This window comes from Teleopsis dalmanni, chromosome 2, assembly GCF_002237135.1.
Source record: "Teleopsis dalmanni isolate 2A chromosome 2, ASM223713v2, whole genome shotgun sequence".
NCBI classification, from domain to species: Eukaryota; Metazoa; Arthropoda; class Insecta; order Diptera; family Diopsidae; genus Teleopsis; species Teleopsis dalmanni.
The window spans coordinates 133,045,176-133,189,354 of record NC_051847.1 but is presented as its reverse complement, the minus strand read 5'-3'; the positions used below and the strand labels follow the sequence as shown (position 1 = coordinate 133,189,354).

Below are 144,179 nucleotides of genomic sequence, written 5' to 3'. Positions count from 1 at the left end.
TATTGTGTTAAATACGATATTTTAAACGAATTGGAATATATTTTAATACCATTGCAAATAAACTTTCTACTACTTTTTATAGCAACACATTTCTCATAGCAAATAAAAAAACTGTGGTAAATAAATTATGACTTTCTCCCTCTCAATACGCAGTATACTTCAAGCCGGTATTTCCATAGATTTGTAGTAAATTTTTTGTCGGCAGAAAGTTTATTTCCGTGCTCAGTTAATTCTGTGTGATTGGTAAGGGATTTTTTTACTAAAGATATATAATAGTATTATATAAGCAGTTCTTTAAATTATTATTTGATACTTAAAGTTTTGTTTACCAAAAAAGCATTCATGTGCTAATTTTTCTGTATAATCAAAATAATAAGAAAAGCTTTTTATAAATAAGAAGAAAAAACACTCAATAAAATGAAACAATTTATTATCCTTATCGGCACGCAAACTTACAGTAACAATTATAAAAACAACTGCATGTTGATTCCCTATTTGGGTTGGGAGCTGCAAATGTTAGGAAGTAAATAAAAACAATGATGCAGTGACAGAGAATAATGAAAACAACACCAGAACAAACTGGGCAATAATAATAAATAGAAGTGAATAATTAAGTGCATTTTTTTATCGTATTTACATAGCTCAGCTCCTGAAAAATTTATTTCATTTCTTACATTAAAGACGCCTGTGGCAATAAGTAAACATATTTTTAAATGATTGTCTAAATATATGAACATACAATGCCTAAAATCAACCTAAATAGCAATATTCATAAAGTACAATGAAGATGTGTAAAGCAAACATAACATAAATATGTATTGCATTGCTAGTAGATGCGATTAAATTAAAACACCTTTAAATAAACTAAAGCAGCGTGAGATAAAAAAAGTATCGTCATATAAACGTTGTTTAATATGACGATTCTAAATGCTCTCGTAGAAATGCCAACAGTATAAAGCCTTTGTTACTTAATTTGCTAAATCGCTGTTGAAGATATGTTTGCGAAATCATCGGTTAATATTCCTGTTATTAACTCTTGAAAATTAATTTGTTGCGAAATTTTACTATCAAAATATAATATTTTAATAATAAGCTAAAAACTTTAATTTTTCCAGTGTTGCCAAAGTAATTTTTAGTAATTTTGAAATAATATTTAAGAATAATATAGAAGATGGTAACACACTTAATGTAAATTCAAATTCAAATTATTTCGAAACAACACAAGTCGAAGCAATTAAACGTCAAAGAAAGTTAGAAACCCGTAAAAGATATAGATTGCAAAATATAGAAAAAATAAAAGAAACAAAATGAGCAAGATACGCGGCAAATAGTAAACCAGAGACAATGCAGCAAATAAAGATAAAGCAAAGGCAAGATACCAAGCAAATAAGTATGTTATTAAAGAACCAAGATATTCTGCAAATAACGGAAGAGCAGCAGTTACAAATGCTGTAAGTAAAGTTGGAGACAAAGCATGATATTAGATAAATAAATATTTTTAAAGAACAATAAAGACAAACTGCAAAGCTAAAAGTTATAAAAGAAGTATATCAGCGGAAATTACGAGGTATACAAACTAAATTAAAACAATTTAATTAAAAGTTAACAGAAATTATGTACATATAAGATAATAAAACCACTACAGAACAACAATTTTATTGAGACAAAGAGATGTGAACGCAAAGATCTGTTTAGCTTCAACATTAATATCAAGTATGGAGTTCCAAAGCGCGTTCCTCCTCACAACAGGGCAAAGATTCTTGTCAGGTAATAGTGGGCTGCGTTACCATCTCAACAAGATATGTCTGTTCTAGAATACAAAATGTCAATTTTACTAGAAAGTGATACCCGTCTGTTAAAATGTCAATAGCTAATATGTTTATCACTCAAAAATAAATTGGGTTTTCTGTACACCTTAAACCGGATAGTAACACAAAAGATAAGGTCAGTGCCCCACACTGTCTATTTTATTATTATTATCGGTACAGTACAACTTCGCTAATTCGGATTCATAAAAATTGGGTTAATCTAGATTACTGAGACTCTCGGATTGCGAAATTCATTTGTATGATAAATGATACTCGTAAAGTGTATTTGCAAATAACTATGTGTATATTATGTGCATAACCCATAAGTGTTATTTATTTACGCGACTATTAAACGGACAAGTGATCCGGATTACTAAATTAGTAACTAGTTGATCCGAAATTAATCTACCAAATGTATATTAAGCATTAACTAATTTAATCAGACTACTAGGGAATCCTGATATTCTGACTAGTAGATATCTAATATATTTCATTTTTATAAAGTAAAATTTTTAAAATAATTTACGCCTAATGGTGAATACGATTATTGTTTATCCACAAGCATTCCAATTATTTTGAGGTTACAATTACTTGCCAAAAAAATTTAAAAATAATAATGTAATATATAACTAATTTTAATTGTAAAAACACAATATTCCATATCAAAGTCAGAATTTTACTTATTGAGTACATCTCAAACACTCAAATTCAGCAATTGCGAATTTAGAATCTTAAGCAAGTCCTATATGAGTAAATTAGTATGAAATGTGTATATATTGTTTTTTCTTTCTTTCTATAGAACATAGTAAATTGCGAGAGAAAATAAAAATGTGGATGCCTGCGGAGGAAACGGCTCTTGTTAATTTTCTTAAAGAAAATGTGGAATTTGAGGTCAGTTAGTTGAAATTAATTTTGTATTAAAAATTTAATTAATTTTAATTTCCAGAAACCAACATCGCGGGTATATTATAATCGTTTCCTTCAAAGTAGCGGTGTGGATGCTGATTGGAAAATTGTACGCTTAAAGGTGTTAAATATGAGAAAAACTTATAAAAAAACAAAAGAATGGTTGGATACTGTAGGAGAAGCTATGGCAGATGACGAATCAGTTGGAAGTAAGTTTTTAGATCCTTTTAAATTGTTAACAGTGAAGTATTATTTTAGTTTAAAAGCTTAAAAAAAAAAATACGGTGCGATACGAGAAGTACGAAAATTTGAAAGATTAAAAGTTTAAATCGATAAGATCAGTTTAACGTTTATAAACACTTATATGTAAATTATATATTACAAATGTTATTAAACAAATTATTGTTTTCTAGCTAAGAAATTTTTAAAATATCTTTCATATATATTTTTCTTAGCATAAGTGATTTTATTCATGATAACTTTTATATTTCTAAATTTTTCGTGCTGGCTAAATTGGTATAACACTGTATATGTTATTACAGTTTTCATATATTATTATGGTTAATATATTGAAGAAGAAATATTGTTTTTAAATTTAACACAAAGTAGAAATTTTTTAAAAATGGTATACAATTCCATTCTAGATGCCATACGCAATATGTGTCCTTTATATTATGATATTGAAAAAGTTTTTGGATCAAACTTCATTAATTCACCTACGAAATCAAATAGGTTACAACCTATTATTGTGAAATCAGAATCAATCAGTGATCAAAATTTTGATGATGCATCTAATACTATAGTTAAAACAGAAAACGAAGAATTTGAAAATGTTTATGATAATATGCAAGGTGCTAGCCAAGATAGAAGTTTTTCATTAACGGAAACTATGTCTAGCCACGCAGAAAATCATTGTACTAAAGATGTTTTCGATAATAATCATTCTACAAAGTGCAGTGGAGCTTATTTTGGAACAGCCGTATCTGAAATGGTGCAGAGTCATGCAGAAAGTTTAAAATTAAAGAAAAAGAAAATGGACATTGACTCAAATTTTAGAGAAAAAGAAATGCAATTGCTTGAAAGGCAAGTGGCAGTTCAAGAAAAAGAAATTGCATTCAAAGAAATGGAGCTGAAAAGTCAGGAGTATTTAAAGATTTTGGAATTGGAAATGAAAGAAAGAATTGCGATGAAAGAGCTTGAACTTAAGTATAAGAAACAATAATAAGTTAATTAATAATAATAATAATAACTTAATTAATAATATACATATTAATTTACGTAGTTTATGTATTTAATGTATAAAAGTTAACTGAAAGTTGAACAAAAGTATATTGAAAAAATATCATATAATTGTAGATAAATACGTTTAGTACTTTCACTACGTACAGAGTTCTTTGCTCATAATAATGAATACCTAATATCGTTACACAACAGTATAATGGAGAAGTTTGAACTTGTTTTTGTACATATCATGGTTCAATCGTTTTTTTAGCCGTCAGATTTTTATATTGAATCAGACTGTTATTACAATCTTAGCAAGTAAAAGCGTGAAAGCGGTCTTACAAAATAATTCGAATAATACAACCCTGTTACGTATGTTTTGACATTAAAATGTCATTTGTCATGAACAAAATTTGTTTACTTTTTTGCCTGATAAACAGTTAAGAAACTGAAAACCTTAAAATATTAATTTAAAATAAATAATCAACTAAAAAATCGCATTGTTGTGATATTACTAATACAAAAATCTATAATAATAATTTTAAACAATAAGTGAACTGTGCCCAGCAGTATAAACTAACTAAAAATCATCCCAACAAGTGACTGACAAAATAAAAATAACAAAACAAAAAAATATAACAAAACATTAGAATGAGATTATGTGTTAATTATTTTAAACTATCATCTATGTTCAATATGAACAAAAATCGAAGCATAAAGTTATATTAGAAATTAAGATTTAAGAATATCAACAAATTGTTACACCAATTACCAGCAAAAAGAAGTACCTCACACCTGTTACAACACATATTATATTAAACACCTGAACAAACAGCATCATTCCAGACAACGTGGAAGAAGTGAAAGTAGATAAGTTTTCACAGTTTTTATTAGAAAGATTCTATGTTCATTCAAGCATGCCAGCAGCAAAATGTCTCCAAGTCGAACATTTTGCTCGCAGTTCCAAAAAATGTTGGTTCGTGTATTGAAAATTGTATTTCCCTTTTTTATTATAATTTGGTGTCTCGAAGTCGGAAGTATTTTGTAGTCGATAGTAATGTTTAAATTTTGGTTTTTAAAAATTATCTTTAACACAAGTTACTCTAACAATTTTTAACACTGGATCAAAAAGAAATCTATTGAGTCAGCTTTACCAAATAGGATGGGTTATATGTTGTTGATTTCAGCATAAATATTTAGCATTAACATGGATGAGGAAACTGTAACAAGTCCAAACTCAAATACTGGAGTGAGCATATTAGAACATAAAAGGGTTTACCAAAGAACTAAACCAGAAAGCACAGATACAAATATAATAACTGGCTTAAATACAGAAAATACAAAAGAACAAAAGTCAATATGTGCGAGCATAGTAAAAGACATAAATGATTTAAACAAAAAGATTATGAAAGATAAAGATATTGTTTATGAACCATCAGAGGAAAATAATCCAACAAATAAACATAAAGCTAGATATGAAGCAAATAAAGATGCTATCAAAGAACGATCCAGAAAAAGGTATGAAGCAAATAAAGAAGCTATCAAAGAACGATCAAGAGCTAAGTATGCAGCAAATAAGGATAAAGCAAAAGCAAGATATGAAGCAAATAAAGATATTTTCAAAGAACGAGCAAAGAGAAAATATGAAGCGAATAAAGATACTATAAAAGAACGATCAAGGGCAAGGTATGCAGCAAATAAAGATAAAGCAAAAGTGGGATCTGATGCAATTAAAGATAACATCGAAGCTTTATCCAGTGCAATATCTGATGAAAATTATAAATTGGAACATGATGAACTTGAGATAGAAACTAAACAAGAAGAAAAGTTAAATACAAATACAAAGCAAAAACCAAGGTATACTGATAAAACAAAAGCTAAATATGAGCCAAATAATGATATTATTAAAGACCTGACAGGAGCAAGATATAATGCAAGTTGTAAATCAGAACAGAATATAGTTGTCAATGAATCTGAAAAAAAAGAAGAAATATTGGAAACAAATTCAGTATTAAGATTGCAAAATGTAGAAGAGATCAAAGAAAAACAAAAACCTAAATATGCTGATAAAAAGAAAGCAAGATATGAGGCAAATAAGGATATTATCAAAGAACGATCAAGAAAACGATATTGGGCGAATAATGATATCCTTAAAGAACGAGCAAGAGCCAAATATGCAGCCAATAAAGATGTCAGGGAACGGAATAGAAGTTATTATAAAGCAAATAAAGACCATATCAATGAACAAAAGAGAGCACGAAGAGCAGCAAAAAGCGATGACACAAAAGCAAAATTTAAAGCAAATAAAAAAATTGCAGAAGAAATTCGTAACATTAAGGTAAATAAAAAAAATGTTGATGGAATCAGTAATTTTCATCCATCTATGGTATTTTTTTTCAAAAGCAGAATTAAATTATGTTATTTATATGATCATCTTTTCCAAGTTAACAATTCATAGAAATCCATTTAAATCTTAAGTATATGAGTGACAATCTAAAAAATTTAAAAATTCCAAACTTGGTAACAACCAAAAAGGTATCAAAATCGACTAGATATTAAGGGGAACTCTTCCATTAACAGTGTTCATTGTAAACAATATATTTCAAATCTCAGCTTTCATGAATCAAATTTTTTTTAGCTAATTTATTACTCAATTTATGGTAGTATGGTTCATTTTTAATTATTACGTTATTAATTCGTAAGAAAGAATTTTTTCCAGGCTTTTAAAATTTCGTCTTATCCATTTAAATGTACTTTTAAATAAATTTTTATTGAATATTAACAAAAATAAAATATAATCAAAATCTAGTAAATAAGCTTAAACTAAAGACGTGTTTTCGAGTACATGTTCAAAGCGACGAAAAGCATAATTGAAAAAAGGTTTTCTACAATTTTCATAATTGTGTGAATGAAGAATGCATCAGGTTTGACAAGCAGTTTGCTTGTCCATCATATAAAACCGCTATCCTCCATTTTGAGAGTGAGCGAGCGTTAGTCATATGAGCACATAAGTGTCTCTGGAGCGTAGACTCAATTGTCCCTGAACTACATACCCCATCCTAACCCATATACACGTCTTGTAATCCCTTCATGTTTAGAGTTATGAAGGAATTCACACGTTATATCAACAATTGAGAGAAATTCTGAAATAATTGCTAGAGAAGAGAATGTATAAATATATACATGTATTGAATTTTTTAATATATCATATGTAGTAAAATGAGATAGGATGATGCAGATCTGATAATAAACCTCATTTTGTTGAAATTATTAAGTACCTACTTCAAGGTTATGATTAAATTCCTATAATATCGTGTCTGGCATTATTTTTTTGATGAAATCTGCAATGTTTTAAAAGCTTACAACTCCATACCTTTTATTTCCAACGAATTGAAAATATGATTATAGACTGTACTTGTAGTTTGGGTACTTTTTAATGAATGTGCAGCTTCTTTGGATTCCACTTTGCAGAAATTATTTTTTCTTGTAACATGTAACAATATTGAAACATATTTAGTAAATCAAATAGGTAATATGTTATTACTAAGAAATTAAATAACTTTGTTATTTAAAAATATTTTAATGGATTATATATGTTGTTTTTTATTTTCCTTCTTTAGAGAAAAGTAAAATCGAAAAGAAAACTGAAAATGTGGACACCAGAGGAAGAAGCGGCTCTTGTTAATTTTCTGAAACAGAATATTGAATTTTTAGTCAGTCACTTGAAACAAGTTTTTGTTATTATAGAATAAATTCATTTTAATTTCCAGAAACCAACGGCTCGGGTATATTATAATCGTTTTCTTCAAAGTAGTGGTGTAAACGCTGATTGGAGGATGGTTCGCTCAAAGATGTTCACTATGCGGAAAACTTATAAAAATACAAAGGAATGGTTAAATACCGTAGGAGCTGCTAAGGCAGATAACAGAAAAATTAGAAGTAAGTTTCTAGTCCCAAAAAGTTTTCTGTTTTATTTTTTGCTATTTAAAAGTAGCAGTGTTGCCTATACAAGCAATTACAAGCAATGAGAAGTGTCAAACTTGTAAAATTGTTTGCTTAGACGATTGAAACTAAAGATTTATATTTTAAACTTATGGATTATACTCAAATTTTTATACAAAGAAATTACGATTTTATTGTTTTAGATACCGTGCTTAGCAAGTGTCCATTTTATTACGACTTCGAAAAATTTTTTGAATCTAATTCTTTCAATGTATTCCAATTTGATAATATTCAATCAGAAACAATAAGTGATCAAACGTCAAACGAAGCTTCTATTACTATAGTCAAAACAGAGAACGAAGCATTTGAAATTTATTATGACAAAATGCCAAGTGCAAGTCACGATAATAGATTTTCGTTATCGGAAACATCAAATCATCAAACAATCAAAAATGTTCCCGAGAACATTTCGATTACTTGCTGTAGCGGAGTTTGCTTATGTTTAATTGTGTCTGAACTGATTCAAAGTCGAGCAAAGATTTTAAAATTAGGAATAGAACAAATGAAATTTGATAAGATTTTTAGAGAAAAACAAATACAGCTCCAAGAAAGGCAAATGGCGGTTCAAGAGAAGGATCTGGAAGAGAAGGAAAAAGGACTGAAAAGTCAAGAACATTTGAAACTGTTGGAATTCGAAATGAAAGAAACACTTGCAATAACAGAACTTGAACTTAGATATAAGAATTAAAATTAATTAAATTACGATCTATGCTTGTCGTCACGTAATAACTTTAATTTTAAAGAATGATATTAAGTTATATTGTCATGTTTGCGAAATAAAAATATTGTGATAATCTTTCTTAATTCTAAGTCGTAGCACAGAAGTGATTGACTTCTTACTAGTATGATGTGATATGGGTATGAAACCACACATACCAGACAACGTATAAGCGTTCCAAATAATTATAACCTAAATATTGACACAGAACTAGTTAAATAAAATAATAATATTTTATTGGGCCTATTTATATTATCATGAACGTAAGATGAACTTAACGACAACTTGAGCTAACAGTGCAGTTTACACTATCATGAACTGTCATGAAGTGTGAAATTTGTTTTGTTTTGTGTAAACTTATAAAAAGCTTGTGTGTAGTAGTACATATCACTGAAATTCAGAATATTCAGTATTAATGGATCTAAATAAAGAATTACTTTTAATGTCTGCCGTGAATAATAATTGTTTAAATTTGTTGGCAGTAGCAGAAGCTTTAAAAAAAAATAAAAAGCAAAAATTGTGATTGAACCATTGGAGAGAAAGAAGGAAACGTTGCGGAGGAAACGAAGGAAACATTTATTAAAAGAATATAAATTAGCGAACGATTTTATAAATTACAAATCATATTTTTTTAATGAAAATTGCTTTAAAGATGGGCTTTGTAAGACCAGAAATATTGCCGCAGGATACCAATTCAAGAAAATGTGTTTTAATTGAAGAATGATTAGCAGTAACGCTCAGATTTTTTGCAACCGGAGAAAACTATAAAGAGTTAGGCGAAAACACACTACAGTCACCTACGTTTTTAAGCATAAACATTATAGAGATTTGCGAAATCATTTACCAGAATCTAATGCGTCATTTTTTTGAAGGTACAACTTGTTTGAGTTTTAGATGTATAATTACCAATTATCGATTTTTTTCCAGTTTCCAGAAATCCAAAATGAATGGTTAAAAATTACACGTGAATTTCAACAACGCTGGCAGTTTCCACATTGCTTTGGAGCATTAGATGAAAAACATATAGCAATGACTCCTCGAAAGGGCATTGTACTATAACTACAAAGGTTTTCAAAGTTTTCTTCTGATGGCAATGGTAGATGCGAACGCTAGTTTATCTTTATCGATGTTGGTCGAAATGGTTGAATTAGTGTTGGTGGTATACTAAGACGTTGCGATTTAAATAAAATTATTGAGAACAGGGATAAATTATTTCCAAAAGAAGAAAATATTGGTGATAATAGGATTGCGTCATACATTGTGGATGCGGATAATGCATTTTCTCTGATGAAATATGTTACGACACCATATTCTAGAAAATTAACGGATCCTAAAATTGTTAATTATAATGTAAGCCTAAGTAAGGCTAGGCAATGTGTGGAACGAGCTTTTGGAGTATTATCGAAAGGTTTCAAATTCTGCAAACCACTATGAAATTAAATAGTGAAAAATGTACTACAATTGTGCTTTGTTGCTGCGTCTTACACAACTTTTTCATAGAAAAAAGTACATGGTACATGCAGAATTTAACAACTAGTGTAGATGACTCAATAGAAATGGAATTACTGGAAAACAATGAAAATGCATTTGAAAATATCACAAAATTGGACGACTAGCGAAAGATATTTGTCGAAAATTTTTTTAAAATAGGAAATATATATAATATTTCATCATCTTAAATCATATTTTTGAATTTAAACATGTGCAAATATTTTTTATTATTTTGAAATTAAATACATACAAATATGTACATCTAAGTTACTCTAAGTTACCAGTTCTACATTTAAGCAATTTTTCCTTACGCTTATAGCGTTGAATGACAGCTATGATATCATCCAGTGCGTCATCATAGGTTTCATCTAGTTTATCTAACTCAGTCTGCATATACTTGCAAAAAGATGCTGACTTTGAGGCCTCCGCTTGTTCTACACTTGTTTTTAAATCATGCACAAGTTGGCATGTTTGCGCGGTTTGGTCCAAAATTGTGTCCAATTCATTTTCCTTCTTTGGCTTTTGTATTTCAGCTGAAATGGACAACTGGCCTGCTGAAGTGGACGGTTGGAATATTTCTATGTTCTCATTACCGATGTTTACCTACAAATTAATGAAACAATTAATAATTCTCTAAAGCAAATATTAAAGTATTTATATTACGTTTATATATTTTCTATCAACTGATTCATCACTTGATTGAGATAGAAATCTTAGCTGTTCAAAGCACCATAATTTGGGTGTATATATTGCTGCAGTATTAATTCTACTTTTTTTTAAAATGTTTCGCTGCTCTACGCCATATTGATCTTTTAATGTTTTTATTTTTTTTTTAACCACTTCGCATGTTGCGTCTGGTTTAATCACTTTTATTCGGCTGACTATTTCGTTTAGCGCAGCCTCTTTTTTGGAAAGTTTTATATAGTCTTTATGTTTCATATTGTACAAAAGAGGATAATTTCGGTAAATTGAAATTAATTCCTCTGTTTCCAGTTTGCTCCACTTGTCTTTCGCCATGTAAACCTAAATTAATATTTATAGGTTATGTTATATTTAAAACCATTTTTCTAAAATTAAATTATATATAAAAATATATATTTATATATATTATATACATTACACATATTATGTATTATATATTTCGTTAATTTATTTTGTCTATAAATATATAATTAAATATAATCAATAAAATCACAAGATAAAACAAAAAACTACTCACTTTTCACTCGAAACACACAACGCTAGCTGCTCAAAATACGACTAAATTCCTTTCAAAATGTCAAGCTGCAATCTCGTTGCTTGAAATTCATGAACTAACATCAAACTCTCTTCCCATTCTCATCTAGCAAAAACCCGTTTTCGAGTTTATATTCATGATGTGTGTTCATGATAGTGTAGGTAAGCCCAATAATAATGTATGTATTTTTTTTGACAGCATTTATTATTTTTGTATGTAGTAAATGTTGTGCTCTTCTGTATTTTACTCTTTTGCACAGAAAAAGCAATGAGCAACAGATTAATTTGCTTTGTTTTCTTTTAGTTCTCAGCTGTTGTTTGTTTACAAAACAAAGCAGAAAATCTTTGAGTTAACTTTAAAAAAAAACAAAACAAAAACAAAATGGTTAAAGGCGCATTTTTAAAATATTCATTTTATATTTATCATTTTGCAAAGTTTTAATTTGTTTTCTAAATTTTGAAACTATAAAATATTTAAAAATAATTTACTATTTACGACTTACATATATATATACATATATACAGTAACGAACATAATTATTGGCACAGCAAGTATAATAAACTTTAGCACTGTTTTTACGCCGTTAATGTAGATATTTTTAACTAACAAAATTTTTTTTTAGATAAAATGTTTAATTTGCAACTAAACTCATTTTATTTTATCAAATTATCGCTTACTTTTGATTTCTTAAAATTAACAAACCAAAAAAATACTAAATTACGCTGAACAAAATTATTGACATATCTTATGTAGAAATGGAAAAAATTAAAAAAAATATTTAGGGTAACAATTAACGTTTGAAATTTTTTGCCGGGCTTTAGGTCGTGGTTTTAAAATTCATATTTTTATATAATAACTTATATTTTATGAAAAACAAATTTTGGGTTAAATAAAATATCACTAAGATTAATTTATGTAATATATTATTTTATTAACAAATATTTCGGTCTACTTCGTAGACCTACTTTCAATAACCATCTTCAGTGTTATTAAAATTATACAAATACAATTATATAAAAAAAAATTTTTAATGTCAAAAGTCATATAATAATCAAACAAAAATATATGAAAAAGTGAAAATTAATTTTTAAATAAAGAATGGCCAGTGTTGTCATTGTTAGAACGAAAAACATAATTTTTTAAAATTTTTTTTTAATTTTTATGCAAATATAAATAAAAATAAAAAATAAATTTAGCAATTTTAGATTAGTAATCTATAGATTTGTGCTAAACCTTCAATATCCCTCTTATAGTTTAGTTGTTGATCATCTGGTACGTCAATTATATGTAGCATTTCTAGCAACATCCTACGTTTGTAATTTTTCTCCTGATGAAGAATTTTAATATCATCGAAGTTGGGAGTATGGTTCATTTTAATACAATGTGTTGCGAGTGCTGTTTTTTGGTCCAGGGGTGTAGTGCGACTCTTCAGATCATATTTGTGTCCAGCGATTCTCGTTCTTAATTTATGTTTTGTTGTGCCAACATATACCTGTTGGCATATGTTGACTCCGTCACCTCCACACAGAATTTTGTAAATCAAGTTATGTTGCTCTAACTTGTCTATTGGAGTTTTTGTTCTATTAAACAAATTTTTTAAGGTATGTTATTTGTAGTTTTGAATGCTACTTCATGTGTTGTTTTCTTGAAGCATTTTGATTTTTGAAAGTTTTCGGAGAAGCTAAGTATGTACGTCATTGATACATAAGTTTTGGGTTCACTCTCCGATTTTTTACTTTCACCAGCTTTTGCTTTTTTTATCAAGGATTTGATAATGTTGATTGGAAAATTATTTTTTGATATTATGTTGATGTTGATATCAGATGCGGACAAAGGTAACGTTACTGTTTAGTTTTCTTTATATTTGCATAAAAATTAAAAAAAAGTTTTTAAAAATTATGTTTTTCGTTCTAACAATGACAACACTGGCCATTCTTTTTTTAAAAATTAATTTTCACTTTTTCATATATTTTTGTTTGATTATTATATGACTTTTAACATTAAAATTTTTTTTTTATATAATTGTATTTGTATAATTTTAATAACACTGAAGATGGTCTACGAAGTAGACCGAAATATTTGTTAATAAAATAATATATTACATAATTTAATCTTTGTGATATTTTATTTAATCCAAAGTTTGTTTTTTATAAAATACAAGTTATTATATAAAAATATGAATTTTAAAACAACGACCTAAAGCCCGGCAAAAAATTTCAAACATAAACATTGAGTTCGACACCAATACGAACATTATAAAAAAAAAGGTAACAATCAATATTTAGTGGCCAAACCCTTTTGTTTGATAATAGCTTACCTTGACATTGAAGAAACCAATTTTTGTATGGTTTCTGGCTAAATATTTTGCCACTCTTCGAGCAGTGCTAATTTCAGTTCTACTTTTGCTGTTATAGCAAGCTTCTTTAGACCTCTATTCAATTCTTCTCATAAATGTACAATTAGATTAAAATCTGGAGATTGGGGCGGATGCGGTAATGTGTGTTTTACATGATGCGCGAGCCACATACGCACATCAGTAATAGTATGTTTCAGATCATTATCATATTGTATATTAGATTTCGGCACTTTCTTTTCAATTCTCTTGTGGATGGCTGAATAATATTTTTTATCCACAATGCCGTCAATGAATTTCAATTCGCATACACCTGCTACGAACATGCACTCCCATACAAACACCATGTTTCACAGACATAGCAGGATTATTTTTTTGCAGTTTGGTGTTTAGTTTTTTCCAAACCGTTTCTGCAGCCGTTGGATCAAAATATATTAAATTTTTTTTCATCCGAGGAGATTACATTGTTTCAAAAGTCAATTAGCTTGCTGAAGTACTCTTTTACATAGGCTAAACGCTTCTAGTGGTTAACCTGCAAAATAAACGGTTTTCGTCTAGCGAGACTAATTCAAAAATTAGTTAAATTAAATATTATAGACAAATAATTGCAATATTTATATATATTATTATATAGATAATACATTTTTACTCAAAATAAGTTCTATTTAAAAAAATTGTAAAAGTTCCCAAATAATAAGATTATGCATGTACATATATATTATTGGTACTCAAACTTGTAGTCAATCGAAATACTGAAAATTATTATATATTATTAAATTTCTTTATATTTAAATTTATGTATGAATATAATATAAAGAAATAACATATGCCAAGAAAATAATTAAGAGTTTTATAATATTACAAAGTTTCTTAAAAATTGTTATTTGAACAGTAATTAAATCGAAATTTAATAAAAATTATATTTTATTAAATTCATCTATATATGAATGTAATATAAAATAAAACTATATATCAAGAAAATAATTAATGGTTTTGTAATATTATAAAGTTTCTTAAAAATTGTTATTTGAATAGTAATCTTATGGAGAAAATAATTGTTACCAATGAACAAACAGAATTATACATACAATAAATATAAACAAATTCATAGAAAAAAAATAGATTTAATACAAAATATCGATTTCATATTTAGCCATTTAAGTTCAATCAATATATTTTGGTAAAGCTATGAAGGAGGTTTAATTGAAAAGTTACCAACACATAAGTTGAGTTTAGCTTGTTTGATTCAAATGTTTATATTCACCACTTTTCACAAAATGTATGTTCGTTGCCGGTAGCGTTAGCAGCTGTGAAACTCTCCACACAACGAACACTGTAATCACAACAAAACAAAAATGAGAGCTTTGCTCGCGTATGTTAAGGCATATTTTACTTTCCTTTTTAGTTATTTCTTAGAATTCCTTGTGTGTGGTTGATTTGTTTTGTTTTGTTTAATAGCTCCTCACGTGCGTGTAGCATTCTTCCGAGTAGCTTAAGAAGAAAAGAAACGGCATTTCTGTCTGTTTCACTGTGACGCAATGAAAGAACACATTGTTGTTATTTATAGCCACATAAATTATTTTGCTAACACTTTAAAGCCGGAATTTTTTGTTATAAATCATCAGTTTCTGTTTGTATTTTAAGCGGAGTGGATCGTTTCGGAAAATCGTTTCGTTTCGTTTTAATTTAATACCAAATTTTATAGTTCTGTCTTAGCAACGGTGGAAAACAAAAAATCCAAAACAAATCGCAACTAAATCGAATAAATAAAAATATTTAAGCAATTTATATTTAATTGAAATTATACAAATAAATAATATTAATAATAATTATATTCGAATTCTATAATTAGTGTTACATTATTTCACATATAAATTTATTTTTGAAACATAATGGGTGATATATTTAAGGTAATTTTACCGAAACCAATTGAGGCAGGTGATAAGATAAGAATCTGTGGACAAATTGCAAACGATGCAACAGAGTAAGTACATTATATTTTTCCATTTTTTTTTATTAATTGCGAATATTTACCGTAACTATTGTCAACTGCTAAACATTTTATATTAGTAATAAGTGTGAATAAATATTTGTCAATTGTCAATAAAAGATGACAAGCCCGTTAAGTGATTTGGTTCCGCATTAATCAGAGTACTGTTTCTTCGAATCAATTCTAATCTATATATGTATATACAATAGATTTATTAATTCGATAAATATGTACACATTCATTAAAGAAACATATTTCATCAACATAAATGTTGTGCAGGGAGATTTAGTCATACTTAAGTTGAAATTGGTATGAAAAATTATATTTAGGAAATATCTGGATGGAGCTTCTTAAATCTCTTAATATTCCAAAGAAAATTCACAAATGTAGTTATTTAGTTTTGATAGGATACCTCTAACCTGATATCTCTAATTTTCGCGATTTTTATAGCAGGAGGTATCCAACGACTCTTGAAACTTTTTTGCATTATAAATATTTATTTTTTATTTATTTTATTTTTTCTTTATTATTTTTTTATTTTTATATTTTATTTTATATTTATTTTATTTTTATTTTACTTTTATTTTATTTTATTTTTATTTTATTTTTATTTTTTTTTAATTTTATTTTTATTTAATTTTTATTTTATTTTTATTTTATTTCTATTTTATTTTTATTTTATTTTTATTTCTATTTTATTTTATTTTATTTTATTTTATTATATTTTATTTTTATTTTATTTATTTATTATTTTATTTATTTATTATTTTATATATTTATACTTATTGGGCAAACAAACTAAAAAATGTTTAAATTTATTTTTAAGCCTTCTTACATTATTTCCTCCATTTATTTTTTCGTTTTCAGAAAGTGTTTTTAAAGACAATCGTCGTCTTGTTAACAATCCCATCATCTTATCATAATATATGGGCTTGTATGTACGCGAATTTTCCAACTGAGTACTGAGTATTATCACGTCGTTAATCATTTGGTTCTTCCACGGAACCAAATACGGATTTCATCAGCCTTGTTTTCCACCAGCGGAAACTGACTCAAACACTTTTCTAACTGAAACATTTTTTCTATTCGGCGCGACATGACAAAGGCAGCGAAGTCGCTGAATTTTCATGCGCTAAACTAGATCAATCTCGAGGTATAGCTTATAGAGCACATCGTTTCATCTAATTCAATACTCGTTGCCAATGAGTAAAGAACCATAAATGCTTTTGAGAATTTTTCTTGTGAATGCTCCTAATACCTCATCACTAAAGTTATTTTCTAAACTTTTGCACCACGCCGCAGGACAGGCATGATAACAAACTTATAGAGCCTGGTTTTTGTTTGTCTTGAGAGAATCCTTTTAACATATACGAGTATTCTTATATAATAAGGACATATTCATTATATCTTAATCTCTTTTGTTTGTTGTATACTGAGGATCCGAAGCTATTTTAGATATATTCACTATATATGTATATATCTGGCAGTTTTTTTAACTCTTATTACGGTAGTGAAGCAGCCTAGGATCAAGGAGTGTTAATGTTGAAGATATTTTATCAGGGAAAAAATACTGTGATAATATAATGCGATAGGTTTAACATGGATCAAAATTATGGTCGAAAATTAATGTTGAGGAAGAATACATTATGTGAAGAATGCAGAAGTCTTCAAATTTTATATCTAATGTGGCGTTACTTATCGCATAGATGGATAAATTTTTTTACTCAATTTAAAATGTGTTAACATTATTAAAAAAGGTGGAAATATTTATGCTTTTCAACAAATTTTAGTTTTTCTATATTATAAATCAATGGGCCAAGCGTAGGGATAATTTCAACTCTGAACATATTTTGTAAGAATTATTGATTATGTCAGTTGCTGATAAGGATGGTACTTTGCTAGCAATGAAAATTAATACGACAAGTCTAAAATATTCCAAACTCATTTTCATATAAATAGATCTAAAAACATTGCTAACCGTTAGTAGATCTAATAACATTGGATGTTGTCTCCCTGAGGGAGTTGAAACACAACATAATGCTATATTAAAGTATATTAAAATATTTTTAACATTGGAAAATATAATTATTTTCTTATTTTATTTCGTGTTTTTATGCAATTAGGTGGTACTTTTTTTTATTCCTTTTAGATTTCATATATTTTTTGCAACTGTTAGGTGTCATTTTGAATGTTGTTATTTTAAAATTGTTGTGAGTTGAAAATTGACTGCGTGTGTGGAGAAATGAAAGGTTTTATTTCATAATTTATATATATTCAATTTAGTAAGCAAATTTGAAAGCAATGTAACATCTTCAAGGTGTGGTTTTAGTACTTTTATTTGTTTTTATTATAACATATATGTCTTGTATAAAACGTAGACGCATTATATTGAAATAAAATTTTTAGTTCAAATAATGCAAATATATTATGAATATTGCAATTAAAGGTGGAGATGGTGCCGACTATCGATAAGTAGGCACCATCAATAGTGAGCGATAGTTTTTTTCAAACCATCGATTACTATCGTTAGTTTTCGGTAGTATATTAATTTCAATACTGTTCAATTCAAAAACTTTTTTTTTATTTTAAAATTTCACTTTAATTTATTTAATATGACACATTTTATTTAATTTTTGGAGATAATATTTTACATAAAATAAAATAAAAATCATAAATTTTATATCCTTTTTCCGACATTGTTGCTGTTTTAGTAATTAGAGATTTTTGTTTAAAGATAACATCATATTGATGTTTTTTCCGTCAGTTAAATCCGGCGTTCTGAAACTACGGTTTTTTGTGAAGAGTTGCTATTACAAACTATCGTAGACTATCGATAGTCTAGCACTGCCATCGATGGCGGATCGATAGTGGTAAACCATCGATAGTGTCGTTAGTGCTATCGATAGTTCTCCACCTCTAATTACAATTAAAAGAACTGCATTCAGTTATTTATAATTTTCTTTATTTATTAAAAAATGCATTTACTGAACCTATATTACAATTTTACACATTGTCGCAAAGTAGAGCTTCAGTTTGTGTTATTTCTTTTTCTCTTAAGTATTAATAACATTTTCTAAAAACACAAAAGTTTAAATGTTTATAGAAAACTGCAAATTATTTAGAAAATTGTGTTTGACCCGCATGAGAGTAATAAGTAATGGTTTATTCATGTTGATGGGTTGTTTCCTGACGTAAACCCAACCGCTTTTGGTATAAAGTGCTTTTGAAACTAGTCAATGGGTACTATTTTCTTTAATAAAAACTTTCTATGTTTTTATGTTATAATTATTATAATTATCTATACATGTAATTAGTTATTTTAAGCCTCTATTAATTGCATTTCTTGTTTTTGAATATTACTCATAATTAAATATATATAGTTATATGTATTGAATATAAATAAAGTTACTTAACTCTTAAGTAACTCAATAAATATTATTATTTGTAGTATTGTATATAGCAATATATGGTAGTGCTACATTATAATTTGTTTGTGTTTTTGGATTGTGTTTAAATTTTTAATATTTTCAGATATTAATTATAATTCCTAAAATCTTTCTTTTGAGTATTTAAGTGTTCTTTTAGGGGACGCTGATTTAAGCAATATAAGATCTGTGGGAATATATCTTATAAAATCTTACAGATATTTGCGTGTAACATTTACACTTTCCTTAGATTTTAAATTTTATATTTTAATTTAAAATTTCTTTTCAAAATTTTTAAAAATTTTTTATTTTTTGTTTAAAATTTTTTTTATATTTCATGTCAAATTTTTATGTAAATTTTTTGCATAGTTTCTACGTCCTTCACTTACAAATCACGTACACAATTCTTTTCAAAATGTGTATAAATGAAGCAACTTTTTTAAAATATTTATGTTTAAAACTATAACAGATACAAAATTTGGGCTATACTAGCTCAAAAATACCTTATAAACTCAAATTTTAAATTAGGTTTAAATAAAATGTATTAATTATTATTATTAATTAACATCAGTAATATATTTAATATTAATATATAATACTTATCTACATAGCAAATAGAATAAAAAAACCGATTTTCAATCCATTATAATTATATATAGCAAAAATCTACAGATTTGTTTTTTTTATTTTTTATTCTTCTTTTAAATTATTATTAATATATATATTAAGATATATAATATTTTATTCTAATCAAGTTTAAGTGGTATTTTCATTACATTTTTAATCCGAATACTTCAATTTGGAGAATGTATAATGTAAAATAGATGCATTTCAAGTACAACTGCAAAGAAGATACAATTTAAGTATCTAATAGTTTAATTATTAGCTTAATGATATTAGGAAAAAATCGAAGGACTACTACTCCTTATACGCCATGTAGACTTTACGTCTATATTGCAAAGTTTTATTTTAGAATGCTACAAGCTATCGTTAGTGTGCACCATCCAGTAAACAGTTTTAATATACTTTAATACTAGAGAGATCTCACTTACTTTCTTAACCTTTCTATTATTTAAACTAATAATATCAATAATGTTGATGTTGATGGACTTGTTAAAGATAAATAAATGAAAAATTAATAAAACTAGATTTAACATTACCGCCGTATTTTTTTTCTTCAAAAAAACAATGAATCTTTGTATTTATATATGCTGCCGCCCAATCTATACTGTGATTTGTATTAGTCCGCAATTGTATCTGGTCTGGACAGCCCTGGCCTAAACTTTTTTTTCGGCTTAAAACCCAGTTTATTTAGCGTTATGATAAGCATATCGATTCTCAGCCCAATCCTGATTCAATTAAAATACACTATAAAAATTATTGCTTATGTAGCTCAAGTTGTTGGTAAACTGCAGTTTTTTGTCTGCGAAGACAAGTGGCTCGGAGACAAAGACCCTATCACTTTTGCAGTTATCTGGAATTTTAGATGCTTAGGTTGATCCTAACGGTTAATTAAGAACCCTGATATTCATTGTCTTACTTAAACGTACATATAAGCTTTATGACATTGGGTTTTCGCAAATGTTGTTTGCCTTAATGTGTAATTTTTATCGAATTTTTATTCCTTTGTCATTATTTTCATTAAGAGGGAATGAGTTGAGTAGGTATCATTACCCCATTGGCTCACATTTCATGAAATATTGAAAATTGCGTCGGGAATATTTCTAAGATCCTTATTATAAGATCTTCCCTTGTTACGCCCACGGATTTGATATGTTATATATGAGGTTAGTCTGTACGTATAGTCAAGATATATGTTGTGTATACGTATGTCATGGTATTTTGTAATCACGTTAGTTCTTCCTATAACATGTCTAGTTTTTTTTTTTTTGTGATATGTAGTGAAACCAAGGTTATTTGACATAGTTATGTTAAATCGAATTTGTTAATATATCAACTATATGTGCTACTAGTTTAGATAGTCAATCTTATTTACTTTGTAATTCAAATTTACTTTCGATGCATACCTTTTGTATAGTGTAGAGTAGAATTAAAGCAATTCAAATTATGGCAATTTTATTAATTTTAGTATTTATTCTTCGAATACATGAAGAATACGTACATGCAAGACAAGTATTCAACTTTCTTTTGATTAGACCAGATACATTTATACTCATGACATCATCATCACCAAATTAAATCACAACAGAATAACAATAAACGAATGATTTTCGGATGCGGGATGATAATAATCTGTGCGCTCATATTGGCGGCACTCTAAAGAGGCAATAAGCCTAAGAGTGGTTCGAGATGCTGGTAAATGATACATGCGCGCTGAAATTCTTATATTTTTTTTATTTATTGTTGTCCGCTTCAACTGAATTGCTCAAATCATTTGTCAAAATCATTCAACAATTTCAAAGCTTTTCTTAAATACTTTTAAAGAATGGTAATAAAGGAATAAATAGAAACTACAACATAAGCTGATGACTATAGCATATGTTGTTGACAGACTCAATGGCCCGAAGAATCACAACATTACGTCGCCGACCAACTGAAGTGCTGGGCAGGGAATTAATGACGAATTTGTTCAACAAAAAAAAATTGTATCTTCAAACCATTCGTTCAATATTGATGATGCATAAATTTATTTCTAAAATTAAATAAAATTTCTATTTGCCTATTACATTTTTTTAAAATGAACATTCCATACGCGTTTAAAATTTATTTTAAAATGAAATATTTATTGAATTTGGTTGCGATAGAAACAATTTATCTTATTCATATGACTTGAACTATATTCATTATCGCAATTCTTATCAGTTCGTCGCTTTAATTATCGTCAACACGTTTACAAAAAAAATTTACCCGTATATATTTTATTTTCTTCTATTTTCGAATAAATAAAAGTCAATATTAACTAGTGTAAATATTAAAAAAAAAATATTCTAAATATTTTTAACGCTGGTCCAATAAAAATGTATTTAGCCCCACTTTTAATTAACAGGTGGGTTAAACGATTTTGAATTTGCCTTATAAAAAGACATTACTTCAAATACTATTTGATTTTATTTCTCAATATATTCTCCTTTTAATAAAGGTCCCCACTACTTCGAGGCCATCATGCTAGGTCTCTATTTGCCAAAGTTGTTAAATTCTTAGCTTAGATTATAACGATGATCCAAAGGGGATCCATTTAGTCCTGTTGGCCCCTTGTGTTAGCGTGTAATGGAAAGACTTATGGTTTAAAACCACTTGGAACCTTTGGCGAAGCTTAGAATATTATTTAGTGGAGATCTTGAAGTTCATCGAGATTCTTAAAGAAACGGTCAGCTGCAACGGATATCATTGAATGAGAGATTCAATCTTCTAGCATGGTTGTAATCTACAATGACCTGTAAATAAACTTAACATAAGACTGAAATCTGTATGCATTATCTTTATGGAAAATCAGTTTCTTTTTCTTCATTTAGGCACTCCTTATCATTTAATCGCACTAATTTACTCTTTTCAAGGTATTCGATAAATAGTTTTTTAATAGAATATAGACCACATTTTTTATTGATATTACTCGTAATATCATTTCTTATAAACTCAAAATATTTTTTCCAATTGGGTAGTGTGAGGGTGAAATTTAATATACAAATTTGACATCTCAGAAATAAACCTCTTAAGGTAGAGGTAGAGGAGAAGAAATTTTGATGGTTTATATCTCATGATTCGAAGCAAATCGGTGGGTAATGGTTCCACGTTAAATGAACAAAGTGTGGAAGGGGGTTTGAATTTTGGGATTCAAAACAATTGTTAATTATTTTAGCTCTTTTCTCTTTTAACAACTGTTTTTGCGGAACCAAAGTGTTTGTCGTACTGAGTATTTGTAAAATTGCTATTTTATTCTGCATACTAATAAATGATGTCTGATTGACATGTAAAGTTATATAGAGCTTAACAATTAATTATTTCATTTTAATGTTATTTTTATATTCCAAAAATATTAAATATTAAAAACTCTATAAGAAAAACTGCTCTTACTACTGTCATGAAAATATTTTAAGGTACTGTTATAAGAAAATGAAATTACAGTTGTCGTATTTTTGCCATAAAATCAGTAAGGATATTTAATAAAAGTCTCTTACTCACTGTGTAAATAAATAAGTAGGACGCAATGACTCCTACATTATTAACTAAATAATTATGTATTAAAAATTGTTTCCGTCTCTTAAAAGAGTTGCTTCACAGTACAATAGAGTGAAGATTACTGAAAGGTTACCTAGTAACATTCTTTGTCACTGTTTGACTTTAAAGTTGACTACAAAGAGAATACGAAAGCGGGATATGTTAGGACTTCTCAACGAAACGCTTTCATGCCTTAATTTAAAAGATTAGTTTTGTATTTTCTTCGGTAAAGAATTCGGTATATCAAAAGACCACCTATGGTCGCAGTGAAACTTTCCGCTCGAAACTCTTTCCTCCTCTCTCAACACTATATTTTATTATATTCTATTTTAAGGTTAATTTTTTCTTGCCGATAATGGCGTGCCCTTTATGACGAAAGAAACTATTTAAAAGTTAGACGGATTCGAATAGCAAAGAAAGGACAAAGACAAAAATTTTTTATTTTTAATTTATTGAAATTTGGCTAACCATACAACGCTGTTTCGAGTATTGCCAAGTACTCTTTATCAGTGGTCTTTGGAAATAATCGAATTTTTATTTAATTAGTTTATAGTCCGTATATAATTTGTTTGGACTGCAAGTGCCAGGCTTAGAACTCGTGCCTGTCAAATCTATATTCTATTTTTTTTCAGTTCTATTTTATTATACGTGTTATGTTCTATTATATAATCTTATGTAATATTATTACCACATAAAATAATTGTGAATACAAATTATTTGAATAAAAATTTAATAGAACTATTAACAAATTCTTCAAAAAATTATAGTGTGATTAATAAATATAAGAAAAATGACTAAATACCATGAAAATTTTCAAATTTTTTACCTAATTAAAAGAAAAAATTAAATCAAACAAATTTGAGTAATAATTTTGGCGCACTCAGACAAAAATCCAGCGAACTTATAACCCATAAACCTATATTCATAATATAGCGCAAACCAGCATCTTTCCAACTTCCCCTTACGTCTCGCTGTACTGACGTAAAAATTGGTTCAATATTTGCACACAACAAAAATATTTCATGTCTTCTCTATTTTCTCTAAATGTAAACAATCCCAAATGTTTAGAATCGTTCAGAAGAACAGTAATAATTTAAGACTTTTTTTTGAAATTTTTAGACAATTGTGTAAATAAAGTTGCCTACTTCACAGTAATTTCATAAAAATTATATTCAGAAATATTAGTTTATAAGCAAATTTGAAAATTTCCTCGCTAATTTAAATAGTTTTTATTACAAACAATGTATTCTAAGCCAACCATATGTATCCATTCAACCAGATGCTCTTTTAAAAATTTAAATATAAAAATTTGTTTATAAGCTAAAAACTTAAGAATTATCAGAAAATTAGATTATTTTAATTATTACTATAAAAACTGAATAATTTAATTGAATATTTATGTATACTATTGAATATGATTATTATTTATTATATTATTTTATTATTAGTTCAAAAAAAAAACAACCCATTTCGAAGATTTCCTAATATTTATACCATCGTAAGTCAATTTTTTATGATTAAATCTTAAGTGGGATCTCCACAAACATTAAACATTGATATCTGCTATAATGTTCATTATTTTGATCTTTTTAAAAATTTTTGACTAAGGATAAATAATAAATCTTAAGTGAGATCTCCAAGAACATTAAATTTTTAATCTGCTTTAATGTCCCTTATTTTTATATGTTTTTTTTTTTTTAATTTTTGACTAATGATAAATAACATACTCGTTACGTTAACGGATTTAATTATTCGTTATTTTTTCATCTATTAAGCCAATATATAGAGTCATCATTCATATAGAGTCATCATTCATATAGAGTCACCATTCATATAGAGTCACTATTCATATAGAATCATCATGTAGAGTCGCATTTGCGATCATATAATAAAGAGATATGTACATAAAGATAAAGATAAAATAAAATCATGTTTAACTGTTTTAATGAAGTTAAAGTAATCTTAATGTCTTAATTTTAATGTCATTGAAGTTAGTTTTGGTTAACATCTTTACGTTCTTTCATCAAAAAGTATATTCTAAATCAATCAAATTTTTTTAAAAATATACTATACTTAAAAATTAACTTAAATAGTAATGAAATAAAATAAATTATTATATACACTTATTTTCAATTAATTTAAACAGTAACAATATGCCCTCATTTGCTTACATAGTCAGTCCAAGTCTATTATATATATTACTAACTTCTTTCATTAAATAAATAGATAATTAAATCAGCAATAAGCATAAGAGCATTCACTGTACATTCTCTCATAAAACAAGTAAGACCTCTTTGAGTTTTTATTAAAGTTCATATACATCATTCCACATTCTTCAAAAATCTAATTACTGTTTTTTTAATTTATAAATTGTAATATATTTCAAACAGACACCAAATATTTAAACTCAAACTAATTTTAATTTTATAAATCAGTTAAAGTTAATTGAACTGATCGACTTATTCATGAGTTTGCACAAAATGAAGGAAGATTTATTTACAAAGTTTCATTAATTATTAATGAAATAATTTGGTGTGTTAATTCTTTAAAATATAAACAGTAATTAAAAATAAACAACTTGAAAGCCAATTTCAACAGATCCAGTTCCCTTCAAATGGCCTAGGGTTCCGAAGAAATTAAACAAAATTATTTAGGAGGCAAATCACTCACTTTACCGCTTCGTTAGTTATGGAATAATTATAATATTAAAAAATCTATTAATAAACCAAAAGAAATTATTCTAATAACTTTAATTTGTTATAAATTATTAATAGTTGTGGGAGTAATACCAAAAAATTAGTTTTTAATTTCAATCAAATGAGTTCTTAGGCTAAGCATATATTTTAAGAAATATGACAAAATAAAAAGTAGCATTTAAAATGCAAAAATTGTGTACAAAAGGTACAAACAAATTTACAACAAAAACGATGTTGATTTGTTTATATGCGCAATATTAATTTAAGTGGTTAGTAACTTAAGTTTGGCGAATATTAAATCTCTGAGTTAATTAGTTCAATATATTATATTATATTATATTTTTCAATTCAAATAATATTGATATAAGATATTTATGACAATGGAACCCTAAAAATTTAAATTAAAAAATTATACCGATGTTAGCATAAATAATTGGATTATATATATTCAGTGTGTTACGAAGGCAGTCATATCATAATAACTTTATTTTACGCAGGTATTGTTTGTATGAATTGATCCATTTATTCCGTACATACTTATGGAAGAATTATGTTAAATCTTTTGTTGATTACTCATCCATCGTAGCATACCATAAAACCAGTTGAAACTGAAAAAATTAAGTTGAAACTTGTTTTTTTTTTCGCTTCACATTTTCTTTAAAAAATTATTCATGCGCGTGCCGGCAAAGTCTGGGCTAAGTACCATGTGCTTACAGATAGGTTTTGATAATAAGAACTAAACTAAAAATACTGCTTATTACAGAGATATAAATAAACATAGTATATATTTAAATATTCTTTGTAACATAATTGTTGAGCCAATAGCTTCACAAATATTAATGTATTTAAGAAATATATGTTTTGTAATATACATACTATATATGTATAACACATCAGCTGAATTGCAAAAAAAATTTTTTCCTTCGAGACCAATACAATTATTCCAGCGCTTCTCTAACATTTGGATACCTCTCTTGTAGAAAATCCAAAATAGTAGTTCGTTTCGACGATGGATGTGATGGAAGCAGTTCGAAGTGTAGTTGGTGCAATTACGCCATTGTAACCAATGATTTTTTGCGTCTCTATGCAACAATTGATGAAACATGGACTGACCAATTTACTTCGGAATTTAGCTTCAAATAGCTTTCTGAATCGTCGACACGTATGTGAACTGTGAGCAAACGAGGCTTATATTTCGAAAGTAACTTTCTCATGTGTAAATCGCTTATATTTCTGTACAGTGCCTGTTATATTCTGCAACTTCATTTTACGGTTTTTCAAAATAATTATGTCAAATGTATCTTTCAATAAAAAATAGTTTCACCATAGGCGATTACACTTAAAAAACCTTTATTAAACGCTTGCTTTTATCGTGGGAGTCAAGTCTGTTTTCAGTAAACAGATCTTTAGATTAAAAAATAGATAAAAGTTACTAGAAGTCATATTTTAGGAAAATAGTTGATTAAGTAAGTTATTTCTAAAATTCTTCATTCCAAATATGCAGATGTTTACTCCTGCATTAATGGATTAATTAATGGAAAAACATTCTTTCTGCAAATCGTCATTACTTTGACACAATAATTCACAATATCAACCTTACTTCTATTCTCTTGTGATGGTAATCGATAGAAATTATACCTTTGTTGGCACCTTTGTTGATCGACTAAGAAAAACCAACTATTTTGACTATTGTCTGATTTCTGGTATCGTAAGTTGGGCTAAATATATACGATTGTTTTAGTATGTGCCTTAGTTGGACTTAAATTGGAACGAAAAAAAGATTGTTTTCTCAATTATTATCTAGTTTTTTTTTTTAAATAAATATATTAATGGTTGATAATTAGAAGAAACTTACTGCTTTCGACTCTTAAAAAAATTTACGAGATTGTCTGCTTTCAATTATAAAATAAATAGCGTTTAATTAATCTCTTCGGTTCTAGGGAAGCCATATAGAAGTATTGCACCCATTTTATGACAACTATTGCATACAAGTAGATGAAATAAGTGATCTTATAATAATTATTATTTTCTAATCGTCATTTAATGTACTGCATCATGAAAACTATAAATTGTTAGTATGTTAGTTAATACATAACTGAAAAAGTTAAGTAACATAATATGATAAAGAAAATCTATAATAAAATTTTTTCATACCGTAAAGAATAATGGTGTTTTAAATTAGTACATCTTGATTCAATATAGATTAACTCTCGCTCTGTCAATTTTTGGTGTTCAATCGAACGTTTTTAAAATAATCTAGCATTTTTGTAGTTGCGTTTATATTTTTCATAAATACATACATATGTATGTCAAATAAAATCACACTTCATGTGCATAAGTCTTAAAAAATCCCTATTAATTTCAGGGTAATCTTGCTACTCTGGTAAAATGTCTAGAGTATTATAAATTAATCTCGAGCGTTATACAGATTTACCAATTGGATAGGAAAATCGCACTAAAAGTAAATCACGATTAAAAAAGTTACCCCAAAAACATAAGTTTAAAATAAAAAAAAATTTAGTAAATAGTCTATAACAATAATGCAATCAATAACAATTATTTGTTTTTATAAAAAGTATTGATAGCTGATTTTTCATTAAAGTAGAAATTTTTTATCAATTACTATAGAATCTGACTACTCTTAAATTTTAATTGTTCTGAACAATCCCTTAAATATAATTTATTTTTTAATTGTTAGTTGTTATTTCCATTAAACAGCTTATCTCTACTATCTTCACAAATCAATTAATGAAATTGTTATCTGTTCTTATATTTAATAATTAAATATTACTTAATATTAGCAAAACTAACATATGTAATCGCATAAAATTTGGAAAACGAGATACATAGGGGAATTTACCATATATCTACATAGTCGATTCCATGAAATTCCTATCTCATTTTTATTATCTGCACATATAAATCTAAATTGGTTATTTTACTTTAATATACTAGTAACTAATATGACAGGTACTTTACGAAAAAATGATATTATTCTAAATAAATAATTTGGGCTATTAACTTTTATTTTTTTTTTTTATTCCATTTATTTTATTACAATCTGTCAGCTATGAATGACAATAAGTAATATTTATTAATACAAATCGTAATAATAATTATTACGAACTAAAAAAAAAACGCGTATGGACTATGCCCAGTGATATATCCGTATACATATACTTAAAATGAAAATGTGTGACCCACATATACATATCTAAAACGTCTTTCGAAGTTTTCCTGCTCAGCCTTGTAAGAATGTTTGAGGGGGAGATCAGGTAAATAACCAACGAGTTTGGGTGCATATATATGCGATGAGCGTAATTCTTTATAATACAAGATATTTCTTCATTTGTGATTATTCGTTATGTTTTAAAATCGCTGGATAATTGTCAGGCTTGAGTCTACTGCAGTACCTCATAATTGGCCTCCATAACTTCATATAGATTTTAGTACAATTTTATTTACAGCTTATTATCGAGTAACAGTTTGGAGTTTCGACTGAGGAACCAAAATTAGTTTAACACGAATTTTATATTTAAAACTTAAATAATTTAATATAATCACGTTGCAGAATTAATAAAAAAAATTTAAACTTCGACACCACATTCTAGTTTGATAAAAGATTATATGATATGATAATATGCAACAAACTTTTCAATTTTCTTTTCAATTTTTCGATATTTTGGATGTGTACCCATCATCGATATATCGATTTCTCACTTCTATCAAATTCTTGCCAATAATTTGGCATCTTGCCATCCTTGATATTATCAATATCTCTTTTGAGCCCGTGTTTCTGTTGTTTTATTTTTAATGTTATTTATATTTATGAGTATAAATTAATTACATATCCTTAATTAATAAGAAAATATTTCGGTCGAATTATCTTGACAGAAGCGAACAATGCAAGTCAAGGGTTCTTATCTGGTTGGAGGACAACACTTGTGAATTTCCTTTGAATTAATATTTTAGCTTTTATAGTAGTTTACAGTAGTTTCAGTGTAATATAGATTTAATTAAATATTTTCAAAGAAAAGTGTAATTTAAAAATCATATTTTTAAACATATTTTTAAAGTCTGTGCGAATTTTATGGAACACATTTACCGTAAGTTTTTCAATATACTTATGTATATAATATATAAAAAATGTTTTTATATAATAGTAATTGATTGTATATTTTAGATGCTAAGAAGTGCCTATGTCAACTCTACTAAAAATATTAAAATTAAAAATACCTAATCAACATTATCAATAGAAACAACAGTTTTGATTTCAAATTCTTTTGGGTCTTTTGCATAATTAGTATATGCGGCTGTTATCTAGTCCATTTCCAACTCGCGTCATAATTTTCGGAGATATACCTACGTCATGATTTTCTATTCAGAAGAAATATTGTGAGGCTTGTTATTTAATTCGTGGTTTCATCTCTTATTGACGTAATATTCCTAAAAATGTAACCGTCATCAATTTTTCATCTTTACAGATACAGGAATGTATGTTGAATTGCTGAAATAGTTTGGACTATAATAAAAGTATATTATTATTAATTAAAAATTACTGTCAATTCAAGATAAAAAATTTTTTTAATATATATAAACAATTATAAAAAAATTATACCATACATGATCATTGTGATCATTTGTTTATATATCTGCTGCTCTGGAGGTTAATTTATAAAAATCAATGAAAACGACAAGGTGGAGATCAAAAAACAGTGGAGCTCTGTTAATCATCTGCACTCAAATCAAATTGAAGTCAAATTTGTTTAACATCATTTGAATATTATTCGCCGGTGATCTAATATCATTTTCAGGATAATCCATGTAAATGATAACGCGTGTGTATCAAAAAAATATCGTCATGACCTTATTGACTGGATCAGCTTCAATCATAAAAGTCGACTGCTTTGACTGTTCCTTGGTCTCTGATTTGTTAGAATGGGTGCATGTGTTGCCCACGGTTACGGAACAATAGAAATACCAACGAATTCATTTCAGTATCAAATTTTTACACAAAATGTGATGTATAGACTCAGTAATTTCAATCAATCGTCTAGCACTATATCATGCAGTGACGTCTTAAATGTTAAACCTCAATTGTACTGATTCTATTACAGTAAACCATTGGTTAACCATTAAATTTGATAGTGTAGAGTTTCCATAATATTTATGAAACCTTTCCTTGGTTTCGGTAATGGTGCTTTTTATGTAAAATATAATGATTGAAGAGCACACGAAATTCATATTCTTCCATTTTCAGATGGTAGTCCACACTCCAGAGTGTTGTATTTAGCTATGTCGGAAGTTCAAATAGTCGCTGAATTATCAAATTTCCATCGTCAATTTGTTTTACTTTAAAGTGTATAGCAAAATAAGATTTTTAATATTATTTTGTATAAAGAGGTTTTCGAACAGAAGTGAAACAACAACAAAAATTTATTTTTTTAAATTATTTTAATTAATTGAATTTTTGGCTGACCATACAGCTGTTTCGAGTATTGCCAAATACCCTTCATCAGTGGTCTTGGAAATAATTCTTGTATTTAATTATTCGTAAATAATTATTTTTGAGACTGCAAGTACCAGGAATCTAACTCGGGTCCTGCCAAATGTGAAGCTCAGAATCAGCGCACCTTAACCAACTGATCCAAAGCCGTACTTGACTTTTTTGTTCGCATATTTTTGCTGGAGTTTTGTTATTAACAATTTTACTTGCTGTATTTATATATTAGAACGAAATCATAAACCAGCTGTAGAATAATTGAATTAATTAATTAATTATATTTTTTATTTTAATTGTTAAATTTCAAAACTATTCTTTCGTAGAGGCATTATTTGTTCAATGATTTGTTCTTTCTTATGTATAGAACCTAATCTAGGAACGTAATGCTGAGAATATTATTTTGTGTAATAATTACTAAGTAAAATTTCATTTGTATACTATTGGACTAGATATAGCAAACGTTAAAAATGCAAATGGCAGAATGCAGAAAAAGTCATCAGAGTACACATAGCCTAAAACAACACAAAAACAAAAGTTTAATTCAATCTCGAAGTACTTAAACAGAAGGAGTATTTACCTAAATCAAAAAATCAGGTTTGAATTTTGGATTTGCAATCTCTCAATTGTGAGATGGTTTCATCTCCACCACTTAATTTTGGTTATATTTGGAATCAAATTCATTCATATAAAAGGTATTAAATGGAATTATAAAACTAGAGTAAAAAACCAAGTTTAAATTATAGTTTTGATAGCTTAATCTCCCGTAACCAAACAGAATCTTAATTTTGAGATGGTTCCTGCAACATTCTCTTTCCTACATTTTGGGCAAATGGTATCGGATTTTAAAATCTTGGTGTGTTTATTTTATTCAAAATCAAAGAAAGTGTTCGAAAAATGCGAAGACCCAAAATTTACTTTAGATATATGAGGGGTCTTGGTAAATTTAACTCAATTTTTACTCAGTTTTACTATACACTTCTGCCAATATTTTTCTTTCTAACAAATCAACCCGGCTTAATATATATACATATGTATAATTACAGAAAAGTTTGTGGACAAGATGAGTAGTCACGAAGGGGAATCCAATTATGTGATTAATTAAAATTTTTTTTGATTTTTTGGGTGATATGAGATAAATATTACAGAAATATCCCTAGATCTATCACATTCACAAATTATATCTACTGCACCTTTGGCATTTGGTCTTTTTGACTTTATTTTGTAGGACTATGGTTTAAGACATATTTACCAAGATACAAATATAATAGTAGATTATAGTAATATTTCATTCTTGTATAATTTACACAAACATGATTTTGTAGTTTGAAGCAAACTAAAAACACCGCAAGTCAGAACATATACATAAGTCAAGTACGGCTTTGGGTCAGTTGGCTAATGAACACTGACTCTGTGCTTAAAATTTAACAGGGCGAGAGTTCAATCCTTGGTACTTGCAGTCTCAAGAAATTATTTATGATTGTTTAAAAATAAGAAATAATTCCAAGACTACTGAGGATGGGTATTTGACAATACTCGAAATACAAGGGTTTTGAGCCTAATAATGAAGAAAAACTAACTTGAAATTTAAAATTACTTTATTGTTTCTCGAAACATTCTCCCTTATGATTAATACACTTTTGCATGCGTTCGAACCATTTGTCAAAGCATTTTTCCAATCTTCTTTAGACACCTCCAAAACATGATTTTTAAATGCAACAACGGCTTGTTCCGCCGACAAAAATTACTAATCGTTGTCCATGCAATTTATTCTTGACGTTCGGGAACAAGATGAAGTCATTGGGTGCCAAATCAGGACTATACGAGGAATGACCCATCAATTCGATCTTTTGAATGTTCAAACAGTCAAATAGGTTGTTAGACGATATATGTGAGCATTCGCATTGTCTTGCTAGAGATGGAAAATGATTCGACAGCGCTTGTTTGTTTCCCGTGACTTCCGGTAAACAAACGGTTCTATACCATTCGGAATTGACTAATTTACGTTCCTCTAATGGTGAACGTATAATTGCCATATGACCAGTTTTTCCGAAAAAATAAACGACCATTTATTCCGAAGTGCTTCGAGTGCGAATAACTTTAGTTGGATTTAGTTCATCTTAAAACACCCATACTCGTATAGTCGACTACTCTTTACGTTCCGGCTAATACGCATATATCCATGATGCGTCACCTGTTACAATCTTATTATGTCATTGTACCGCCATTGCACTTCTTTAAAATTTGTGTGTACCAATCGTGTACCAATGCTGACCCTCGTAGCTGTATGGTCAGCAAAAAATTCAATCAATTAGTAAATAATAAAATATTATTTTTGTAATATACCTGTCTACATCGATGAAGCACAAATCCCTCACGCGAATACTGCGAAATACTTGGGTATGACTTTGGACGCTAAACTAAGATGGAGCGAGCACATAAAAAAGAAAAGAAGTGAATTAGATCTTAAATTCAAATCGTTGAAATGGTTAATCGGCAAAAAATCAAAACTATCGCTTTTCAATAAACTTGTACATATTATACAAACAAATGCTCCAGCCAATCTGGACATATGGAATACAGCTATGGGGTTGCGCAAGCAGAACACAAATTTCCATCATCCAAAGATTCCAAAATTTCATGCTACGGAGTGTAACAAACGCGCCATGGTACGTGAGAAATTCTGACTTACATCGTGACCTTGGAGTGTCAACAGTACAGGAAGAAATTCATACCAAAGCCAAATCACACCAAGATAGACTTAGTTGTCACGTAAATGCTGAGGCGCATTTACTAGCGACAACTGAGCCAATACGCCGTCTAAAGCGCCAAAAGCCGTGCGATCTTTGGGCTTAAATCATTGAAATGTAGTACAATTAATTTATTATTGCGTGGAATCGCCTAATCTGTTTAAATTTAAATTGCTTGTTAGTTATCTAATAACTAGTTGCTTTATGTCTTGTTTTGTTTTATTTATTGTTCTTTAATATCATATATAATAAAACAATTTATAATAAAAAAAAAAAAAAAAAAATTTTTTATAATTTACTTCTGTTCAAAATACCTATGTATTGAAAATAATATTTATATTAAGAGTTTAGTTTCTTTTGTGAAAATGGAGGTTAAAAATCTACTTAATATAGTTTGGAATATTATTTATGCTTATTATAATCCACTCTCTCTCACTCAATGGGTAGTGCAGATATACCACACTTTTCTTTGGAAACTATAGCTATTCCGGTTAAATCAAATTCTATTTTATGTATTTATCTAACCCAATGCGGTAATTTATGATAAACAGTATATTTATTATATACTAATACTATTTTATTATTTTCAGATTTTCTATCAATTTCGCTAATGAAACGGATGCCTGTCCAGATAATATAACATACCACTTTAAATGGAATCTACTTAATCACCAAATTACTGAGAACTACAAATACAATGGGGAGTGGATGGAGGAGAATAATATTGATTATAACTCGCTTGATGGTCGGTTAACAAAACATTTAACATTTAATGATAGCTTAAGCAATGGCTTTAATGTAAATACTAATACAAGTACTGACGCATTTATAAATTCCATTTTAGGGACAATCTTTGCCCTAGAGTTTGCATTCCAAGACAATACGATCTATGTATACTTAGTCGATGGAGAAGGTCGCAATTTCATCACACAATATAATACCGATTATGAGTTTGGACTGTGCGATATACAATCATTGCAAGTGTGGGGCGATGTTGAAAAAGTCAGAGAACTGACATTCACCTATGACTAGAGCTATATAAAAATATTATAGTTTGCATTTGGGACACTGAAAAAAATTTCCAAAAAATGTTAGTACCGTAAAAAAAAAGAACGAAATGCACTTTTAACCAAAATACGCAATTATTTATTTTTACAAATATTAAATATATTTATCTCTAATTATACGCTTAGATAAAAATTATAAAACTTAAAAATCTCACACGTTTTACACAAAAGTATTATTTACACTTTAAAAAATCATTGTTACATTCGAATTTAAGTTTTCGAAATTAATAAAATTTTTTTAAATAAATTTCGCTTTATAGCCACAGCTCTTGCATATGAAGCTGCCGCCCACCACACGCACGCACCACTCCCCCAAAACGTTTACGCTCAAATCAAAATATTACCATTCTCAGTAACAGATTCAGAGTATTAGATCAGATAATTACAGCTGAAACCTATGCCATATAAGACGCAAGTTTTAATTGAATGCGTAGAATAGTTGAACGTAGAACGCTTGACGCCGATATCAAAATCGATATCGAACCAACTTCGATAGCTTACAATGCATGTTTTGTTGTGTACAACTAAATCTGCAGAGACGCCATTTTTAATTAATATAATTTATATTTACTAATAATCAATATTAAAAATATTATTTATAACATATACATATATTTATATTCATAATTTTTATAAAACTATATAGCTTAAAAATTGTTCTTAACTAGCAAAACCAAAGATGATTGCTTTATTATTGCATGAAGTAGATTTGTTAAAATATTTTTAAAAGTGTTAGTAATAATATAACTAATATTAGTAAAATTTTAAAATTAAAAAATATTGTTTTAAATCAAAAAAAAATATAATTTGTACAATAAATTTACAATTCATATATTAAATATATTTTTAAAATAATTAATTAGGTTAAAAAAAAGATTAGAACTTTTCAAAAAATTGAAAATTACTAATGAAGCTTCAATAAATTTTCTAGTTAAACAGTATAAAATAAATAACAAAAGATATATAAATTAAACAATCTTTCTTTTTAATAAATAATGTATTTATTCAATAAATTTGTATGTTTTTAATACTAAAAGCAATTCTGTTTTTTATTTTTAAATTTTAAATTTTATTATAATTGAATGAAAGTTTTATATTGCATCGTTTCATATATTATCTCGTTCAATTAGCTTTCAACAGGTGCTCTTTTTGTTAAATTTAGTGCTACGCAATCGAAAAAAGTGCTTCGATATGCAATGCTTTCCTTTAATAAAAAAAAACAATTATTATTTAATCGAATTTTTTTAGGTATGCAATAATGTTATATTTATTGAATTAAATTCTCTCATCATAGTTATTAGTTATAGTAGTAGTCATAATCATCTTCAGTATTCACAGTTATTATTACTCGTATTAGTATTTACCGCGCTCGAATATTAGCTGTTCCTAACAAGGTGACCTTTTGTATCATGCCTTATCTATAATTACCAAAGATTTCTTTCATTTCGATTGTTGGCAGATGTTTGGCCAGTCTAATTCGTGGATTAATTTTTTTGGAAAATTCTTTCGCTATATTATATAAGAGTAGGATATTCTTCAAGAATATGTAATATGTCTTTTATACATAGTCTGCATTTCTCATTTGATAAAAGAATTAAACGCAGTTTTTGTATTTTTAGAAGGCAGCGATCAATTATCACTCCTATAATTATTTTTAAATCCTATCTGTTTCTATTTATGAGGTATTTGCTATTCTTCTCTTATTAGTTTGGAAAGAACCCTTCTAAATAAGCCAGTTGTTGTTAGTTTTATTGGTACATCCGATTTCACTAGATTTATAAAGAGATTTTCATTGCACTACTTCATTGCAATTAAAATGTATCTAGTCTCACACTTAATTCCTTGCTAGTAGGTATTGCAACATATTTCCTCTCTTCCGAATAAGTGTAGAATTTGTCAAAGTCGAACCTAAAGCTGCCTGAATATCTGGCATAAAGATTATTGTATAGTTCTGGCATGAGGATTCTTGTGTCTTAAGTTTTTGATATTTATTGCATAGATTCTGGTTTGAAATACTGAAACCATTATAATCACATTGGCGTATATTCGGTTCTCAAATATCCCAAGTTGGAACAATGTTCAGTTTTGAAGCTATCGTGTACTAGACAATATCGGTGATAGTGGTACTGATTTTGTTACCTTCTCATCTCTGTCTGGTATGATGCGATTGTATATTCTATAGGTTATATGTTTTAGGATCACATGATTTAGAGGTATTTCAAAATCTTTAGATTGTTTCAAATTAACCAACATGGATAGGTGTCTTTTACTATACAATCATATTTTGTCTTGTTAACTTTGCGGCAGTATACCTAATAAGGTAAGTAGTACTATGTTAGTATTTGCTTGTCTCTGTAACTTTTTTAGTTTCTTATCAAAGTTGATTTCAAAGGTATTCGTTCACTGTTTTAGCGCCCCGTATGTTATTGTCGATAAAATCATCAATTAGTTTAATGTGTTCAACCATAATGGTCGGAACCCAAATTACTTCAATAGAACTCTTATAGTTTTTTGAAACTATGCGATTTTGACTGTCATTTGAGCTCGGTTTGCTGTCTAGAATTCTGCGTCTTTAGAGACGTTAAGTACTTATTGAACATGAATGAGGCGAACATAAACCCTTTAAGGTAGTTAATAATACCAAATAGAGATCAAGTAACTAGATATTTGTAAAGTGATCAGTTTTCAGAATTATTAATAACGTAGCTATTTTTTAATATTTTACTAAAATCGCAACTTATTAGAAGGCACAATTGTAGAACGCTACCTTTACAATTCTACTATATAGTGAAAGTTGATAACCAGAAAATTTTTTGGTTAAATCCACTAAACCTATTTGTTTGAACAAAAGGCAGATTAAAGAACTGGAATAATTTTCGCCCATTCTGAGGGCCACTAACAGATAAAATGGGTGAATAAGAATTCTGCAGAATCGCAACAAAACTGTAGTAGACAATTCAGTTCAAGGTTTTTTCTTTCTATTATACACCTTGTTTACGACTATCTTCGATTTCAATAGCTTAAGATGATATCATACACTATGAACAGTTTTTTTGTAATGTATTATCTGAAAAAATAGATAATACAATAGACAATATTTTTAAACGATCTATCTCGTGATCTTCCCTTTCAATCGCTATTGCTTATCAGGAATAAAATATTTAAATAAATTATTTATTTTAATGCATAGTTAATTCTTAACTTATTATAATAAGTTAAGAACATAAGTCCTAACATATAAAAAATGCATTTATTATCTCATGAGAATATAACTCAAGTTTTTTAAGAGAATCTATCCCCTCAGTCTAAGGGGACTAAGCTACCCCTTAGACTGTAGATTCAGTTTAAAATAATTTTCAATTATTTCTTGCAAATTTTTTAGATTCTCTATTATTTTTAATGCCCTTTCATATCAATAAACTTCTATATTGATCTAACATTTACAAGCTCTAGGCTTTCGATACATCATTTAAGTATTCGGTTCAGGTTGATTATATTTTATTGAAAATTTATATTGTACATTTATTTAAATTCTTTCTAAATTGACTGAAAATAAATTCCTTTACACAATATTATAACAATATATGAATTGAAAATATGAAAAATTTTGCACGTAATTTCCATAAAAAAAATTGTTTCAACTAATAATATTTTGAAATAAAATTTTTTTATTTCATTAAATTCATCAAAGTTCTATGGAAATAAATTATGTAATACTTTTTTCTGAAAGTGAAGCATAACTTTTCCTCAAATCTGCACGATTAGTTTAAACAAATTTTTGCAGTCTTTGGAATCACGCAACATCCTACTTCGCATGGATTGTAAAAAACCTAAATACTTGAATGCGGATACTTTGAAGTGAATTCCAACGAATTAGATATTTACATTCAAAAGTTTCTAATATTTTTAACCGAAAGTATTAGAAAATTCAAGAGCTGAATTTCTTTGGAAAGGCCCGAATACAAAATTGACCACACAATTTGCACGGATACGTGAGTGAGTCACGATTAATAAAAAAATTATTGGTCAATTATTGATTGGCAAGTGAAAAACAATGAATGAATTTTTGATTAGTTTAATGCAGTCATTTGTACGCAGTGCGCAAGTTTGCAGACATTATTTTGACACCATCGAAATGGGAATATGATTAATGTTTTTTTTTTTCTTAAAAGGCTTTATTGAAGTTGTTTTAACGAATTCAAGTTCGATATTATTGACAATAACACGTAAATCAAATAACCATTTATGGGCCCGGTATTCTAGGAAAGATGATATGAATAGATAGGTTCATTTAGACTTTAAAAATTTTTTCAATCAACACACACTCAATGATCATCTAATCGGTATTAATTAATTTTTAAAAATAACGTCATATATTTACATTCAAACTTCCATAACTCGAATTTTCTATAACTCGAACTAATAAGAGTGTAACAGGGTTTTAGAGAGCAAATTACATACAATCCTGCTACCATAACTCGAACTTCTATTTCTCTACAACTATTCGAATTTCTCTATAACTCAAATAAAAATATTGTCACGTGCCAATAGGAATATGGGAAAGTGCATTTTATAAGTCGAATTTTTGTTTTAAGTAGAATCCATTTTGGCGTTGGAGGAAGAAACTTTTTCCAAACCAAATGTTTAATGTTATTTCTTTGTGCAAATACCAGTCGCTGATATTTGTGCAAATGCATAGAACTGGCATTTTTTCTACCGAATATGACCTAAATTGTAACCGCTTGATCAGGGAGTATTTCAAAATTTACAGTGTAACTGTCACAACAGAATCGTGAAGGAATCGCTAAAGCGTACAGAAGCAAACAAAAAGTAAGATATTATGTTCCACTTATGGATTGCATAAATCATGTAATAAAAGCTTGATAAATTGATAGCGCACTGCTTTAAAAAATCTGGATTTGGCCAATTTTCTATATGGGACGAACCGGACCGACATATTCCTTCAGTTTTCTTAAATAACATTCACGAAGACGTTTATATTGAGCAAGACAATGAAATATGTGTATCAAGCTTTCCTACAGGTGACGACATTATTAAGCATTATTGCTCTGAATTAGTGGATCCGATTCTAAGCGCAACGAAAAGAGATGATGAGGGTTCAGTAGATGAAATTGTTCAACAGCCTTCCAAGAATGAAGTTGAAGACTCTTTCAAAACTCTTAATTTTTTTTTTTGCAAACGAACAAACGAATGATATTACAGCTAATGGTCACTATAAGGACTGGAATAAATTGGAATCTCTTTTTAGTGAAAATAAGAAAAAAAAATTAAAATCCCAAACTCTAACTTCTAAATGTTTCCCTTCACTATAACTTCTGGGCACTATTTGATTTCAAATAAATAAATATCTTAAAATGTAATTCTAGTTCCTTTCAAAAATAAAAAATACATGAAAAATTCTCTAACTTGAAGTCTCCATAAGTCGAACCTTTTCTTTGCAAAATTGTACTTCGAGTTATGAAAGTTTGACTATATATTCAAAAAAGAGCTAAAGTAACCACACTGGTCAAGTCCTTAATTCTGTTAAGCATTCTCCACTTCATTAAAGAGTGGAATATTTTTCAAAAAAATGAAACTTTGTAGTTCTTTAAACTGTGCAGTTTTAGGAGGATTAAATTTCATATAGTATCCAATAATTATTTCCTAATATTATAAAAACCTAAAATAAAAGCGAAAAACATTAATTAATTATAAATAAAAATAGAGGTTTAAAACTTAATCTATTTGTACCTATTTAGTATATAGCGGGTTTCTGTATTTGAACGTAATTGAAAACACAGAGGCTATATCTAAATTATAAAATTATTTATTGTATTCTGCTTATTTTCTTAATCAGAAAACTGAAAACTTCTTCTTGGAAAATAATTTTCTTTCTAAATTTTTACAAGTTTTGTGTTGTCAATATATTTAAATTATAATCCAGTTTACTGTGATTATCGAGAATATCGACAGCTACAAGTACTATATGACTCTTCTGGCCGCAGTACCGGCTGTTGATCGATTTCACGACAATAAGTTTGGTTACCTCAAAATAGAGGTAAAAATTGATTTGAATTAAAAGAATATCAGTAAAGGAAAAAAATAAATTTATTCAAGCTGAATCCTAACGTGCATAGTTTGATCGAATTGGAATGAAGGAGTCCTTTTTGACTACGAAGTGTTTGACACTATATAATTTCACCTTCACTCCTTGTAAATGTAATTGCTATACTGTAACTATTTAACTATGCTAGACTCTTACAACTATTGGTTTATATGTACCCATATAAAAAAATGTATTAATAAAAGAACTTTCTCTGAAGTTAAAAATTAATGTCTAAATTTTTTGTTAGTTTTTTCGATTAATAATTGTTTTAATTAAGTAAATATATTAGCATATCAAGGTGTTGTTAGAAGTTTCATAAGACCGATTTTACAATCTTAAAACTGACGTAGGTATGTATGAATTAACAGAAGTCAACAAAGTTGTTGACTTAAGCATGACTTAAGTTATGCCTGTGAAATCAGCTCATAATGTACATAGAAATTCATCATACAAATTCGTAGGTAGGATAATTTTATTAATATTAATGAAGAAGTAAGCTGCAAACAGTTTTTAGCCATTGAAAACAATGTAATTCATTACAGCTCTTTTATGCAGACCAGACTCTTCGTTCAAAATACAAAAAAATATATTGGTAGATATTCCGGTCTCTCATTTGGTCTGAGATGCTATCAAAAAATTTCATATACATGCAGAATTTTGTATACATTTAGACTTGCTTTGCTTATCTTATAATCAATATATTTATAAAATCTGTTTTATCAGGATCTCCGCCATCATTTTTCATCTATAATTAATTTAGTTAAATAAAACATATATACGAATATTTACATGTGTTTTTAAAATATATTTTACTTATATTATTCAATATTATATATAAATTAAATTTTTTTAGGGTTTTTATACTAAAGCTTTATGAATATATGAATGCTTAATATTAATATATTTAAATTAATTTTTACAACTATTTTACAGACTAAACATAGATATATAATATCAAGCAACAATTTTTGAATACTTATTAATAAATTTAATTTGAAATTATTGTATTATAATTAAGAATAGTGAGATTTTTTAATTTACACAAAATAGTACAGTTTCGGTGATAATCGCTTTTGACTTATAAAATAATAAAATAATTCTTAATAAATAAGAGATCATGGAAAGAAAAAAATTTTTGTACTAATACAAAACTCATATAAGAGTACATTATTGAAATTAAAGCAATATTGATAACTAATATTTATTTAATATTTAAACTTATAATAAATAAATACATAAATATTGTTAAAAAATTTAAAAAAGTTGTTATAGTTTTTGTAAATAAATTTTATGATACAAATGATAACATAAGAGAATTATTATAAAATAATAATTTTTTTAATATGAGAAAATCGTTATTAATAATATATGGATAAATATACAAATAAAATAATTTATTAAAATAAATTTAATTATTTAATACTTGAAAAATTTAAAATTTATTTATTTATTAAAAAACAGAATATTAAATAAAAAAATAAAATTTGTTTAAAAATAAAGAAGTGTTGAAATTAAAATGAAATTAAGTGAATTGAATAAAAATTTGATAAAAATATAAAGTCATGTATATATGAAATTAAGAGAGAGAGAGATAAGAAAAAAGGCTCTAATTTTTTTATTCAACCAATTTTAATTGGCTAAAAGGATTAAGCCAGTTTTATAAAATATTATATACATTTACAACATATTATATTTATATTATATGTAATATATTATATTACATTTGCAAAATATTATAATTAGTAATTATTAATTACTATTATTAATACTTCTTATATAAATAGATGTAGTTATAATTTAAATAAAAAGTTTAAATTTTTGAAATAAATATTACAAATTAATAAAAATATTTGCAATATTTATTATAATTTTTAAATATTTAAATTATGAATTTTTAAATATTAAATTATGAATTTTTAAAAATTTTCTTATAAAAATATAAAAAAGTTTTAATAAATAAATATATTAATATATTTTTAGCAATAATTTGGAATAAACATAAAATATTATTTCTAAGAAAACACTTTATTAATATATTTATAATATTTAATTTAAATGTATACGTAATAATGCAAAAGTAAAAATTCAATTAATACATATTATGAGACTTATACACAGCATTTTATGTAAAAAATTATAATTATTTAAAAAAAATTTATTTCTTACACCTAATATCTTCAATGAGAAATTAATTTTTAATTTTTATGAATTAAAAAAAAAAAATTAAAAAAAAAGAATTAGATTAATTTCTTTAAATGAAAAAAAAATATATTTTTGTTTTTCAATTAATTAGTGATTTATTAAAAATAAAAATTAATAATAAATATTTTATAAAAATAAATAAAATCAATTTCGATATAAACATGAATTTAAAATAATTTTTTTTAAAAATTAAAAGACACAAGCATATTTCATTTATTCGCAATAGGTTTCATTATATGAAAAATATATACACTACATTTAGTTAGTCTAATATTACAATTGAAATGTAAAAAACATTAAACATATAATCAAAATCAAAAACCACAAATAGTAATTATTTAAAAAAAATAAGCGTAAACTTTTTGATTACTTAATATTAAGAATAGATATAAGTTCTAAGCTGCTAAGAAGCTATAAGCTTGTTTTAAAGTTAAGAAAATTATTTATTAAATACATATAAACAATACTTAAAAACTAGTACAATTCGTGTTTTTTTTAAATTATTTTTACATTTAAGAATAAAATTAATTACGTATTAATTTTATAATAAAATTATTCATTCAGAAAAATAAATAAAATAACAAAAGACACATTAGTAAGAAGACTGAAATCAATGAAATTGAAAACTTCTCTATATATTACTCTAAATAGTCGCGTTTTATTGTTTAACATTTGTGTAAGAATATAAATTTCCAATTTTGTAGGTCTTAAAATATTTTGAACTGATGCACTGATATTGAAGTTTGCCATTAAAAAAATATTTAAATGAAAAAATATTTAAATATAAAAAACAAAAAAAACAAAACAAAACAAAAAAAAATTATTTTAAAAAAATAAATATGATGTATTAAATTTTTAAATTTTCTTTTATTATACATGGAAATATTATCACAATAGACACAATTTCAGGGCCTAAGTGAGACACGCCTTTAGAGAGACGGACTGCCACTGGTATCTACCAAATATGATAATATATAGATCAAATATACAACATATAAAAAATATAGTACATTAAAAAAATAAATAAACGAAATATTTTACTTAATATTTAACACATATTAATAAAATTGATTTTGTAATTGTTGAGACTAGTTACATTAATGTCCTCGACTTAAATAATATACGAAATACTTTTTACAATTTTATATTATAATATATATATCAATTTTAAAGAGTACGACTAAGTTGCACATGGTAATATTTATAAAACCTAAAAAAAGTCTTATTTGTCTAATTGCTTATTTTATTGTTTATATATTTCTATATATACTTTCTTATGTGAATTTGGAATGATAAGTTATATAAGTTACTGGCATATTTTGTACATTTACACTACAAAGGAAACTCATTTACTATACAATTGTGAACAATAGTAACAAAGTATTAAATTGTACCTATTCGAACTACAAAACAGAAATGAGTATTTTAAGGTTTTGTGGTTTACTTAAATACTGAAAAAATCTATTAAATGCAATTCTTTTTTAACAATTATAATTACTAATATAAAATAATGGCACAATTTACTTTACATATTTTGCTTAATAAACTAAGATACTTAAATATTAATATCTTCACTGGGAAAGTGTACATTTAAAATAGAAATGAAGTGGCAGTAAACTTCTAATATAGTTACTAAGTATATTTGTTCACAATTGGTTTTTGAAAACAAAACTGTATCAAACAGAAAATTTACTTAAACTGTCCTAAAAGTATTTAAATGAAAAAATAATACTTTAGATTTAGTTTCGGTAGCTTTCCATAATAAAAGAATTGCAACTGAAATGATTAAATGAATAAGACTTCAGCAACGCAATGCAATTAATTTAATATTTTTTTCTGTCATATATAAAATTATTTTTCAATCTTTATATGTCCCACAATGTGCCCGGAGGTAGCATTGACAAACTGTGCTGGGGTTAAATGCACTAAATTTACCAGTGACGAAGCAAAATCCGAGTTACCAACTTTTGTATTGTTTGGATCATGGGATTGTGTTATTGTAATAGTATTCCCAGTCAAATCTTGTGTTGTTACAACAGTTGGGAGTTGTAGATGCATTATTTGCGTTGATGCTGTTGTATTTGTTTGCGTCTGCTGCTCTTGTGAGTGGTGGGAAAATTGCTGATATTGTTGTTGCTGTTTCTGCTGCTGCTGTTGTTGTTGTGTTGGATTTTGTGTTAAGATTTGTATCTGCTGCGTTTGGGCACTTGATGGAGTTGTTATATTTATTGAATTTTCCGTACTGTTTTTTAAATCCTAAAAGAGAACATAAGATTAACATTATATTTATATATGTACATAGACATTATAAAATATGTATACGTATAATGTATATGTATATATGTATTTATATTATAAAATATGTATATATATATGGGAAGAAGGTCTTTAAAGATAAATATCAAACAAAGTTATTTACTCTTGATACTTGTGTCTGAGGTAAAAGGTAAATAGAGCGATAATGTTTATAATAGAAACAACATAACGGTCTTATTTATTTAGCAATGCTGGATAACTATTAATGCTGTTCAATGAACTGAAACAAAATGAATAACTAGATTCGTGGTAAACCTCAGAACATGAAGAACACTAATGCAATAAAATGGCTTACGATTTCGTCAAACGAAAAGTCCAACATTAATTAATTTTTTATTTTAACGAGAATGCATGTAGTGGAAAATGTCAGATTGCGGGAACAGTTCCAATTTAAAAACTACTATATAAATTGTAAACGTAAAGACAAACTAAGCGATTCATCAATCCTGCCAAGGCAGCCTTAAATATACTCCTTGTACTGAGCAGAAATGATATTAACACACTTATAAGGGGTTTGACAAGGTACGATAGTCTGAGGTACTTTTTAAACAAAATGGATTGTTTAAAAATCAGCATTTTTATAAAATGGATATTCATATAGAGCAAAATGTCGTAAATTGAGCAGCAGCAACTGGTTTATCCATTTTCGGGAACAGACTTTTTATTCCTTACAACATATAGAACAATATAAAACCGTTAAAAGTGTTCATGTTCAAAAAAGTCAAAACGCCATTATATTCAGACTATTATCGATTTAAATTATAATCGTGCTTATCTTAACTTACTTTATTCGCAGTTCTAGCTGCTTCAGCTTCCGCTTCTTTTTTATGAATTAGTTTATGTTGCTGGTAAAAAGCTTTCACTGCATATGATTTCTGACAAATTTCGCAAGTATAATTAGAACTTGATTCTGAAGTATGTATTCTGCACAGAATAAAAAATTTGATTATTATTGACGAAACAAAAATAAAAGAATTACAAGCAATACCTTTTGTGTTTGTTCAAATTATCTTTACGCGAAAACGGTTTTAAACACACTTCACAGCTAAACATTTTCTTACCAGTATGTGAGATTATATGACGCATTAAATGCTCCTTACGACTAAAACTTTTACCACAATTGTCCTCGATGCATTTAAAAGGACGTAAGCCGGCATGCAGCTTCACATGCTGTGTGAGATGTTCTTTCTTCTTAAAGGTTCGACTACACTGAGCACACTGTAAACGACTTTGTACTGTGCCTTCAGTTGACGTATTTGTATTCGCACTAGTTACAGTTGGAGTATTTATGCTAGTTACATCCGTTATTGTCGCTAGTGTATCTGATGGTGTCTTCTGCTTAATTTCAGTAGTTCTTTTCAATACTTTGTGTACAATTTTCTTATTTTCAACTTTAATTGTTTCTTCTACAAATTGTTGTTGTTGTACTAGCGGCTTTTGTGTTGGCAACGTTTGTGCTTGATTTGTTGGTAAAGTACTTTGCAGAGGCCTTTGTTGTTGTTGTTGCTGCTGCTGCTGCTGCTGATCCTGCTGTGGAGTTTTAACTTTTGATTGCACTTTTAATGTGGCTTGTTGTTGTGTATTATTTTGTTGTAGTGGTGTTGCTGTCGTAGTTATGCGACTTATTGTTACATTTTGTTTATTAAGTATTGGCAATTTTGGAGTGCTTAAGAAATTCGACTGTTTTGTGGGATTTGTCTTAGCTGTAATGCGTTGTACTGTAATGCCTCCATGCTGTGTTGCAACTGTTGTCGGTAAAGAAGTTTTCTGTTGTTGTTGTTGCGGTTGCTGCTGCTGTTGTTGTTTTTGTAATAGTTTTTGTTGTTGCTGTTGTTGCACTTGTTGCATTATTTGTTGTGTAAAATTTGTTTGTGGCTTTATTTCAATTGTATTGTTGTTTGAGTTTTTGGTGATTTTATATTTTTGTTTCATTATTGAACTTGCAACCTGCATACCAGATGTTTTCTGTTTACTTCCACCAAAATCGTCCATATGTTCCGTAGTAGAAGTAGAGGCATCATTTGTATTATGATTATTAAAATTAATATTACTGTTATTATTAGTTTTAATACTTATACTCGGTTGTTTAATTGTTGATGTGGATACTATTTGCACATTCTGTGGTAAGTGTTGGGTGTTGTGGTGTTGTATAAGCGGTTGCAGTTGTTGTTTTTGTTGTGAGACATGATGAGGCACTGTGGTGCTTGTATTTACAGCAGTTGTTTGAAATGTTTGATTCGAGATTGTTTGTGGTGCTGTTAACTGTATTGTGGCTGGTATAGAAGCAGGAGTTAAATGTACCACAGGTTGCCCATCTACAGTTGATAACTGTGGCTGCAACTAAATAAAGAAAGAATAATTAAATGAAAAATACTTCAAAATTTTAGTTTTCGATATAAAACTCTTACTTTCATTTGTAATTGATATGTTGTTGGTAACATAAAGTTCTTAGCATCAATATGCGCAACGATCTGCTGATCAGAATTTTCATCTTTAATAGTTATTGGCAAGAAACACTTATTTGGTGATATTATATTTGAAGTAGGTGTTGTTTGTGCAATTGTTTGTTGTTGTTGGGATTGCTGCTGTAACAATGGTGCTAGATTTGTCAACAGCGTAGCAGTAGCCGTTTGTTGTTGCTGTTGTTGATGAGATGTTGTTGTTGAAGGTTGTATTTGTAATTGTATTTGCGGTTGTTGTGTTGGTAATGTTGCAGAAATGGTTTGTTGTGTAGTCGGCGAGGTGAGAAGAAAATTTAATTTTGGTTTTTTATTTTTTGCAGGACTTAGCTCATCACTTAGTATGGAAGTTGTATTAACTGGCATTGATACTGGTGCTATAGTTATTTGTTGTGGTTGTAAATGCGAAGTTAATTGCTGCAGTTGTTGTTGTAATTGTTGTTGTTGCCACTGCTGTTGTATTTGTTGTTGAATTTGCTGTTGTATCTGTTGAAGTTGTAAATGCGAAAGTTGCGGTAAAGCCTGTGTTACTTGTTGAGGTTGTTGAGATACTTGTTGTTGTGGGTGTTGTTCGATGCTTATTTGTTCGAGTTGCTGATTCACTTGCTGAAATGGCTGCTCTTGCTGATTTGATGGTTTTGGCGCCTGTACGTCTCCTCTTTTGATTGGTGTCACTTTAATATTACGTTTTAATTTTAGAAATTCTTCAAGTGCGCTATAATATAAAATGTTTGATTTAATTGATTTAATAAAAAATTTATAATTATATTGCTTACTTGTGTTTAGAATCCTTTTCCGTATTTTGTTGTTGGGTTTGTTGTTGAGCAGCAACAGATGTAGTTGTTAAATTGTTTGTTATTTTATATTCCACCGTATCAGTCTTTGGACTTTTATTATCCACTGTTATTGTATACTGGGGTATTATATTTTTGTCATTTGTTGTTGTGTCAGATGGCTAAAAAAGTATATATATATATATATAAATAACTAAAAAACTTGACTTAAATTTGAGGAAGAGTTCTAAACTAAATATTTTTTAGTGAACATTGACACTGTAACCATACAAAAAAAATAATATTTACTTAATGTTATAAAATTATTTATATGATTTTGATACAATAACCTACTATTTGTATCAAATAGGTTTCTTTTAATTTAAGGTTCAATTAAGGATATATGCGTATATGTTTCAAAATTCGCAGCTTTTTTGGTTTTATATCTAACTCGACAACAAAAATAATCTACAAAGTTAAAATAAACAAAATATATTGCTGTTACTATCTTGATGATCAACCATCTTGATGAGATCAAAAATTGAGATGTTAAGTCATTTGAATGATCCATCAAACAAAAATGTCTACAATACGGGTTTAATTTCTAATTTTTTATATATACAAAACTGAGCTCTTTAGAATTGAGTATGTATTCTCAAACGTTATGTAGTAGGTAGACAAAATATTACCAGCAAAAATTTTTTTAACCAACTTATGTTAACGTAATCCTTTTCTAAATATTCTTTATATTTTACTTACCTGTATGCCAACAGCCTGCATTATTGTATTAATTAAATCATTGCTCTGTTGAGTTGTTCCGCCGGTTTGCAAAGTCATCGTTGGTATTTGATTGGTTTGATTTCCAATATTAAAAACTGTACTACTACCGCCGCCCACAACACTAAGACTTTTACCGCTACAAGCAATTGCATCTTTGATGTAGACTTTGTTTCCATTTTGCAATGTCGCGGTATTAAGGCAATTGTTAAGCATTACCTGTGAATTTTTACAAATATTTCGAAACTCCACGATTGATTCCACATGTTGTAGACACTGATTGCACAAAACTTTGGGTAGACGATCTTTTTCTTCAATCTAAATAATGCATTTGTAAAACGAGCTTTATTAAATTTAAAACTTATATATTGTACCGATCAGGACTTACTTGTAATGATAAACATTCTGCTATTTTTGTGTTTAGATTTTTACGTCGTCCCTCAACAGAAAATACATTTATATTTTGGTCTGAAGTGGCAGTACACACACGACACAAATCATAAAAATTAACACAGCGATAATTCGTCATTTCGTTATGCGAACTTAGTTTAGTCTATCATAAATCAATTTAATTACAATTGAAATATATATTATAGCTTTATTTTAACACTTTTAACAATATTTAAACATTTTTTTGTTTTTTTTTTTCTTCTTATCCCATTGAAAACATTTCATACATGTTTTGTTTTTATTATTCATAAAATAATTAGCCTACAATAATAAAACACATTTTATCTACAATCTGAACAATATTCAATTAAAACTAAAATATTATTCTATAATATTTTGTTTTCTTTTTCACAATAAAACTATACTTCGTTAGACGCCAAAATAAGGAAAATTTTCGGTGATGCCATATTATTAAAATCGAAGTGTTGGTAAATGCTCATATATTGTGAAATAACAGTACACATTCAAACGTAATAATTTTTTTGCATCAAAACTCATTTTGAAATGGTATGTGTTCACACTGATTCCTAAATTGAGATAAAGTAAATTAAAATTTCTAGGGATTTTTTGCATTGCACTTATGTAAATATTTATTTATTTATTGCACTAATTTATTATTTTTAGTTAAAAGATTTCAAATTTATTCATTTATTTATTATATGTCTTATAAAATTTTCACAATTGTGAAATTAGGTAATTCACCTAAATTTTATCTAATTCACTCTACTCGAAATTCTGGTAAATACCAGCGTTCGCTGCCATACCGACATAATTTACTATTTCCCTGTATTTCCCATCAATTTATTCGAACTCGTACACAGCCACAATTAATAAATTAAATACAAAAATGCGTTAAAGATAATGTAAGGTTCAAATATTCGAAATATTTGCATATTAATGTATTTATTTTTATCAAAAAATTCCAGTGTGTAATCAATTAAGGAACAAAATTAGTGTTGTTGTTTCACGTACAAATAAGGGTCTTTTTTAAATAACTAGAAACTTCATAACTAGTCAATTAAGGAAGAAAATTAGTGTGGTTGTTTCACGTACAAATAAGAGACTTCAGCAAGAGACTTGTTGGTTTTTCCCTTACTACTCGACAGAAGCAGCTATTAGTACCTATTGTGAGTTGTCTGTCGCTGATACACAGAACAAAAGTTTTTATCATTGATAAACAAAAACGAATTTTGAATTTTTGAACTACAAACCGCTAAAAAACTTTCTATCTGCAGAGGATAAATTTGTCTATTGCGTTTAATCAGTAGAAATTTTTCGATCAGATAAAATAAAAGCTCTTGAAACGCTTTATACAGTCAATTAAATATAATTTTTGTTTATTCAATAGTTAGAATAGAATAACGATTTCGTATTTTTGGTTTCTTCTTTTATTTGCTTATGTATGTTTATTCGAACATTTTAAACAAAAAAGTCTTCCTGTAGTTAACTTCACCGTGTATACAAGCGTTTTTTAATTTTTCAAATATATTTATAAATGAATAATGTATATATTTACATAAAATTATAACACAATAAAGTTCTTTGAATAGCAAAATAATATGGCGTTTACACTGGCTGAAAATGGCTCATTCTGAATGAGTCATTTGAAAGTGTTTACATTCGTTGTATTTCATTTTTTCTCATTTCAAACAGCTGATTTTTCAACTTGCATGTTGATATAATTTTTGGTCTGTGCCAAGAAAATGTTACAGGAAGGTTAAATATACCTTCAAACCTTACAATATAAACTGAAAACTTGTTTCTAGATTCGATTTATTTATTTTTGGGAAGTAGAAGTTCCAAAAATTGGTACATCGTTTTAAAGAAAATGCAACCACCAAACATTTGTTTACCTTTTTTTGTAAATATGTCAAAACAGCTTTTTCAAACTGTCAAAATGCCATGAAGAGCTTTCATTTAGGGTATGTTCAATAGATTCCTTTGCATTTGGAACATATGTGGAATGCATTCGTACGTCTTTCATACAGAATGTGAGAAAATTGCTCATTTTTGTGCTTGAAATTTTATATGCAAGAATGAGCCATTCGATACTCATTTTCGATTTTTGACCAAAATGAGCCATTTTCGGCCAATGTAAACGCCATATAAATCAGCAATAAAAATCAAATAGTAAAATTCGTAAATATGAAGAAATATTCTGATATTGCAAACCGTATATGCAACAAGATGCGCTCCAGGCTAAGGTGGAAGAAAATCTCAAAAGTTTAGGTCCACCCATAAGGACGTGGGACAAATAGGCAAAGGTTAGAATTATCTATTACACATGCATTTTAAAATAATTTTTTAACACATACATTGAATATTGATCATCTTTCGCTTTTATTTTGTTTCTTTTTCAGGTTTGGTTTGATTTGAAAACGAAAACCAAAAAAAAATTGACACTAATCGAGCGGAATTCAAGTCAGTCGGAGTTAGTCATAGCTTACTTCAGACGTTTAGTTCAATGGTGTAAACCACCTATCAGTTGATGGATCTAAATAAGATCATTGATCCCAAGGGCTTTGAGTTGGGGTTGTTTAAGGAAAATAGTGATTTCGAAATGGTGGATTTAGAAAATGCAAAAAGTAAATAATGATTTTGTAAAACATGTGAAAAACGAAAAAAGGCAACTACTAATCGGACAAGACTAGATCTGCTAAAGACATGATCTAGATATGTCTAGATGCCTTCGAACGTTTTGATAAAAGAAAACAGTAAGAACCAAGAGTGTCATAATCAAATTCATTCTCTTAAAAGAGAAAAATTGAACTTAGATGAGGAAAATACTGACAAAAAATAAAAAATACCGGTGTCTTAAGCTTCAAAAAAAAAGTTTCAAAAAATAAATAAATAAATAATAAATATTATTATAATATATATTATGTAATTACTAGTAATTATAATATTATTATTAATATATATAAATAGGTATTCAATTTTAAATTATTATAAGCAAGTTTAATATATATGTTTTTGGATTTTTTTATTTTTTATTTTTTAATATCTAATACTTACAAAATTATATGCCTTTCCTAAAAATCGAAAAATGTATAAATTAAATTATAACCGGTTTATGAAATATGCTATGTTTTGCCATTTTTTCTCCAAAGCGTATTAAAATTGTATATTTTTTACTGGACATCACTGCTTTGCCTAAGTGTCGAGACCCAAATAGTCAGGTTCTCATGTCGAAATTTGAACCGAAATTGTTTTTTATATTACTCTCTATTTTATAATTTGCATTAAAAACAACAACAATTTCACTCATGCCATGCCCGAGACACTCTACATAACATAGCTATAACATAGGAAATACCAATATAATAGTACATTCACATAGTCTCATTTAGGCATTTGCTCATTTATATTAATGAGTAAACGTTCACATTTTAATAAGCTCATTTATGCAGCTGATAAAACTTTTATAAACTTCAGTTAATAATATATCACACAAAAAAATTATATATATAATTGATATATGAAATCATTTATGTATCAATTACATATCAATTAATATTTTACTGATATTAAAAACGAAATTCATTTGATTTGCCGTCATATATAAATTTATTAAAAATTTTATTGTGAATAGATATTTTAATGTTTGGTCAAGTTCACCCCATACTTTACTATTTTGACAGTTGCCATTTATGTGTTTTGCCGTTGATGAAAACGCTAGAGTTTTTCAAGTGAGTTTCAATGGTAAGTGAATTAAAATTGAAGAATTTTGATTAAAGTAAATTTTATGTATGAATGTGTAATAAAAATAAATTTTTTCTATTAACAGTTAATTTAGAATGCCTCCGACTATTAATAATACGACTGCAGTAGCAGCATCTGCTGAAAAGCGCCCCCCGCGCCAAACAGAAAGAAAGTACGTAGTTTTTACACGAAAATTATTGAATAATTATTTATTTTATATTTTAGGTCAGAATTAATTTGTCGCGTCAAATATGGGAACAATTTACCGGACATACCGTTCGATTTAAAGTTTCTGCAATATCCATTTGATGCTAACCGCTTTGTGCTGTACAACCCAACGTCTTTAGAACGGAATTATAAATACGAAGTATTAACCGAGCATGACCTGGGTGTTACCATTGATTTAATCAATCGCGATTTATATCAAGCTGATCCCTATGCGCAACTAGATCCAGCTGATGAGAAATTGTTGGAAGAAGACGTACATACACCGCATGATTCGATACGTTCGCGTCAGCACTCGCGTAGTGTTTCGTGGTTACGTAAATCAGAATACATATCTACCGAACAAACGCGGTTTCAACCACAAAACCTCGAAAATATTGAAGCTAAAGTTGGCTACAATGTTAAGAAATCATTGCGTGAAGAAACATTGTACTTGGATCGTGAAGCTCAAATCAAAGCTATCGAAAAGACCTTTACAGATTCAAAACAACCTATTACCAAACATTATTCGAAACCTAATGTTGTGCCTTTGGAAATATTACCAGTATATCCTGATTTCGTTAATTGGAAGTATCCTTGCGCACAAGTTATATTCGATAGTGATCCAGCACCGATTGGTAAGAATGTGCCCGCACAAATAGAAGAAATGTCGCAAGCTATGATACGTGGTGTGATGGACGAAAGTGGCGAACAGTTTGTAGCATACTTCTTACCAACAGAAGAAACATTAGAAAAACGTCGTAATGACTTTGCAGAGGGTGCTTTATACAAAGATGAAGAAGTGTATGAGTATAAAATTGCACGTGAATATAATTGGAATGTTAAAAGTAAGGCTTCGAAGGGTTATGAAGAAAATTACTTCTTTGTTATGCGCCAAGATGGTCTGTATTACAATGAATTGGAAACCCGAGTGCGTCTTAATAAACGTCGCATTAAAGCCGGCCAGCAACCCAATAATACTAAATTGGCAAGTATTTATTTTAAATTTAGCTTGTTTTTCTTTATAAACTAAAATATGTGCTTCTCTTGTAACTGAAACTAATATATGATCTAACAGATGATCCTTTCTTTATGATGCACTTATTTTTAGATAATGAATTATATTTTATGACATTATGTGTAATTTTTATTAATTTGTTTTTTGTTTTAGGTTGTCCAACATCGTCCATTAGATGCAAATGAGCATCGTGTACAGCGGTATCGAGAAAAACAACTCGAAGCAGTTGGAGATGAAGATGAGGAAGAAGAAATGGAAGTTGATGAGGAGGAAGATGATGAAAAAGAGAAAGAAGAAGAAGTTCAAACTCAAACACAACAAGCTGATGAAAGTAATGTTGGAGAGGATAAAACAACGGCAGCACAAGTTGTTAAAGACCGTCAGTCACGTTCACGTTCAAAATCGCGTGTTAAATCGAAATCTAAGTCCAAATCACGGTCCCGTTCGCGTTCTCGTTCAGCTTCTTCCGCTTCAGGTTCACAAGCTTCACGTGCTTCACGTTCACGTTCCAGATCTGGCACCCGTTCAAGATCTGCTTCACGTTCTAAATCTAGATCAAAATCACGTTCTAAGTCTAGATCACGCTCCGTTTCACAAGCAGGTTCACGCAAATCTGCAAGTCGTTCACCATCACGTTCCCGTTCTCGTTCGCGTACTCATTCACGTTCACACTCACGTTCTCGTTCTCGTTCAGCATCACGTTCTTCACGTTCAAAGAGTCGCTCTCGTTCTCGTTCTGGCTCAAGATCAGTAAGTCGCTCGCGATCTCGCAGCGCATCTGGTTCACGTAGAAGTGGCTCTGGATCACGTTCGGGCTCTGCATCACGATCACCAACACGATCGCGTAGTGGTAGCCATAGCTCTGGTAGTAATACTGGAAGCGGTACTGAAGAGGAATAAAACGCTGACAAATATTTCAATTTACGAAATTTATTAAATTTTGTGCATCTTCAATTTAAAAAAAAAACAAAATATTCATTAATCATTGCTGTGTAATTAATTTAAAATTATAAATAAAATACGACTAGAATGCTGAAGTTTTAAGGGTTAAATTCCAATGAATGTACGCTCACTTTAGCTGTAGCAACTGACATCGAACTACGTTCAGTGTCACTACCTGACGACTGAGTGATGGAAAGTGCATAATCTAAAGAAAATAAATTATTCCAATTAGTTATTATTAAGGTAAGCTCATTATTTATTATTTACCTTTTGAAGTTGATGATGTTAGAGAAGTGTTGCTGCGTCGAAGCATTTGGAAGCTTCGTGTACTTTGCATATGATGTGGCATTTGTATTTTTTTTTCTTGAAAGAAATTTAATATTACGGGAGCTGCATCCTTATCAGAGTGTATTACATCGACAAAAGTGTTTAGAATAAGTGAACTTCGTTCTTCCAAGCCTTGCAAATATATTTCTCTTTCAATTAAATTAAAATTCTCGTTGCCTAGAGGCAATTCTTTTAGTGCCTTAATAGCATTCTGCAGCTCTCGTTCAGCGCGCATCATTCTTTCTTTTTGGTGTTGACATTCTTTATTGACTTTTCGAAAATTTTCTTCTATTGTTGCTCTATGAAGAGATATTAAAGACGCTTCGTATATAAAATTTTATTTCTAACTAATAGATTCTACTGCTTAAATTTTAAGATCAGTTTTTCTATAACTATTATAAAATGGTTGGTTTTTATTGATTTATCTGCATTTGTGTAACATCTGATCTATTAAACTGGTTTCAGTTTTTAATTAATTAGTTTTTAAAATAAGTTCTGAATATATATATAAGTAGTATGTGTATATGGTAGCATATATTGAGCTTTATTTAAAACTAGTCTTATATTTTTAGGCGCCCTATTTTTTATAATTCTCTGCGATATTTACAACATTGATATTGGCCAGATACTTTAATGCATCTGGGTGGTTCTAATATATCCAACTTTTTGCCAACACTTACGAGGAATGTGATATCGAAATGCTTTTCTCAGCTAATTAAGCAGAAATCGATCCTTCTTCAAATTAATGATTATAATTTTATTCTCTTTCTAAACGAGTTAATAGGCTATGTTTTCTCGACCATTTCATAAGTAATATGTATAAGATAATATGATAAGTTGTTACTTATATAATTTTTTAAACTCTGATTTTCGGTATAGCTTTCATCCCAAAACGATTTAGAGTATTGAGTACTAAGAAAATGTTTTTTGTTTTGATTGCCCCAAAATCTGTATTTTGACTGCTTCATTCAATTATATATTCAGAGGAAATCATCTGTTACTGGTTGTAACAGCCTGTGCGTAGGCTTTAATGTTTTAATGTTTATCATTGTTTAAATTTATTGTTTGTAATCTACCTTTGATTCTTGTTTCCTAGAGTTTCATTTTTAATATTTTGTAAAGTATTGTTATCATTCTGTTTGTGTTTATGTTTTACTCATCTTAATCGAATGATTGAATTGCCTTTATATTTGTTTAGCTATATAACTGCTACATAATTCATATTTTCTTATAGATAAAATAATAACTAAAAATGTACGGAACTTATTTTAAATTATTCAGTTATGTTCGGTTAGGTTGTAATAATATAATCTAATAATAGCTAGTGCATGCCACCTTACTCATATTCCTCTTAGTATCCAAGAGGTAAGTATTTCTATTAGAACCATAACAATACTAAAGCAATGAAACCTTACCGGCATTTTAAAAATAAAAAAAGAAGCTTTCATAAAAATATGAATATAAAAAATTTGGAAAAACCATGCTTTAAGGAAGAAGGTTGTAACTTACTTTTCTTCAGATAATCTTTTCATCTCAGCTTCTAAATTTTCTAATTGTGCCGCAAGTATTCTAGCCTGCTCTTCTTTTTTTACTATATTGTCTTGTATGTTTTGTATTTCCATTGCATTATTATGGGAAATTGCCCGAATTTTCTCCAACTCTTCTTTTAATACGTCTAAATCAAATAAATAATTTTATTAAACAAAAGATAGAATATACAATATTTAACCTTTATCTGTAGAAGCTCCCTTCTGTAAAGAATCACGAAAGTTACTGTTTGAAAGATTCATAAGCACCAAGGTATTTTCCATTGCCTTAATATCTTTTTCAGCAGTTATAACCTTCTGATTCAACGAATTGCCCTCCTCTATAAGTATATGCTTTTCTTGTGCAGCCTCAATTTGTAATTGTGTACTTGTAACCAATGTGCCATCTTCATTTGTTCCCAATAATTTTGAAGTTAGCTCAAAACGCGTCTTCATTGCTTCTATATGTTTCTTTCGGTCAGTAATATCAGCTATCAAAGTACTTCTCTCTTCAACCAATGTTCTTCGCTTCGTATTAAGTACTCCCATTTGAACTTCTAGTTTTTTTAAACGTTCCTTAATCACAACTTTCATTTGAGAACGGTTTTGATTCAAACTAATCCTTCCCTTTTCAATTTTCTTAATTTGTTCCTCGAAATTATGGGCTTTCATTTTTAGCAAACTTAAATCCACAATTAGGACCTGATTGATGTGTTTACATTCCTTAAGACGCTTTAAACCACCTTCATAGTAACCTTGCACGTCTTTTATTTTGGAATTCTTCAAAAATAAAAGGATTTGAATAATATACATAATTTTGATTATTATTGTTCACTTACTATTTTGGTAACCTCGTCGATATCGCGATTATAGACCAAGGTCAATTGACGCATACTTTCTTCGAGTTTTTTATTAATACTTTCGGTAGAATGTATTTTTTTAAGAAGCCTAGCATGTTCAGCTTCCAATTTCTGTAATTGTTGTTTTTTTCTTTCTTCTTCTTCGGGATCTGAAGTAGTACCCATCGCTTCAGTTATTTTACGTTCCAGTTCTATACATTTGAAACTCTATTGTAGAATAATAATTGAGATTGAGTATAGAACGTTTTAGTCCTTAGTAGATGAAACAAAATAATATATATAGCCTTATAAGGCTTATATGCCTTATATGCTTACACAAATAAGACGAAAACGAATTAAGTACGATGGTCTAAACAAACAATATGTATAACATATAAGGTAAAAATATTAACTTAAAACGATTAAGATCAAACCGAAATAGTGGTTATAAACTTAATTGTTAAAGCATGCAGAAGTAAATTCTTCTATTTTATCTGTGGATGGATACAAAAACTCAGAAAAATAAATTTAACTGTCATAAAATAGTTGCTGAATGTCGCCAAAACTCCACTCTATTCTTATAAGAAGCAACAACGGTATATCAGGACTATTATATGAGTCACAATTTATATTTTGATCCTAATAATGGAAAAAAACTAATTTGTTGTAGAAAATTGGTTTGTTATTTGCTTCACTTTTGTATGCGTTAGAGCATTTTTACTAATCTTCTTCAAACACCCCAAAAACATGATTCTTAAATGCAACAACGGTTTTTTCCGCCGACAAAAAAATGGACAAAAATTGTCCAAGCAATTTATTCTTGAAGTTCAGGAAAAAGAAGGTCTGTGGGTGTCAAATCAGGACTGTACTACGAATGATCCATCAATTCGATTTTTTGAATGTTCAAATAGTCAAATAGGTTGTTAGACGAGATATGTGAGCATTCGCTTTGTCTCGCTGGAGAGGAAGAATGATACGACAACGCTTGTTTGTTTCCCGTGACTTCCGGAAAACAAATGGTTATATACCATTCGGAATTGACTGTTTTACGTTCGTACAGTTGCCAGTTTTCCCGGAAAAACAAGGGACTCTTTGTTTGGAAGTGATTATAGCGCGAACAACTTTTGTTGGATTTAGTTCATCTTGAAGCACCCATACTCGTATGTGGAACTAATGTCTAGGGTTTCCTCAATCTAAGAATACGAGTATGCCACATGACGATCTTGCATTATCAGATTTTGCACAGCATCAATGTTTTCTGGCACAACAACTGAGCAACTGATTTTGCACTACCTCCACGAATTTCGTCAGGTGGTTAAAACGATTAAAATCTTTGTACCAGCGTTTCATAGTGTCAATGAATGGAGTTTCATTGCCATATGTAGAAGTAAATTAATCGATACACTCTTATCTTGATAATCCATGTCGAAAGTCATAATAAATAATCGCACGGTATATTTTCTCGCGTTAATTTTATTTTTTCACAAACAGTCAATTTACAAATCACTATAAAAACACAAATAATGCTCTTTTGACAAAAAGGCTAAGGTAGGTTATGTTTAATAATGTTAAACTTTCACACGGAAACTTAAGCTGACACCTGGCAATAATCAATGTTACCAAGGCTCAAAATATAAATAGTGATTCTCGTATTGTTTAGTATTTCTTTACCTCATTTTGAAAACTAGCAATTATTGATGATACACGTAGTTGACGATCAGCCACAGTAAGGCTCAGATCAGCAGAATTGTGTGGCGTAAGGCCGTTTCTTGTGGATTCATTCCCACCAATTCCAATATGCCCAGGTGTAGCGCAAAGCACTACCTTATATCGACAGTTGCAACTTATTATTTTTAAATACATTTAAGAATGGTTTATGTGCATCGCATTGTCTTTCAGTGGCATCAGTTGAGTTTTTTTATACATATCATATATATATTGTATATGTATACATATAACATAACTTAGTATTTCATGCTTACCAAATTGTATAGAATTTCATTCTGCCGCCTCATGCTCGTTTTCAAAGTTTTTATATTTTTTCCAACTGTTATTGTAGCCGCTTTTGTTCCATCATTCTTGACCTATAATATTTTAAAAATTTGACTTCAAACTATTAGTAAAAAAATATATTTATAAAGTATACCTCCACTTGTTTTGCTTCACTTTTCACATCTTCTAGTTGCGATTCTAGGCGATATCTAAGTTCATTAAGTGCTTGGGTCTCGTTATTCATTTGTTTAATAGTCTTTTCCTCGACAGCTATCATATCTTCTAACATTTGCAATCTTGTTGTAGCATTTAAAGACTTATCCATAAATTTTTTAAGGCGGTCTTCCAATTTTAAGTTCTTGTCCATTATTATATCAAGTTTTTCTTGCTTCTTACTAGCTTCAACTTGTTTTAGTCGAGATTCCGCTCGCATACGTTCAATGTCACTAGCTAAATTTTGTAAATCTTGTTGATATACGTGTATCTAAAAACACAATTTAAATGATTTCAAAAATATAGTGTTATTGAAACAAACTTAAAAAAATTATTGCATATACCTATACTTCTTAATATAAATAAATAATATATCATTTAATCATTGGAAATAAATACGTAATTAAATTAGTTATTTCCAATAATTTAAGATTATTTCTTGATTTAAGATAACATAAATTAGTTTATATTAATGTAGATTATATAGCATAGATTAGATATATATTGCTCAAGTTCAACGTATATATTTAAAAATATTCAAATTTATACCTCTTTTTCTCTCGTAAATAGTTTAGATTTAAGGATGTAGCTTTCTTCTTTAATTTTGCACACTGACTTATTGATTTCCTCGATTTCGAATTCAATATCTTTTTGTTCCTCCAATAAATCATCGAGCGCCCTATTTTTTGCAGATAGTTTTGCAAGTGTGAATTTTCGTTGCTGTCTCAGTTGTAATAGATCATCGTCTCCGTTTTCTATAGACCGTTCACGATTTGCCATTTGTGTTACTGCTGACTTCCAAATATTAACCATTTCTCTGCGTTCAGCATGTGCAAGTCGGAAAGCTTTTCCTAAAGAATCTATATCGTTCTCCAAACGCTTTTTCAATTCCAGTGTCTCATGCAGTTCCGCACGTTCTTTAATTAAATCATTTTGCAGTGATTGCAATTCTCTTTCTTTTTGTTTAGCTACTGTTTCATCTTCTTTGAAATATTTTTCTATCAATTTAAATCCAGTTTTACTATGTTCCATTGCTTCTTGCCAAATCGTCATAGCATTTTTTGCCCATTTCAGTCGTTCAGTCTTATCCTTAATAATATTTCTTTGTTTCTCTAACTCAGCTGTATTGGAAAACATTTATATATTATATATCATATACATATTATACATTAGGTAAATATTGTATATTAAATCCACAGTATGCCATATGAAATGTTTTATTTATAAAGTATTAAATTAGAAACATAATTACCTTGTACTGTCTGCATATGCAATTCTTCTTCGAAGTATTCCTCATCAAGTTTTCTAATATCATCAATTACTTTAGCCTCTTGACGTTCTACAATTTTAAGCAAATGGGCTTCTCTCATACCATCACTGTTATAGGCATGTATCAAATTCTGTACACGAAGCAACAAAATTTTGATTGTTTTAATCTTATTAACTCATTGGACTCCTACATACTGGGATCTATACATATAATAAGAAACTACATATATATTCTTCCACTATTTTATGATATTGGCAATAAGTGAAAGCATTTATTCATTGAAAAGAAAATTCTATACTTTGGATTGGTATCGAAGATCTCGCCACTAAACGGACTATTTACTTTTAGTCTTACAGATTTATACTGGTATTACTTGAGATTAATCACATTTTCTTCAAATGAACTCTGCCTTTTCAAATTCATTATTACTAATTTTTGAGCACACCAAAACTAGATTAATATCGATAGTAAAGCATTACTTTTAGCTAATTATGATATAAGAATGCTGTATGCATGATATATCATAAAGTACTTGATATATTATGATGGTGTTGCATTCATTATTTGAAATTTTATTCTATTTTATTAGTTAATCATATATATTATATATACCATTAATTTGTATCTGCAACCTCTGAGACGTTAAAAAATAAATTTTTTCTATTACTTTTTATGTTAGGTAGCTTATACTACATTAATAGGCACTAAAAGAAGCTAAGAGAAAGAAATAGATATGGGACACAGCATATTATACTATATTATGTATCGTAAATGTAACTTAAAATATTTAAATCCACTTAGGCAATTGATATTAGACACTTAAGTATCCTTTAAAAATAATATAATATAGTGTTCCCTTAAAGAGTTAACTCAAGTAAGACAATGATGCGTTTACATCTTGAAAAGTTGGTGACTCTTCAACTGGTCTTTTTTTTAACTATGTCTGTATTAGTTGTACCGGCGTCAGGGTTAGGCGTGGTCGGACGACGGTCCAGGTCAATAGAAATTAAAGAGCGCCAAATCCAAGTCAAAAATAGTTTTCCATCTTTTTTACTTCCAATCTTCCACTACAAATATATACCTTATTTAAACTTTTGTTGCTCTGTACGTAAACAGTAAGCTATTCAGTTACGAGGTAGGTACTTTCGATTCTAAACAGTTTTCATTGCTCAATTTGTAGACTTAAAGCACAACCGCTGTAGTATCATATGGGTATCAATTGTAGAAAGGGGCAGAACGCAACTCTAAAACTTTTCAATACCACCACAGACTTAATTTGACAAAAATATGTTAACGTCCCAAGTTATAAATCTCAAAATTTAACTTACCAAATTCTGTTCCACGCAGAGTTCGGTACTTTTTACATGTTCGCTAATTTTCTCGCAACGTTCTTTCAAATCTTTGTTTTCTTCTTCTATGACTTGTTTTTCTCTCATCAAAGCTTCCAATTCTTTTAGCAACGACGTATTTTCCTCGTTTGCCACAGGAATGGATCCTAATGAGTTCCAACCCATATCCTTGGCTAATTTTTTCAACAAATCTTTCATTTTGGTGCAGTTCGATTCATTTACTTTTAGAAAAATATAAAACTAATTTTCTTAATTTAAAAAAAATTAAATATTATTTATGCTTCAAATTGAAATAATTTCGTTTGCTTTGGGTTTTTTTTTGTTTGTTGGTAGTCAATAAACAAATATTTTAAATGCATGGTAACCGTATCTGGAAGAATAATTCCAAAGATAAATTAAAAAATTATAAGAAAGTGTTGTCAAGCCAAAAATATGATCTTATATCAAAGATTTTACTAAATTGTGACAAGTCATTCAGTCTTTTAAAACGAATACTCTTCAAGATGTTGAAGATGTTAAATTTATAAGAATTATTATTTATTTAAAAAATTACTTAAATACAAGTATATTATGAGGTAAGGTTAGGGTGGTTAGATCTAGCGGTTATCCTATTTAAGTAAAGAGAAAATAACCTAATAATGGTTATGTACTTAACTCTTGGCAGTGGCTTGTCAGCCCCGATACCGTAGTACTGAGTTGATTTGTTGTAATTACAACAGTGGCCAATATAATAGATGTATTAAAAAGAAATCCATTGCTTTTGTGTGAATTTGAAATCTTATTTAACATAGTTACAATGATCCCAATTGGCAAAAAATTGAGACAGTCGATTTTTACAAGCCTCTCTTGAAGCGAATTTTTCAGCAGAAAAATCGTTCGTCGTGGACAGGAACAAATGGTAATCACTTGGTGCTAGGTCTGAACTATAATATGGATACATAAGAACTTCCCAATCACGTTTTTAGAGCTTTTGGCGAGTCATTACCGATGTGTGTGGCCTGACGTTGTCCTGATGAAACACAATTCCTTCTCTATTGTCCTAAACTGGTCGTTTCTGGGCAATTGCTTTCTTCCGATGGTTCAATTGTAGACAATACAGGTCAGAGTTAAGAGTTTTGCTATAGCAGAGCAGCTCATAGTAGATGATTTCCTGCCAATTCCACCAAACACACAGCAAAATCTTCCTGGCTGTCAATCTTGGTTTGGCCACCATTTTAGTCGGCTCACCGTAATTCGACTAAGACGTTTTTTGCTTGACGTTATCAACCGATTCAGAAATTTTGTTACGATTCAGCAACGATTTGCAGATGAAAATTTGGTCCATGAGGTTTTTTGCATTAACTCGCATATCGTTAACACCCATACATCGAGCTTCTTTTTGTATCCAGCCTTATTCACAGGTTTCCAAATGGTTTTTTGTGCTCTGGTGATCTTTTGTTCTTGAGCAATCGAAACAGTGCTTACATGACTCGAACTAGTCGGACTTGACATTTTCGACAATTGACCTTCCAGTGAGTAGTGTATCTTTGACATCAAAATTACCGGAAACGACAAAACTAAACCAATCGATTGCGTATGATTGGCTGTTACAGTATCAGGACCATAAACACTATTCTAATTTTCAAAAAAAAAACTGTAAAATATGACGTTTTTTCTTTTTGCTAGTGTCCACCTTTGACACACGCTCAAACAAAACTGAATGAATCAATTACCAAACTACCAAAAGCTTTTTGTTTCTAATGCCATCTAGCATAACCCGATCGGACTTATACAATGCGGGATACAGATGACTATGCAGGATACAGATGGATTGCAGAATTAAAAACTTAAAAGTAAGACATACTTGATATGGCATTACTTCCACGGTTTTCATGACGTACAATTTTGTTATAAATCTCAATAATCCCGATTTTACCATTCACACATATATTGTAAGACTAAACTAAATTTATTAAGAAACCACATATCATCTATGTCAAAATTATAGTACGAATTAGTATAGTTTGTTTGATATCTTTAAATTAATATACAACATAGTCTCACTGTTTTTGTAATCGAATATAACTTTCTATAAGGTTTTGGGTCCATATTAAAACAAGTCATCGAAACTTATACCGTAAATGAGTAGGTATATGCATGTATAATTATAAATATTTAAATGGATTATATTTTACTTTGGAGAGAAATAGGTATAATACATATCTGTAAAATATAATAATACGTCATCATTATCCGTGACTATACAGTCTATGTAGGACCTGCGCCTGTTTAACAACATTCTTCTGTTTTCTGTTTTTGTTTTCCAATTTCTTATGTACATTTCTTCTAAATCCTGCTGCAAACTGTCTTTCTACCGTTTTCGTTCTCATAAATCTCAAGCGGTAATCTTATATCCGGCATTCATATCACATGTCCAACACATCTTAATCGATGCTTTATCATAAATTTGTAGATTGTATCACCTTCAGCTAGTCGTTCTAGCTCGTGGTTGTATCTTATGTGATACATCCCGTTTTCTTTCACGGGGTCAAAAATATTTCTGAGTATTTTCCTTTCAAACACTGGTATCTTGCTTGCTTCAGTTTCAGTTAATCTCCATGTCTCGCAGCCATATGTTACTACTGGGCGAATCAATGTTTTGTACATTTTTGGTTTTGTTTTCTGCTAAATATTATTACTTGTAATAAGTCGTTTTAATCCATAATAGACTTTATTCCCAGCTTGTACTCTATCTTTTAATGTAGTCATTGATAGGTTGTTCTAGCTAAACACAACACCTAGGTATTTATAGCTACTGACACCTTCAATTAAATGGTTGTCAATATTTAAGACATTTGGGATAGATTTTGTGGCTGAGATAATAATACGTAAATAGTAAATAATCGATATGTAACATATTCCAGCTTAGGTTTTGCTACATCATAACTGTCTTTGAGGTATTGTACAAATACTTTGATTTTTATTTTTAAATTTGAAACTACTGGTGTTGAAAAAAAATTAAAGATATAATTTAAAAATCTAAATTTAATATTCTGATAAATATTAATAAAAATTATTTGTAAATTGAAATATTTATATATAAATATATATAATATAATATATATATTTATATTAATTATATATATATTGTAGTATATAATATATAATATATATATATATATATATATATATTAATATTATATTATATTATATATATATATATATTTATAATATTTAATAGAAATATAGTAAAATATTAATAATAAAACAATTAATATTATTAAATTTAAATGAATTTTTTTTTTAAATATTTATTCAATAATACTTTTAATAACTTATATATTTTTTTATTTAAATTATTACCTTAAATGCTATCAAATTTTGTTATCTACATCATTTTTACATTATTACCCACATCATCAAGTAGAAAACCAGGAAAATTATAATCAATATTATTTAACTCCACCATTAATCGTGGTGAATATAAACGCATATTTTGAAGTCGCTGTGTTGTCAAATCATCAGTCGAAGTACTTGTATTGTGATTCATAAATCCATTTAAATTACTTGGTACCGAGGTATCCGTGATATTTTGATTTATACTATTGGTGTCTTCGTTACCTATTCCCAGTTTGTTACATGATTCCACCACAAGATCATCAATTGATTTTGATAGTCGTATGGCTTCCTCATCAAGCACTGTTTTTGAATTATAACTGTCGTTGCATTGTCCAGTGATTGTAGAAATTTCAATACTTGTTGGTGATTTTTCCGGTGTGCTTGTCAAATGAATTGAATTTTCCTCCAATATATTTTGAAAGAAGTTCACTTGTTCTGCTGTATTTTCACTTGAATCTGTTGGTGTTGCACTTGCTAAACATTTATGGGTACGTAAAGATACTTTGTATCGAAAACTTTTGTCACATATATCACATTTATAAGGCATAACACCTGTATGGATGCGTGTATGTACTAAAAAGGAAACTCGTTGTCGGAAGCATTTCCCTAAAAAAAATTTGAGAAACGCAATAGAAAATTTATATTATTATTAATTCTAAATTTAACAAACTCACCACACACTTCACATTTAAATGGTTTTTCACCACTGTGTATACGTTCATGGTTATGTAATGTTGATAGCTCCTTAAATGCCCGATTACAAACACTGCAGATGTGGGGCTTATCATCGCTATGATAGAGCATATGTTTGTGGTATGATTGCTGGAAAGTAAAAGTGCGTGCACATATTTGGCAGGTGTATGGCATTTCACCTATTCGAAAAAAAATATATAAATTATGAAATAATAATAATAATGTCACTGAAAATGATTGAAAAATTAAATTGGTATTACTATCATTTTAGTTAGTTTGTTAATTTATGGGCTTCTTACCCAACCCGTGTGCTTTACCACTGACATACTATCCACTTTTAAATCATAAACGCTACTGATTCGGTCTTATTTTTTGTTACAAATACTATTTTTCGCAAATTTTTTTTATATCATGAAAATCAAACCAACTCACGGTTTCACAGATGTTATATATCTCCATAATATAGTGTATCCACGACATTGAGTTTGGATATATGGAAGATTATAACAAATTGGAAACTCGACAAATAGTGGACTCCAACACAAATGCGACTAATGAAAGCTAATGAAATAGTCTTAATCCTGCAGTGATGTATTCTTGTGCTGCTGTCACTTTGCCTTTTAATAGGGACTTCTAAATAAATCATGAATAAACAATGATGGCAATCGCATTACTTAAACTCTTAAAAATTGGAACAGATATTTTGGAATAATATTTGTTCGATAACAGAATGACTAGATAATTAAAGTGATTAGTTTCGTGATTAAAGGCAATGGGAAAATCTAAGTGAGTGCAGTAATATTTGAATTTTTACCTTAAAGAATCTTAAAGTTAGATATCTTTGCTATAACATTTATACAAATCTAAAAAATGACAAATATAATTATGATCAGAATTTAAGTTTATGATAATGTTGTCCTAATATTTGATATTTAATTTTGAAACGAAAGAATAAAAAGTAGATATTATCGTCTACCTCAGCACATCGTGACCTAAGCTAGTTACGAAAAATACATTTTTTTTACGAAGTTTAAAAAATGTTTATTCAGATATGAAGAGTAGGGTAGATCATTATTTCAATTTAACCACACTTTTTATCAATTTGTGATAAGAACTGTTTTTTTTATTACTGTACTCAATCGATTCAATGTTGTGTCCGCTATTGATTGTTTTATCTTTCTCAAGAAAATTGGATGTTATATCATTGTTAACTGACTACTTTTCAGCATTTCATCGTTTTGAACGACTTTAACTGATTATCTGAAATCGACTCGCCTTACGATTTTTTTGATTCAAATGTGTAGTAAGGAAACCAGGCTTGTTTCACATTGTCACACAATGTTATGTCTTTTTATCTCGCTTGAACATCTGAATAGTCGACGCGTTGTTGTTTTTGATAGGCTGTGACCAAACACGGAACTCAAGACGAAAACAATTTACTCATGCTTAAATTTTCTTGTTTAGTATAACTAACACTAAGTTCTAATATCTTTAAGATATCAGCTATATAAAGCTATTTAATTTCACAATCTTTTTAAACTATTTTTACTAGAAACTTACCTCACCGGATACCACCAACCACTCCTAACCATTATAATAAATTTAACTGAATTACTTTAAATCCAATACAGAATAATTGTAATCTAAAAACAAATATGGACTTCAAATATGGACTATCGGTTCAACAAGTCTTCAAAATAATGAGAAAATAAAGTTCACTATCTAACAAAATACAAAATATGACCTGTCAACCTGACCTGTCAACGTTTAGGGATAAAATACAATCATAATTATAACATATGTAGCTAAATATAAGCCGTGTTAATCACAGACTGTATAAATGAAAGAGAGGGAAGATTGTTTTTTATTGAGTCGTCTATTGATATTGTTTTTAAACTTACCAGTATGTAAACGTTTGTGTTTTTTGAGAAAATATTTCGTGGTAAAAGATTTTCCACATACATCACAATCCCATATTTTAGTGCTGTCCGCAACAGCTGCGTACGGATTTATATCTCGTAGAGTGTCAATACTTGTTGAAGGCCCTGCTAAATCGGCATTGATAACTAGCAAGACATTAGAATCTATATTGTTCCGCATGGCAGTTGGCAGCAGTTCGTCATTAGTCTTGCAGTTCACAATAGTGTTGTTGGTTGGATGTTGTATAAAATGTTGTAAAGCACCATTAGGATTTGTGTTAGGTAGAAGAGTATATGTATTAACTGAAATTGTATTACTCGGGCTTACTGTTGCAGTACCCATTAAACCTGTGCTATTTCCTAGTAACGGTTGTTTAGTGTTTGTTTCCTTATGGCGTATTCGATCACATATACTCATTTTAGGTGAATCATTTTCATATGGTAATCCCATAGAATGCACGACTTTAAGGTGTAAGCGCAAAGAACCTTTTCTTTTAAATGTTTTTGAACACAGGTGACATTTTAAGTAAGCTTCTTTCGAAATTTCAGCAGAGTTTGTTTGAATGGAGCCAATATTTTGATGTACCAATCGAAAATGCATATCGCGTAGTTGCTCATTACGAAAGTTGAGTTCACAAACATCACACACAGAAAAGGGTTTCACGGTGGGTGCTTCAGTCGTAGGCGGCGGTGAAAATGTAGGCAGATGCGTTTCAATAGAAACTGAATTTTTTTGTTGTTTCGACTTCTTTATTTTCTTCTCTTTTAAATTCGACGCTGATACTGATGCTTTACTCAATAACTGCTGTGTTTCTTGTTTAACAGTCGTTGGTGAAACGGTATTTACTGCTTTTGAAATTTGAAGCACATGAGAATCATTATCCGTTGAATTCATGTAAAGTAGATTTGTATGCGTAAATAAATGTATTGTCAATTTATCTAAACCTAAAAACAATTCATGACAAATAGGACACGGTAGTGGACCATTTGCTGCCTTTATCAGACTATTACGTAGTGCGTCGATATTAGCAAAACTCATTTGAGCACACAACGGGCATACCACAGACATTGAACACATATTTGAAGGAAATATTTTCCTATATTTATGCAATTTTTTATTCTATATTGAAAATTTTTTACAATACGAACTATTTTAAACTTGTTTATATTATTTTTGCTCTTTAATTATAAAAATAATAAATACTTAAAACAATTAACTTTACGAAATTTTCTGAAAATTTTATTATTTCACACTGCCAATTCCGACAACATTTCCGAGGTATCTTCGCTTTTCGTAAGATTTTCAAAAAATTTTTAAAATTAAAATGTGCACAATTCATATTCAACGAATGCTAAAAATACCATTTTTTCTTATTTTATATTTTTTTTAAACGAAAAATATTTAGAATAAAGCAGGCATACTGCTTTCTTATGGCCTAGAGTCAATGTTTTGTTGATGTTTTCTGTGAAAAATTGTTTTTGGTCTTCCTTTACTAATGCCATTTTACAGTTAAAAGATGGAGAGATCTTCTCTTTGAATTTCTATTTTGCTCTCTAGTTTTCTACAACATTCCCCTCATTTGCTCCATTTTTATTTTTATTTTTATTTATTTACCGACTATTTTCTAAATTTTCTAAAAGTATTCAATTATTGCATTAATTAGGGTTTCTTGGTAGCATTATTTTTTGAATCAAAATATTATAAGATGTTCGTATTTTACGAGAATTTGAATAATTGTTTACAATAATGTAAAAAGGGCACCCAAGATTTTTAATAACAAGTGCGATGGAGCAAAAGAACTAAATATGTACGGTCTAACACATTACCGACTCTAATTGATCCAATTTTATTCATATATCCTGTTCTACACAAATTAATTTTTCTGATATACGTGTTTTTGGTAAAAGAGCATATTATCGAAGTTTATCACTGCTGGTAAAAGGACTTGGTTGAGAAGTGGCAAATTTCATTATAAAACTAAATTTTTTATTTATGGTTTAGTAGTTTATTGAATTTTTTATCTTTTCGCTTAAAGGATTTTAATTTGGTTTCACTACTGACATAGATCTGATATGATCGCAAGTCTGATGTGTGGTATCGGCTAGCTACCTCTACTTACTTAATTGTGGTATCCACACGATACATATTTATTGACTTAATGATTGTGCCAACCATTTTTTTGGTACAATCATTTTGGTTTTTATCCATTCGCATTTATTTCGTTCCTACCCTTTTTTGTGTGGCCAGTATTCTCCAAATTTAATCTCATGCACAATCTACTCCTTCCTTCTGTCTTCTCTAACTATAGTTTTATATAATTTTTCTGATGCTGATCGTATGCATCAACCGCAGCCATACTCTATGTTTTATTCGAGTGAAACATGCGAGTCTAGATGTAATTTATGATTGACTCTTTATTATTTCCTTTACTTAATTCTAATATACAATATGGTGTATAACATACGTTTTTTAACTCCACCATTATGTTCAGTTGCTCGTAAGTGACATCTAATATGTCTCGACATAAATGTACCAACATATTTCATAAATATAGTATATAGTGTGTAGCGTGTGTAGTGTGTGTAGCAGCGCATTGTTTTTCTGTTATACAATGTCATCAGATTGGACAAACATGCCTATAGTTACCTCAGCACTATGTTTAGCACATGCTAAACATGCTTTTGAAAATAGGAAAAATATGTGGGACCAAACCAATGAACAGCAAGTTTTGTCGGAAGAGAGAGACTTCCTTATTATTTATAATGTAAGGTCTTATAATGTAAGGATTGATCTTTGAACTGGATCGTTAATAAAGGAGGTAAAATCCATGACAGTTTCGATATAAACTTCCTAAAATTAGATAGCCCGTCAAACCCATTCACACAGATTCTTTCTCAAGAGCAGCAAAGATAGCACTGACGTCATTAACATTATACATTACGTTAAACATTTCCGATTAGTAATCCTAACTATTATGATGAAACAAAGCGGATCACAGAATAGGAAATTGCTTAGTCTGAAGCCTCGCATGGTGTTAAATATTACGGAAAGGGTTGATGATACCCAAATGGAGGAATACCAAAGTCAAATATGCGACGCCCATCAATTCACTTAAAAGACTTTTATATATATGTTGTTTATTGCATGTTGTATGGTTTTATAATCATTAAAAAGAATATGGATTTTAAGTGACTTATTGTATCAGTATATAAGAACAGACCCATCATCAAGAAACGAAAACAGAAAAAATAAATTTGGCTTCAACCGTAATATGTGGACGGTTCCTTGTACGATGGTCAGTTAGTTAAATTTCTACACGATTGTTCTTAGTTACGTCTCTCTGCAGTCCACTGCTTTAAGGGATTAAGTAGACAACATCGCAACAAAAATATTAAGATATTTTTTTCTCGCTTGCGTTATTGCCTCTACATCTTGCTCATTTATGTTCGCTTCTTGTTGCCTGCGTGGTTATGAAGTCTAACCTTGATGCATGGTTTTCATGAACCAAACATGAAATCATAAAAATAATATCTATTTAATAGTAACTATAGGGAACATAAAAATATATGGTTGCATATCTTTTCAATTACATAATCAGATCTATTAATCAGATTGATTCTCTCATATATATCAATACAAAGATATGTTCATATTATTATATGATTGATTTTTAAGGTGCGGTATAGAATTAGGGATTATAGTTCCAACATCGGGAACTCCTTTCGAACCAATGTAATGAAGTTTTTTTATTACAAAAAATCAGACTTTGTGACGATTAAAGTCAAATTTTTCATGAATACCCATGGAACGCATCCGTTGAGTGAGTTGTTGATAATCATCACGATTGCAAATAAATGATAAAACACAGCGAACCCAGAAATAAAAGGCTGTGGATTGATCAACACGGCATTAAAAGTGTCAGACTACCACAGGTTTTTGAGAGATCACATCCCACAAATTACCTAGTAGATATAACATCTTATCAATTTTAAAAGGTCAGGTTTCGAAAGTTAAACAATTAAAACAAAGTATTTTCTTGAAGAGTAATGTTTCATCAGACAGAATAATAGTTATAACATATGCTGATGATTGCACAATTTTCACCGCGGGTCAGATCCATATTCTTTTGTGCTATAACGTAATACATATCTTCTTACAGTAACATTCTTTATTCATCAGCTACAAAATCTTTGATCATTCTCTACTTCTTGAACCAAAGATATTCACTACTATTTACATTTTCCACACTGTGTTATGCAGACCGCAGTAGCTTATACAGACCGAATTCTTTCTTTGTATTAATATATCGACATCTAATGCAACAAAGACAACATTAGTGTCTTCACCGAGAACATGTCTGCACTACAATAAAGTTCTTAACAGTCCCCTACCAAATATCCTTTAAGGATAAAAAAGAAGTTAAAAAAGTTATAAGCACAAGTTAATCAGTTACTTGGCACGTGTAATTGTCTACGCGCCATATGTTCCTTAATTGCCGCCTTTTCTAGTCATGGAATTATCCATATTTTACTGGCCGTACTAGCAGTAATAAACAAGTGGCGAAGATATTTTTTGCAAATACTAAACCCAGTTGCTAGTCAATGTACAGAAGATCAAATTGAAAAAGTCTTCGCAGCAGATGTAAACGTAGATGAACCATCAGAGGAAGAGGTTCGTGCACATATAAAGAAGCCTGAAAATAACAAAGGAAGTGAAGTTAACAAGATCAGAGCTGAACTTATAAAGTGCGGAGGAGAACAGCTTGTTAAATGTTTACATAGGCTCATCAGGGATATTTGGCAGCAGGAAACTATGTCGAAAGATTTGTATAAAGGTATGATTATACCACTGTACAAAAATGGTAGTAAACTAGAATGCATTAACTATAGAGGCATCACCTTTTTAAGCGTAGTATACAAGATACTTCCATCAATCGTCAATACGAGTCTTCTAAGTACATTTTTCTTGTAATATATTTATGTGCCTACTATAGCAGTTTCCAATTTCAGTTACAACACAACGACATATTCTGTATGTATTTTTTGTTGCCTTTACAAATTTATTATTCATCTGCATTTAAAGAAAATAAAATCTTAAACACAAGATATATTTTTTTTATATTTATTTTTAATGATCCTCTTGAATGATTCTGCATAGTTTCTTTTAATTTAATTTTTAATAAACTATACTATAAATCTTGTATCATATATTTATATTATAGTACTATATTGTTATAATTTAGCAACTTCTTCTGTTGGCTTGTATTTGCGAAGTTTTTGTTTTTTTTTCTTTTTTTGTTTATGATTCATTGAACAATTATCATTTTTAAATATTTTTAAACATATTGTATACATACAACTAATTGTTATTTTATTTATTTCATACATCGAGTAAGTAAAAACTATCCATGAAATATTTCGGTAATGATTCATATTTTTTTTAGTAAAGTTATATTATATATAATTAATGAACAGAAAAATAGATTTTATTCACTTTAAATTTAAATTGGACAATTATGTTTAAATATATTTATATATTTTTAAGTTTAGAGTAAATAATGCTAAGATTTAAAGTACGATTATATATATTTCTCTGCATTCTTACATGTATTTATTATATATGTATGCATAGGCCCATTTAAAACATATGTTATATAAATGTTTATTTTTGTTTAAAAAATGTTATATTTACTTGCAAGATATTTATTAAAAAAAAAAAACTAATAATAATAAAGAAACATTTCTGTAGTGGTTTTATGAATGATAATCCTCATTCATTATTATTAGGATATCTTCAAATTAAAATATTTTATTGTACAAATATTAATTCATCGATTTCCTAAATCAGATTTGTGTGACTTTTTTATGTAAATATTTTTCAAATTCAATACTTTCATTAATTCTTTTTTATACTTAACATAGTTTTGTATATATAAAACAGTTAAATTTGTAATTGTTATAAAAAAAGATCCTATATAGATTGTTGGTTTCATTCATCTTTTGCGTCAAAATGTTAAGTCACATACATAAAATATGTATGCCCTAAAATAATGTTACTATGAACTAAAATATTCAAATAAGTTATATTTAAACTATTTTTATTGTATATGTAAAGCGTTAATTCGTGTTATCCTCCGTTATGTAGATCTCTCAAATCTGCTACAGACTAAAATTTCATCATAACTTTTCACTATTTAAAAATAACTATTTTATAACAAATTTAACAGAAAATTTCATTATTTAAAAAAAAGAATAATAACAAAACAAAGATTAATTATATTATTGTTTAATAAACAAAATCAATTTAATGTTAATATTTTAAATTTAGAACAGTAAATTTTTGTTTTTACAACATAGTTACTTCTGTTTCTTATAAATTTAATTTTTACCAATTGGTTTTTCACAAATTATAATGGAAAATATACTATTAATTTTGATAATGAAATTCAAATATTGAAAATGTTAAATTTTTAGTTAGCAGCTAAGCAGTTTTTGATTGATTCATAAAACCTGGTTGATGTTTAGGTGTACTTTCTTTCTTGAGCGTGGAAACGAACTGCTTAAAATTTTGGTTGGTTTGTTAATAAAATTATATAAAAATAAAGAGTTGTGCGTTTTATAATATACAATTCATTGAAAGCACCTTATGACAGGTGGAACGACATACTGCCCTCATTGGCTGCTATTTTTAACTTATGACGCATTACTTCGCTATTCGAATAATCCGGTAATTTTAAGTAATTCACACAAGTCATTACGGAGGGCAAATAATCATTTGGATCCTGATTTCCATCAAGGGTTTTACGCACAATTGTTAATGGTGGTGTTAAAGACTTGAATCCACCAGTTGGTAAACGTGGTGAACCAGTCACAAATTGCAAGAAAGCACGTTGTTCTTCACGACTGTACGATGAAAGTATATCGTATAGATATTGTATAGCCTGTGATTCTTGCGTGAAACCATGATCTGTACGACAACATTCCTGTAACATTTTAATATCCCAACGCTGAAAATTACTGCTACCAGATCCACAAAATACGTTTTCCAATTCTTCCGGATAAAACATACGTAAACGATTTGTTGAGAACACTGAATCAAAACCTATGTAACAAAATACAAAAATATTCATTTTATTATGCCATTGTTTTAGACAAAGTAAAATACAGACCTTCACGTAGTGCTTCAAATTGCTTTTGCACACCTTCAACAAGGAACCAGTGTGTAACTAATGATATATATTGATCTAAGTTATGAACAGTTACTGGTAAATCACGACCATTTCGGCATAATTCAATAGTACTATAGCCAGGTAACATAAAATCGAAGCCTAAATCTGCTATGGGACAGCCATCTAAATCTAACGCTTCAATCTATTAAAATTAAAATTTAATTTGAAAATTATTGTAAATAAAATATATACAAGTACAAACCTTTTCAGTCTTTTCCATTGCATCAAAGTTCGGATCAGATAATATATGTTCGCGTTGATGAACTACGTTCTGTAAGCGAATTAATGTACTCTGCACTTCTGGCGCAACCCATGCTAAATCTGCTAAACCAACAGATTGTTCCTCGTTCAGCAACCAACGATAGAATGGGGTTGAAAATGGTAAATCCAACTGAAGAATATTTTTTATTATTAATTTAAAAACAAATAACTTATACGAAACAATTTCATTTGATAATAAATTAAAAACTTTGGTGAATACCAAGTAAATAATAAATATAAATATAAATTATCAATAAATAATTATTTTACAAAAAAAAAAAAAATAAATATATATATAACCCTATAATAAATAACTAGTCAATTTGTGATATATATAATAATGTTATGTATGATAATAGAGTATATCTTAAAAATTATAAATAATAAAAAAAAAATTACAATTCGAAATAATAAATAATTTAAAATAATAAAAACCAACTAGTAAAAAATATTTACTGGTTAAAAATGATTAATATTGGTTTATTTATTATAGTCTTAAATAATTGGTTATTCTATTAAAAATAAACGTAAAAATGGAATTAATTTCAAATCTTCTACATTATATAAAATTTGGTATTGTATTTACAATAAATGAATAAAGTTTACTTAGAATATAATACAAAAAATAATAGTATATAAAAACATTTATTTTAACTAAATAGAACACAATCAATCTTTAAATAATATAATAAAATAAATCATATATAATTTTAAAATAAAAATTAAAAAAAAAAAAAAAAAAAAAAAAAATTAATAAAAAAAAATAAAAATTTAAAAAAAAAAATAAAAATTAAAAAAAATAAATAAAATTTAAAAAAAAAATAAAATTAAAAAAAAAAAATAAAATTAAAAAAAAAAATAAAATTAAAAAAAAAATAAAAAAAATAAAAAAATAAAAATTAAATATAAAAAAATTTAAAAAAAAATAGTAAAAAAAAAAAAAAAAAAAATTAAAAAAAAAAAATAAATCTTAAAAAAAAAAATTTTAAAAAAACCAAACAAATATTAAAAAAAAAATAAATAAATAATTGCCCTTCAAACAAATTGAATTTTAATATATTTAAATTTTAGAGAGGATTCATTTACAGATGCAAATATTTAATAAACAAAAGCTTCCATTTAAGTGTTCAGCCAACGTTATATGTATAACGTAATATCGAAGGAAGTAGGAATAAGGAAGTTTTTGTACGAAAACCGCAATGAATTTTAAACTGATTGACTGAAAATACATTTTTAATTTATCAAATATTAACTGAATACTTTTATAAAATCAAAAAATCTATTTTGTTAGCTTCAACACTGTTTAAAGTTTGATGGCCAATATAATAAATTACATTAATCAAGTTTTTATATATTTCGTAGGTTTTATAGAGCACCTTCACTGCGTTACAAAATTAATATAACAATCACTTTAGACTGTGCGTTACTCATTCTAAAAAATTAAATATAGAAAATATAGGTACACAAATAAAATGTTTTTAAACATTTATTCTTAATTATATACAAATATGTATAACTAATTTTTATTTTTAATTATATATAAATATATATATAAATAAACAAAATTTAAAAGAACAATTAAAAATTTGGTATTGCAAAAACATTTGTATATTAAATAACTGTTATAATAAATAAAAATAACTGTAATAATAATTAAAAATAACTGTAATAAATAAAAATTCTAATAATAAATAAACCTAATAAAAAATAAAAACGTTAACAATAAATAAACCTAATAAAATAATAAAAATTCGAATTACTAAACTTGACAATAAATAAACTTAAAATCCTGATAATAAATAAATAACTCTAATAATAAAATACAAATAAACAATTGCCATAATAATAAAAAAATATAAACACCATTTTGATAAAGAAAAGTTAAAATACAAAAAGTATATCTGCGATAAAAATAATAAAAAAAAAATAAAATATGGATTTACAAGATCATAAATTATACAGAAGTTTATTGTATTTTATAAATATATTTTAGAGTAAAGTTTCTTGATAAATATATTATTAAAAAAAAAAAAACATACCATTCTACTGTCCATCACAGCTTTAGCCATAAATTTACCCAAAAATTTGAATTTTGCTTTAACCTTAGATAATTGCTGTATTTTAGATGATCTTCCAAACGGCTGTGGGAATAAGCCATGTTGTGCGTTAACATATGAAATTGCAGGAATAGATACAGAGTTTTCGATACGTATAACGTTGTCAGATCCCTCTGATGTAAGCGTATTAATTTGATTTTGTTGGCCACCTGTCCCATCTAGTTGAATATGTAAATTATCACTAACTTGTTGCTGCTCTATAACCATATTTAAAATATTTTCATTAGATGTTGAGCCATGCTCCAAATGATTGCTTGTCTGATGACTATTAATTGTATTATTTGTGGCAACAAGATTACTACGTGTGGAGACACCAACACTGCTAGCATTGTTGCTATCACGGTTATTACGGCTGCTTGCACGCGTAATTGTAGTCGTACGTGTATTATTAGCTGTTGTAATTGTAGCAGTAGTAGTGGTAATTTCCTCCTGTTGTGAAATATTGTTTTGTCCATCATCAATATGAACAATTGGGCTTTTGACTACATCAACAATAGCAGCAGATGTTTGTCTGTAGCTGTCACCACCATGCCACAATCCCAAATCACAACGCTGCAATTCAGCTGAAACTAAAGCGTAAAATTCGAGTGTTGGACCCAAACCGGTACCAACCTATAAATCAAGAAAGAATTGCACATATATCAGTAATTTATATAACTTAATTGAAATTTTAATAATAAACTCACTTCATTTTCGTACTGAATTTCTAACAAAGCTTTTGTATGCCCGAAATCTTGCATGATGTGTTCTGCTTGTTTTAAGACATCTTCACGAGAAATGGCCCGCTTACGTCGATCTAAACGTGGTGCTACACGCTCTGAAGATTCAGCAGAATTTAAATCTGGAGTTGTATCGAGTAAACGCTGTAAAGCACGATCTCTATCAAAGCTTGTTGCATAAAACAGCAGGTGACGTGTTTCAAAGGGGAACAAAAACGGACATGCCATACCAATTTGTGGTAACCATTGAGGTAAATTTCCAGTCATTATTACCAAAGGATCCTGAAGCTGTCTATTAGCCTTGGCCGTTATTTTAGGATGAATGAATTCTGACTGTGCTATTATGTACTGATGTACAATACAGCCATATAACTGTTCCCAATGACGATTCAGTGCATTGATAATACGCAACATGCAAAGAGCATCTAAGGAAGCATCTTGCACATTAATAACTTCATTAGGCAGTGTTTTGCTTAGGAATGGTTTCAGCGCTGATATAGTATTTGGTGCAACACCTTCTTGCCATAATTCAGTTTTCTTGCGTAAAAATTTAGATCCAGACTTGTTGCTTTTCTTTAACGAAGACGATGATGTGGAAGATATAACCGCATTTGCAAAGGATGTTGAAGAGCCTGAAGAAGAAGTTTGTACACTTGTATTACTATGTTTATTAGAGGTGCTATTATTGCTGGTGCTAGCGCCAGTAATGTGTGAGTCATCTTCAACTGGACGATAATATATTGTGTGTTGTTGTACCCATACTCGGGCATTTACTATAAATATTTAAGTTTTACATGTATAACTGTACTGGAATTTAGTTTTTTTATGAAAATACCTATTGGAGTTTCAGTATCTGTGTCAGTTTCTGACTGATCATTAACTAATGGGGAAAATTGCTTAACCGCTTGATAAACAGTCATATTATAGGGAAGCACATTTTCTCCAATTAGAAATTGTAATCTATGTTTAAACGAACTTTGTGACATTACAACTGCTGCAACATTGTCATCCATATCATCTTCGGAATCGTCATCTGAGTCAACTCGTATACCACCATAGCCGCGAACAACAAGGTATCTTTCTATAGCTTGTACCATAGCAAGTGGATCTATTTTAACAGTCCCTCCACGCCATTGCCGGAGATTCGTACAGTCAGGATGGCGTTGTAAATTGCACTATTAGCAAATATAAAAGAAACAAGTATTTAATAAATGAATCATTTTCAACTACAATATATTATATACAATATATACAAAATATACAAAATATCTAAAATAATTATATAATACAAAAAAAATTAATTAATTTTGTTGACTATAAAACAGAGCTAATGCAGTGAAATGTAATTATGTCAGATTTTTTGTTTTTCGCAGTTTGAAATGTCTTCCAGATTAGGGAATATTTCGTTATCTCAGGAATCGTTATTTAACAACGAATTTGTAGCATTTCTGTATTCTAAGCAACTTTAATGCTATATATATATGACGTTACAGTTTATTTCCCGAAATTTCGGAGTTTGCAAGTTGTTAATGTTTAATTACATGAATTTGAATTTGTGTGTTTGTATGCTCAAACCTCCAGTTATCTGCTAACTGGTGCTTTGTCATTGTCATGGCTCCATAACCACTTACATGGTTATCGACCAATGCCCACAGTGTATTGTCTAATAACAATACCCGGATACGGTAGTCACAGGAAAAACATCGCCAAAACAAAAAGTTATATACTTAGTACTACAGAACTTTAATCTATCTGATGGCATAACTCTACCCCCACCCAACTGATAAGTTTATGGATTTATATTTATAAATATATGTATAAATCTATAAACTCATAGTTTACAAAATAATATAATTATAATATAAAAATAACAAACCAATTATGATAAGAAATTTCGAATAACGGGTTTGTTAACACAATAAGTACAATAAATCTAGTGTTACTTCACGTTTCGGTGTTCTCGAATCCGAATAATATTATAAACAAGAGCTTAGATTTGTTGTCTCCCTTGGCATAGTTGGAAAAAATATTAATTAATAAAATGAATGCTCAATAAAAGAAACAAATTTTTTCTTTCACACAAGAGAGTAATACAGAGAGAGTTGTTATTTATGAAAATGATTATATATATTTAAACTACTAAAACCATGTACAGTGATATTCCCCTAACTCGCAAAACGTTAAAAGGGAGGCAAAAAAGTTAGGGAAAATTCGGGTTACAGAAACATTTTTTTTTGGATTTGCTACATTTTTTTACTTTTTACCACTCTACTTTAAATTTCCAAAGTATTTAATGATTTGAATATACATACATAATTTTTGTTTAAAATATTCGATTATATGTATTGCTGTTGTGTTTACTTGTTTGTTTTCTATATTATTTTCCAAATTATTTAATTGGAATATATCATCCATTGCGTTTGCTCTGGAATGGATAAATATTTAAATTGCCTTGATCGCATCTTTATTTGCGGCAGTTGTGTCTGGAAACTGTTTTACCTTTTCTTTATTAATACTACCAAACTACCAAAGAGGTAAATTTTTTGCTCTTACAGTAATTATCCATTGTAACATAGCTTCAACCAAGTCATTATACATATTGTAATCCGTTTACATTTATTATTACAGAACTATCTTTTTAAGTTGTTCTCATTCTATAAAATCGTTGCTAAAGTGTTTCAAAGAATTCTATATTTTTCTTCTATATCTTTTTTCTTTGATCCACCTTTTTCTACTTTAATAATTAAATTAATTTTTTTCGGGATTGTAAAACATTTCAAATTTCTTTTACTCATGTTTGTGATTGAAAGTCTACTGCTTTATTGATAAAAAGCATAACTCTATCATCGCATTAAGGAAATTTACAATAATAAGAGCAGTTGTTAGTGTCGCCGAAAATTGGAGTCCAATAATGTCGCGCAAGCTGGAAAAGTAACTGACAAAAGTAAAGGGAGAATTTAAAGGGAAGTGGTAAAAAGCAACGTGAATTTTTACTTCGAGTTACGGAAATATTCGAGTTAAGAGAATTCGACTTATGGAAAAAAAAAAATATAAGAAGAGTTGTGGAAAATTCAAAGTCCTTACATAAGAGTTAGGGGAATATCACTGTATATTTCTTATTTAATTGGATTTTTTAAATAAATATGATAAATACATGAATATGATATATAAATTAATAGAAAAAATTAAATAGTTAGTAAAACTAAATATTTTTAATAAGCAAAGTTATTTACCTTCATACGAGGTCCACTCACCTTCAACTGATGTGTATTGAAAAATTTCAGAGCACTTTGATTAAATCGTCCACCAGGTCCAGACGGGAAATCATGGACTTTGACTGGAAATTGTTCAAGTTGTGTAACGCAACCATTTAGTTTTGCAACCAATGCATTAAAAGCAACAGCATCTATAGCTGGTAATTGTCCTACGGTTGTCATCTTTTCCAATGGTAGTCCAGCAAAAACATGCATAAAAGCTCGCAAGCGAGCATCACGTTCTACAATTCCTTCTTCACAAGTCATAAAGTTAATCATTGCTTTTATCAAACCTGAATGATTAACTTCGAATGGTGATATATCGCTTTCTAATAGAATTGTTTTTAACTCAAGTAGTGCTTCCAAACATTCATGAAAACTACTACTTAATTTGAAAATAATTGCTGATAAACGTTGCAATACATTAGCACCACTTGAATTTGTACTATTACTACTGCCAGAACATTCGGCTGAGCCATTATTTGATTCTTGTTCTGCATAACGTTTAACGAATGATACCGCTTGCTCGCGAATCCATTGACGTGCCTTTTCACGATTACCAGCTGCAATCATATTTGCGTTCGAAAGGCTCTTAGATAAACTAGCTAAAGTTGAGTTTGTACCATGATGACCATGTATATTACTGGAACTACTTGTATTGTTACCGCTGGCGCTGTTACTACTACTTTGGCTAGCTCCTGAGTCTTTGGTAAATGAACCGTGATGTGAACCTTGCCGTCCCCAGCGTGCTGGATTTAACGATGCTAAGAAAGATGTTTTACCTGATCCGCTGCTAGAGTTGGCATTGTTTCCACCGCTAAAGCGTGATTTGTTACTTGAACTTGGTGTATTTCGACCAGTGCTAGTACCCAAACCTAGAATAAACAAGAAAAAAAAATAAAAAACAATTAAATTAAATAAGATAAACAATAATAATATTTGTTACGTACTTGTTGCACGACTTAATAAATCGTGTACTGCAGAGGTAGAAGAACCTTCATCAGGACGTTTAGAACGACTACTTGACTGAGATTTACGTTTCGGTGGGACTTTACGCTTTAGCATATCAGTCATTTTATGTTGTATTGTTGAACTTGTTGTTGGAGCCGAAGATGATGAAGGCGCGGTTGCTGATACTATAGCAGTTGAATTTGATATTGAATTATTTTGATAATGTGCATCAGCTGTTCCCATTTGTGGGAAAACTACTTGCGGAATATGTTGCGGCGGTGGGGCTTGTTGAGTAATGATGGTTGGTGTTCCACTATTTACAGACGATGGTGGCAACAAATCTATATGGTGTGGAGGTGGCGGACCATGTGACTGTATGTGAGGTGGTGGTTGATGAAAATTGCCATGTACATATTGATTATTAGCAGGTAAAGCAGTTGGCGCAGTTCCTGCTGCTGTAGAATAAACCAACAAATTTGGTTGTTGTAGTTGTAAGGCTGGTCCAGCCCCTGCTGGCGCAGAGCTGCTATAATGGTGATAATGCATTTCTGGTGCAGAAGCGGCTACTGCATTTCCAATAATTGTTCCCGGTGGAGTCGCTATAGCACCTGAATTAATTGGTATTGCTGATGGTTGAATTTGGTTACTGCTTGATGGTAACTGAGGCAATAATGATGGTGGATTTGTTAGTGGCATAGTAATTGGATTCTTTGGCCCACCGCTATTATTTATCGTTGTAGCTGAAGCATTTGCAGTTAATGCGTTCATTGCATGTGAGAAATTCTTCATAGCATACTGATGAGTTAATAACAACGGTTTTGTAGTATTAGGTGTTGTACTAGCTGAATTTGAACCGCCAAAAGCATGAAAATTTTCTAAGAAAAACGGATTAACGTGCACACTAGTTGCCGATGCAGGCGCACTTTGAGATCCACCGCTAGAAGCCGCCAACGGTTTTGGCGATGCATTGGCACAAATCGGATTATTGGGATCAGTCAATTGTGTTATTTGGTATATAACTCCTTCACGACGGAAGTGTGTACCAAATACTTCAGGAAGTTTTTCCATAAGTATCTCAGCCATTTGAAGGGCACCAACTACAATGCGTAAATCGTTGCTTGCCATCATACCAGCGATATGACTTGATACCAGTTGGTATTTTAAGACATCTTTTAAAAGTTCTGGAGTTGCATAATAAACCATACGCAATAGTGCACGTAAACATTTATAACGTACATTTGGGCCAGCTGAAGAGCTATAAACTTCATAAAGAACATTAAATAAATTTTTAATAAACTCAGCGGCCAAGCCACGTTCTTCTTTAAGACAAGCAATTCGTGCATCAACTGAAGCACGTCGCTTTGTTTGTGTATTTTGAGCTGATGATTGCGCTGTAGAATTATTTGGTGTATCTGCTGGTGTTGTTGTTACATTTGTAGGTTGTGTCGGAATTGCTTGAGTAACAGAATTACTTAAAACATTTATTGCATTCATCACAGCTGAAGCAGACAAATCTTGGCCAGTATTAGAATTGCCAATTACTGGCGGCGGTATTGGTACATAGTTGGGGTTAACTTTACGTTGTACAGGTCTTGTTGTACCAGTATCTTCATTTATCTGTTGCATTGAATGAAAATCAATTGTGTATGTATTTCCAAGCGTACTAAGACTGTATTCATCATCTGAGCTTAAATGTGCCGCTTCAATCATACGTGAATCAATAGCAGAATAATTATGCCACATTCCACGATCATCTCGCCATTGCCATTGAATTTGATCTTGAGTATTCAAAGTGGGTCTATCAAGTAAAGCATCGACAGAAAAAATACCATCTGTTGGCAAACGGGGCATCAATTCTCCAATCAAACAAGTAATCTCATACAATTCAGATGGTGAACGGGAAATTAATTCCACATGTGAAGCAGTTGAACTGATCGGTTCAGCATTACCCGTCAACAAATACAATAGAGTAGATGCAATGTCATTTTTCAATAGTGCAATCGCTAGATCTGGGCAGTTGCCACACATAAGACTTAACATGCGCACAACAGCTGTAAATGTGCCAGTATTTAGTATGGCTGGTGTAACCACTAAAAGCTGTTGGCAATTCTTAAGCAGTTCTTTGCTAGCAATTTCTTGTAAACGTTTTGGATCATCTTGGAAACTTTCTACTAAACGACAAAATGCTGAACAAACACTTTCAACGCTCTTCTTATCCTGTTGAGAAAGCAAACGTGCTAGTAGAGATAAACTGTCGACAACGAAATGAAATTCTTCTGGATGCAGATTAAGACAGCAATTGGCTGTGATAGCTAAAGCCGCACGTTGAGCATTGATCGAAAAAAAGTCTAAATAGGTAAGACAAGCTGACACACCACCAGCCTGGAGTATAGCTTTGTTGTGACGACGTGATAGTATTTCAAGTGCCGTTAAACTCTGTTCAGCTACATCCATACATTGTATTACCTGCAATTTCTCCAAAAAGACTGGTACAGCTTCAACAACAGTGCCTGATGAACGCGGTAATGCCTCTAGCATATATGCAAGTGCTCGACAAGCATTATTCATTATATCAAAATTCTGATCTTGACGTAAAATATTTATGAGAGCTGGCACCACTTGCTTTATGGGAAAACCTGCAAGCGTGTCCTCATTTCCCATAACGAGCATTTGACACATTTCTATTGTAGATTGCAATTGTGTGGATTCATCAGGTGATTGTAGACCTTGCAACAGTTGTTGAGCTTTTGAAGAACTGCTGCTACCGATTGTGCGGTGCAGAATATGTGTCATCCTAGGTCCGAGAGCACCAAATAAATGTGGTGGTAAACCACGGGCTTCAAGTAATGCCTGTAAGCGACCCACTTCGCTGTCATCGCTTTCCGAATCATGTGAAGCATTATTGCCTCCCGAATTTGGTACTGAACCTATATTGGCAATACTTATTGAAGATGATCCACCAGAAGTTGCCGCATTCGATTGATTAGTTGAATTTGAGGAGCCCAGCGAAAGATTATTTGAAGCTAAAAATATATAGAAATTAGTGTTTTTTGTTTTTGTTGCTTTTCTTCTAATATAAATACATTTATACATTTAAAACAACGCATACAATAACAAAACTATAACAGAATTTCGTATTTTAGCAAATTTTAAATATAACAAAATTAAAATAACAATTCTAATTAATGTGCTGTCATCCTTCAAAATTAAATTAAATAAAAATATAATAATTAAATAATAAATAAATTGATCAAAATTAAGTTAAAAAACTAAAAACATGAAAACATCAAACTAACCTGCGGATTGTCCACCAGTATTCGGCGGTCCAGTTGGCGGTTGTTGGGCCATTAAATTATAATTTAAAACATCCGATGAAGCTGTTATGAAAATAAAATATGTCCTTGTTTAATGAAATATAAGAAAAATACACTGGGCTTCTAAAAGCATAAATTGTTATTTGTTAAAAGCACAAAACGTTAAACGTTTCTTGTACATAAAAAGTAACTAAAAAAATTTTCATTGAAATCTGAGGGGTAAAAATTTAATTTAACCGTTAAAAATATTAATGCAACTCAAATTTTTACGTAAATTGAACTTTTTTTTTTTTTTTTTTTTTTTTAATTTTTTTTTTCTTAAAATTGGTAAAAAAAAAAAATCTTAATTCCGAAATCCCAAACTTTCAACATGAGAGGAGGATATGAGGGTGAAATTATATGTGCTTTTATAGATAGAGGTTCTCCATTTTAATTAAAATTATCATTGCATTGTTTTTTTTTATGACAAATTAATGAAATATTTTATTTTACTATACACATCATTACATTGGTGCAAAAGAATATATATATATATATATATATTATATATAAATTGATATTTTATTTAATTTTATAAATAATATTCCCGCTTATTTATAAAATATTTGGACCAAATAGTCACAAAATAATATCCCAAAAGTCCGTTTATTGTTTATTATATTAAATATTTTACATATACCCATTCTTTATAAAACTAATATAGCATAAAGAGAAGCGACCAACCAGCACCAATTTTTGTATATCAAAACTTATTGTAAACCTATTACGTCTTAGTCAATGGGTAAGTAGTAAGTAAAAGGAGGGTGTGATAACATGAGGATCTGCATTTCTCTTTTTTTTTTTTTTGTTTTTAAATTTATTCAAAAACTCTTTAACGCCAACATTTATGCTCATACAAATTTACAATTATGTGTTATACGCACACACTTACCAGTTGGTGGTTTATGAATGTTAGGATTGTTGTGTGTATGTGTAGCTGCCGCTACTGCTGCTGCTGATGTTGGTGCAGCAATAATTGAGGTGGCAGCAACATTTGCAGACGATGGACCAACACTATTATTCAGATTAGTAATATGAGCGTTAGTGCGATATAGAAAACTTGGCTGCACCAAAGTGGCACGCTGATGTATATGTTGCTGATGCGCTGGCAACTGTTGAGGATGTTGTGATTGTGTTTGATGTTGCTGTTGTGTTTGTTGATTTGAACCAATTGCCACAACTACAGCACCACCAGCAGCAGCTACAGAATGATGTATAGGATGGTGACCGTGATGATGATTACCAATATTTATTGCACCAGCCGCAGCACTTGGCGGTACATTGGTGGATGTTGTTAGTAACGATGAGGCGGCACCTGCAGTTGCGCCGCTAGTGCTGCCACTGCTTTGTTGCGCCGCTGAACTTACACAAGAACCCGTTTTGCTACGTGAACTCCGTCGAAGTATATGCGAAGAGTTTGGTATTACGGAGTGTGTCGGTACTGGGCCGTGTTGTAACGGTGGATGCGGAGGTACGTTAGAATGTGTTACGTATGCTCTTCCACCTGTCGAATGATCAATTAATATACCAGAACCGAGTCCAATATCTATGGTACCCGGATGCAATACGTGATGGCGTTGACCTGTTGGCGGTGGTGCCTGATGATGTGTCGGTGGTGGTGGCGGATGATGATAACGTCCTGATATCGTTACTGGCAATTGATGCTGTTGTTGGTGATAAATTAATGGTGTACCGTTAACAGCTGCTGCTAATTGGCCAGTGGGGCCAGGTCCAGGCGCTGGGTAATGATTTAAATTTAAATTTAATATACCCGAAGAAGAGGCGGCAGCGGCCGTCTGTTGTACTGGATTTGGATAAGCTTGATAATACTGTACGTGCTGCTGTTGTGGATTGGGTGGTGGCTGTTGATGTTGCTGTGGATTATTTTGCAAATGTACTTGTGGATTATAGTAATGTGCTGTTATTGGTTGTTGTAAATATTGTTGCTGGTGTGGATTATGCGATTGTGGTGGCACGTGAACCGGCTGTTGTGGATAATGAGGAATCAATGGATGTGCCAAAAAATGTTGCTGCAATTGCTGCGGTTGAGGCTGCTGCTGTTGTTGATGTGGTGTACCGCTTGGTGCTGGGCCACCAGCGTAATCTGTGCTGCCACCACTGCTGCGAGTTTGACGTGCCCCCAGATTTGGGGCTCTATTGTAACCCGTCGTCGTAGTGCCTTTTGATAACGACCCCTCTATAGCAATTATTTCCTGATCACTGTTATTTTGACTTGCGTTTTCTGTTTGTATAAAATCCTTATTATTGACAATTTCGTTACTCTTGTTTCCGTTATGTTGATTTTCACGTTGAATATTGGAACAGATTTTTTGACGTTGGATACCTTTGAGAATGAGGCAAATAAAAAATCTCTTGTTGTAATTTTTATTTTGAAGTTGCTGTTGTCATTCGATGTAAGGTTTTAGTTTTAGTTTATATTATATATGTATATATTTATATATATATATATATATATATATATTTGAATTGAAATATTTGTTATATGAGACGTGTTGAATAAAAATTTAATTGATTGACTCACTGACAGTGCTTGTCATTACAAAAATTATGGTTGTGTTTGATGATGACCAGTACGTACTGATACTATTGTTGATAACGATAATGATGTTGAAGATGTGTTAGCACACTGGTTTTATTATTATTAAAGCACAATTTTGTTGTTGGAAACAATTTGGTACTTAAAAACTATACAACTAAAGCGTGTTGTGTAGAATAACTTACGACTTTAAAAAGGAAATTTGACGTTACGTTTAACTGAGTTGCTTTAGTAAATAAACAACAACATCATAATCATTGTCAACAACAAATGCTTAAAATTCTTATATTGAAATTATCTTCAGCTATGATATATGGTATTGTATTGAATGTATTGAACAACATCAAGAAATCAACAACTACAATTGCAACAACAGCAACGTGCAAAATAAAAATATATAATTTTTATTCTTTTAAATTTGTATAATATTATTAAAATACATATTTTTATATTTTGTGTTAAAAAAAAATTATAAGTAATTTTTTTTATCACATTGTATTTTCTAAAATAAAATTGTTGGTACATCGTCGTAAGTCATCTGCCAGAGCTGCCACCTCCATATATGTTTCTTTAAAACCCTTTAGTGTATCTCATTATTTTTTCATATATATATACAAGTATATGTATATATATATACTTGTATATTCGTTAAAACATAATTTATTAATTTATGATTATGCAAATTATGTGCAGATCCAAAAAAAAAGTAAATAAATATATAAAATGAAATAAAAATTAAAATCAAAATAAAAATAAAATACGAAAAAAACCAAATTGCCAAAAGGATTAACGAGGAAGGGATTTCTATGCAAATCTGTTATTAGAGATTATGAATATATAATGTTTTGTGTATGAAAACGATAATAACCTGTTATAAAAAGGTGACAGCACTGAGTCTAAATTGCATAATTACAAAAAGCTTAAGTTGACGCAATAATACATTATTTACATTATATAGTCAAATTTGATTAACGTAGGAAAATGCGCTAAGCCACACTACTATTACAGTAACAAAAAATAAATCTTTTAACTACTTCCGGTATTACACTTTGTTGTTATATATTTTAGATTTTTGACAGTATGGAAAATATCTAGACAGAATATGAACTGTAGCTAACTGAGATATGGTGTTTTATTTATTATACAGAAATAGAAATATGGATGTTTGAAGAAGTGAAGAAGTTGCTATATATTTTAGATTTTTGACAGTATGGAAAATATCTAGACAGAATATGAACTGTAGCTAACTGAGATATGGTGTTTTATTTATTATATAGAAATAGAAATATGGATGTTTGAAGAAGTGAAGAAGTTGCTATATATTTTATATTTTTGATAGTATGAAAAATATCTAGACAGAATATGAACTGTAGCTGAGTTATGGTGTTTTATTTATTATATAGAAATAGAAATATGGGCGTTTGAAGAAGTGATTAGCTTAAGAAGATTTAATTTGAACCGATACATCTGTGAATGCAGAATAAATAGCTTCATTCTTGACGTGGATAATACTGATTTCAATTCTGTAATATTTTGAACGCTTCATTGCCAACCCAGATGAATTCAATTTGTAATTCTTCAGTAGTCTTTTGCTTTTTTATTACAGGATAAATGTTACAAAATTTAAAATATTAGAAATTTTCAATTTTCAAATATATAATTTACGAGTATGCTTAAAAAACTCGTTTCAATGAAACTTTTTTATTAGGTACCTAAAAATTAAATATAAATCTGCAACAATATGAATTTGTGTTAAATGCTTAAAATGTTACTACCGTAAAGTAAGCATAAATTATAGTATATATATTTCAGTGTTATGAAAACCAAAAATTAATTTAATTTTTAAAACTGTAAGTTGATGTTCTTCAGCTAAATTATGATAATAAACTATTGTTTTGTGGTCTTTCACATTATTAAAGAACTACAATGCATATAATTTTTACGCCAATAGATTCAATGGCGATAATTACTGCATGAAAAATGCAATATGTAGTTAAAATTTAAAACCAAAATCACACAATATGCATATAAAAAGAATATGGATTTCAATAATGTAATCAATGCTATGTATTCAACAAAGTAAGGGAATAAATATATTAATTATATTTTTTTCCTATATATAAGGTAACACAAGCCTAAGTGGATCTACTAGGCATCGCCGGTATAACCTAACCTAACCTAAGTCTTCATAATTATATTGGCCACGTTTTCAAGTCGCTTTATTTTTTCTGACAACATTAAACATATTGTAATAACAGTACAGTACAATAATTATACTAATAACGCTCATACAAACAATATATGATATAATATAATAAATTAGAAACAAATTCCGATCTTGTCTTGTTTGATACCTATATATATATATGCTAAGCTAACATTTCTTGTAATTTTCCTTGTTCATATCTCTTTATATATAAGCGCAACTTTACTATTATTACAATTACACATGAAATCAGCTGACGAATTTATTGCTCGTAATAAACAATAAGTATATATTTTACACTATCATTACAATGACTATATAATCAAAATCGACTATCAATAACATATGGAACTGACTATTTATTATATACATTTTTAATTATTTTAACTATATCAACCATTTTAAAAAAATACTAATTACATTCAATAAGAGTGTATATAATACTTAGCAGACACTCTGAAAAGCACAATTTTCATATATAGATATATATATATACATATAAATTTAAAAAAATATATATAAAATAAAAAAACATAAATTAGTTCATGCTAATGTTTATATACACTCCTCCTATTTTTATATTTACATTTATATACAGTTGAGTTCATTAGTTTATAAACTAATTTTAGTTAGTAATAAAACATAGACAAACAGGGATATTTTTTTACAAAAAATTTTTAACAAATTAAAATTTTACGAAGCGTACAGAAAACAATAAAATTTTTACTTTTAGTAATATTTAATAACGTTAAAAACTTACCCTCTGCAGTGTCGTCCAACTCAGATATTATATCTTCTTCCTCACCTAACTCTTCGTCGTCAAGATCGTCTTCGTCTTCAATGTCTTCGTCGTTGTAAACTATTTAAAAAAAAAAATATTATTAATAAAACCAAACAACGAAAGTACCAAACTGCAAAAATTTTCGTAAAAAGCACAATTTTCCACTATATTTCGTTAAGCTTACAATTAATCATTGTTGTGAATTCTGAATTGTAAACCAATTTTTAAAATTAAATTAAATATTTATTCATAAAAAATTTCTCTATAAATTTGTAATCTACTGTGTGATTAAATTGAAATATCTATATTGATTGAACAAAAGAACACAGAAAATTTTTCTATGAAAACTTGTAACAAACAACTGTAATGTAGTTTAAGAAAAATTTTGACAGTAAGTTCTTGATTAAAATTTTTTTAAAAGTAAATTTAAAAAAGCGATAGTGATTTTACTATGGAAGAAAAGTTTAACAAACGACGAGTTCCTTTGTAAAACCACACATTTTGACTTCGTCTGTAAGCGAATATTACTTTTAAAATGGCGGACTATGGCTGCTAGTCATAAGTTACTGGTTTAAGTCATACTACAATAAATTTCAAAAAATTAACAACATACTTTTAAAAAATCTTAATGTTGATATAAATTATATTCTTATATAAAAAATAAAAATTTTACTTTTTTTGACATTTAGAAAGAAAATATATTTTTTACTATATGGACCTTTTTTTTATGGACTTTTCAATATATTGATACTTGTATCCCAAAATAACGAGAAATATAGATGAAGATATTATATTTATTTTATTTTCGTTTAAAAAATAAAAAAGAAACCAACTTAGTTTAGCAGGAATTAATGATAGGTTCTACAAAAGTGAAGTTGTAATAGCAGTGATTTCAAATATAACCGCCAGTTTAATCGTTTCAGTAGCAATAATATTAATAAGCTCTGAATTAGCTGAAGAAGAGATCATCTTGACTGTATTCGATTGATCTATTTAAGTCATGTGGCAATAATTTTTCTACCCTTGAATCGTTCTGTGTATTAGAAAAAGAAACCACAGCGTCAGAGAATCAATCCAAATGAATTTTAGGGTGTTAATATCTAAAAGGATTATATAGCAACACATTATTTGATACAAAAAGTCTTTCATGGTCTTTCTACTGGATTGAATTTCTATTAGTATTTGCGTAACGTGTGTTGATCTAGAAATCAATATTTTGAATTAAAGTTCCAAACTAACTTTTAAATACAATATAAAATAGATAGTTCAAATATTTTAAACTCTGGTAGTTTAAAAACTTCTTTAAAATAGCCGCAGTTTTTAATATTATTTTAAAATGTGTTTCATCTAATTGATAAATCATCACAAAAATCTTTAACTCAAAGCATATAAAGAGCTTGCTTCAGTTACCGAGCTCGTCCAGTGTCTTCCAAAGCACAATCTTTGCTATCAAGGATACAGCATCAACTGTTTAAAAAAAATATATTTATGGAATCAATGGATTACAACCTCTTCCAATAGTATAACTGCTATTCTCTCATTATGAAAGGTATTATACAGTGATAAATCTAATTGTGGTCAGTGTATAATCACAATGACATTATATCATACAAGATATAAAATACGTATGAACAACCTAGAAAAGAATCAGAAGCAGGATTGAAGACAGGAAGAGAAAAACGAAACAATTTAATACTTTCTTTTATGTCACCGTTTTCAATCCACGCAGGTTAATTTTAAGATTTAGATATTCATGACTAGGAAATAAAAAATTGTCCATGGATTACTTGTAGAGCATGCAACATTTAGCTATCACTAAAATCAATAATAATCTAAAAGATAAAAAGTTTGATTTATGTATTACTTAAATGCCGCCTAATATATTAAGTTAAGCACAGTGTAACTTTAAAACGGTTAGCTGCATATGCCAATTTATTTTGTTTGACATAAAATAGATTTAATAATTACTTATTTAACAATAATTCATTGAGATCAGTGTTTTCTGTTAAACTTTTGATAAAATGCTGTAATTTTTACATTCCATTAAAAAAAAGATGACAGCACAGACATAGCAAAAAAATGTATATGTTGTTTATGTTATGTTACAGTTTCTGTATTGCAATCAAATACCAGAAAATTCAATGCTCGCTTTTGTTAACCAAGAGAACATGGTGAGAAATTACGAGACCAAATAATATACAATAAATGGTAGCAAATTGGATTAGATAAGAAAATAGTAATAAAATGCAAAAAGATCCAAAATTGATGTAGACAAACACGGTACGTCATCAGAATAACGATAGACCACACACACACATTTGGCGGTCCTGTTAAAACTAAGTTTTGATTAGCAAAGTTTAGATTCATTCACCGGGTAGTGTTGACGTTAACTCTTTTAGATTATTATTTGTTCCAACATATGTAAAACAATCTTGCTCACGTAAAATTTACTTCAAAAAAGTTGTTAAAAAGAACCTGTCATCAGTTTTGCAGAGATAAAAACTTGGAATTCTAACAGAGAAAAAGTATGGTCCTTACTAAAAAAAAAAACGACCAATAATAAAATCCAAAATTTGTATGAGTTTTAGTTTACTTCCCCACACAACTGAAAATCTTTCTGTTTGATAACTGCACTTTTACAGTGATAACCATTGAATATTCAATGTTTTACTAACCTGCAAGCAATTCGTGATAATGTTGAAGACTGCTACGAAGGCTATTGATTTTACTAATACGTGAAACAAATCCAGGAAATGGCGTTTCTTCTTCAATAAGGCGAGTTGATGTTACTGTAGAGTTATTTGAGCTTGAAGTAGTTGTTGTACGTAAATTATTGGAGGATTGTGTTGATTTTGCTTTTTTCAAATTCAATTTCGTTTGATTGGCTGTAGAAATAGATAAGAAATTTTGTTTATTTCGGTTTGTTTTTAATTTTACAATTAGTTATAATCAGTATTGAGAAACCAAACTACATTATCAATACATTTGAGTGATTTCATGATGTTCTTTTAAAGAATATTTTACCTTCTGCGACGCTGGTTTTGCGTTTTTTCTGATACTTATTCTGCTGGGTGTCGCTGTTATCGGAACTGTCGTCGATAACTGTCAATGATGATTGCTTTTTTTGTACTGAAGTACGACTGTGACTGATTTTACGTGTTTTGCGATAATAATTTAATAAATTTTTGTTACTATTAATGCGTTTCGTGCTGCTGCAGCGTTGTGGTGTTGCCTTATCAGTCAAACTGCTGCTGCTGATATGTTTGTTTGTTTGTTTAGTATCAGCAGTGTCAGCTTGTACGCGATTTAGTGCCTGACTGGTACTAGGTTCGTCTGGTGAAAGAGTTTTCGATCGTGTACGTTGAGCTACACAATCGCTAAACTCGCTGCTAATTGAAGTTGACGATTTATTAAAAGATGTAGATGTAAAATCTTCGATACTTATATTTCGACGTTTCTTCAAAGGTGAACTACTAAATTCTATATCAACTGTAAAGTGTATATAAAAATAAATATATTATTTTATTCTTATTGAATCTATAAATTAATAATACGTACTATTTTTTTCTTTCTCAGATGAATTAACGAACTGTTGATAACTGCGGCGTTTACGTTCGTTACGTGATAAAACTTTATTATCAATATCTGCTTCTGTTGCCGTTGAAGTGGGGTCTAAAGTTAAATTGGAACTTAATGAATTGCGTAAAGAGGCACGCTTAACACTAGAAGATTTTGAACTACTATGGCTGCGACTGCGAGAACTTTTACAACCGTCACCCGCTGTTTGTTCAGTTTGATTGGTATTTTTTGAATTAAAACTAGATATAAGTTTTTGTGTTTGTCTGCCGCGACGAGTTTTTGCTTTAACAGTCGTAGTACTTGTTGTACTTGTAATATTATCGCCGTGCCCCTCCGTCACTGCAGAGAGCGATTGACTGCTAGCGGATTCTGCCATAGACGACACTTAACCACACTTAATATACAACAGAACATGCCCAGTAGTTCTTTCTTTGTCTTTTAAATAATTTAAAATAAAAAGGTAAACGAAAGATTAAAAATTAATCACTGCTCCTTGTGGAATCCTTGCACAAAAATCAATTTATCCACAAATTGCAGGATATGTATACGTTTCTGTAAAAAAAAGATATATACATTTTTATTAATAAATCATTTTTAAAAAAAAATTTGCAAAAGAAAAATACTTAGTTAAAATACTTATAGAAAAAAACTTATAGTATATATGAGATTAATTTTAAAATTATACCTGAGGTAAATCAAGTTGGGAAAATGCGACGTACTATGTCAATATTAGATAAAGAAGTCAAATTATTAAAAAAAGAACTAACATTAACAAATTTATTTTAAATACGAAACCTACGCGTCTTTGTAAAAATTATTTAAAATAATAAAAACCAACAATTACATTAAGAAAGCTTTAAGAAAGCTTGCTTATATAAATAAGAAAACAGTGTTCAATATTAGGCCTTTTCTTTTATAAGTATATCACAGAAGAACAATTGCTAATGTTAAATATAACAAATGAATTAATAACTCTAGGCCTTTTCTTTTGTAAGCATATCACAAAAGAACAGAACCTTATTTTAAAAATAACATATAAAAAACAACACTGCTGATTTATTTAGTCCAATCTTTTTGAAATCGCTTAACTAATAAGCAGTTCAAATGGCATGGTTGCCAAGATTAAAAATTCGTTTATTGTGAACGATTTTTGGAAGTACATACGAAATTTCCAGTTAACTGTCAACGAATGATTTCGTTAATTATTCGTATTTTGTGTCGTCATTGTTCGTAACAAATACGTCACGTTTTCTATTTATTATTTTACTGTTAAAAGGCATGAAAATTTTATTCACAATCATGTAATAAATAAAATATTTTTACCCATAATTAGAAAGAATAATTATTCATTTTCGAAACTTTAACTCTAAATTTTATTACGTGTTTTGCATAATAAGCCTAATAAAATTTCCAGTTCTTCCAAGAACTGGAAGAAGTAGTGCTTATTTATGTTACGTTATGTTATACCGGTGATCCCTAGTGGATCCACTTAGGTCTAATGGCCCATTATGTTATTTTATGTTGTTCTTTTGCGATATGCTTACAAAAGAAAATGTTATTGTTAATATTATAAACTTATAATAAATAGATATGTTTGTTTACTTTTCTTAAAAAGGAGCATATGGCATATTTAATAAAATTTAATTTGAATTAAGTACATTGTTTGAACTATGGTTTTCTTGATCATATTTACAGAGTAAGGTTGCTGGTATATATTTAAAAAAAAAATGAAAAATTATTTCAGTTAATACGAGGGGGATTCAAATAGTCTACTATGGCTAGAGTTGTTCAATGCTACATGTATTATAACTTACTGCTTTAGTATATAGTATATGTATATAAAATTGTTCATTTAGCCACGGATATTTTGTATTTCTAAGCTTTAATATATAAAATAAAGAGTTTGATCTAACAATCAAAACACTATTACATCTTGTTGTATCTTAGAAGATACTTGAATTTGCAAAACTTTGGTGGAGAACTATTAAGATAATAGATTATAAACAAAACTATCTTATCCGAAATTCTAATGACAGCACAATTAGACGAATCTATAAAACAAAATGAAAGGGTTGTTTATTTTAAAGAGTGTGCACTTTAAAGAGCACAACATTTAACACGACATTTAAAAGGTTTAACAATTTCTTCAAATTTTGTTATACAATGTTATAAAATTTTTTTAAGTGAGACTTTAATTTAAAATATTATGAACTATTACAGTTGGTTTACTATAAGATACACGCTTCAGACTGAAAATAAAAAATTTGAGTCTATTCATATGTTGCTGAAAAATATATCGTTGGCTAGAGATACAAGTAAAGCATAAGTTGAAAGCTCACTTTAATCTATTTATAAATGCTAAACATAAATACTCTGCTGTATCTGAATACGCATATATAACGACGTAATAAAATTACAACGTAAAAGTGATACATAGTCAAAAAATACAACGTAAAACGATACAAGTAAGAAAGTCAAGCAACGGAAATGCGTATCTGTGTGTAACTTATACATCAGCCTATCATTTATATAGACGACATATGATGCGTGTACATTGCTTATTATTTTATATGAACAGAATGCTACGAACTGCAAGAAAAATGCAAGTTAGGCCAGTTTTATTAATATCTTTTGAAAACAAAAAAGCAAAAAGGACTGATTGCTAAAAAAAAAAAACGAAGTGGAAAAAACTACAGGATTAAAAAAGGGCACGTCTCTATATAAGAGTATATGTAAAATGTTTGTTTGTTTCATGTATTTTCAGGCAAACCACCAAAACAAAACAATAGCAACAATACACAAAATCTCATAAAGATGAAAACACTAACCAACAACAAAGCTAAACAAAACTCAGCTGTGCAATAATTTTTTGAGTTAGTTTTCCGAAAGATACAAAATGTATCTGAATCACACTCAATTTGATCACATGGAAAACGTACACATGAAGCATGCGTTTTCCACTGAGCGAACACCACCGTAGGTAATAATAGTAAGAAAAAAATAAAAAACACAAAAAAAAAAAAAACTAGCCATCGCTCTCGCTCTGTAAACACTGTGCACAATTAGTTTGAGATACTTTTTCTGTTGGTGTATGGTGTATGGTGTATATGTGTGTTTCGTATCTGTGTTCCTATATGCAATTGTGTGTAGATACTGAAAACAGCAGTGAAAATGAAAAGACAATAAAAATACTTGTTACAATTACAACAACACCAAAAACAACAATGGAAGCTAAAATAAAATCAGCTGTTAAACAGTTTGTTTATATTTTGATTTTGAATTTCTGCTTTGCTCAACTGGTTCGCTTTTGAGTAAATATTTATATAAAAAAAAAAAAAAAAGTGAGAAAATATATACACATATATGCGATATACATTGTCCTATGGAAGATACATGTATGTATCTAAAATATAATACAACATAAGGTAACTTGCTGCTTGTAATTTTAAATGATTTACAATTGAAAATTTATATATTTTATAGATACGAAATTCTGAAGACTGAAGAATATAAATATTATTTGAAATGTAATTCTTAATATATTTTATATAAAAAGATAATTAATAAAAAATTATACAAAGTGTATAATGACATCTTTGAGCAAATAGATGTAATGCCCTTTAGTTAAAACAGAGATACGATACGAGATACGTAGTTATCAAACGTGGGTAAGCAATGCAAACAAGTGCACCCTTACTTCTCTATATAAGAATACAGATTTCTAAACATACGACTATATACTTGTTTTATACATACATGTGTATGTGTGTGTATATATATGCTTATATATACATTATTATAATATATATAATGTACAAGACAGCTGGTTGTGTATACAAATTTTAAAATAGCGTAGCTTTAAGTGGTGTGTAGATACATATAAAATAAAATATATAAGATTTTTTATATACACTTTATGTATATAGATTTAATTGTTTTTTATATTAAGACATATATATATACAAAATATTAAACAGTTAATTACAGTATATCTTCAATTTTTGAATTTGATTTGACATTTTTATAACGAATAGGAAAAATTGTTTAAACAAATGAAGAACGTTGTATTTTGAGGGGCAATAATATTATTTCACTACCTAAAACACTAAGAATCAGACTAAATATAGTAATGCACTATCGACGCTTAAGACAGTATAGTTTCTTATATATGGTAGCGAAACTTACGACAATTACTATATTAGGAATTATATAGTCCATACCTAATGCACGCATAACAGTCATATTTTCATATGGAAAATAAGTCGTTATAACTTATAATATAAAGTAGCTAAACTATTTATTATTTTTCAATAAGTTTCTTATAAGAAATAAATTAAAAATTCCATCTGTTATGGGTTAATTTCATCTGTATTGCAGCTTTCATTAAATAATAAATTTTGACTGTTTAAACTTGTTCTGTGAATAGTAGTAGAAGCTATAAAATTTTGTCTATCAATCAATCTGTACAAAAAATGATAAATTTTCATCAGTATTTTAAAAAACAAGAAAAATTTTTAAAACATCGCCAAACCATATTAGTGGGTAACATCAGCAAGAAATTCTTAGACGTAGACTCATGCGATCATTAATGGAAGCTTTTTGTCGAAGAAATGTATAGTAGATAACCTGCTTCAAATGGCAAGTATAAGAAAACGATCATGAGTGAAATGCTTTATCAAAAAATATTTACAAAGTTATAAGATATTTCTATACAAAAAATAAAAAAAAATAAAGTCACGATTTTTGAAAAATGGAAAAGTTGTGTGGAAAAGTGATCACAAATTGTCTTTAGTACTGTCCTAAAGGAGCGGAAAAAATTTACATCAAATATTGAAGTTGAATGAAAAACTAAGGTAATTTTGAAGGACTTGATAAATCGTATTATTTAAAGGTATCGAAATGTTGAAAGATTGTTGGACTCGGTGTGTCGAGCTAAACGCAGACTATATTGAAGCATAAAATATAATTTTTCAAAAAAAAAATGTGTTTTCATTGCTTAGGTCGGGTATTTATCAATCCACCTAGTATGTTTAGGAATCGATTAGATGATTTCTCACCAATGTTTTGTCAACATTTATATACTATCTAAAGTGATTGCGTCTCACATGACTTCATCTATAGAATGACAAGTAGATAGTATATAGAAAAGGTGAAAAGTCTTCTGAAACTGAAATATTTGAACTCCTAATTATTCCAAGCAGCTCTTTGTAACGAAATCAGGAATTTATATTTATATATAACATTTTTATACCTTATAAGAGAGGTTTATTAGAATAGAAGAATAACTGAAAGAATTATTTGAATTGTATATATTTTGTAATTTTTCAACAAATGTAAATTGTTTGTTAAATTCTTAATTTTTTTTGCTAATATATTGTTAAACCAAGTATTTATACATACACGGGTGGTATACAGATAAATGAAGGCAAAAGCGAACAATAATTACACTAACCAATTTTCAATGATTTTAGTAAATTTTTTTTTTTTTTTCTTGAAACTTATGGCACCAAGAAATGTACGGGTGCATAGAGAAACAATTGCTAGTAAATTAGTTCAAGGTCGTTTAATAAATGGAACATATAAAAATTATATTTAAAGACGAAATATAAAAAGTTAGCTATCAAAAAGTGGTTGCCATCAATATGTAAAAACTAATGAAGCATTTATTGAATATAGGTAACACACATATGTTACTGGGACATAAGTTAAGTAACTTCCTCTACAATCAACTGATAGGAATTTATATAAATGTTTAATTTTAAATTTTAAAACTCAACAAGGTTTTCACACATAATAGATAAAACAGTCGAAAGGTTAGTAAAACATCAGCAAATATACTATAATGTAGAATAATACAATATATTATTACATATTTAGGGTATATCAAAATTATGTCACATAAAGTCATGTGAAAGTTAAAATAAATAACATATATGATATATTTTTTTTAAACACTATAAAATTGTTAGTCCAGTTTAATCATAATAAAATTAGATTTAATGAAATTAAAGGAAATCAAACTGCATAATCTAGTAGATCTAAAATTATTCATATAATGAATATAGGAAATTATATCACGACTTTATATTATATTTATAAATGTAATCAAAGCGGCATTATAATATATTTCAAATGCAATAATAGCGACAATTTCTTTCAGATGTGTACCAAAATTGATACCAATGTTGAGAATTCCTTGACAAATTACTATGGAAAGATACAGAAAATATAACCTAAGAAAATGATTATGACCTACTGAAAACATTAATGCTGTGTGAATAAAAATCGGTTTCAGTTGACTCAATAAATTGACAGAAATGACCATTGTCGCGTTGAAATTTTTCAGATTCGATTGTAGAACAACTTGAAAGAAATTAATTATATTATGAAAAATACATAAATTTAGACATAATGGTTCCACCAAAAGCCTAGGTCAATGCTTAAGATTATCACCGCGGCAACCTAATCTAGTATTTATAATATACACAATTGAAACTGTTACCAGAATAATATATTTTTAAAAACTTACAAAACTATATACAGCTACTAGTCTTGCAACCACATATGTATAATAACCCATAGGAAAAATAAAAGAAAAATATTTTAAAAGATTTAGAAAAAAAACTAGTTCAAATTTATATCAAATATATATTCTTCTGGTATCAAAATAACCCTTACGTTACGATTTACATTACAATTTGAATTACAAGCAAAAAAAATGTAATAAGAAAAACCACTTTGTAATTTGGTACCCCCTTCACAATAATGCAATGGACTACACTGTAAAATTTTTGTACATAAATAAATGCTTATTATACACAATATTATACTAACACAACAAAAATATTATTTCAGTGTATGCAGTACATAGCACAAAAAAGTGTAAAGTAAATTCTCAAAACAAGTATATTATATATACAAGAAATAAGCACAATTTTATTATAGTGCTATATAATAAATCTATATTCATTTACGAATATTTAAAGTGATTTTGTTTGATTTATTAATAAATAATATGTTAAAGATATATTTATATGTCTCATATCAAGTAATTTGAAAACATGTGTTCTGTTTAAGCTATAAATGGTTTTATTATTCTCACTTTTTTTTAGGTAATAAAACCATTTGCTGTGTAATATGATATAAATAAATATTAAAATTTAAAAAATAAAATATATTTTTTCGATTTGCAATCAAATTTGTGATTACCTCACCCTTTGTCTTGATATATACACATTGAATTATTAGAACTGTGTTTGCTGTACTAAAGTATTATATTTTACTAATTGTGAATAAAAAATAATGTGTAAAAAATAGTAAGTAATCAAAAATATACATATAGAAATACAAAAAAAAATTTTTACAGCCAAAATCTGAGGTAGAAAAACTAAATGAGAACTAAGTCCTCTCACTGAGACGTATCGATCAAATATATTCAGAGAAGATCAATTAAAGCAATTGCTAATAAGTTACAAGACTTGTTAAAATTATCATTTAAACAAAAAACAGATATACCATATGTTTATTTTAATTATAATTAATGAAAATTTAAACCAATGTGATTATAAAATTCTTTGGTAAATGAACTATTAATTCTAATTATAATGAAATCATATATGCATAGATAATAGTGTACTATGTATTAGCTATATAGCTAACTACGTAGAATTCGGATTCTTTCTTTCACATAATTGAGCTTTGGAAAATTTTGAATTTATATGCTTTCTGAGATAGTAAACATATCTATTTATAATATAGTTTAAGCTGCTTTTCTCCGAAATCTTTCATAAAATTAGAACATATTATTTAGTTAACTATTTGAATTTAAGTCGTCATTTTTGAAATATACACATAAACATGTTTTATTGGTGGTACGTTTATCGTATGTTTTAAATTAATATAGAAAGGAATTACAATAGGCGCTGCATCAAATATTTATATAGTCACTGCAGTACATACTGTCAAGTAAGTTAATAAAAATTAATTATATACTTATTGGTCGACTCTTGATTGGAATCGATTCGTCAAAATCAAGTACTGTATACCACTTTCGTTCACGGTAACAATAAAATAAATTCTAAGTAATTGAGCATATGTTATAGTTCATCTAAACACATAAAAAATTATTAAATTCATAGAAATACACTTTTATAATCTATACGTTGTTACTTGTCAAAGCAGATGTCAAAGTGCTAGCTAACAGCTCCAAACTCTGGAAATAAATAGCAAATAGCAAAGACACACACACACAAGAACAATTTCAAAAAAAACAACAACTGCGATCGCAAAACTGTTAGCTGACAGTACTAAAAAAAAAAACGAATAAAATATTTAGTAAAGCCAAACCAGGATTATATTTGAAGAAACAGCACCAAAAATGATCAAATCTGTTAATTAACAGCACCAAAAACGGGCAATGCAAGGCAATAGTGCTGCTATGCTTAAAAATGTTTAAAAAAATCTTTGCATAAATATTTTCTTTGTTAAAACTGTTATAATGGAGCTGAAATAATATTTTTTTATAAACAGTGCTGTTAACTCTAAACACCGCAAAAATTTTCTTAATTTTTTAATTATTGCTCTTTGCACACGTATTATAACAAATTTCGTATATTTCGTTTCATATAATTTAAATGAAAATTTGTAAATTAATATATAATGCAAAAAATATATACTGATGATATACATTTTTTGTGTTACATTATGATATGTAAGAATTTCGTAATAAAATTATAAAAATAAGTATTAATAATATTTTTAACAATAAGTTTTTGTAGGCAAATGGAAAATAAAAGCACATATGTTTTTTTTGTGTACATAAATACTTACAGAAATAGTAATTATATTTTGAATAGTAATTATGAAAACTTTTAATTTAGTGTTCGCACACAACTACATAATTATATAAACGAAAATAATTCAAAATTCAATATATTGTTTTAAATTATACGTTATTTAATATTAATAAAAAAATAAGTTATGAAAACTTAAACGTAGGAAGCAAATTTAGAATTGAAAAAATCGAAAACAGCAAATAAAAAAACGTTTTTTTGTTTCCTTCTTCTTCTACTTCTATTTCACAAGCTTATTCACACACATATGCACAACACGCCTTTTTCACTTAAAACTTTTCAAGTCTGATGATTTTTCACAAAATTTTTTCTGAATTTAAATAACATAGTTCAAATAATATATATATTTATTTAATTAAACACAAATTCAATATAATTACTCTATTTTTCTGCCTCAAAACTGCTAAATATCTTCGATGTTACTTTTCTTTTTGATACGTACATTAACCACACGTTTCACTTAGCTGCTAACTTCCTCACTTCACTTTTAAAACTGATTTACAAATGAATTGTAATGCCAGAAGGTGAATACAAAAAAAAATTGACAGAGCGAGAGATATGTCATGGAAAGACTATAGAGTTGCCATCATTATAAAAATTAATGCCAAGTACGTTCAGTAATTTAGTATATTTCCAATATCTTCTGATATGCATATATTAATTTAATTTTATTTTAATATTTATATACCAAAAATAAGAATTAAATTGTAAAAGGGAATATATAGAATTAAAAAAAAAAAATACATATTATAATTGTAAATGATGTTTTATTTTGTATTTGTATTATTAAAATTGACCTTATTAATATAAATTATATGTTCTAAGCATGATATAGATAATGCTACATGTAGGTGCACTAAGTATGCAGACCTAGTAAGCTTTTTGCTATACACTTTCAAACAAGGTTTACTTTTACCGCATACATATCTGTAGACTGAAATTTAGTATTTTTAATATACACAGTGCAATTTGGTAACACTCATACTTGGTTTGCATACATGTAGAATCTTATACATATCAGTATATGCTTTATGTATAATTCATTTATTTATTTTTCATAAAGACTTCATAAAGAAAAGTAAAAAAAACTGTATTATAGATATTAAAATTATTTTGCACTCAACTAATTTCAATTTATTTATTTTTTTGCTTATTCAAAATGAAACTAGCTTTTCTAAACTTAGAAGTTTATTTGCTTATCCAGCATTACAAGTACAACTTTGGCAACACTACAGTAGATAATTTTTTTTTAGTTTACTATATTACCAACCACTTAAGTTTGTTTTTTTGTTTAAGGTCAGGACAAACTTTTAGTTTTTGTAACATATTTTTATTTATTAAAATTTATGCAATAACGTTAAAAATCATTCTATTTTACAGTTCTTATAATATTATTTTTACAATAATGTTTTAATGAATAAAAAATAAATAAATAAATAAAAGCAAACGAAATCAGTTGTGTGCTAATTTTAATGCAAACGAATTGTAATCTCTTTTGCTCAATTCTGTTTATTGCTGTTATTTGTTTTACTTATTCTAAGGGTTGCCAATAGTAGTTATGTTTATAATAAATCATCATAAAAAGCTGTTTGTATTTATGTGGGTGCAGAGTACATATTCTTTTTGATTATTTTGTAGAAAAATATAAATGTTGCTGACTGACAAATATTTGATACTATTTACATTGAATGTATGACAAAAAGTACAACTGCAACATTTAGTAAAAATCTTTTTTTATTATAAAAGATATAAAAGAAAATTACGTTTAATTGTATTTATATAAAGTTATTATATTCCTTATTTAAAAATGTTTAGTTTAGTTCAATTAAGAAACTTTATACACCTACGTATAATAATTAAAGCTCTAATTTATTTTTATTTTTACTTCAATATGGTAACCATAGTTTCCAGCTCGCCCTTCAATTGAGCACCTTTTTGTTAATTCTCAAAATGGAGATAATATAAATTTTATGTATATTTTTTGTAATTATAAAGAAAACGAATATTGCTATAGCTATGATATAAAAATAAAATTTTGCTATTTACTTGTATAAAGTTTATTAAATAAATTATACCTAAAATAGCACAGCAGAAGAATTTTTGGTGTTACCAGGGAATAAGGTCAATAAACTGCGTTTTAATGGGTACACAAAATACTCACGTAAAAATGTCCTTTTTTTGAGTTGTTTTGTAAATATGGCATTCGATATGTGTGCACATGTTTATATGTAAGTAATTTAATAATAAATTTGAAAGCGTTTTGATGTATGGTTTTTAGCTAAAACACAACGATAACATATGGATTTTTCAAAGCAGTTGATATACACACATATGTAACTTTTCTTATTATCTCTATTTTTATTTCATTTTAGTACAAAAAAAAACTAGTATCAGCTGATCAATAGATTGTTGTATGTATATAAATAAACTCAAAAAAACTAAACTGAGTGATTTACCTATCTACAATGACAATGCTAGCTAGCACATTTTACATAAAAAGCTATTTTTTGTTCATCAACATTAAAATTTCAATATGCGACTCCAAACGTAATATAAATAAAGACGGTTGAAATGTGGTCATTTGTTATTGTTTCGTTTCGTATTTCGTTAGGATATAAACAGATAATAACATATATATTTTTTTTTAATTTCAGCACTGTCGTTTAAATGATTAGAAAATATATATAATATGCACATATGACTGATGTGACATAGTTTTCTCTTTTATTTACCACATGCACATACATAAATATATTGATAAGTATATAAAAATTATAATGTAGTATTTGTAAATATTGATATAAATAATCTAATAATATTCATTATTATTTTATTATTTATTAATATAATATCCAGTAAAATTAATATAAGCTATGTATATTTTCAAGAAATTGTTATAGTTTATTCTTTATTATTAAAAAAAAATAATTGTTTATATAATAACGTTTAATTTATATACATATTTGTATGTATGAATGTATAATTTAATCTGAGCAGAGGACAGGAAAATGTATATAAAATGAAACTGCAAACAAACAAAGCAACAACTATAAACATAAAGAACCAACAACAACGCCGTCTATGTTTGCAGAAGAATTAAGCACAAAGCGTAGGAAGAAGTAAAACAAGATTGAATATTGATAAAGCAAAAATTGAAAAAGGCAGTGAGGAGAGCAGTAAACAAAAATACAACATACATATATCAAAGTACAAAATATATCAAAATACAAACAGGAGCAACGGGATTAATTTTTCGTCAGGTCAACAACTAAATCTTGCAGCACACATATGCATACACATATATATATGTTTATATATAGGCCTGAATCCACGCAAATTTGGTGTATTTTGCTTTGCTTTGCTAGAAAGGCCTAAAAGCAAAAACAATTTCAGTGGTAAGTTGGCTTTTGGGAGAATTTCTCACGTTAACTTAGAGCGAGTAACGCATACGAAATCGTAATCGTCAGAATGCAGAAATTAGGACAACTGCTTGTGTACATGAAGGTTTTTGCGTGAAAAAGGATATTTTACATGTTATTACAAAACTTGATGTGTGAAAATCAGTTGTAAGTGGATCTAAACGCGCAATTGTGTCAACTTTATCCTTGACCTAAACCCAGAAAATAATTTCATATTTAAAAGTAAAATTCCTTTATTAATAACAAAATAATAAATAAATTATCCTACTAAAGTTATCTTACCATATCAAATAAAAGCTCAAATCTACTTGAATACATGTGTAGATACATCAAAATAATATAAATCGAAGTGCTAGCTAAAAGCACTAAAAAAAAACAATTTCAGTAGGAAATCGACTACTCCTATTAGCTTTACAATAGAGATACCCTGTAAGGCATTCTTTATGTGAAATTGAAGTAATTTTCTATCCCTGACATTAACGCAATTGTTTGATTCTAGCGTACTAAAACTAATATGTTCAACTCTATTGTTTTTACATATTACTGGAATCCTTATAAACTTATTTAATTTAATTTAACCTTTTATTTCTAACAAAATATGAGTTTCGATACTCAAAATAGTAGCACATTGCATATAACACTGAAGAAATGCAGCATTTAGATTCTTGTGTTACTTTTAAGAATTAGTTTGTTTTTTAATCTATATTAATTAACATGAAATACAAAATGTGATATAATATATAAACAATATGTATAATAAAATGCATATAGTAAAGTATAAAAAACATATATATAATAAAGTATATAATAAAACATATATAATAAATAAAAAATATATACAAAATATATATAATAAACATGAAATATATATAAAATAAAATATCATATATAATAAACATAAAATATATTTAAAATAAAACATCATATATAATAAACATAATATATATATTAAATAGAACATCATATATAATAAACATAAAATATATTTAAAATAAAATATCATATATAATAAACATAATATATATATTAAATAGAACATCATAATAATATAAAATATATATAAAATAAAATATCATATATAATAAACAAAATATATATATAAAATAAGACATCATATATAATAAACAAAAAATAAATATAAAATAAAACATCATATATAATAAACATAAAATATCATACAAATGTAAACCATATTTTAGATATATTTTATTTTGAATATCTCTTAAATGTAACTTTAAATATTACAATGTACATTTAAGTATTCCGACTTACATATATGAATTATAATTTAATGTCTGTCCTGAACATTGTGCATTTACAGTTCTATTCTATTGATACTTATCACAGAATTAATTATTTTTTGGAGAAACAGGATCTACCATTGCAAATAAACCACACTATGTACATTGTAACAGACCCAGAAAATATGTATTCTAATTGTATTCAGTGTAATATTAATGGTGTGGTGCTCGGATTATTTATAAAAATGTTTATTTTTTCAGTTATTCAATATAAATTTGCTCTTGGTTACTAGTAAAAAAAAAATGAACTATTTTTATTTTATTCTATTTAATAATTGACTATAGTAGTATATTAATTATTTTATTTGTATGTAGGTAAGATATACCATCATTTATATAATTGGTAGAGCGGTTAGGTATAATCTTTTCTGAGCAAAAAGCTCAGATTTATTAAAAATGACGAGATTTTGTTTTTTTATGAAATTTTTCATTGCACTAAAATACTAGAAAATTAAAACTAATTCGATTCACATGAATGTAAATTATGTAAAAATAAGTAGATAAAAATGCTCCGATTAGAAAGATGTTTGGAGCTTTTACCAGCTGGTAGAATATACGGTAAAGGATGCATACATCTTAAGTGGAAGAATCAGATGGTAACCGTTCTGTGTTACTAGGTACTACCAAAATCTACACCAAGCAATTGTTAGAACTACTGGATATATCTAAGGACAATATACCTCTAATATTCTAATTTTTACATTTAAATATAACTTCTATTAAATTTAGTTGAGAATAAAAATTTTTTATAGTCTGGTAATTGAAATATGAAATATGTCGATTTAAGGATTTAAAACCTTATGACATTTTATTTTATAACTGAGTTAACTTATGTGTCCGATTCCAGATACACATTAAAAGTTCGATAATAGCTTTTACTGTGAATTCAATTGCGTTGCGATACAAAGTTTTCTCAATCACATGACTCGACAACGTGAGTTGTTTTAACATATGGTTTTAAATAAAAAAAATTTACTTTAATGTAATAACAAACGGATTTTTAATTAGAAGATACAAATGCAACAGAAGTCCACAATTTCTATTGTTCTTGTAGGTTTTTTTTTTTTTTGTATATAGAAACAACTGATAAATAGTATTTTATTTTATTATTGAATGAAAAAAGTAAAGTAAAACACATTTATTCATAACTGATAAAACGCAAGAGTACTGAAGTAGAATGACAGGTAAGGTAACCATTACAAGTAGATTGTTTCACATATTTACACACAAACTGCAGGTATAATTGAGTGTATAGTGACGCCCTGGCGCACATTCACCTCCATATGTAATAAACGTTCATCGTCAATGCCGCATGATAATTCCAGTGTGGGCACCTGCAGCGAAGAAAATAATAACGAAGTTTTTTTGCAATCAACTGAGCACGATGCTTCAATGTGTTCCTTCTCTTTATCTGTTTCAGATGGATGTATAGCACGTACTTCAAGATCTTTATAACGCGTTGTTACGGTGGCCATTTCTGTTTCGGCTATCAAATTAAGTTCACCAGTTGACATAGCATGAAAAACAATCGTCGGTGATAGATTCTTCATTTTATCGATAAGGCCACGCATTAAACGATTTGAAGGTACGTTTAATATTATTTTAGATAATGGCACTTCCGGAACGTCATAGTGAGACCAATCAGAGCGTGGTATTACATTTACTGGTACATCATGTACAACCTTACGAATTTGATCCGAAACATGTGACTTAACTTCAAACTCGACTGTTAGGCATGGAAATTGTATATTTGTTAGTTTAATTTTACAATATAATGCACCTGAACGTAGTGAACCTAATGCACGTCCTAATTTTACAGCCGGTATTGCCAGCATAATCTGCTGATATTTGTCCTTAGCACCTTCCATAGCATATTCAGAGAAATATAAGCTTGCATCTATTTCGACCCAAACAAGTGGTGCTACCGTGCCCGATTCTTCGTTTGCAATGAAGTAGATTTTGTTACGGGATATATTCAAAACGCATTCCTTGGTCAATTTGGAAAGTGTTATCACTATATTTTGAAACTCTCGCATATATTGCGGGTCCACCATCATAGCACGAAACTTCATTATATTATCTTTCTTTATAGAAAGTAGATGAATTTGTTGCTTTGAATGCTCTCACCTTCCACTTCCTTTGTTGATTTATGAAAAAAGAATGGTACGGAAAAGAAGAAGAAGAAGTCAGAATTTTCCAACTTGTTTTTGTTTTTTCTACATTATATTTTTAAGACTATAAGTAAAATATCTATATATCTGCACATATGACAATTTTCAACTCTACGGATACGAGTAAGCCGTTCTGCAGGAGGACAAATGAAGAGAGAAGGCAATAAGCAAAAATATAAATTTTGGTTTTTCTAAAGATAGAACAGCACAAAAGACTTTTTTCATCTGTGAAACTATTTTCCTGCTACACTTGTACACAAATAAAGTGTGTAGCGCAGCAAATGGTTGCATACGAGGAGAATCGATGGGAAGTGAATGAAATAAAGTTCATTGAATTTCAGTTTTAAACAAAGAAACTCAATGGGCATTATTTGCCAGTTATGAATTATAGCTAAAACTAGAAAAGACAGTATTATCCCTATTTTGCCATCATGTAGTTTGTAAGATTGTTTTACCTATTACTATTAACAACTATCATTCAAATGTAATTTTAACTGAGTTTTTAGTCGACTTATTTCTGAGTTTAAATCTGTAGGACTTTTATAAACATTTCCTTTTAACTATTCAATATATATATGTATATAAATATATGTATATATTGTAAATGTACACATAAAAATACATATATATGGTGTATGGTTATCTACCAAAGTGGTATAAATTCAGGAAGTGATATTTTAGTCTAAAAGAGGAAACAAATCTTATAGTAGAGTGGAAAACCTTTTTTCTACATTCCCTCCCATATATTTCCCTTAAGTCCCTTTTTCATTTCTACCGCTACCGTTTGTAATATATTATATTATTCAATCATATTCCTGGTTTCTGGATTTCCTGATGCGTTATAACAACAATACTGGAATAATCAATAGATAATTCTTTGCTAAAGAGTTGAACACATAAAATTAAATCTTCACTTTTTTGTACTTCTTATTAATTAGAAAGTAAATTTTATACTTTCATTGCACCCTCCTATTCTTCTATACCATTTTCTGTTTTATGTTTTCTTATTTGTATGTTTCTCTTACTGTTGACTCCAGATTTGTAAAAAAAATATCATGTGCATACCGAAGTAATCTAGTTTCAAGTATTAACTGTTGCCGTGTGAATACCCAAACCTAGTTAGTATAGTTTTTGAAATTGTTTTATAGGAACACAAGAAACTTCTTAATAAAATCAACATCCAAATTAGGAAATATATATGCGCAATTAATAAATATCATATTTAAATGTTGTAACAACTAATGACTTATAACACATATAAAATATACATATTCGTTGAAAACTATTCAAAATATATACTTTTGTGTTTCTTATTTTGGTAATAAAATATTAATTTTTTGCTGATTTTGCAAAACTGTTGACAGTAGCCAGGTTCAGGTTAATTGATTTATATTGATCTTAGTCATCGTTGACTATAAAAATTCGGTCAGGCAGAATGCGTATATTATAATGCAGGATATACATATATGACTGTATAAAATAATATAGATCATAATTGTGAAATCACATAAACGGTTTAGAATTATACCACAGGAGGTGTATATAAGTGTTAAATTTGAAATTTATTTATTGACTCAATTGTTATAATTTTATAAAATTGCTTACAATTATAAAAAAATGTATTACTCCCAAATTTAATACTTTTAAGGAAAAAACTAAATACCAATAGGTTTTTTTACACAAAGTGAGGTTTGTTGAAATAATTATTGATTTTATAACAATTATCTCTTGAAATTATTGGGGGTATCTATAATGCACTAAAGAATACTTTCTAAAATAAAAATTGAAAAAATAAATACCAAAATGTCGAATGATTTATTTTAGTGAGGTTAGGTCGTAACTATAAGTGAATTTCTGTCGTTAAAATTATTATAGATTTTGAAGAACTTAATAAAAATATAATATTATCCAATATAATGGAATTTAATTTCCATTGTATACTGTTTTTTCAAATCTGGTTATATTTTAGTGTTTTCAGATTTGACATGCATATGCTTTTATTTAGAAGCAAACTCATTGTATATACTTAAATTTGAATGACAACTGTTAATCATGACTAAACAAAATAACGATGTAAATAAGTATATAAAAGATAATTATAATTTTTTAAAATGACGTATTCGAAAATTCTTTTGTTTTTTTAAGAAAAATAAATAGAATTTACAAAACATTGACGTCATAAATAAATCAAAAGTTAATCAGTTCTAACTAATATGTATACATCGCTGAAAATTGTTAATACAATTGAAGAAGAAAAATGATTTTTATTCGAATTTAAAAGAAAAGAAAAGAAAACGAATAAACAAAAATTCTAGTTAATCCAAACTATTAAAATTTATTGATTAATGGAAATATTTGTAAAACTATAATGAAAATTAGACTTTGTAACTATAGATTTTTTAGTTCCTTAAACCTATAAGAATTTTATATAGAGAATATATTATATATGCTAACACGATTCTTATTATATATATCCAAAATTCTAGACATACACACTTAATAAATTCTCTCATTTTGTATTGAAATTAAATAAAGAGGGGAGCTACGTTTGCTTGACTTGAAAAAAAGTGCCATGAGTGAAAAATCAATACCAATTTGAGGAAAATTATTAACACCACGTTTTTTAAACAAATTTAATATAATTTAACAATATTTAAATTACTTTAAAACACTTTAACATATTAGTATTGCATATTATTGTGAAAATATTTGAACATTATAAATTGCCATCATTTATGTATATTAAAATAAAATGATTAATACATAAAAAAAAGCGAGTCGACATTTTGTTTGTCTACAGCAGCCTCGATGACGAAATACGTAGAACAGTTTTAAATAATCAGTGTATATAATGTAACTCACTATATTTTTCACACTTTTTATTGCACTTACCTTTTTCAAATCTCTTGTTTAATTTTATAAATATTTTACCCACAAATTTAATAAATTAACTTTCTGTGCAGGCTGAACATCCAAACTTCCTGCACACAAAATTTAACTCAATTGATTAAAAGACTTCGTCTTTGTGTCAAGTGAATGAACAGTGATGCCAGGTTGTTTCTTATTATATTTAAATTTGGTAAATTTCAAAGACTGCAATATATTTTCAAAGTTAAAATACTATCACGAACGAGAAATCATAAACTTCTATTTAAAAATTGTGATCTGATGACATTTACTGAAAAACGGAACGAAATCAATATGCCATTTTAATTTCTAATAATTTCAATGAGTAATTGCTTAAATTTATTTCATGAAGACATCTTCGCAACATAAATATATTAAAAATTTGTGGTGTTATATATGACAATTTAAATAATTAACTAATTAAAATTATAAAAATATATAAAACATTTTTATAAAAATTTAAATATAATTAAAATATTTAACACAAATCAATAAGTGTATTTTTTTTATTGAAAGAAACATATTTATAATTTTAATTGTTAAATCAGGACTGTCCAAAGGACTGCCCGCGACACGTTTTTGATCTACTACAATTACCCAAATTTTCTTTTGGTGTACTGGTAAAACTACATCATTTTATTTTAAGTATCTATACTAAAGAAATAAATTTAAATTGATAAATTAATAAAACTAAATTTAACATTATAACCGTATTTTTATTTTTGTCGAAAACTACTATGAATCTGTACAATGATTTGTATTCACCCGCGATCGCATCTGGTTTGGACAGCCCTGTATTAAATAATTGACATAAGCCCGGTAATATTTAAAAATAAATTAAATAATTGTATTTTAATTTTGTGTTAAAAATATTTTTTTGTATTGCTAAATGGATGTGTGACGATCAAGCCCGTAACTAGAATTGTAGTTAACAGGTTTGTTGACGTGTTCTGATACATTTCAGAGAATCTCAGTATTATAAAAAAATGTTAACCTTCTACATTAGTAATAATGAATTCATAATGAATATATGTTGTACATATGTATAATTGCAAACCTTGAAGAACTCTCTGGATTAAATATTGAAGTATATCTAAACATGTCGAAAAAACCATATTTGTAACAAATAATATAATATTAACATATATTAGGTGTTGGTTCCCAAAGGGCTGGAACACTGCGATAATGTTTGATAGTCTGTGCTGCCAATAGCACATTCACACTGTTTCATTTACGACGTTTTGCTCATTATAGCTTCTATTGAGAATAACTTACCATACCAAGAGCTTTTATACAAATGAGCTCATTATTAATAAATCAGTTAATTTAAGGCGAAAAATGTCGCATACAACCCTTAGAAATATGCATCCCACAAGGAAAATTACCAATATTTGAAATACGTGTCATATGTTTTATATGCAAAAGGTAAACAAACAACAGCTGAGCTGTAAGAAAAGTATTTAATAAAATCTTCGTTTTTTTAATCAAATATGCAATTGTTATGTAAAATGATTTTATATATCAATTATATATTAAATTTTTATATGGGATGTATTATTAAATGAAGTTTATAAAAGTTTATAAAAGTTGTATCAGCTGCAAAAATGAGTTCATTAGATTGTGAGTGTTCACTCATTAATATAAATGAGCAAGTGCCTAAATGAGACAGTGTGAATGTGCTATAATCGATTCTAAGGACGTGTGCGAGTTAGGCTAAGTTGCGTTCTAAATGACGGAAATTCTAAGTTGTGCCGATAATATAGTGATGTGTCGATACGTGTTAATAAATGACTAAATGAGTGCAGTGCAAAATATCCCAAAAAATCTCCCATTTGGTTTAGCATCAACTTAGCCTAACTCGCACACGCCCTAAGTGTGTAGATATACTGCGTCTTTTAGTGAAGACCAAAATTGGAATAGAAATTCTTAATTCGTTAATCTCCATCGAGCAAAAAATAAAATTCGAACAGTCGGATAGTGCTACTTTCCTAAACTATACGATCGGGACTGATGAATCATAATTTTTTGCCAAAGTGAATTATGAAAGATAGTAATTCAAGAAGCTGTCTACGCCTATTTCTATACTTATTAAGAAGTCAAATGCATATCTATAACAAAGTGCACTCTGACTCGAAGTTGCTATAACATATTTTAAAATATATAAAACAATAGTGAATGCCAAATGGAGACAGTGAATATGAAAATAAAAATTATGGTATTACACGTTTATCGCTAATTCAAATTGAACTACTATATGGTGTATGTTAGCAGCGAAAATATATGTCGCACTTAACATGAAAATAAATCTCTACCTCTTCCCTTGGAAGTGGAATAAACTATATCAAAAGTACTAAATATAACAACAATCAATTCTTCAAAATTGATCTCGTGGCAATTTTGAAGAAAAACAGAAAACAAGCAGATGTCAAATACAATATTTTTTTAAAACCTATAATTGTTTTTTATTTTTTTTTTTATTTAAGTCATGACTGTGAGGTTGGCCATAAAAGATCATGTAATTTTTTGGAACTAATGGTACATGGATCCTCGATTTCCAGAATTTTTTGCTAAACAAGAATATATTGAATCTTTGATAAATGTATGAAAATTAGAGTGAAAAGTGCGCTATTGGTCTGCTATTCAACAATATAGCGGCAATTCCTGATAAGGTAAGTGTTAAAGATATTCCATTTCGTTGATGAATATAATCTAATAACAAATATTTTCCCTATTTCGCCATGCTCATGAAGGAAAAGTGTCCATCTCTTTTATTTGACACAAGACTTATTCTTTTTCTAATTTAAATCTTGTTTCTTATAGCAAGTTTATTATGTATGGTATAAACAAAACCTATTCGATTTAAATAGTATTTACTTAAAATTGTTATAATTTTGAATGGGATTTATATTTCAAAAATGTGCATAAAAGGGATATCAATAAATCAGATATATAATTGTTTGTATTAATTTAAACAAAAATCATCTGAAAATACAATGTTAGAAATAAGTTAATATGGAAATTCTCAATTGAACAACTTTTACTTTAATATTACTTGACGGGTTTTTTTATAATTTATTCGATATATCAATTTTAGAAAAAAAACTTTTTTTTGGTAAAATGAGATCCATAAATATTGATCCATAAATATTCATACTTCAAAGCATCATTGCGGGGGTGATTTTTGATGTGAAATAAGGTGTGTGGAATCAATAGGAGTATTTACACTCTCTTGCAAACTCATTGCAAGGTGCACGAAATGCACAGATTGTACGAGCATGCAATTAACAACAACAAAATACACACACAAAGTTTCGTGCAATTCTTTGCAATTTTCCTATACTAAAATCTGTGTATATTTGCTTGCAACAAAACAAAAATGGCAGAAATCAGCTGTTTTGACATTTGTTGCTTTTCATTTTTAAATTTGTTTGGTAGCGAAAAGCAAGTTAGTTGTACTATAATACAAATTTTGGTTCCTTAAAATTTTCTAACTATTTTCAGACAAAAATAGAAGACACAGCACTAGCAACTAAAAGAAAAAGGTTGCAGTCGCACAAGAAGTGGACGGAGTAGGAAGTGCTCCAAATAATAGAATTTCTGCAGAAGGAAGCAGAATTAATATGTTATATGTTAATACCTTCAGTCAAAATATTGTAAGCACTATTTTCAATTAAAATATCTATATATTTTTGTGTTTTACTTGTTTGCGACATTGTTATACTTTTATTTTTCTTTGCTCAATGTGATACGGCTGCAAAAACAGCTGATTCAGTTTGATGATGCAATTCTGCAACAGAGGTGTTCTCGCACTCTTGCAGTGTTTGTATAGCATTTTTGCATTTCGTGCTTCTTGCAAGAGAGAGTGAATACCCTTGATATAATTATAAGGTGGAATTAATATAATTTTGTAGGGGAATCGTTATCGATGCTATAAAACATCCACAAGCATCAACAAAGAATCAACATATTCAAATAACAGTCACTTATATTTGTGAAGAATATATGTACATATATATTTTATTATATTTATTTAAAAATGATAATTAAATTAATATTATATATTATATAAAAGAGAAGTCAAAGAATTTATATACAAAAAAACACAAAATTTTTACAACATATTGAGGTTATATATGGTACAACATTGATTCCTTAAAGGTGATACAGTATCGATGATGCATCGATACTTTCGTCTGCTGGGAATTGCTGGGTAATTAATAAAGCAATTAAAATATAAAACAGTAATATGTGCTGGTGCATTTTTATTTTATGACGTCATCATGTGCAGTGTTATTTTTCTCTCTATTATTAAAAATGTAATGTGTGCCGGAGTGCACTTATGTCGCTATCATACTGCAGTACAGTGTTATTTTTTTTAATAAAAGAATAAAAAAAAGAAGTAATGAGTTGTTTAAGTGAAAGCAAAGAACTCTTCGTTTACAAAGACTAAAACCAAATGCAAAAAGTAAAGATCTATCGAAAATTTAAGTTTGAAAATAATAGAACACGAAAATGTGTAGAACATTTTTAGAGGAATAAACTAAACAAAAACGTAAAAAATTTCAATCAAAAAAATAAAATTTAATGTTTAATGTTGATGGACAAACGTTATATATATACGTAGTTTTTCATATTCAAGAATGAATATGAATATTCAACAACAACACAACTTATGGCTACAGTAAACGAAAAATTTATGTTACACAATTTAAATAAAAAAATTTCTGAATTTAAAACATATGTTATTTATAATTATGGAACATATGTTGGTCTTAAAAAACAAAATATTGTAATTTATTCTAATTTACTGTTTGTCAAAAAAAGGAAATTTTAATATTTCTTCCAAAAGTAACAACCCTGATTTTAGGCATAAAAACTCTATTTTGTTGGAATGAAATTTTGAGTTGAACTTTAGAGAGAAATAACATTTGTAAACAAACTATAAAGATAGTGTTTAAATTTAATAAATTATTAAAAATTAAAATGTAAATGAAGTGAATTATTATAATTTATTGGAATTCTATTTATAAGTGATGGTCCAACAAGTGGTATATAATGAAATAACTAATCCAATAAGTAACAATTCACCTGACGTAGCATGATTTTATTGGTGAGAGCAAAAAACAATTAAGAAGAATTTATTGTTGCGCGTAGTCAGAGAAAGGGAAGGCAGGTCCGATTTGTCTTGAAAAGTAGTGGAAAAAACCTTATCAGCTAATTTGTATAGTAATTGAATAGACCGTAGCAGCAATAAAATCTTGAGGTTCATACAAAATATATATGCAAGCAATCGTCACAATATTGTAGGTCACATAAAGGTTTACAACTTTTAATATTAATTAATAAATTTAAATTGAAATAAATTAAAAATGTGCGGTGCCGGAGATGGAGTACAAAAAGGGACAAGAGCCTTAATATTGGTAGGGGGTTATGGTACACGATTGCGCCCATTAACTTTAAGTACACCAAAGCCATTAGTGGAGTTTGCGAATAAGCCAATTTTATTGCATCAGCTAGAAGCGCTTGTCAGCGCGGGTTGTAAACAAGTAAGAAAATTCTTGAAACATATCATGTCGATATTTACTTAAATGTTTTCTTCAACAGGTTATATTGGCAGTTTCTTATCACGCTGAACAAATGGAACATGAACTGACAAAAGAAGCAGAAAAACTAGGTGTTGAATTACTATTTTCGCATGAGACCGAACCACTGGGCACTGCTGGCCCACTAGCGTTAGCAAAGCATTTACTTAAAGCTAGCAATGATCCATTTTTTGTGCTTAACTCAGATGTTATATGCGATTTTCCATTTAAACAACTTGAAAACTTTCATCGACACCATGGAAAAGAAGGTACAATTGTTGTCACAAAAGTTGAAGAGCCTTCAAAGTATGGTGTTGTACTGTACGATGATCAAGGTTGCATAGAAAGTTTTATAGAAAAACCGCAGGAATTTGTAAGCAATAAAATTAATGCTGGAATCTACATATTTAATCCTAGCATATTGGATCGTATTGAAATTAAACCAACATCTATCGAGAAGGAAATTTTTCCAGTAATGGCTAATGAAAAGCAGTTGTACGCTATGGATTTGACGGGATTTTGGATGGATATAGGACAACCGAAAGATTTTTTGACCGGTAGGTGTTGTTGACAGTTATAATCATTAAATTTATTTATTTTTCAGGTACTTTTTTGTTAGTCATTTGATATTTTTTTTTTTACGCTTTATCAGTTAATTACTTTAACATTTTTTTTAAATATCTTAGTTGGTCTTAGTAGTTGTATTTGTTTTTACGATAACGAATTCGTATTTTTCAAAGTCGTTAAGAATACGTCAAGTGATTTTAAGTTGTCTGTTGCCATTATCGTTGGGTAATTTATCAAATACTAGCTTCCGATATTAATTTCCGGTCTTATTTTTTTTTTTGTACCGATTATAATTAATGAAAACATTATAAGCAGAGTCCAACACAGAAAAGTAATGGAAATTTATCTTTTGAAATTTAACAATATTACTACTATTTTACTTTAAAGCTATTTTTTACAAATAAAAAATTTGTCGCAAAAGTTAAGGTGATTTGTCGAATCCATGCATCTTCAATAATATACATATGTTTTCCATAATACATGCATACTTAAAAAAAAATATTCTAAGAACGATGGGGTCTATGTTTCGGAGCCACTGTTCGACCTCGATGACAAAGCGCTGTTCAAGACGCCCCAAAAAGGCTACACAAGCAGTTCCCAGCGGACTACTAAAACAACGACATACTTCAAAAGCCACGTTTTTAATAATTTACTTATTTACGTTTTTAATAATTTATTTATTTACATTTCTATAATAAAGTTCACAGATTTAAAAAGCGCTAAGATGAATGAATGTAGTAAAATACGAATTCGGTCATCTGTAAAATTGATTGATTAGTAAATAGATTCGCTCCTTCTTATTTTATGTAGTTGGATGCTCCGTTCTAAGTTAGAAGTAGAATATTGTTGTAAAATTGTTCAACAGTTCAATTGTTCTTGAAATCGACGATAAGGAGGTGCTCACCGAAAGGTATTTTGTAGCTCATTAAATAGGCAGAAGGCATTCTGTTTGGTTAGCTACTTCTTATTACAATTTAAAACATCTTTAAGGTCATAGTGCTCTTTGCTCAAGAGAGCTTCTATAAATATTGTGTGTTCCATACCTAATTAGTTTTTGGCCAATTTTTCCTAAACTGATATTAATTAACTTTGCCATCTAGATGGTTTTAATCCTTAGATTTTTAGTAATACGATAGTACATTGGGTCTATAGGCGTAAGTGTATCCCCCTAGAATCGCTGATATAACCTAACCTAACTTATATTAATTTAAAAGTATTCTGTCCTATTATAAAAATGTAACTACTATTTCAAGTAAAACAAATTTATTAAATATGTATTGATTTAAACATGCAGGTATGTGCTTGTACTTGACATCATTGCGTCAAAAACAATCACCTCAACTGTATACAGGCCCTGGAGTTGTTGGAAATGTACTTGTTGATCCTACTGCCAAAATTGGTGAAGGTTGTCGAATTGGTCCTAACGTAACAATTGGTCCAAATGCTGTTATTGAAGACGGTGTTTGCATTAAACGTTCGACTATATTAAAAGGTGCTATAGTGAAATCGCATTCATGGCTTGATTCCTGTATTGTGGGCTGGCGATGCATTGTCGGTCGTTGGGTACGCCTAGAAGGCATAACTGTGTTGGGTGAGGATGTTATTGTTAAAGATGAAATATACATTAATGGTGGACAAGTGTTGCCTCACAAAAGTATCGCTGCCAGTGTTCCTGAGCCACAAATCATAATGTAAATTAGATGAAATTGTAACTATATAGAAAATACTGAGGAATAGTTTTGGTGATAACAACAACAACAACAATAATAATTTGTACTATTTATATATATTTTTTACAACCATATAATATAATTATACTTTAAAATACAAATTTAATAAATATATTTATATAAGTTTAAGTAAACCGTGAAATACTATTGAATAATTCCTCTAAATACGTCATATGCAATATTAACTTTAAAGTTATATATACAAATTCTATATGTATTGTTTCAAAAAAATAATTTATTTTATTTTTATACATTTCCATTTAGCTTTGCTAGTGTTTTAAAAAATAAATTTATAAAAATTCATTAAAAAAAGACTTAATTAAATTATTATAAGTAACATAAAATTAAAATTTATATATACCATAATATAATAATCACATAATTGTTATAATATGCTCTTCTTAAATCATAAAAACTTTTCAAAAATATTGGAAATAAAAATATGTGTGCGATTGTTTAAAATAGTAAAGAAAATCATAAATTCTTGTTTAAATTTGTATAATTAATTTTCGCATTTATTTGTAAATCAGATATAATTATGTTTGAATAAAAACGTTTTTATTAATAAATTAGACGTGAAACAGTATTAAAGCAAATGAATTTTAACTAAAAAAATAGATATATTATAAAATATAATAAATAAATAGATGTAAATAGCCTACAGATTGGTATAAAGTAACACTGATATGTTGGTTTAGTTATTGTTTTTGCTAATTTGCACAGAAAGATTTGATAGTTTAAAACTTCAAATATGGAGAACCAAAATATCATTGAACTATAATATGTTAGAACACTGAATAGTTTGATATTACGATAATAGCTGGTAACTTTCTTTGGTAGTTATATTACACTTTTGTAAAGAAATAGTAGTTTTGATAGAATTTATTAATATTTAAAAAGTAATTACTTTAACACTTAAAGAAGCAAGATAGGTTGTATTTTATTAATGACTATTCGTTGTAATATTACAAAAATTTTATTGAATAGGTTCATTTATATATAAACTATCATTTATCATATAACAAATATCATTTATAATGTAAATTAACCTAACATTGTAAAACTGTTTTTTCTCTGGAGTGTCTGGAACAATGTGCAACGCATGTCGTATATATATAAGACATGTCTCTCTATACTCGATTACTCGATTGCTGCTATAATAAGACCAGAAGTAGATCAAAAATTAAGTAGTGGTGAATTATTTTGATTGAGCTTAATACATTTTTTCACCTCGACATCTTACTTCAGACACACAACAAGGAAGACTTTACGTTAATATTCTATATTTCTGTTCGGATCTGATTTTAATATACATATATGTAAATATATTATATTGTGTAAAGAATATTATAATATAAATTAAAATAATTATGTATATGTATACAACATAGTTGAATAATTTTCTTATTAAATATTTAATAATAGTATGTAGTATTAAAATACGTATTAAAACACTCCTTATCAGCCATCACTTAATTTTGCTATGAATTCTTTTACGATTTTTTTCCATGGCAACGACGAATTAAAAACAGAAATATTTAAGGTGTTCATTTGAATTAAAAAAAATAAAATATTATTAAAATATATTTAAACTATATTTTATTATTTTTCAATTAGGTAAACAATTTAAGTTATTACTAAAATAAAGGAGACTTGAATTTTAAAGATGGAATCCTTAGGTGACAAAATTTTGTGGGAAGACAAAGAAGTGAAATTTGATACAGCAAATATGTAAGTTAAGTTTAAATCTTTAAGAAATGTTTAAGATTTATTTATAAAATAATAATTTATAACATAGTAATTAAAATTAACATTTTTTTTCTGTAGACAAAACAACCTACGAAAAGGTGAAGTGGTGCTAAGTACAATACACCACATTGAAGATACTAAAGGCAATCCTGGTGATACAGGACGGCTATTAGCAACTAATTTAAGAATTATTTGGCATTCATTGGTGCATAAGAAATTTAATTTGTGTAAGTCACAGTTTTTTGTAATTAATATTGATTTAACAATATACGCTTAACAAATAATGTATACATTTTCTTTGTGCTCAAAACTCCAGCTTTTAGAGCTTTATAGAAAAAAATTTATTCTAATTGCTTAATGAACATAGCTCTGGAAAAAGTTCTTATTAGGTGATTTAATGAATCAAGTATTTCAATCGACAGTTGTCTGAATTTCCATACATGCATCGGTGTGTTCGAGTTTTTATCTAATTTTTAATTTTGACTATATATTGATTTATTCCACAATAAGTTACTGATCTGCAGACCTGTAGACTTTGATGTGAAGTTGACTTGTCTAAAGTATACATTTTTGGTTAAACATAGCCCTTTTAAATTTTTATAATTAATTTTAAATTCATTATAAATATAAATCAGTTTTATTATTTAGTAAAATCTCACTACTGCAATATATGTATATAAAAGTATGAACACCACCTCGCTATATTTTTAAATAAGTTTACAATTGTCAGGAAAGTTGTGGATATAGTAGATAGTTTATAAAGTTTACTTGTATTTATTTAAAAAGGGAGCCAAAAGAAAACTTAAAAAAAAATTCTTTTCCCTCAAAAAATCGCGTGAGGTGAAAGGTATTTTCTATGGATAGCAGAACCTAATTGAAGTTTGGATATAATCTAATGCTTTGTGTTCCACCGCACACATAATTTCAGCATTATCAATAGCTTCATTACATTGATGTGGTAAGATTTCTTCATTTGGATTGAAACTAGTTTCAACATTTCACACCCAGCACTTTCTTCCACCCACATAGTATCCAGCCCTTCCCCTATCTAGCACTTTATGTAATTACTTTTATCCTAGCAAGTGTTTACTTTTAAAATCTCCAAGGTTATAACAACAATAGCAACAAAAACTCTTTGGTTTTGTGTGATGTCAATGACTTTAAAAAATTCCTTATTTTTTTTATCCTTAAACTTTTATTCAATTATAATTACTACAGTTTCTATAAAATTACCTCATGGTTCTAGCTGTTCTTATAAAATGTTATTGTGGCTTCAGGAACTCTCCTCTCATTTCGTTATACCCATGGTAATGCCAGTCGTAGTTCAGACATATGTAGCAGTTTATCAAAAAGGTGCGAGTAAGATTCACAATTGAATACGAGTACATAAAGAACAATTTCTATCAATCATAATAGTATATATTATTTTAGGTTTGTTTACCGATTAGGCAACACGTTGTCTCCCACATGGGTTTTCTTTATTATATAAGAAGTTTTGTCTTTCTTATACATCTATAAGTATATTTGGTTTTCAATTTGAGTTTAATTTGTTTGGTAAGTTCTGTATATATTATATATATTAGTAGAGTAGAAAAATTGTAAAAAATGATTTTTATAAAGTTAATAGTTTTATAGTTAAACTTTTTTTCGACCATTTCACACCCTCTTTTCCATCAGAGAAAATTTCTAGTACTAATTATCCAATATTATGTATACAATATATTATTACTATCTTTAAGAACTGAATTCAAATATTATAAAATTTAATATATAGTTTATTTTAATAACTTATTTAGCTATTGGATATGGACGTATATCTACTCTAAATACACGTTCTGTTGTGAATAAAATACGTGGTCATACCATAGCACTATATATACTAGCTGTTAGTGGAAATACACGTTTTGAATTTTTATTTGCCGATGTATCCGGAGAAACTGCACGAAAACATGAACCCATATTTGCAAATGTTTTCGAAATACATCAGTGAGTACATAAGATTTTTTATTTGTTTATTATTTATTAAATTTGCTTGTAAAGAATACTTGATTGGCTCACTATAAAAACATTAAATAAAAAACTTTTATTTATACTAGATTATACCAACGGACTTATTTATATCGGGATTTAAAATTACGTGGTGCTATTGTACAAGGAGGTCAGCTTATAATATTACCACAAGAACAGGTCTTTAGTAATGTGCATGGTGTTTGGAATCTATCAAGTGATCAGGGTAATTTGGGTTGTTTTGTGGTTACAAATATTCGTCTAGTATGGTTTGCGGATGCTAATGAAACTTTTAATATAAGCCTACCATACTTACAAATTGAAAATGTAAGTATTTAAAGTAAAAATAATAAATATATAAGAGTTTATTATATACATTTATTAATGATTTTTAAGATACGTCTAAGGGAGTCTAAATATGGACCTGCACTTGTAATTCAAACTTCAGAAACTGGTGGCAGTTATGTACTGGGTTTTCGTATTGATCCACCCGAACGACTTAACGAAATCTTCAAGGAACTGACATCATTACATACTATCTATGCAGATAATCCCAATTTCGGGGTGCAATATAATTATGTAGAACAACAGAAGCGCAATGCTAATTATAGCCAACAAGAAGAATTTAAAATTGATGAATTTCAAGAAATTGACGAGAGACAGGAGCGTGAAATTAATTCAAAATTGAATGTTTATTTGGCTGAGGGCTGTCTGGCTGGAGCAGGTGAAATACCAAAACGCGAACCAATTTATTGTAAAGAATTGGGTTTTGCTATGGAAAAATTACGTGATGGTTATAAACTAAAAGATTTATGGGATGTACTGCCAACTAGTTTAGTTCTCAGTGAAGATATATAAAAATTAATAATAAACAATAAAAAAATTGATTGCTAATTTAATTACTTATATTATATTATGAAAATTAGATCTGTTTACGAAAACTACCATGGGTTGTATAAAAAAATGTTCGCTAGATAAGTACAAAACATCTATTTTTAAAGTAAATAAATATTAATATTTTTAGTTAGTTTGTATAGATTTTGTCTATATTAGTTTTTAAATTTTAAATCCTATAAAAAATTATATTAAAGCAGATCACAAAAAGTTTATAGATGCATTAGTGTAGTTTGTTATTAAATACATAGTTAATCAATCTAAATAATCACAAATGTTTTTGTAATATATTAGGAAAAAATCATTCCTTCTTTATAGGTATATTACAAATCAATATTATAAACATAACTAATAAATTAGTGAGTTTGATAAAATTAAAACTGATTATTTAGGGCAGTATCTTTGTCACCATATTCTGTTTAAATCAGATATATTCCTCCAATTAGGAGCTATAGGAATGATTGTAAATGATACAGTTGTTCTAACACTAAAGTGTTTCAAAAACTAAAATCTTAGATCAAGAGATTTATCAAACACATTTTATTTTTAGTTTGGTATCCAGATTTTCAGTCGCCAATAAGCAGATGGAGTGCTGTCACGCTCATTATCCCATATCCACTTCAATGGCTTCAAACCCATGCCCTCAGTGCAAAACATGTCTTCTACCCCGGGTGTAGGTTATAGAAAACTAAATTATTACGAGTAACTTTCACAGTAAGAAGAGACTTATCTACTTATTAAATTGCAGTTATTGACTCAAAAAATCTTGGTACAAAGGTTAAATTTATTATTTTACTAGAGTATATTCATTTATTATGATCGATAAGTCCCTAGTATATAGTTGCGAAAATAATATTATATTAAAATTCTACAACTATTGCGGAACAAGCTTGTTATGAAGAGTCACAAATAAACTGTAAGACAGAAATAAGTTATCCAATATAAATTAAATACATATAATATTTGCTTATACCCAAAACTATTCCTAAAAGCGACTTCGTATATATTAACAATAAATAAGGCATCAAAGTACGAGGCCGTGGATTGTTCTTATATATAAATGTTTAAAACTTTTAATTAAATTTGAAATGCATTTCAAGGAAGATCTGTAAACTTACTAAGACTTTTAAATTAGGCAAGTAGATATAAAGTAATTTCCTACACATTTATTGAGATTTGCACTAATCATTAAAAAGAATATTCAATGTCACTGCATGACTTGCGCTCCAACACTCCAAAACCAATCACCAATTCTACTAACACTGATATCTCTGCGGAGCATCTAAATGAGATCGCTAGGCTTTTTCTTGTTTACGAGGGAGCACACACATCGTTATACCTTCTCATATGAATTGGCTTTAAAATTGTTGACATTATAGTTTTTATATTTCAAAGGATATTTATGAGTTGCTTTATTTCGGTTTATTTGATTCGTAATATTGGACATAAATATGTTGTTACTTTTTCAGTTATAATAAAATAAAATTAAATAAAAAATTATCTTTATTATATGAGTGTTTTTTTTAAAATTAGCTGAAATTAAAAATTGCATATAATTTGGCTGACGGATTCGGCATTACCTAAAGTCAATTTTAGATCACATTTTTTAGAATTTTGGGAATATTTTTCAGTTTTTAAATTTTGCATAAGTCTGTTTAAAATATCAATAAGTAAGATAAATTTTTGTGAAATTAAATTCATATAACCTTTTATAAACTTTGAGGTTTACAGTTCAACGTCTTTTCGGCGGGTCAATAAATTCCCATAATTTTTCCTGGGGCATCATTCGTTTTCGTGCTCTGGTCAATGGAGGAGTGCTACGTATTTCTTCCAGACGCGCCAAATATTTTTTTTTGGCAATCATTCTTTTCTGTTTAGATTTAGGATAATATAGCTGAACAATATTGGTATCAACATCACGTTTTTGTCTCTTCTGTGCGGCAATATTGCAATCAACATCACGTTTTTGTCTCTTCTGTGCGGGAGCATTAAATTCAACATTTTCATTTTGCTCTACTCCAATTACATCAGCTAGTTTACGTTTAATTGGGCCCCTGGTACGCCCAATTACTTCGATGTGATTTGGTTTCCTTCTCTTTCTAGGCATCGGTGAATCAGAAGAATCATAAGAAGAAATTTCATCTTTTATATTAGCTTTTCTTTTTCGCTGAGTCTTTTTTTCTATTTTTTCGAGATGAGGTTTACTCTGATTTCTTTTAATCTTTTCCCTACGGTTTTGTTGCAAGTTTTTTTTTCCTACCAATAATAGTTCGTCCATATTTTCAAATGTATTCACCGTTTTTAAGAGCATTTCTTTAACTTTTATATCTATTCTTGAACTACTTACAGAAATTGACGTAGATGTATATTTCGCTTTATTTTTTTTAGCCTTATGAATCGTTTTAATAACTTTGGCACGGATTGGCGGGGATGGTTTAGCAATAATTTTGGATTGCTTCATCTTAGATACGAAGAGAGGCTTAATATATATCTTTACTAAACTGTAAAGATAAAAAAAAATTATTGTTAAAACAGAAATAAATAGATCATTTCCATACATAAAGTTTATACACTTGAAGAAATATTAGTGATTTTTGATATGAAAAATTTGGTTTTATTTTTTAAATAATTCAGCGAAATTCTCAACTTTTCCAACAATGTAAAATAAAAGCAGAGTTTCTTCAAAAATGTTTAACTCGAAACATTATAATTTCCGAACCCATAAATAAAGACATATTAGATGTCTATTAAGGGGTATATAAAGTATAACTAAGGTTGAAAGGTTTAAATTGTGTATAATATATATTTTCAAACAAATAATTACTATAATTTACACAATTTTTAATTCGTTAATATATCATTATTGCTTTATGTTAGATCCAGGTATTTCGACCATTGAATTTCAAAAAACTTGATTTGAAAAACTATATTCTTATGAATATATGAATTTTAAAAAGTTTAAGAATTTTTGAAACGTAATAGTGCTTTAATGTAATATATTAGAATAAATAGTGAAGTAAATTAAAAAAAAAATTGCTACTTACAAATCCGATTCTCAAATCATTTAATCTTCTGAATTCTGAATTGTTTTTGCAAATTTCTACAAAAACTAATCAATAAAGGTTCAAAACATTATTATAAATAAATAATTTTACACAAAATTGCTTACCAACTATTCAGACTTGCAAGAAATCCTTATTTTGTAAGTTTTCTTGATAATTTAAGTTGTAGAAAATATATAATTTTCTCTACAAGAAATAAAATTTTTTAATAAATATTCTAAATAATATGTTAGAGGTAATTTTGTTACTAATGTTTCTATGCTTACTGCGTAAATTAGAAAAATTTTGAATTTATAATTTTTAAAGGTTTCAATGTCAATCTGCATACTATTTCTTTGTGCAACTCCAGTTTCTGGAGTTTAGTCACTGTGACGGCCTCTTAACCATATCATGGTTACAAAGCCATGCCCTCAGCATATTGTTCAATCACAAAACCTGAATCAAAGTGGTGGTTAGCCATTGGAAATGAGCACCGTAGATTTACTTAGCCCTATCACTCTCTAAAAAATGATGGCTTATCTTACCCACATACAATAACCTGACTCAATTAATGTAAAAATAACTAAATAACTGAACAATATATTGAGGGCATAGTTTTGTAACTATGATATGGTTATGAGGCCGTGACAGTGACAAATCTCCAGAAGCTGGAGTTTTAAGCACAAAGAAAAATATGCAGAACGAACAACTAAAATAACAAAAAAACTATAGAAAAAATAACTACACAAATATATGAATAAATAAATAAATAATAAATTAGGTACCCATCGTCTGCGTCCGTTTGTGTGAGAGGAAACATGCTATGTGAAGCTAATGAACGTTTTTATTATTAGTGAAAATGGAAGAGAATATAAAACAATATATGATCTATAACAACGCTTCTAGTTAGTATTGCCTACGTAAAAATATGTTTACTTAATTAATATAATAATTTTAATATTAGAGTAATATTATGGGATATCAAAAAATTAAATATAGGTATTGACTATTCTTCTCCTGAAAATGAATTCCAATGAACTATTTTCGCAATCCTACCATCGAGACACGAATGAGTAAAAAGATTTGGTACAGCAAAATGGGGTTATCGTGTGATGGAATATGAAGAGCGCGCAGGAACTTAGCAAAATAGAATTATCGTTTAAAGATGGAAGTTCCATCTTTCGAGCATATCCAAAGTGTTTTATTATCGAAACTTTTGTAATTCATACTGCTGGTTGCTCGAACTCAGAAAAGAACTAAAAAAAGTAAAAGATTGCACTGTTCTAGGTCGGTAGAGCTACTGTTCTTGCTGTATCCAACCCTAATATTTCAAATTTTTGAAAGACTTTTGTGCAAAGGCCAAAATTAGGTAAAATAAAAAATATGTATATTTAACTATGGTAGTCTATGAACTAACTAGTTTTTGGGAATAACAAATATACATAAAAACTTGCTGTAGTTTTTTAATCTTGGAATTTTAAAGTGCTGTACAAAAGAATATAAAACACATTATTGACTTAATACTTCAAGACCCACTTAAGTACTTACCTTTTGTTCCCAAAATATCATAACAGATAAGACCTTTATATTTAAACGTAATTTGCAAATATTGAAAGTTATAAAACTGTCTTCGGTTTTTACGTATATAAAATATATAATTTGGACAAATTAAAACGATCTACATAAAAATTTTCCAAGCTTTACTATATAAAATGTAAATACATATTTTAAGAATTACAAGCTATCAGTTTTTGAATTTTAATGAAGACTAGATTATTTTTAGATATATTAAATTATTTATTTATATTATTCAATAATTTGTATATTGAACGATTTCTAATCTTATAAGATTCTCCACGTTTTGAATGTGGTAAAATGATACTCTCTACACATATTATATATATGAATGAGAAAAACCTTTCCTTTTTGATACTCGAGTGAATCCAAAGAAAACATACAGAAAAGGGAAGATCGCGGAATGGTCTAGAAAGTTAACATTATGCAACTGTATTTTCAATTTATAGAAGTGGTCAATATTATTTTTAATTATATAAATGCTGAAAAAAACTATATAATTGCTTGGATATTTAGTAAAAACTAGGACAGTTTTTGTATATTTTTTTTTTGAAATATATAAGAACAGTCTTCTATTGTACCAGTCTACTATTTTAATAGTACTCTTGATTCTTGTATTAAAGCATGATATGATAGCAAATAATAAATAAATAATAGTCAAAATTTGATGTCTTGATGAAATTTGTTAAAAATAGTGAAACCCATTTGTTTATTAAAATATACTGTTTTGTTTAATAAAGTTTATGGGAGAAATATTGCTCGTACTATTTTATTTTATTTGCTGCATAATAGTTTGCAACAAGTTTAGTAGAAATTAGTCTACGTTACAAAAATTGGCAAAACTTTATACCACTTTATCCCTTATACCACGCACACGCTTTCTGGGTTAGATAAACCTGGATTTCCAAATACTTAGCCTATTTATTTATACTTCACCCTTAATGAAGCGAATGAAGTTTCATCCATTGCTTTTCGGGAAAGTGGTGGAAATTTTCTCCATTAATTTCTAAGAGGTGGTTCTAGTGGGTGAAAGTTTTACAATATAATTATCGATGCTTTTCACAACCATCCCAAAAAAAAAGCAGAGATAGCAAAAATAACCAACTTTTAGCAAAAATAAAATGGAAACAAAATTTGTCGGAAAATGTGTTATAGAAAGCAGGGTTACTTGCTCACTCATGAGCAGCTCAGTCTCATGAGCAAGAGCCAATTCTTACGTGAGCCCAAAATTGGCTCATGAGCGTGAGCCCATAATCGGCTCATATTGAAGAGCTGCTCACCAGCGTGAGCCTTCAAGTTGCTCATATTGAAGAGCTGCTATGAGGTCTCATGAGCAAAGAGCTCATGAGCTCAACTGTTTAATAAAAAGCGATTTATTAGTTTATTTGCTTTATTTATTTTTATAAACGTTATATGTAAAAATATATTTTGATATTTTGAATTTGAAAAACAAATTTATAAAATATTATTATTTTTCACAAATAAACAATAAAAATGTATTTATTTATTTTAGCAACTTTGATTATTACCATATTTAAGTTAATTAATTTTTAATATTATTAATTAATATTTTTAATCTTTTTAATGACATGTTTTCACAAAAAAAAATAATAGCAAAATCTTAAATTGGGCACAAAAGCTCTCATGAGCCGCAGCTCATACTCTTCCTCACGAGCGTGAGCCCATTTATAACTTAATGGCGGCTCTCGCTCGTGAGCGTGAGCGTGAGTTCTGTAGTTGGGCTCGCTCGTGAGCGTGAGCCATCGTATGAAAAGAGTTTTTTGCCGGCTCATGAGCCGTGAGCAGAATGAGCCAAAATGAGCCGCTCATGGGTACGCAAATACGAACTCTGATAGAAAGCTTACTGCTAATGAGGTATTTTTTCCATAATACACATATTCGCAAAGTCTCAAAATTATTGAAAATAATTGAAAATTGTTGGATTAATTGTATATATAAGATTTTGACAATATTAGCCAAACTAAAAAATTGTCTAATTTGACAAACTTAAGATATAATTTGTATGATAACTTGTTCATCTCCACTTCGTACTTTCTACTCAAATTAGAGCTAGCCTTGGAATGATTACAGATGATACAATAGACGTAGAAATTAATTATAATCGTACCAATAAAATATACCAATGAAACTGCAAAATAGATAAAGTTGGATGAAGAGATGAAAATAGCAAAATAATCAGTATGCATGAAAAGATGAAGTATTATTTCTAAAGAAAGTAAATGACCAGTAACTTTCACTGTAAGAAGCCACAGTTCCTTTAATAAGTGCTTATAATATTTAATATACTTTGGATACGCAGTTGGATTATCAGAAAGCTGACGTAAATCGCTATCCATATAGTTTTTTGCAGCTGCAGTAAAAATGTTTTAAAATAAAATTGAAGGTCCTTGCTCTCATTAATTCTATTATTAGACTAATATCTCTGTAGAGAATCGCACTGAGATCGCTATATATGTATCGTTCCTCTCTCTCATGTTTAAGAGGGATCACACATATATCTGAATATCGTTGCGCCTTCTCATCTTTATTGCTGTATGTTAAAGTTCTACGATAAATTGGATGATAATTACATAACTTATTACTAATTAATTGCATATATTGTTTTAAATAGTCATAATTTTTAGTTCGATTGTTTTGAATCAAATTGTAATTATTTTTTAGAATTAGACGTCTGATTTTTTTGGTGTTTTATTTTCATTCATCACAAGTTAAATACTGAGTCTATATTAGACCTAAGGAAACGAATGAATTAATCGAATATTTAAGCAGACCAGTGGCTTATATTATTGAATCTCTGTACCGAAATATTTACAAAATTTATGTGGTCAACAATATATCCTGTCATCTGGAAGGAGCTGACTAATTATTTCTTACCTTTTTGTAATTTTCATATACGAGCATTAAAGGAATAATAAATATATTTGTATACCATAATTTAATTTTTTATAATAATTATTCCAGGATTTTATGCTATACTTATTTTATACTAATCATGTTTTGAAAAGGAATTTGATTTTTGACATTTTTTGTATATAAAATAGGTTTCGTTGACTTGTGGCTTTCAGTTACATTTTTCAGAAGGGAGGGTCCGACCTATTTTTGATTTAATAGTTTTATATTTCAAGGAATATATATGAAATGATTTTTTCGGCGTACTTTGATTGATTAACATTTTTTGACTTGGTATTTTACATAATTATGTTGTGTGTTACTTTTTTAGTTTAATATTGCTAGTGTAAAATATTCTTCATTATATACCCCAAATTTTTATTAATAAAATTTTGTTGAAATTAAAAATTATATATAATTCTATTGAAAGATTTCGCATAGTCGATTATAGATCACATTTTTGAATTTTGAGGTTTTTTTTTCAGTTTCTAAATTTTGCATAAGTCTGTTTAAAATATCAATAAGTAAGATACATTTTTGTGAAATTAAATTCATATAACCTTTTATAAACTTTGAGGTTCACAGTTCAACGTCTTTTCGGCGGGTCAATAAATTCCCATAATTTTTCCTGGGGCATCATTCGTTTTCGTGCTCTGGTCAATGGAGGAGTGCTACGTATTTCTTCCCGACGCGACAAATATTTTTTTTTGGCAATCATTCTTTTCTGTTTAGATTTAGGATAATATAGCTGAACAATATTGGTATCAACATCACGTTTTTGTCTCTTCTGTGCGGGAGCATTAAATTCAACATTTTCATTTTGTTCTACTCCATTTACATCAGCTAATTTACGTTTAACGCCTCTGGTAGGCCCAATTACTTGGTTGTCTTCTGGTTTGTTTCTCTTTCTAGGCGCCGGTAAATCAGAAGACTCACAAGAAGAAATAGGGTTTTTTATATTAGCTTTTTGTTTTCGTTTAGTCTTTTTTTGTAATTCTTTGTGATGAGTTTTACTCTTAATAATTTTACAAGCTCCTTTACGTTTTCCTTGAAAATTTTTTTTTCTTACCAATATTGGGTCATCCATATTTTCGATTAAGTTGATGCTTTTTACTATGATTTCTTTGATTTTTGCTTTCATTTTCGAACTTTCAGCAGAGGATGATGTAAACCTTGCTTCCTTATTTCTAGTCTTAAGTATAGCTTTGGTACGAATTCGCCATGGTGTAGTTAATTTTTGGGTTCGTGTCATTCTAGATACCAAAATTGACTTGTAGGTTAGATGGAAACGTTACTAAATTAAAAAAGAAATAAAGGTATTGTTAAAGAAGAAGGAGCATTACTATGTTATTAACTTTTTCTTATATACATGTAAGACTTCAAGACTGTAAGTGTGTAGACTACACTTAAAGAAGAACTGAAGTCATATTTAATATAAAAAATATATAAAATATGGTTTCACTGATATAAAATTCTTCAAAATTAAAAAAATACCAGCAATTGAAGAGATCTTCTCTGAGATATTAATTGACATAATTAGTTGACAACATAAGAATGGAGCAAATATCCTGGTATTAATCTTGTACAAATTTTCTATATTTGTATTTAATTACATTTAAGCTATAGTAAATATTGGAGTTATCAATTATTTTTAAATATTAGATGTAGTGTTTAATATTAACTCTAGACTATGCTCTAAATTATAGCATAGACAATATAAATATTCTTTTCTATAATCTTTTGGTCAACATTTTCACATATAGTAAAATGTTTATAAATATTTTAAATCTTTGAGATAAAATCTAGCATATATGGACTTTTTGTAATATGAATAATACAATACTCGTATCATTACTTACAATTCAGAACCGTTATTAATTTAGATTTTTTAACCTTAAATTTTAGCAAATGTAAAAACTTGAGAGATAAACTTGAGAAATATTCTAACTTATATTTGAAAAAAAAATTTTTATCTAAAAAGTACATAGATTTTTTTTCAATTTTCAAAGCTTATTAAATTTATAAATGATATGTTTAGTTATTTCATTTATTTATATGTTTACTACTCATAATAGTTTAGAGCTTCACTTGTAACGATGTAGGACTTATATATAATAAATAGAAATAATATTTTAAAATGATTAAAAAATAATTTACTTACTTATTTGGCCATAACAACCCGTTACCGGTCAGACGCAGCATGTCTTTCCAGACGACTTTGCAACGTGCGCGCCCTTCAAGTCTTGTTTATCAAGTTCAGTTAGTGCTCCCTTAACTTCATCACACTACCGGAGACAAGGTTCACCTCAACGTCTTTTTTTTCAAGTACCGCTTCATATACCTTTTTTTCTGGAGCATCCTGATCTATTCTCACGACATGACAAAGCCAGTGAATCCGCTGAATACTAATTCGCTGAATTATATCAATGTCATGATAAAGCTCGTACAGCTTGTGGTTTATTCGTATGCGGTAGTCGTCACCAACTCGCAGAGGATCAAAGATCTTACGAAGAATTTTTCTCTCGAAAACTAGCAGTGCTGCTTCACCATTCTGTGATGACGTTAATGCCTCTGCGCCATACAAATGCTCAGGAAGGATGAGCGACATATAGAGGGTAAGTTTTGTTTGTCCAGAGAGAGCTTTACATCCCAATTGCCTACTGATTGTAAATTAGTAGCTCTATTGGCAATGGTGACTCATCGTCTGATCATCCGATATAATTGTTGTTTGTTATGGCGGTGCCAAGGTAGATGAAATCCTTGACAGTCTCAAAGGTATAGTTGCCAGCTACTAGCTTGTTGTTCGAGCGACGCACATTCCTACCAGTAGCCGACATATACTTGATTCACCCCTAAGCCTATTCTTGCAGATTCTTTTTCGATAGCAGCAAAGATAGCTGTAACATCACGCTTGCTACGCCCAAAGATGTCATTGTCGTCGGCAGGGCACATTTGATTAAAAAATAAGCAACTAAAAAATCATGTGTGAAATATCTATGATAATATGATAATATCGAATTTGATAATAAAAAAGTACCGTATACTACAGGTATAATATCCTTAATCAGGTATAAAACCCGCTATGGTAGCATTTAATTAAAATATATTATCAGTATTATTAGAATACTTGTATTTGACATCCTTTTATACTAGCGATCATTCTCATCAGGCCAAACGTCTTATACGCACCATGGACGAGAAATCCTTAATAACGAGGATTTATACACAGAACTTGAAGATAATCACATTTTAAAAATATGATATATGTTAAAGACATATTGAAAATTGATATATTATATAAATCGTTACCACTTGAATTCATATTATAAGTATAATAGAAGTATGTATGTTGATCCTTTTTTCGAGTCAGCGCAACTGGGCACTTTTACTCTTTGATAGCTGGGGGTACTACAGGGTCCCACCCATCTCATTGACTAATTTATGTATTGCCTATAGGCTTCATGATTATTCAGTGATTGATCTAAGATCTGCGTACCTCTCCGTGCAGAGAGTGATTACTCTAAGATTAGATAGTGGTAAGTAGGATAGCCTGTCAATTTGCGCATATAACGTCAGGGCTCTGTCCTTTATGTATTTTTTGATCGGGTCTATTCTAAGGTCTCTTAGCATGTCATTTGTGCGGATGTACCAAGGCACTTTGAAGAGCCTTCGGAGAGCCTGACTTTGAGCGACTTGTAGCTTTTGTATAGTAGTAGAACCTAATTTTAGAGAATAGAGCTATATACCCACAATCATGCACTCGTCAACAATGTAAGATTTTTATCCGATTGCGTATGGAACATTCAAAGCTTTTTCATGAACATCTTTTGAGTGGCGATCAGCCATCAAACTGTCCATTTTGTAATAGCACACCATCCATAGATCATATACTTAACGATTGTCCTTCTTTTAATTCTATTCGTAGTAATATCTTTCCTAATATCTTACCTACTAGCCTATTAAAAACAGTTACTATTGAAAACATACTTTTAATGTATAAATATATTAAAGCCTGTAACCTAGTGAATAAAATTTAATTTATAATATCCGAACTGAAGGCCCTGGCAGCTAGCGCTCGTTTTTCTGGTCTTAGTTATAAGATTTTATATTTTGTAATTAATTATAATAAATAAATAAATAAATAAATAGAGAATATGCATAATTGTAAATACGGTTCTTTTAAAACAAAGAGGTCCTAAGTTAAAAGTTGAATTGTACGTTAGTCTTTTTTCAAAGGTACAATTTATTTATTAACCATTTGAGTTGGACAAGTTATTTTTAATATATTATTAAATAATTTTAATAATATTATTTGAAAATTTTTGAAACAGACCATTTTTATAGATATCTTCCCAATATTCTTTATTCAAAATTCATAATTAATATATAATATATATCAAAATACCATATGTACATAGCATAGATGCAGTAAACGTTGCTTTTTATATTAAATTAAAAAGGACCTCTTTTATTATTATTATACATAATAACCCATACTTATATAAATAACATTTATAAAAAATTATACATTTAAGTTTAATTAAAAAAAACAATTATTTTTAAATTTATTGATATAAATTGTTTTTTATTAAATAATAATATGCATGTGGTAATAATATATTTACGTACATAAGTATTTTTAAATTTAATAGTGGTAAATAATTTAATTACCAAATTTTGTAATAATTAATATACTTTTCTACTTACTTAATACAATTCATATACTAAAATGCTAATTATCATTAGTTGTTTTTTGTTTTATATTAATAACTTATATGTATAAATATATTGAGTTTTTCATTTGTTAGTTATTAAAATATGTCATAATTGAATGACTAAAGATTTTATTTATTTATTTTTTTAATTTTCAAATTATTTATTATTTTTAATTAAACATTTTAAATGTATAATAATAAACAAGTTAAATATGCGTCAAATCATATATAAATTTATATTATATATCACAACACACGGTATATTTGTGAAATTATTTTCATTGTTCAATTTTTTAAGGGTTCCATAACTAAAGTTTTTTATAATTAATAGGAATCTTAATTGTATATATATATATATATTTTAGTTTTTGTAAATTCAAAATTACTTTAAATTAATTCAATATTTAAAATAATAATAAATTATTTTAAAAATTGATTAAAATTTTTGCATGATCTTTAGTTGGAATGAATTTTATCCTAAATTTATAATTTTTTATTTTGTATTTTTTTTTTTTTGTTTGTCCAAAGAGATTTTTTTTTTAATTAATACTTTCGTAATATATTATAAATAGAAACTTAAATATTAAATGTTTTTTCAAAAACACACACAGAACATTTTTCCAACATGCACTCATAACTTTTGTGCTCAAACATGGGGGTACAAAAATAGTTGATTTGATTGGGAGCTACAATTTAGTTATTTGGGTACTAATGAGCGTATCATAAAAATTGGAGATCATTCTCTAATCAAAAGTTGTACATATATTTAAACTTATGGTGTGAAAACTGTTATGAAATTTTGAATTGTGATTTTAGAAATAACCTGTAATAATAATCACTATTCATTTGTGATCTTAAATTACTTACAATATCAAACCTTTTGACTATTTAAGAAAATTATGCTCGAAAATGACTTGCATATATCATCATCTAGTCGAAGAGCAAATAGATCTTAAAGAGTTTTAAATATGATACTCGAAAACGACGTACATGAATTTATATCACAAAATGAACTGTAATATTCAAACAAGTTCTGGCTGTAATATTATCTAAGAGAACTTACTTTGTCAACCTGAAGCCAAATCTAAAAATGTGTTCCTAAAAATGACTTACAATAGTTGTTTATTGGATAATATATGAATATAACGAATTGTGATCATAAAATCGACTTACGATAAGAACTTATTGGTATGTGTGCAAGAGAAGTGAAGATTAACACTAAGAGATCTAGAATAAAACATATAAAAAATGTATACAAAGGTACAAAATAATAATTATATAAACTTATAGTAATGTTAACTTTTAAAAATGTAGAATACATTTTATAAATTATTCATCATATGTTTCAATTAAAATAATAAGCCTTATAATTGGCAATAAGCTTGAGTTCTGTAAATATTCAATTCAATACAATATACACAGTGTTGGTGCTTAGATTGAATTATTAAATAGTTAAATTTTTAATTTAATATAATTTATATAATATTTTAAAATAATGTAATTACATACAAAAAGAAATATTATATGCAAATTACTAGATTTTTTTTATAAGTTATATAAAAAATAATTTCAATACAAAACTTATAATTAAAGAGTAATATAATATAACATATTATGTTATAACACATCAGTCAATAATACGGGTGACTAACTAAAAAAAACAAATTTTTTCTGCCAAAAATCGATTTTACTCATCAATATAATCTCCTTCAAGGACAATACAATCATTCCAATACTTCTCTTACTTCTCGATGCCGTGCTTGTAGAAGGATTTGTCTTTTACCTCAAAATAGGCTTCTGTTGCAGCAAATACTTCTTCATTTGAGATGAATTTCTTACTGGCGAGCATTTTTTTGAGATCAGCGAATAGCCAGTGGTCGCTGGGGGCCAGATCTGGACTATACGGTGGATGAGGAAGCAATTTGAAGTGTAATTCGTGCAATTTTGCCATTCTTTTTATTGACTTGTGACATGGTGCCATTGCTGAACTTGTACATTGCTGAACTTGCCATTACTTGAACTTTTCATCAAGAAGCAATTATAAATTGACACACGAAATTGTTTTGAATCCATTGTTTTGAAAATAACAAAAGTAGCTTCACTTAAACGGCTGTCACTTTTTCCTGACTAATCGTTGAAGGTTGATACTTCATAAAAGTCATATATGGTAGATTTGGCAATGGCAGCGGCATCTGTGTGTTAGACGTACGACTTATTGACTGATGTATTAATTTGTAATATAATATAATATGTTACCAGGTGTACCGGTATGAAGTGAGCGTAAAGATACAATTGTTCCGACAGGGAACATTTGTTGTGAACGAGCCTTTATTTCTTTTTGTTTGTTTGCTATGACATGTGTGAAATATATTTAGTATACATCAAGTCATTGAACAGACAACATCATATTTTTTCATCGTGTTAAAAATGTCGAATTTTGTTCCAGAAAGTGATGATTTGCGGAAAGCATTAATTTTTTGTTTTCATTTGAAGAAAAGTGGTGCAGAGTCGCATCGAATGCTTGTCGAGACATATGGTGATTATGCTGTATCAGAAGCAACATGCAAAAGATGGTTTCAACGGTTCAGAAATAATGATTTTGATGTGAGAAATGAAGAACGTGGAAGACCGCCAAAAAAGTTTGAAGACGCCGAATTGCAAACGATATTGGATGGAGATGACACTTTGGGTCAAAAGCAAATGGCAGAAATGTTAAATGTTGCACAACAAACAATTTCTGACCGTTTAAAAGCTATGGGAAAGATCCAAAAGTGTGGAAAATGGGTGCCACATGAATTGAATGAAAGACAGATGGAAAACCGAAAAAACACTTGTGAAATTTTGCTTCAAAGACACGAAAGAAAATCGGTTTTGCATCGGATTGTTACTGGCGATGAAAAATGGATTTATTTTAAGAATCCTAAACGGAAAAAATCATGGGTTAATCTGGGACAACCATCAACATCGACTGCAAAACCAGATCGATTCGGCAAGAAGACAATGCTGTGTGTTTGGTGGGACCAGAAAGGTGTGGTGTACCACGAGCTCCTAAAACCTGGTGAAACCGTCAATGCTGGTCGCTATGAACAACAAATGATAAATTTGAACCATGCATTGATCGAGAAACGACCAGAATGGGCCAGAAGACACGGCAAGGTAATTCTGCTCCATGACAATGCACCTGCACACAAAGCAAAACGGGTTCAGGATGCAATCAAAACACTTGGCTGGGAGCTGCTACCCCACCCGCCGTATTCACCAGACTTGGCTCCTTCCGACTACCATTTGTTTTCATCGATGGGACACGCATTGGCTGAGCAGCACTTTGATTCCTACGAGGAGGTCGAAAATTGGGTGTCTGGTTGGTTTGCTTTAAAAGACGAACAATTTTTTTGGCGTGGTATCCACAAATTGCCAGAAAGGTGGTCAAAATATGTAGAAAGCAATGGCCAATACTTTGAATAAAATGTTTTTTACTTTCCTATTAATAATTAGTGTTTTATTTTCACCAAAAAACGCTCATTTCATACCGGTACACCTAATATGTCGATTTCTCTTGAAATAAAGGTATTTTATTTCAATCTAAATTTTCTAGAAGATATATATGAATACGTTTTATTTTATACATAAGACCTTCGTGCCAAACCTTATCAAAAGCTTGGGCTACGTCCAAAAAAACGGCGGAACAGTATTCTTTGTGTTGAAAGGCAGTATGTATTTCTTTAGCAATTCTGTGAACTTGCTCAATAGTGCCATGTCCTGTTCGAAATCCAAATTGATGGTTTGGGATCACATTGTTTTGAGTTATTATTGGCATAATATATGACAGGAGGCAAAAGACTAATTGGTCTATATGATGATGCCAAAGTTAGGTCCTTTCCTGCTTTTGGAATCATTTTTATTTCTGAAACTTTCCATTGCTTCGGGTAGTAGCCAAAAGCGAGGATGCTGTTAAAT

The 144,179-nt window shown here is 28.5% G+C and overlaps 14 protein-coding genes across 27 annotated transcripts; 6 read left to right on the top strand and 8 right to left on the bottom strand.

Annotated features, from left to right (window-relative positions):
* The first annotated feature begins 157 nt into the window (after positions 1–157).
* Positions 158–3,971, top strand: LOC119675049. Of its 4 annotated transcripts, XM_038086234.1 has the most exons (5): positions 165–243; positions 1,159–1,451; positions 2,608–2,699; positions 2,755–2,923; positions 3,359–3,970. In XM_038086234.1, the coding sequence occupies exons 3-5, from the start codon at positions 2,637–2,639 to the stop codon at positions 3,934–3,936; spliced, it is 810 nt and encodes a 269-aa protein (XP_037942162.1). In that variant the 5' UTR covers positions 165–243; positions 1,159–1,451; positions 2,608–2,636; the 3' UTR covers positions 3,937–3,970. The 4 variants fall into 4 exon arrangements, with proteins under 4 accessions (XP_037942160.1, XP_037942162.1, XP_037942161.1 ...); XM_038086232.1 differs by lacking the exon at positions 1,159–1,451 and having other exon boundaries at positions 158–243; positions 3,359–3,969; XM_038086233.1 differs by lacking the exons at positions 165–243; positions 1,159–1,451 and adding an exon at positions 1,463–1,567.
* Positions 3,972–3,988: 17 nt separating this feature from the next.
* LOC119675047 (caldesmon-like) lies at positions 3,989–10,297 on the top strand. The gene is made up of 5 exons (XM_038086228.1): positions 3,989–6,273; positions 7,556–7,648; positions 7,706–7,874; positions 8,081–9,527; positions 9,583–10,297. The coding sequence occupies exons 1-4, from the start codon at positions 5,143–5,145 to the stop codon at positions 8,623–8,625; spliced, it is 1,938 nt and encodes a 645-aa protein (XP_037942156.1). The 5' UTR covers positions 3,989–5,142; the 3' UTR covers positions 8,626–9,527; positions 9,583–10,297.
* Positions 10,298–10,329: 32 nt separating this feature from the next.
* LOC119675050 lies at positions 10,330–11,681 on the bottom strand. Its single transcript, XM_038086235.1, has 3 exons — positions 11,366–11,681; positions 10,810–11,169; positions 10,330–10,749 (listed from the first exon to the last, which is right to left on the bottom strand). The coding sequence occupies exons 2-3, from the start codon at positions 11,161–11,163 to the stop codon at positions 10,414–10,416; spliced, it is 690 nt and encodes a 229-aa protein (XP_037942163.1). The 5' UTR covers positions 11,164–11,169; positions 11,366–11,681; the 3' UTR covers positions 10,330–10,413.
* A 3,884-nt stretch (positions 11,682–15,565) lies between these two features.
* Positions 15,566–35,924, top strand: LOC119675051. Of its 2 annotated transcripts, XM_038086237.1 has the most exons (4): positions 15,566–15,720; positions 34,864–35,018; positions 35,118–35,363; positions 35,601–35,924. In XM_038086237.1, the coding sequence occupies exons 1-3, from the start codon at positions 15,629–15,631 to the stop codon at positions 35,303–35,305; spliced, it is 435 nt and encodes a 144-aa protein (XP_037942165.1). In that variant the 5' UTR covers positions 15,566–15,628; the 3' UTR covers positions 35,306–35,363; positions 35,601–35,924. The 2 variants fall into 2 exon arrangements, with proteins under 2 accessions (XP_037942165.1, XP_037942164.1); XM_038086236.1 differs by having other exon boundaries at positions 34,864–35,363.
* Positions 35,925–45,375: 9,451 nt separating this feature from the next.
* Positions 45,376–50,584, bottom strand: LOC119675046 (GATA zinc finger domain-containing protein 10). Its single transcript, XM_038086227.1, has 7 exons — positions 50,362–50,584; positions 49,956–50,291; positions 49,200–49,378; positions 48,373–49,138; positions 46,953–48,304; positions 46,750–46,888; positions 45,376–45,904 (listed from the first exon to the last, which is right to left on the bottom strand). The coding sequence occupies exons 1-7, from the start codon at positions 50,500–50,502 to the stop codon at positions 45,500–45,502; spliced, it is 3,318 nt and encodes a 1,105-aa protein (XP_037942155.1). The 5' UTR covers positions 50,503–50,584; the 3' UTR covers positions 45,376–45,499.
* Positions 50,585–53,989: 3,405 nt separating this feature from the next.
* On the top strand, positions 53,990–56,329 carry LOC119675045 (RNA polymerase II-associated factor 1 homolog). The gene is made up of 4 exons (XM_038086226.1): positions 53,990–54,125; positions 54,211–54,297; positions 54,351–55,317; positions 55,501–56,329. Exons 2-4 carry the CDS (start codon positions 54,221–54,223, stop codon positions 56,245–56,247), a joined length of 1,791 nt encoding a protein of 596 aa, XP_037942154.1. The 5' UTR covers positions 53,990–54,125; positions 54,211–54,220; the 3' UTR covers positions 56,248–56,329.
* Positions 56,295–64,065, bottom strand: LOC119675043 (coiled-coil domain-containing protein 39). Its single transcript, XM_038086225.1, has 10 exons — positions 63,785–64,065; positions 62,439–62,586; positions 61,736–62,307; positions 61,128–61,457; positions 60,964–61,065; positions 58,982–59,209; positions 58,346–58,922; positions 58,126–58,291; positions 56,557–56,915; positions 56,295–56,494 (listed from the first exon to the last, which is right to left on the bottom strand). The coding sequence occupies exons 1-10, from the start codon at positions 64,001–64,003 to the stop codon at positions 56,388–56,390; spliced, it is 2,808 nt and encodes a 935-aa protein (XP_037942153.1). The 5' UTR covers positions 64,004–64,065; the 3' UTR covers positions 56,295–56,387.
* A 3,088-nt stretch (positions 64,066–67,153) lies between these two features.
* On the bottom strand, positions 67,154–70,890 carry LOC119675041 (zinc finger protein 2). The gene is made up of 3 exons (XM_038086223.1): positions 69,778–70,890; positions 67,858–68,055; positions 67,154–67,789 (listed from the first exon to the last, which is right to left on the bottom strand). Exons 1-3 carry the CDS (start codon positions 70,871–70,873, stop codon positions 67,173–67,175), a joined length of 1,911 nt encoding a protein of 636 aa, XP_037942151.1. The 5' UTR covers positions 70,874–70,890; the 3' UTR covers positions 67,154–67,172.
* A 4,124-nt stretch (positions 70,891–75,014) lies between these two features.
* On the bottom strand, positions 75,015–106,154 carry LOC119675038 (E3 ubiquitin-protein ligase TRIP12). Of its 8 annotated transcripts, none has more exons than XM_038086212.1 (15): positions 106,097–106,154; positions 96,782–97,354; positions 96,248–96,712; positions 95,899–96,108; positions 93,203–93,301; positions 88,572–90,023; positions 87,623–87,703; positions 84,326–87,349; positions 83,355–84,250; positions 80,957–81,296; positions 80,089–80,894; positions 79,325–80,014; positions 77,227–77,415; positions 76,965–77,166; positions 75,015–76,897 (listed from the first exon to the last, which is right to left on the bottom strand). In XM_038086212.1, exons 2-15 carry the CDS (start codon positions 97,176–97,178, stop codon positions 76,440–76,442), a joined length of 9,309 nt encoding a protein of 3,102 aa, XP_037942140.1. In that variant the 5' UTR covers positions 97,179–97,354; positions 106,097–106,154; the 3' UTR covers positions 75,015–76,439. The 8 variants fall into 8 exon arrangements, with proteins under 8 accessions (XP_037942140.1, XP_037942139.1, XP_037942142.1 ...); XM_038086211.1 differs by having other exon boundaries at positions 106,035–106,147; XM_038086214.1 differs by having other exon boundaries at positions 80,089–80,753; positions 106,035–106,147.
* Positions 106,155–111,497: 5,343 nt separating this feature from the next.
* On the bottom strand, positions 111,498–115,714 carry LOC119675040 (checkpoint protein HUS1). Of its 2 annotated transcripts, XM_038086222.1 has the most exons (3): positions 115,438–115,714; positions 112,155–112,511; positions 111,498–112,100 (listed from the first exon to the last, which is right to left on the bottom strand). In XM_038086222.1, exons 2-3 carry the CDS (start codon positions 112,444–112,446, stop codon positions 111,595–111,597), a joined length of 798 nt encoding a protein of 265 aa, XP_037942150.1. In that variant the 5' UTR covers positions 112,447–112,511; positions 115,438–115,714; the 3' UTR covers positions 111,498–111,594. The 2 variants fall into 2 exon arrangements, with proteins under 2 accessions (XP_037942150.1, XP_037942149.1); XM_038086221.1 differs by having other exon boundaries at positions 111,499–112,511; positions 115,438–115,713.
* Positions 115,715–120,337: 4,623 nt separating this feature from the next.
* Positions 120,338–123,423, top strand: LOC119675037 (mannose-1-phosphate guanyltransferase beta). The gene is made up of 3 exons (XM_038086210.1): positions 120,338–120,998; positions 121,057–121,591; positions 122,896–123,423. Exons 1-3 carry the CDS (start codon positions 120,822–120,824, stop codon positions 123,294–123,296), a joined length of 1,113 nt encoding a protein of 370 aa, XP_037942138.1. The 5' UTR covers positions 120,338–120,821; the 3' UTR covers positions 123,297–123,423.
* A 1,551-nt stretch (positions 123,424–124,974) lies between these two features.
* LOC119675732 (Bardet-Biedl syndrome 5 protein homolog) lies at positions 124,975–127,945 on the top strand. Its single transcript, XM_038086937.1, has 5 exons — positions 124,975–125,062; positions 125,159–125,307; positions 126,877–127,066; positions 127,177–127,414; positions 127,484–127,945. Exons 1-5 carry the CDS (start codon positions 124,998–125,000, stop codon positions 127,943–127,945), a joined length of 1,104 nt encoding a protein of 367 aa, XP_037942865.1. The 5' UTR covers positions 124,975–124,997.
* Positions 127,946–129,465: 1,520 nt separating this feature from the next.
* On the bottom strand, positions 129,466–132,671 carry LOC119675034. Of its 2 annotated transcripts, none has more exons than XM_038086206.1 (5): positions 132,571–132,671; positions 131,151–131,229; positions 131,026–131,090; positions 129,688–130,482; positions 129,466–129,632 (listed from the first exon to the last, which is right to left on the bottom strand). In XM_038086206.1, exon 4 carries the CDS (start codon positions 130,440–130,442, stop codon positions 129,714–129,716), a length of 729 nt encoding a protein of 242 aa, XP_037942134.1. In that variant the 5' UTR covers positions 130,443–130,482; positions 131,026–131,090; positions 131,151–131,229; positions 132,571–132,671; the 3' UTR covers positions 129,466–129,632; positions 129,688–129,713. The 2 variants fall into 2 exon arrangements, with proteins under 2 accessions (XP_037942134.1, XP_037942135.1); XM_038086207.1 differs by having other exon boundaries at positions 131,026–131,081.
* A 2,881-nt stretch (positions 132,672–135,552) lies between these two features.
* On the bottom strand, positions 135,553–137,468 carry LOC119675035. The gene is made up of 3 exons (XM_038086208.1): positions 137,367–137,468; positions 136,068–136,801; positions 135,553–136,012 (listed from the first exon to the last, which is right to left on the bottom strand). Exon 2 carries the CDS (start codon positions 136,757–136,759, stop codon positions 136,094–136,096), a length of 666 nt encoding a protein of 221 aa, XP_037942136.1. The 5' UTR covers positions 136,760–136,801; positions 137,367–137,468; the 3' UTR covers positions 135,553–136,012; positions 136,068–136,093.
* Positions 137,469–144,179: the final 6,711 nt, after the last annotated feature.

Excerpts from the sequence above, each read along its gene's own strand:
- LOC119675049 (XM_038086231.1), top strand. The coding sequence starts at position 1,716 with ATGGAGTTCCAAAGCGCGTTCCTCCTCACAACAGGGCAAAGATTCTTG. Across the intron at positions 1,768-2,607 it reads AGGGCAAAGATTCTTGTCAG|AACATAGTAAATTGCGAGAG; the intron begins GTAATAGTGGGC and ends TTCTTTCTATAG. Across the intron at positions 2,700-2,754 it reads AAGAAAATGTGGAATTTGAG|AAACCAACATCGCGGGTATA; the intron begins GTCAGTTAGTTG and ends TTTAATTTCCAG.
- LOC119675047 (XM_038086228.1), top strand. The coding sequence starts at position 5,143 with ATGGATGAGGAAACTGTAACAAGTCCAAACTCAAATACTGGAGTGAGC. Across the intron at positions 6,274-7,555 it reads AAGAAATTCGTAACATTAAG|AGAAAAGTAAAATCGAAAAG; the intron begins GTAAATAAAAAA and ends TTCCTTCTTTAG. Across the intron at positions 7,649-7,705 it reads AACAGAATATTGAATTTTTA|AAACCAACGGCTCGGGTATA; the intron begins GTCAGTCACTTG and ends TTTAATTTCCAG.
- LOC119675050 (XM_038086235.1), bottom strand. The coding sequence starts at position 11,163 with ATGGCGAAAGACAAGTGGAGCAAACTGGAAACAGAGGAATTAATTTCA. Across the intron at positions 10,750-10,809 it reads TTGATAGAAAATATATAAAC|GTAAACATCGGTAATGAGAA; the intron begins GTAATATAAATA and ends ATTAATTTGTAG.
- LOC119675051 (XM_038086236.1), top strand. The coding sequence starts at position 15,629 with ATGGGTGATATATTTAAGGTAATTTTACCGAAACCAATTGAGGCAGGT. Across the intron at positions 15,721-34,863 it reads ATTGCAAACGATGCAACAGA|ATTTTCTATCAATTTCGCTA; the intron begins GTAAGTACATTA and ends TATTATTTTCAG.
- LOC119675046 (XM_038086227.1), bottom strand. The coding sequence starts at position 50,502 with ATGACGAATTATCGCTGTGTTAATTTTTATGATTTGTGTCGTGTGTGT. Across the intron at positions 46,889-46,952 it reads AATTTGAACAAACACAAAAG|AATACATACTTCAGAATCAA; the intron begins GTATTGCTTGTA and ends TATTCTGTGCAG. Across the intron at positions 45,905-46,749 it reads CAGCTAGAACTGCGAATAAA|GATTTAAAAAACAGTACGGA; the intron begins GTAAGTTAAGAT and ends GTTCTCTTTTAG.
- LOC119675045 (XM_038086226.1), top strand. The coding sequence starts at position 54,221 with ATGCCTCCGACTATTAATAATACGACTGCAGTAGCAGCATCTGCTGAA. Across the intron at positions 54,298-54,350 it reads CCGCGCCAAACAGAAAGAAA|GTCAGAATTAATTTGTCGCG; the intron begins GTACGTAGTTTT and ends TTTATATTTTAG. Across the intron at positions 55,318-55,500 it reads AACCCAATAATACTAAATTG|GTTGTCCAACATCGTCCATT; the intron begins GCAAGTATTTAT and ends TTTTTGTTTTAG.
- LOC119675043 (XM_038086225.1), bottom strand. The coding sequence starts at position 64,003 with ATGAAAGATTTGTTGAAAAAATTAGCCAAGGATATGGGTTGGAACTCA. Across the intron at positions 59,210-60,963 it reads ATGAAATTCTATACAATTTG|AGTTTCAAATGTATAGAACT; the intron begins GTAAGCATGAAA and ends ATTCTACAATAG. Across the intron at positions 58,923-58,981 it reads TCGACGAGGTTACCAAAATA|AATTCCAAAATAAAAGACGT; the intron begins GTAAGTGAACAA and ends TTATTTTTGAAG.
- LOC119675041 (XM_038086223.1), bottom strand. The coding sequence starts at position 70,873 with ATGTGTTCAATGTCTGTGGTATGCCCGTTGTGTGCTCAAATGAGTTTT. Across the intron at positions 68,056-69,777 it reads ACACAAACGTTTACATACTG|GTGAAATGCCATACACCTGC; the intron begins GTAAGTTTAAAA and ends TTTTTCGAATAG. Across the intron at positions 67,790-67,857 it reads ATTTAAATGTGAAGTGTGTG|GGAAATGCTTCCGACAACGA; the intron begins GTGAGTTTGTTA and ends AATTTTTTTTAG.
- LOC119675038 (XM_038086212.1), bottom strand. The coding sequence starts at position 97,178 with ATGGCAGAATCCGCTAGCAGTCAATCGCTCTCTGCAGTGACGGAGGGG. Across the intron at positions 93,302-95,898 it reads TTATCACGAATTGCTTGCAG|TTTACAACGACGAAGACATT; the intron begins GTTAGTAAAACA and ends TTTTTTAAATAG. Across the intron at positions 87,350-87,622 it reads TACTGGTGGACAATCCGCAG|CTTCAAATAATCTTTCGCTG; the intron begins GTTAGTTTGATG and ends ATATATTTTTAG.
- LOC119675040 (XM_038086221.1), bottom strand. The coding sequence starts at position 112,446 with ATGAAGTTTCGTGCTATGATGGTGGACCCGCAATATATGCGAGAGTTT.
- LOC119675037 (XM_038086210.1), top strand. The coding sequence starts at position 120,822 with ATGTGCGGTGCCGGAGATGGAGTACAAAAAGGGACAAGAGCCTTAATA. Across the intron at positions 120,999-121,056 it reads TCAGCGCGGGTTGTAAACAA|GTTATATTGGCAGTTTCTTA; the intron begins GTAAGAAAATTC and ends TTTCTTCAACAG. Across the intron at positions 121,592-122,895 it reads ACCGAAAGATTTTTTGACCG|GTATGTGCTTGTACTTGACA; the intron begins GTAGGTGTTGTT and ends TTAAACATGCAG.
- LOC119675732 (XM_038086937.1), top strand. The coding sequence starts at position 124,998 with ATGGAATCCTTAGGTGACAAAATTTTGTGGGAAGACAAAGAAGTGAAA. Across the intron at positions 125,308-126,876 it reads GCATAAGAAATTTAATTTGT|CTATTGGATATGGACGTATA; the intron begins GTAAGTCACAGT and ends TAACTTATTTAG. Across the intron at positions 127,067-127,176 it reads AATGTTTTCGAAATACATCA|ATTATACCAACGGACTTATT; the intron begins GTGAGTACATAA and ends TATTTATACTAG.
- LOC119675034 (XM_038086206.1), bottom strand. The coding sequence starts at position 130,442 with ATGAAGCAATCCAAAATTATTGCTAAACCATCCCCGCCAATCCGTGCC.
- LOC119675035 (XM_038086208.1), bottom strand. The coding sequence starts at position 136,759 with ATGACACGAACCCAAAAATTAACTACACCATGGCGAATTCGTACCAAA.